Source organism: Cydia fagiglandana, chromosome Z, assembly GCF_963556715.1.
Source record: "Cydia fagiglandana chromosome Z, ilCydFagi1.1, whole genome shotgun sequence".
In the NCBI taxonomy this organism is placed as follows: domain Eukaryota; kingdom Metazoa; phylum Arthropoda; class Insecta; order Lepidoptera; family Tortricidae; genus Cydia; species Cydia fagiglandana.
This window is the reverse complement of record NC_085959.1, coordinates 410,982-555,160: the sequence shown is the minus strand read 5'-3', so window position 1 is coordinate 555,160 and position 144,179 is coordinate 410,982. Positions and strand designations below refer to the sequence as shown.

The 144,179-nt window shown below is 39.0% G+C and overlaps 2 protein-coding genes across 2 annotated transcripts; both read right to left on the bottom strand.

Annotated features, from left to right (window-relative positions):
- Positions 1-9,866: 9,866 nt before the first annotated feature.
- On the bottom strand, positions 9,867-10,555 carry LOC134678979 (uncharacterized). The gene has a single exon (XM_063537737.1). It carries the CDS (start codon positions 10,531-10,533, stop codon positions 10,036-10,038), a length of 498 nt encoding a protein of 165 aa, XP_063393807.1. The 5' UTR covers positions 10,534-10,555; the 3' UTR covers positions 9,867-10,035.
- Positions 10,556-54,493: 43,938 nt separating this feature from the next.
- LOC134679202 (uncharacterized) lies at positions 54,494-139,559 on the bottom strand. Its single transcript, XM_063538080.1, has 7 exons — positions 139,468-139,559; positions 138,879-139,073; positions 93,949-94,131; positions 90,788-91,804; positions 89,256-89,383; positions 86,357-88,178; positions 54,494-54,585 (listed from the first exon to the last, which is right to left on the bottom strand). Exons 2-7 carry the CDS (start codon positions 139,045-139,047, stop codon positions 54,494-54,496), a joined length of 3,411 nt encoding a protein of 1,136 aa, XP_063394150.1. The 5' UTR covers positions 139,048-139,073; positions 139,468-139,559.
- Between the last annotated feature and the right edge of the window lie 4,620 nt (positions 139,560-144,179).

Below are 144,179 nucleotides of genomic sequence, written 5' to 3'. Positions count from 1 at the left end.
AAAGGGACCTTTAATGTCAAATATCTCACTTCCGGTCAAGATTTCGATCGAGCAACCGGCAAATTCGGATTCAGCGGGGTCTAATTAGGTTAAAAAACCCGGTTGCTAAAAAGTAATATGATTTGCCAGTCGCATCAAGAAGGAGAGCGATTTTGAATATTTTTGCCTAGTCTATTAGTCAGAAATAACATTTTAGATTAAAAATGGGTTGCCTTTGCATTTTGACGGTTCTAAGCCCGTTAATATGAAAGGAAAAATTAGCAACTTATGTAGGTAATCTCGCTGCAATAGGGTTCATAATTGGTGACGCGATTGCAAACAGCGGGAGGGGCGGGGTGTCAATGACCTTAACTGATAAGAGAGAAGCGGGTGTAGTGGGTAGTTGTCGGTTCACCATAACGTACGAGGTTTTTAGGACAACTTGATGATGAGTTATTTCGAAAAAAATGTACTGAGCGGTATTAAAAGAAAAAACATGTGTTTAATATTTTTTCGAGTTCTTTCGGTTGTTTCAATTTGGCCAGTGAATTAAATTTCACCCTGTATACTAAATTAAAACTAAACAAAGCCACAACTTCGTCAAACAACTCGTCCCGCGCTCTTCCAGACGCAAAGGTGGGCACCTTGCCGCGCTGAATCGCAATAGACCATAGGCCTCTGCATCAGAAATGACCCGGAATGAGGGTCGTGACCTGTCTCCCTCAACCGCTGCCCCAATACGCTCAAGAATATTTTGGCCTCGGCCCACCAATACCCAGACGTCTCCACCGCTAATGGGACAAAAATATACTTGGTCAGCAGCGCCGTGTACTTATCGCGCTTCCGAAATGCCGCTAATTCAGCCGCCGCTCCTGCAGTCCGAACCGTTCTGCCAATGTGCGAGGTGGCAAAAGTGCTGACACACGTGGCATACCAAAGTAGAGACTTACCCTTTTCCCACGGAATAAGCAGAGATGTGAAAAATACTTTAAAAAAAGTATTTAAATACAAAATACAAATACTTCCTTGATAATACTATTTCAAATGCAAAATACAAAATAGTTTTTGAATTTGTATTTAAATACAAAATACGAATATAGGTATTTTCAAAATACTTTTTTAAAATACAAATACTTTGCGATAAAAGGTACTCTGAGTAGTGAATACCTAGTCTGAATTAAAAAGTATTACTCGGAATTTCCGAATTGAAAAGACTCTTTATTCTTTGAAATCAATCTTCTATCTAAAGTGCAAATTTCTAGTTGTTTGCTCATATCATACTTGTTTCATTATACCGGTTACGGTAGGATGTAGGTATGGATGATGGTTTTAACGGCCAACTTTTAAAGCATTAATTTGTAATGTTTTACAGCTAGTATAATGCCTCTCGTTAGTGTGATGAAAACGTCTCGTTTATTGTGTTTCACCAGGGAAGAAAAGTTTGTTCTCCTCTTGTGCCTTGAAACTCTCGCAACACTCAAGATTCCACTTTTTTAACCACTCGCTACGCTTGTGGTCATGTGCGACGTTACTAAACAGATTCAACAGTTCCATGTTAAAAGAATGAGAGAGTTGCCAGGATTGTAACATCAGAAGAGATTGTATCTCCTACCTACTTACCTACCTACTATAAAGTATTTTGTATTTTGAAAATAGAAAATAGGCCCCTAAAACTATTTCAAATAAAATACAAAATAGTTTTCTTCAAAAGGTATTTAAATACTAAATACAAAATAGGTATTTTGCATTTTGTATTTGCATTTTAAATACAAGTATTTCAAATAAGTCACATCTCTGGGAATAAGTGTCAGCCCGTCAGGTCTTTTGCCATCGGACCGGCTTAAGCCTGGAGGTTCCAACATGCATGGCACATTTGCAGACAAAAGTGCCCTTCACACAATGTCGAGAAGGGTACCCATGTGCCTATTTAACTATTTATAATATAAAATATTGCCCTCGGTTACCTCGATAGTTCCTACTCTTGAAATAAAACTACCCCCTGTCACCCGTTCACCACAAACGCTGTAAAGGGTTGAAAACGTCGGGATGTAGTATAAATTCACTATACGCGATATAATCCGTTTTCATATTTTTCGTTATATTAGCGGCTTCGAAACCTTCCACTGAGCCAAGGAGCTATGAGCTCCCATTGGGAGCCTCCCAATGTGTTTTTGGTCTGTATTTATGACCTTTCGAATGATTATCTTTCAGACTGATGAAAACATTGTTATTTTCATGATGTCGTGACTTATCCCACTTTTTGTGTTTACAGTTTCCCCAAAAATCCGAAATTAAGGAATCTATGGAAAGAATTTTGCAATAATAAGCGAATCTGGGATCCCAAAAGAACTAGCACAGTTTGCTCAGTGCACTTCCAAACATCGGATTATCAAAATCTTGCGAACAGGAGGAGAAAATTAGTGGAGAATGCAATTCCAAAATTAATACCAAATTGCATTTGCACCGTAAGCAGTAATGTACAAGTTGCAGAACGTTCTCAAAAATTCAGTAACATTATCGGGAATTTCCGGAAACTTACATGAGAATTTCAATTAAATTTCCAATGAGAACATTCCCTATGAAAATTATCAAAAAAACCGGGCAAGTGCGAGTCGGACTCGCGCACGAAGGGTTCCGTACCATAATGCAAAAAAAAGCAAAAAAAAACGGTCACCCATCCAAGTACATACTGACCACTCCCGACGTTGCTTAACTTTGGTCAAAATCACGTTTGTTGTATGGGAGCCCCATTTAAATCTTTATTTTATTCTGTTTTTAGTATTTGTTGTTATAGCGGCAACAGAAATACATCATCTGTGAAAATTTCAACTGTCTAGCTATCACGGTTCGTGAGATACAGCCTGGTGACAGACGGACGGACGGATGGACGGATGGACGGACGGACGGACGGACGGACGGACGGACGGACGGACGGACAGCGAAGTCTTAGTAATAGGGTCCCGTTTTACCCTTTGGGTACGGAACCCTAAAAATTACTATTAGTATTATTTTAATAAACTCGTAAATATTTAAGACAGTCAGTTAAAATAATTGATAACGGCGGTGTTCAGCGACTTCCTGAATAATTTTTATGGTTCGTAAAATTTAAGTTCTGAGAACATTCCGTATAGAAAATTTCGCAACTTTGGAAACTATTTGCGTTTTCTTTGAGAAATAAGTATCTCTTCGTAAGAACTATTATGTAATGTGCTATGGGCCTGTAAAAAGTAATAAATACTGTATTTTAGGTTGAAAATGTTTCAATTAGTTACCTTTATTCCTGCCTCCTTAATACGATAAATGCCCTAACTTATCGATAATATTTGATATTATTATGTCGACACAAGCACATCTCTCAAAAAGCAATAAAATTCAAATGTGTTAGCGTGCGTGTTGTGACAGGTTATGATACTTGTGACTCGTCCGTACACAAAAACAGATCGAGGTGTGTAAGATTTGTCTGTGTAGTGTGTTATTTGCTACGTATTTGTGTCGTCATTACAGACTGGATTTTGTATGTAAGTGTGTGAGAAGTACGACTGTGTGCACGTTCCCCCCCCGCGAAAAATGGCAGAATGATTTGCATGTTAAGATATCGCTTGGGCCCCTCCCTTCCGATGTGTCGGAAGCCGGTGTTGCTCGAAGGCTGCGGCCCGCACCATACTATAAAAACCGGGCAAGTGCGAGTCGGACTCGCGCGAAGGGTTCCGTACCATAATGCAAAAAAAAAAAACAAAAAAAAAGCAAAAAAAAAAACGGTCACCCATCCAAGTACTGATCACTCCCGACGTTGCTTAACTTTGGTCAAAAATCACGTTTGTTGTATGGGAGCCCCATTTAAATCTTTATTTTATTCTGTTTTTAGTATTTGCTGTTATAGCGGCAACAGAAAAGAAATACATCATCTGTGAAAATTTCAACTGTCTAGCTATCACGGTTCGTGAGATACAGCCTGGTGACAGACGGACGGACGGACGGACGGACAGACGGATAGGGTCCCGTTTTACCCTTTGGGTACGGAACCCTAAAAAGCATTTTCAATTATAAGAGGGAGAGCAAAAACAATTAGGATGAACAAGAAATAAATATGATTGTTTAAATATTTTGTTTAAGTATGACTCCAGTTCGCCTCTTAGTCCGTCAGTTCGTAAAATCAGAGATATATATAACTCCGTATAAGATAAATAAAGTCAAAAAAAAAACGTGCCTCGGAACGGCCAAGGAAAAGTCATTCTCGAATAGATGGCGCCATTACCTTTGGCCTATTCTCGGCTATTGGCGTTAACGACACCGTTTGGTATTTAACAATTTTAACACATATCAGTGAAAGAACATGGGTCAGTATGGAACAATAATAATTAAGAATCATTTATCCGTAAACATATTTTGATTATTAATTTATACATTTTCAATTTTATTTAATCGTGTGTCGATAGATGGCAGTAAATGTACCGTGACTACAAAATTGACAATGACAGGACCCCTCTATACTATCTATTCTTTTTGGTAAAATACAGTATTTCCAAGTTATTTTAATTTAAAATCGTTTTTGTTTTGTTGCTAAATATTGCAAATAATATTTATTAGTACAGTCTTGAAGTTCATTTTATATGATAATAAGATATAAGACTTTTCGTAAATTCAAAATTAATTATATTAAAAGTTGTAAGTACATTTCTTATTGGCAGATACACATGATTATTTTTAATTTTTACATAAATAAAATATTTAACATCTATGTATAAAAATATGAAAATGTTTTAGTTAGGATATCCACAACGCAGGCTTCGTCAGGTGGCCACAAATGCACATCCGCAACATGCTTCGTCCAAAACAAACCAATGATGACATCCGCAACAGGCTTCGTCATTTTTTTTATACAATAAAGCAAAGTTAAACAAAGCAATTGTCACGAATCGTACCTGGCTCAAAAGTCCCCATCACACTGGCAGCGTTACCACGTTGAATCGCCAATGAGATTTGTTTAACCAGGTACGATCCGGACCGAGGGTCACACCCCCTGTCCCTCAGCCGCCGGCCCAAAGCCCCCACGAATTCCTTGGCCTCCAAAGCCCAAGGTCCCGTAGTCTCGACTGCAACTGGCACAAAGTCGTACATTGGCTCCAGGGCAGAGTACTTAGCATGTTTCATTTCAGCCGCATACTCCGCGGCTGAACCAGCGGACCTCACCGTGAGATTCAAGTGGGACGGCGCAAACGTACTGACGCACGTTGCATCCCACAGGAGGCACCGACCCTCCTGCCACAAAAAAAATAATTAGATTAAAAAATATACATTTCTTACTGACAGAATACATTTGATGAAAATGTACCTATTCGAGAAAACTCACACATACATTGTAGGTAATTTTTACTACATATATACTTATAGGACTTATATTTACAGCTTATTAAAATATAAGAAATGTTTAAAAATGTGTGTTTAAATAAAAAAATCATGCTAACCAAAAAAAATTACTGAACACCAAAAAAATAAGCCCTAAAATTACAAATGTACCACCGTTTTAATTACGACTGCACTTCAAATTGTATTCGAATACCAAATATATTGAATGATTACCAAAAATCATTAATGATCACCAAATCTTGAAGACCAAATTAATGAGATTTTTGCACCTAAATAAACCACATGATTACCAAAAAATGTATACGTATTACCAAATAAAGTAAAATGATGCCAAAATTACTAGCCCCTCCCGCTCAACCCCCGTACCCCACACCGCATACCTACCTAACCTCACCTACTTTTCTAATACTGAAAAGTAGGTTAGGTTAGGTTTGAACTGCTATCAGTTAAGTGGGCTAGGTTAACACTACGACCCTTACAGAAACGAAATGCGACTAGAAAAGTGGGTTAGGTTAGGTTTGAACTGCGACCCTTACATAAAAGAAATGCTACTAGAAAAGTGGGTGAGGTTTGAACTGCGACCCTTACAGAAACGAAATGCTACTAGAAAAGTAGGTTAGGTTAGGTTTGAACTGCGACCCTTACAGAACCAAACTGCTATCAGAAAAGTGGGTTAGGTTAGGTTTGAACTGCGACCCTTACAGAAACCAAATGCTACTAGAAAAATGAGTTAGGTTAGGTTTGAACTACGATCCTTACAGAAAAGAAATGCTACTAGAAAAGTGGGTTAGGTTAGGTTTGAACTGCGACCCTTACAGAAAAAAAATGCTACTTGAAAAGTGGGTTAGGTTAGTTTTGAACTGCGACCCTTACAGAAAATGAAATGCTACTAGAAAAGTAGGTTAGGTTAGGTTGGAACTGCGACCCTTACAGAAAAGAAATGCTACTAGAAAAGTGGGTTAGGTTAGGTTTGAACTGCGACCATTACAGAAACGAAATGCTACTAGAAAAGTGGGTTAGGTTAGGTTTAATCTGCGACCTATACAGAAACGAAATTCTACTAGAAAAGTGGGTTAGGTTAGGTTAGGTTAGCATACCTACCTAACCTCACCTACTTTTCTAATACTGAAAAGTAGGTTAGGTTAGGTTTGAACTGCTATCAGTTAAGTGGGCTAGGTTAACACTACGACCCTTACAGAAACGAAATGCGACTAGAAAAGTGGGTTAGGTTAGGTTTGAACTGCGACCCTTACATAAAAGAAATGCTACTAGAAAAGTGGGTTAGGTTAGGTTTGAACTGCGACCCTTACAGAAACGAAATGCTACTAGAAAAGTAGGTTAGGTTAGGTTTGAACTGCGAACCTTACAGAAACAATTGTGGTTACAATTTTGGTGGTCATTTACTATTTTCGGGTTTACAATGATTATTTTGGAGTCATTTGCTTTAATAGGATAGCAATTTTAAAAATTTGGTTATAATTTTACATTAAAATGGTGTTCTAATTTTGGTGGTCATTTACTATTTTTGGGTTTACAATGATTATTTTGGTGTCATTTTATTTAATATGATAGCAAGATGTAAAAATTTGGTTATCAATTGACATTAAAATGGGGTTTGAAATTTGGTAATCATTTACTATTTTTGGGTTAATAATGATTAGTTTGGTGTCATTTCCTTTAATAAGATAGTAAAATGTAATAAAATTGGTAATCATTTCACATTAAAATGGTGTTATAATTTTGGTGATCATTTATGATTTTAGGGTGGTAAAGTAAATTTTTTTGGTATTAAATTTTATTAAATCTGGTGATCAGTTAAATAGCAGCCTTAATGAATTCGATTATGAAGGTCCACTTGCACCAATCACTAACCCGGGGTATACCGGTTAAACCAGCAGTTACCATAATTACCAGTACAACCTGACACTGGGTTAACGGTTTAAACGGCTAACCTCGAGTTAAAGGGATGGTGCAAGTGGCCCTTAGTTAATTCACTATTAATTTACATTTAAGTATGTACGTCACATGTGACATGAACCGACAAGGAAAGCAAGATAAAATCTATTGTTTCTGTTCCTTCTTTTAATGGAACTTCTTTAGAGTTTATCTTCCTCAAAGGAGGCCAGTGATTAACATGAAACTCAAAATACTCTCATTTATATCTTTAAAAAAAACCAGAATGGGTCAATGATCGGTCCCAGTAAAGTGAAGTAGGTGCGTGAAGTGTGCTTGTATGTGAAATCTGAAAATTTTCCTCGGGCATACCTCGCCAATAGTACCTAACTGAATAACTAGCCTCTTCTGAAATAATGAAACAAGCATGTCAAAGTGATGCACATTGACTTAGTTATGCTCTTATTGTAACTGTACCTACATATTTCATATTTTATTACTTACATCTTCATCATTATAATACGTTTATTTTTAGGGTTCCGTACCCAAAGGGTAAAACGGGACCCTATTACTAAGACTTCGCTGTCCGTCCGTCCGTCCGTCCGTCCGTCTGTCACCAGGCTGTATCTCACGAACCGTGATAGCTAGACAGTTGAAATTTTCACAGATGATGTATTTCTGTTGCCGCTATAACAACAAATACTAAAAACAGAATGAAATAAAGATTTAAATCGGGCTCCCATACAACAAACGTGATTTTTGACCAAAGTTAAGCAACGTCGGGAGTGGTCAGTACTTGGATGGGAGACCGTTTTTTTTTGCTTTTTTTGTTTTTTTTTTTTTGCATTATGGTACGGAACCCTTCGTGCGCGAGTCCGACTCGCACTTGCCCGGTTTTTTAATATTGAATATAGAAAAACCGTTCTTAATAAAGCTTATGTAATCATAATTATGATTAATAAGTTGTCGGAATGGAACGGAATAGTTGTCAAACGCCTGTCAAAGAAGAGGCGTTCTTTCTTACTGCAAGCATGTTATAAGTTTCCAAAGGCAACAATCGATATTGTTTTTATAAATAGAATACACAAATAATCGTAAATAACGATACGAAAAACTTTCATTGAAATGGGTTCTATAATAATAACAAAATCACCGTGAGGGCGAGTCACCGTCTGCCGGAAATAAAATTGCATACCGTTTTATTAGACGGGCGTTCGGTTTTTTACCCCATAGCTCATTACTTAGTCCATCGCTTTCACCCAATAACCTAGTTCATTTTAGATTTCATCAACTCTCAATAGCCCTTACACTCTGGCGGGTGCTGCCTCTGCATGCGTCCCATGACACGGGTAAGGGCAGCATCCGCTCGGTGTACCCCTTACATTTCATTAAAGTGTCAAAAGGGCCTCTACGTGTTGGCTTTGGCTCCGCGCACGCCTCCCAAAGGTCCGGAACACCATTGTTCCGTGATGGGAAAGACACAAAATCCATTCTAGTCGAATCAAAGCTAAAAAAGACACCTTTTCATAACCTCAAAAAATTTCACTGCGAAAGATCGAACTTTCGAATTCCTTACTTGTTGTTTTCTTATTCTTTCGCAACGGTATTAAAAAACGTCATTCGATACATGTGCGGAAATGTCATTACTTCACGAGCACCGAGATATCTTGCCACGACCCGAAGGCGATCTTCGCTTTTCTGTGTCTACATGTTCTAACTGCTGTCATAACTATTATTTCGGAATCAGATGGGTTAAATCAGCCCCCCTTTTTGACATCGGAAGTGGCCTTTTTTTGTACTTTCGGCAAGTTCCGCCGCGGCAGCAGACTATAGAATTCAGACTTAGCACTTTTATGGGAAACCATTGTGCATTTCATTGCGGTATCAAGTCGGTTCGACATTTTGCAGTCGGCTCTTCTACCAGATTGTCATCTTGGCTAGCGCCCACGCGCCCAGGTCATTGTTAGGTGAGAATACCTATTCTAACCTGCACCACACCAACGCAAGGAAAATTCTTACAGTAAAATATCAAACAAAATCAAGCCAAGGTACAAAATAAAAAAAAATATGTTATTAAATATTTATTATTTACAATCATCAATTTTCTGTGAAATCTTGGTACATACCATTCAACATTAAGGAAACAACTCAAAATTGGCAGTTGACTACTTTACCTCACATGTGCCTTTGCCAGCTGGCGCGGTGAAAAGATCTGTAACCTAACCACTAACCTTAGCGATAGATAACCGTGGGCGACTGTGGCCGTCTTTGACGGTCAAATGGTTACAGATCTTTTTACCACGCCAGCTGGCAAAGGCTCTCTTGATTGTTCAAAAACTGATGCGAATGTTGCATTTTATCCACATGTGAGGTAAAGTAATCAACTGCAAATTTTGTGTTGTTTCCTTATGTTGACTGGTATGTACCTAGATTTCACTGAAAATTGATGATTGTAAATGATAAATATTTAATAACATTAATTTTGTATTGATTCGGCTTGTTTTTGGTTGATATTTTACTGTTAGAATTTTACTTGTGTTGCTGTGGCGAAAGTTTAGCTTACTCGGGTATCAATAGGTATTAGCACGAGAGGTTAAACAACATCTTTGCCCCCTTGAGTAAAACAAATAGGTATTGTCCTTTAGTAACGGTTTCAAACGGGGCGTTTTGCAAATGAGACTAAGCTGAAACAAAAGTATGTAAGTTACTTTTGCAAAGGGACACAAAAGTACCTAAGAGGCTACCTAGACCTACCTGTTAAAAAACACTAAAACCTAGGTATTTAATTGTTTTCTTTTACTCGGAGTCAGACGGCGAATCACTCCAAGTATTATGGTTCAGCGCTCGCGCCTTCATGAACAAGTATTTCGACTGCATATCCCTCAGGTCTCCCACTCTTTCCAACGGCTTCATCTCTCTCTTACGCGGGACCGACGCCGGCACGCCCCACACGTCTATGACGGAACGTATTTCCTGGCTAGACTCCGCATGCAGAATGATCAGAACTGATGACGCGTCAATGCCTCCCCTCTTTAAGGTCGCCACAGCTCCGCACGTTTTCTGGGCGACATTGTCGACGTGAAGGTATTTTATTGTGTGTTTCGGGAACGTGTTTTCGTAGACGTAGAACTGTCCCTCTGCGACTGAAACTGGGTTGTTTTCTATGGTCGCCGCGTCGAGGTGTTGGAGGTGTCCGTTCCATGCTCCTAGCTCAAAAGGCGCCTTTGCTTTGCCACAGTTCTTGGCTGCAATAGTGACGGCTTGAAGTATAAGAAAGTACGCGACTAACGCCATTGGGACACATGGGTGGACTGCACCTGGTTATAAACAATGGCTCGGTAACAATGCTTTTTTACTTTATGTAAGTTGGTTTTTTTCTATTGTTCCTTATGTTGGCAGACCTTGATTCATGCAAGGTTGATAAATCTTCTTGTACAGTCAACATCAAATTAGCGAACTAAAATGTTTTAGGTGATACAAGATATAGATATGCGACTGTACTTATTAGCACCCTTAAACGATTTATGCGACTCTATCGCAAAAGAGAGGTGGTAAAAATATTTGAAGACGCACTTAACCCAACGAACTAGAATAACTAATTGACTTGAGCTAAAAAACCGGGCAAGTGCGAGTCGGACTCGCGCACGAAGGGTTCCGTACCATAGCGCAAAAAAAAAACGGAAAAAAGCAAAAAAAAAACGGTCACCCATCCAAGTACTGACCACGCCCGACGTTGCTTAACTTTGGTCATAAATCACGTTTGTTGTATGGGAGCCCCATTTAAATCTTTATTTTATTCTGTTTTTTAACCGACTTCCAAATCCCAAAGGAGGAGGTTATCAATTCGGTTGTATGTTTTTATTTTTATTTTTTTTATTTTTTTTATTTTATTTTTTATTTTTTATGTTTGTTACTCCATATCTCCGTCATTACTGGACCGATTTTAAAAATATTTTTTTTGATTGTATGTATATGCATACAGATTGGTCCCGTTTTTGTCAAAATCCAGTTCTGATGATGGGATCCATGAGGAATCGACGGAACTCCTCAAATCTTAAAGGCATACATATGGTGATTTTTGTGTTTTTATCAACAAATCAAGCATATACATTCAAAAACGTGACATTTGATGAAGTGGAACTGCTGATGATGATCAGAACGGAACTCTTCAACGACGCATAGTTCACCTTTGGCGATTTGTCCTCTTCGTTATGTTTGTTAAGCAAGTTAAGTTTTTAAGCCACAATTTTATCAAGCTTGAGTTCTGATGATGGGATCCATGAGAAATCGAGGGAACTCCTCAAATTTTAAAGGCATGCGTATAGAGATTTTTGTATTTTCATCAGAAAATCAAGCATTTTCATTAAAAACTGTCGCATTTGATGAAGTGGAACTGCTGATGATGATCAGAACGGAACTCTTCAACGACGCATAGTTCACGTTTGGCGATTTGTCCTCTTCGTTATGTTTGTTAAGCAAGTTTAGTTTTTAAGCCACATTTCTGTCAAGCTCGAGTTCTGATGATGGGATCCATAAGGAATCGAGGGAACTCCTCAAATCTTAAAGGCATACGTATAGATTTTTTTGTATTTTCATCATAAAATCAAGCATTTACATTAAAAACTGTCGCATTTGATGAAGTGGAACTGCTGATGATGATCAGAACAGAACTCTTCAACGACGCATAGTACATGTTTGGTGATTTCGAATTTCGATTTTGACTCGGACTCGGACCCGGACTCGGACCCGGACTCGGACCCGGACTCGGACCCGGACTCGGACCCGGACTCGGACCCGGACCCGGACTTGGACCGGGACTCGGACCCGGACTCTGACTCAGAGACCCGGACCTTGACCCGGAAAACCACTATGATACCTAAACTAAATAAACCACTATGATTACCTACTATAAAATGTGGGTATGATGATGCCAAACCCCTCCCGCTCAAACTCCCGTACACCGCACCGCATGCGCCGTTAAGTGGGTTAGGTTAGGTTTGAACTGCGATCCTCACAGAACCGAACAAAAGTGGGTTAGGTTTGGTTAGAACTGCGAGTCTTACAGAAACGAAATGCTACTAGAAAAGTGGGTTTGATTAGGTTCGAACTGCGATCCTCACAGAACCGAACTGCTATCAGAGAAGTGGGTTAGGTGAGGCTAGATAACTACGACCCTTACGGAAACGAAATGCTACTAGAAAGTAGGTACTGGTTTTACCTCCTTTTCTACATAGTGCACCATCTACCATAATCTTTCACCGGGCCCCATAGAAGTCGGTTTTTTTTTCTTAAAAATTATAGTATTTGTTGTTATAGCGGCAACAGAAATACATCATCTGTGAAAATTTAAACTGTCTAGCTATCACGGTTCGCGAGATACAGCCTGGTGACAGACAGACGGACGGACAGCGAAGTCTTAGTAATAGGGTCCCGTTTTACCCTTTGGGTACGGAACCCTAAAAATGACCCCACGGCTACTGTGCCGAAAACGAATCGACTGTGTCGGGCGGAATTTGACAGCTATAGTACGACAGCGGCGTTCGTGTTATAACATGACTAAAGCCGGATACTCATTAGCGAGCCGTAACCGTAACCGTTGCATGTACCTACTCGTACGTAACAAATAAACATAGTGTGTACGTGGTTCGCAGGTTTGCGATTATTGATTCAGAAAGCCACATAAAAAGCCTTCTTATGCGGTAAAATGGTGCCGCAATAATACAATAAATAAAACACAAGGAAAAGGATGGAATTAATTGGTTTGAGTTACCATGGATGTTGGAAAATGAAATTTATGAATAAATGCAGTAAAGAAATATACGTAAGTATGATAATTACTTAAATCAAAAAGTGTTAACATCTTACTTCTAATAAATAATAATGTTTTAAATACATCTTCAATGCAATAAGTACTATTGTTTTGATTGTCAATAAACATAAACTCTAATTTTTACTTGAAAACTGCGGTTGGTTGTATAGTTCGTTTTTTTAGCATTAGAAAGAACTAGTGAATAGAACCATCAAAAACATAAATGTAAAAAAGGAGAGCCAAGTTCAATACAAAAAATTATGCTTGGCTGTGGGGTTCGCCGCAAAAAGAATGGAGATCTAAATGAGTGCCAAGTTCTATGCAAAATCCAAATATGTATTTATAGGAACAAAATAACATTATAAACAAGTATTAAACTCTATTTCTTTGCTTTATTGGATACCTATAACAATTGCTGTTATTTAAAAAAAATGCGAGATCTTAAAGCAGGTTAGATTTGACTTGGCCAGTTTTCATTACATCAGTCATTTTATAAAGTTATTCAACATATATATTTTGTAATTCTGATAAAAACTGGCCAAGCCAAATCTAACCTACTTTAAGATCTCACATTTTTTTTTAAATAACAGCAATTGTTATAGGTATCCAATAAAGCAAAGATAGAGTTTAATACTTGTTTATAATGTTATTTTGTTCCTATAAATACATATTTGGATTTTGCATAGAACTTGGCACTCATTTAGATCTCCATTCTTTTTGCGGCGAACCCCACAGCCAAGCATAATTTTTGTATTGAACTTGGCTCTCCTTTTTTACATTTATGTTTTTGATGGGATATCAATACTTTTTGTAAAGAAAACTAGGCAGGTATTGAGATTTAATGTTTTTTCTTGTGTTTCCGCTGCATGTTTTTTACTTCTGTTCTTTGTATTAATTATGTGGTGCCGCGCGCCGCCAACGACACACCGTTGGCCGGTTGTTTAGCGCGTATTACAAGTTTTTTGTATGGGGACCCCCCTTTTTTATTTTTAGATTTTTTCCTACGCTTACACACAATTACCGAGCTGGATTCCAAATTTCATCCTTCTAGGTCATCTGGAAGTAGGTTAGGTTTAGGTACTATATGTCAGTCACAATAAAAAAGAAATTTGTATGGGGACCCCCCCTATTAATTAACTTTTTTTTGTTTTTAGATTTTTTCCTACGCTTACACACAATAACCGAGCTGGATTCCAAATTTCATCCTTCTAGGTCATCTGGAAGTAGGTTAGGTTTAGGTACTTATATGTCAGTCACAATAAAAAATGTTTTTTTTGTATGGGGACCCCCCCTATTTTATAACTATTTTTTATTTTTAGATTTTTTCCTACGCTTTCACATAATAACTGAGCTGGATTCCAAATTTCATCCTTCTAGGTCATCTGGAAGTAGGTTAGGTTTAGGTACTTATATGTCAGTCACAATAAAAAATGTTTTTTTTGTATGGGGACCCCCCCTATTTTATAACTTTTTTTTATTTTTAGATTTTTTCCTACGCTTTCACACAATAACTGAGCTGGATTCCAAATTTCATCCTTCTAGGTCATCTGGAAGTAAGTTAAGTTTAGGTACTATAGGTATGTCAGTCAGTCTTAAAATTTACGACTTTTTGACCTTCATATCTTTATAACCGTTTGAGCTAGCTTCATGAAATTTGGGCTTCTAGATGTCCTTATGGATATAATTAAACACACGTAGTTTTATGTGTTTACGTTAAAGATGTTTTGAGTTATAGAAGGGTCAAAAGTGGCACCAAGTGGTTCGTGTAATATTACACTTGGCGCTGGCTAGCCAGTTCCTTTGCTTGAACTTGGCTTGACACGCTGCCGCGTGTCTAGATCAGGCGTTACTTTGCGGAAATCCATGTTAATTAACACCAAAATATTACTTTGCTAATCCGCGTATAAGGATAACGTGCTAGTCAATCAGTGCCAACCCGTTATATAGGTCAGGAAATGAATGCTCAAAAAACGTTGTAGAGGGAAATGCGAGGAACAGAATTTTTGACTGCGTAACTTTGTTTAGACTAGTTAGGAGGTGAAAATATCAAAAGTCCCCGGCTGTAGCCCCGGTGCTGGCGGGTAGAGGGGGGTAAGAAGGTCGAATTTTTCGGTTTTTCATTGATATCTTGGAAACTTTGCGTCTAAGCGAAATGACTACTAAGACAAACCGAAAGCTGATAAAATTAGTTACAAGTTTTATCCAGTCAAGTTTTTCGATATCTTGAATAGTTTTTGAGATAGCCGCTCTTGAAAGTTTATTTAGGGATTTTAATTGTATCTTGATATCTACATCGGTGAAGCTGTTAGGCCATGTTTGGTATCATTTTCTTATAAATCGGGGGTTCTGAATTCATTTATGGTATCATATTGACACTATTCCGAAGTAAATACAAAATTTAAAAAGAAATATTTTGTTAAATCCCTCTTCACGCTTAAACCGCTGAACCAATTTCGTTGAAATTTGGTATAGAAATAGTTTCAGTCTCGAGACAGGATATAGAATAATTTTTATAACCAAAAGCATCTTTTGAGGGTGTGAAAAGTGGGGTGGAAGTTTGTATGGGGAGTCAATAACCGCTGAACCGGTTTAGATGAAAGTTAGGATGGTATACATCTGTGATTTAGATGAAAATGATACCAAACATGACTTCAAACCTTACCTTAAGCAGTATTAACCTCAGGAATTCAGTTTCGTCGACGAAGTTGAATTCCCCCCATACTCCATTTCACAACTTTAAAGGATGATTATTGAGATAAAAAAGTATCTTATGTCCTGTCTTGGGACTCGAAATATCTGTATACCAAATTTCAATTAAATCGGTTGAGCGGTTTAAGCGTGAAGAGGAATAAAAAAAAAGGTATTTGTTTAAAGTTTATGTTTTTTCTTAGGAATGGTGTCAATGTGATACCAAAAATGAATTCAGCACCCCCGATTTATACGAAAATGATACCAAACTCGGCCTAGCAGCTTCACTAATTTAGATATCAAAATAAACTTGAAAGTCCTAAATAAACTTTCAAGAGCGGATATCTCAAAAACTATTCAAGATATCGAAAAACTTGACTGAATAAAACTTGTAACTAATTTTATCAGCTTTCGGTTTGTCTTAGTAGTCATGTCGGTAAGACGCAAAGTTTCCAAGATATAAATGAAAAACCGAAAAATTTGCCCTTCTTACCCCCCTCTACCCCCCAGCGCCGGGGCTACAGCCGGGGACTTTTGATATGTTCACCTCCTAACTAGTCCAAACAAAGTTACGGAGTCAAAAATTCTGTTCCTCGCATTTCCCTCTATACCTTCTTATTGCTTAGGGGTCATCCATTAATTACGTCACACGTTTAGGGGGAGGGAGGGGGTCAAGAAAATGTGACATATTGTGACATGGGGGAGGGGGGAGACACAAACTTTGTGACGTCACTTTAACTTCATCAGTAACCGAAAATTTATATAAATTATTTAAAAATAGTTTCTAATCGTTTTATTTTCTTTCCTAAGCAGTTTTGGGTTATAAAATTACTAATATTTATATCGTCAAAAATATTTTGATAAAACAGAAAACCAATTTTATTAAGAATATACAGGGTACATAAATAATCATACAAAAGTAACTTAAATATATCTAAATATTAAAATATTTTAATCTAAAAGGCCTCCGCGGGCTGTACCGGGTGCAAAGGTGCCCATTATACTTGCCGCGTTACCACGTTGGATAGCGATGGCCAACCTTTGCACCAGGTACGAACCCGCGCGAGCGTCAGAGGTCCTCTCCCTGATTCTACCTCCCACCTCCCTTATAAAAGCTATGGCGTCAGACCCCCAACACCCCGTTACCCCCTTTTGATAAAATATTAATAATACTTGCCAAATGTGACTAAGTGTGACAAGGGGGGGGGGTAAAAAAACCTAGAAATTGGTATGACGTAATTAATGGATGACCCCTTAGCCTAATACTTACTTGCGTATTTTTTACATGCAATTAATGTTCCCACCCTCCCACCGCAAAAATAAATACCTACGCAAATAAATATAACAAACCACCACCAAAAGAATAATACTCGACACGTGTTTCGCCTCTCTACGAGGCATCCTCAGGAGCTGTTGACGGTCTGACGTCCGGCAACGGAATGACGTGTCCAGAATGGTCGGCCATATTTATACCTTGACCACTCCCCCCACTGTGCAAGTGTGAGTGAGATGGAAAAATTCGTAATAACGGCGATGACGCAACATTCAATTGTTCGTTAAGAGTCATGCCCGTATTGTTGTACCTAATTATTTCCAGTTGTTCCAGAACCCCCAAACGCAATCCCTTCTCGCAAACATGTAAAATATCAAAAGAATGACTCTCAGATAAAGTGTGGCCTGTATCTAATAAGTGCTTAGCAAAATTGGATTTTTCTGGATGGTTATGTCTATATTACGCAACATGCTTATACCTAGTAATGAAATTACGGCCCGTTTGCCCCACATACACTTTATTACAATCGTCACAGGTAAGCTTATAAACTCCAGACTTTTTCCCATTCTCGATCTTATCTTTGCCATTGCAAAGCTTTGAGTGCAAAGTGTTATTTGTCTTAAAGGCACAGGAATGTCGTTAGACTTTAAAATATCGTAAATTGCATCAGACAACTTGCCAACATAAGTTATGCTCGCTTTATATTTCTTAATCGGTTCAGAGGATCGTGCCGCATACAACATAGTGTTGACTAAGGGATGTGCAACCAACAACTCACCATGATTTCCATCCTCGAGTCAAGAATTTAACTAATGTGGATTTCACAGAAAATGAAATTGTGCTTTTAGGTAAAGGTTTGAAGTATAATTTCCAGACAAAAATTACTCAGAGAACGTTAGAAAATTTGGCAGTGGATTCTGAGGTTGCAATAGTGCGGGGCCGTGGTGATGTAAAGTCTATTTCAATAGAACTTGCTAACTATGTAAACAAACAACGTAACTTTGTTTTATCATTGTTTCTCTTTGAATTTTCACACCACCTCATCAAATACCATTGAAACCATACACATATACACTATTGAAACGGTTCGTTCCGTAAAATACATAAATATATAACTGTATCTTGGATATTTAATTAAAAGTTTAAAATGGTTTCATAAGTTAGGTTATTAGGACCTGATGGAATGACGGTTTTGTTTCTTTTAAATTCTATAATTGTCTATGATGGGTAGTGTTGTGACTAAAGTTTGTGATATAAACCCGCTACACACTACCCAACCCACGCTCTGTACCTACCGCCGCGGTTATAAAATACATCAATACATTATTCTTAAGTACTAATTTGTCTTCTAATCGTGATTAAACAAATTAAAAATAAGTAACTACTTGTTTTTTACTTTTTGTATTTTATTATTCGATGTGGTTTGACATTAGTAAAGTAGTAAGTCTTGCCCATCACTAGTAAATTCATCATTCAGAGACAATTTCAATATGGCGGTTTGTTTACATAGTTAGCAAGTTCTATTGAAATAGACTTTAGATACAAAGACCATGGTAGCTAATGTTATTAAGAGTACTGGTCTAGCACAGAGTGGGAGTATTGATTCTGATGTGTTGCTGCTGAGATCTATACAACAGAAAGTGCAAGACAGTACGAGGGTCGCACTGAAAGATTCGGGAATGGGACACTTAGAAATAACATAATAGAAAGAGGCATATAATTTTTAAAAATTTAACTCTTTATAAAACTTTTAAGGTATATTCCATTTGGTTGTCATTTGTATTTAAGAATTACTGGTAATTTGAAAATTGTATGTCGAACATTATTTGAATTTTTGGCCAAGTGATTTTTCGGATCATATTTTTAAACGGTTTTCAATATGCCCTCAGCGAACAAATAAAAGTTACAACGGGCTTCTGTTATTTTTTTATGAACTAGAGTTCATCGTACATACGCTCGTTTGCAGTTAAAATTAAATATGAAAGTCACTTTCATTTTATCCCATGGGTGATCTTAAGAACGCGACGCTTTTTTTATTCGCGATTCTTTTAGATCTAACAGGGATTTGTATGAAACAATATTATTTCAGATTTGGGGGACAGTATTATTTGCAAAGTGATGGTTTGGCTATGGATTCACTAAGTCCTTTAATGGCAGATATTTTTATGGATAATTTTGAGAACCAGCATATTGTGGGCAACAATAATATATTATACTATTTTAGATACGTGGATGATCTGATTATTTGTTTGTTGGACGGGTAGTATGGGCCTGCTGGATGCATTTATTGCTGAAATTAATAGTAAGCATCCAAAAATTAAGTTTAAAAAAGAACTAGAGCAAGACAACTCACTGAATTTTCTGGATTTAACAATCGGTAAAGTAAACAACAGGCATCAGTAATATTTTGGTGTTAATTAGAAAGAACTTGCAAGAAAGTAAGCGATCTTAACATGTCTTTTAATTGAAGAACGCTTTTAAAAAATCAAAAACGATTACTTATGAAAGCAGAAGAAAAATGATCGTATTAGATTCATAATTGTTACATATTTGCCGTAACTTATTTTTAAAATGTGTTTTTCAATTAAAAGACACATCAAGATTGTTTCCCTTATTTCTAATGCTAAAAAAACGAACTAGTCGCGAGTATAGTTCTATTATTACTACATGTTAACAATTACTTGTTAAAAAAAGTATACTTACTGAAATTTGGGCATCATACACATTCGAAATTCTTGTTAAGGCCACGATTTCGCCATTAATTTTTGCAGTTTTATCTGTGTTTACCTTTTCAGTCACATCCAAAACATGGCCCGGCTGAAATAATTTGAGGCTTTTCATGGTATTCTGGCAACGCTGGACTCGCTGGAGGTCGTTTTTTATCGAAAGAAAGCCGTATTTTATTATTATTTTTTAAATTCTCTTATTTTTCCGTTTGAAACATCGGTTGTGATAGTTTGACAGAATTTTAGCCTTAACGTTCCATTTAATCCACAAAGTGTCGCTTTAGTTGGCTCAGTTCTGCCCCCTATAGTCTATAGTTAATGCACGTTCCCTATTTTCTATGGAGAGCGTCTATGTGGGCGTCGACTTTTTGAAATTTTGAAAATGATAGCGACGGCACGGGGGAAGAAAAATTTTTCCTCGCATCAATTCCTACAGTTCCGAAAGCTTTTTCTAATCAATATTTAGGGTTTACAGATGCCCACGGTACGATTATCCCGAGTGCCCTAATTGAGCCCTTCAGGAAATTAATATCAATGTCTAGAACGCTATACCGACAAAGTCGTACAGTCGGGAGGATGTATAAATTACATTTCTTAAGTTAGTTCATGATTAAGAACAAAGAAATCCCGAAAATTTCCTGTGAGCTGTGTAAAATAAGCTCAATCTATAGTTTATTTTCAAACAATCGAGATAAATGTAAATTAGAAAATCTTACACAATTCGAAAATTTGATGGTTTGTCAAAATATAAATCTTTACTTATATGGAAACTATTACCAACGGGATACAATGAGATCTATTTATTATGGCGTATTTTTAATTTTTTATGTTGCGTAAAAAACTAGTTTACTTAAACGTACACTCCAGATCAAAATATTTCTACAATCGTCCGTTTATTTAACACACCATACCAAAAAATTATTGGAAATAAAACAAAGTGCTTTGTGCGAAATTAAAATAAATTTATTTATACAGACCTGGTGTCTCTGGACGCCTACCACCCACCGCTAGATATAGATATCACATTTATTGCCAAGGCAAGGTGACGACCGCAGGATCCTAGTAACGTAAATGTAGATCGCGACTACAATTTCAAAAACCGGGCAAGTGCGAGTCGGACTCGCGCACGAAGGGTTCCGTACCATAATGCAAAATAAGGCAAAAAAACGGTCACCCATCCAAGTACGTCCCGTTGCTTAGTTTCGGTCAAAAATCACGTTTGTTGTATGTGAAAGATTTAAGTGGGGCTTAAATCTTTATTTTATTCTGTTTTTAGTATTTGTTGTTATAGCGGCAACAGATATACGTCATCTGTGAAAATTTCAACTCACTCAACGGTTTCAATCAACGGTTCGTGAGATACAGCCTGGTGACGGACGGACGGACGGACGGACGGACGGACAGCAGAGTCCTTTGGGTACAGAACCCTAAAAAAGGAGACTATTCACGTCTTTATGTTCTTATTTGTTATACTTGGTGTCTAATGTGGATCTATGTCGCTCTTTAGCTATTTTGTATACGGCGTTTTCATCAGGGGCATTTTCCAGTCTTTCATAGAAATTATTTCTTGATACCGCTCTTGACTGTGCTACTGCTGATTTAGTGATATTTTTTAGTGACTTATAGTTCTCCCGGTCCTCTTCGAGACCAGTTCTTTGCCATAGTCTGAATGCCTCTCGTTTGGTTCTTTGAATTTCTTTTATATCACTATTCCACCATGTTGTATCTTTAGTGATGCTCCTGTATCCTTTAGATATCCCTAAAGTCTCCCTGGCGCTATCTTGACAGAATAATTCAAAGTCTGCCCACATTTGACCAGCTGGTTTATCTCTGGTGATGTCCTGTGCTAGGTATGTTCTGACTTTCTCGATGAATTGATTACCTTTGTGACTGCATCTATCTCCATTTTATGCGCTCGGTTTTATCGATAGGAGTCCATAAGGGTCTCGGCAGGTCCAGGGCCGCCACCAACAGCCTATGTTGTGCGGTTAGTGCCTCCCCGGGTATAACTTTACAGTCCCGATACCTTTTACTCAATGATTGGAATGCAACTATGAAATCTATTTGGGTTGATGAGTTTCCAGATTTGTACGTTATTAGGTGTTCCTCTTTTTTCTTAAACAAGGTATTCTAATTATTTTAAAATTGTATTTACTAGCAAAATTCAAAATGTCTATCCCTGCCTGGTTCCGTGTACCATAACCAAACCTTCCGTGTATATCCCTATGAACCCCACTTGCATGTGGCACTTTTACTTTCATACTGTTTTGCACAAGAAGATCTGATTTGGTTATAGTTTTTACGGCCGGTTACCACCTGACGCCAAGACCGTCGCCTTCACAAGGCGTGGGCGCCGCTGTTGTCTCTCTCGAGTTCTTCCGCCGCCATCCCTTCTGTAGGCTTGGCCGAGCCTCCAGTACTATCGCGACCTTTACTCCAAATATGTTAAAGCAGCTCTCGACAGGGGTTTGATGCGGAGTGTCCTTCTCCGGCCTGTTGGTCCGCGGGAGGTATTTTATTTCCCTCCTACCCGACTTATCTACCGAGCGTTCCCCTATCCGCCACCTGGGGACGCGTTCTCTAGGGGTGAGGCTCCCCCGAGAAGAATGTGTCTTATATCTGTGTCATCCAATAGTTACTTCTGTGTATCTTCCTGTCTATAGGCAGAACCGAACTAACCCTGTTTCTACTTATTACCATATCAATATGTTATATTTAATGGAACTAAAGGTCTTATTTAATTGTATATCTACAAGATTAAACATATTTGTATGTGACTGTTTGTTTCCTAAATAAATAAATAAAAATTCTTTGGGCTTCGCATTCTGCATGTTTTCCTTTTTTAGGGTTCCGTAGCCAAATGGCAAAAAACGGAACCCTTATGGATTCGTCATGTCTGTCTGTCTGTTTGTCTGCCCGTCTAAGAACTACATATTGTTGAAACTTGGTAAATAGATGTATTCTGTGAACCGCATTAAGATTTTCACACAAAAATAAAAAAAAACAATAAATTTTGGGGGTTCCCCATACTAAGAATTGAAACACAATTTTTTTTCATTAAACCTGACCGTTGTCTGTCTGTGTAATCAAAACTTGCAAGTTAAATTTGATCCACTTCCCGGTTTACGATTGAGCTAAAATTTTGCATACATACGTAAGTCAGGTGTCAATGCAATATTATGGTGTCATCGAGCTGATCTGATGATGGACACCGGAGGTGGCCATAGGAACTCTGTGATAAAACAACGAAACCTAATTGTGTTTGGGGTTTTTAGAATTGTCTCGATGAGTATTAGTTGCCTGTGGAAAAAAAAAGTACAATCGGCGATAAAAGCTTGTACCAAAAATGAAATTATTGCCAAAACCTTATTCATTAAATTAAAGGTCTTCAAAAATGATATTGAGGATTCTAATAACATTTTTTTCTAAACTGAATAGTTTGTGCTTACCACTTCCAAAGTGGTAAAAAGTGTGCCCCCCCCCCTGTAACTTCTAAAATAAGTGAATGATAAAACTAAAAAAAATATATGATGTACATTACCATGCAAACTTCCACCGAAAATTGATTTGCAAGAGTTCTAGTATGTATTTTTTTTAATACGTCATAAATCGTAAACCGCAAATTTATTGTTACTTGCTGCTACATGCTTGCTTTCATGGGCGAGTCCGACTCGCACTTGGCCGCTTTTTTATTCAGAGTCAAGTGATAATAAACTTAAAAACAATGACAATAGAGTAGATATTGACTTACTGACTTAAATGCCAGTAGTAACTCTCGTTAGTACATTCTTGTTACGTACGTACCTACTTTAAATGAGGGATTAGAATGATGCGCTCCACTCACTATCAGTATAAAGTCATTATTTTGTTATCACTTCAAAAATATCAAAAAAATAGTTTAATATAGTTGCACCAAACAAAGTCTGCAGCGGATTTGATAGCCCACGCAGTGTAAGTGTTATGTATACGTCATAATTTCATAGAAGATTAGCGATGTGACGAGTCCACTTTTTTTCGATTCGAATCATTCGAATCGATTCGGCCACTGATCCGAGTTGAAATTCGAACTGACTCGACTCGACGGTTTGCGTGGTTCGCGACAAGGTCACGGGCCGCGGAGCCGCAAACGAGTCAAGCGGCAGTTGTTGTAAACAGAACCTTCAGGACACCGAATTAAGGTTTATTTTTCAATGGCCATACTACCAGTGAACTCGACTCGGGATTGCGAATCAAGCGGCAGTTGTTGTAAAAAGAACCTTCGGGCTACGGAATTAAGGTTTATTTTTGAATGGTCATAGTACCAGTCAACTCTGATTGAAACGGCGAATCAAGCGGCAGTTGTTGTAAAAAGAACCTTCGGGCTATCGAATTAAGGTTTATTTTTGAATGGCCTTAGCGTAGCGTTGACTCGGCTCGGAGAGTTGGTGAATTGGCGATTCATTCGCCGAGTCAGCGGATCGGATACCAAGTTACCAGTCAGTTTAGTAGGCGAGTTGATTCGGATTGCCAATAGTCTTGATTCGAATCAACTCATCTGTAGGTTGATTCGGATTATTCGAATCAGATAACTCGACTCGCCCATCGCTATAGAAGATAGGCGTTTAAAATGAATACATGAAATAAAATGAAGAAACTTGTACTGCGTGGGCTATCAAAATCGCTGCAGACTTTTTACGGTCTGACTATAACTTTATTATCTTCCGTCATTGTTTCTGTCATTTCTGATTCTATAATTTTTATCATCAATTTACTGTCAGTAGTAGGTAATGTCATTTCTAGTGTCATTAAATTGACATAACTCTAATACTGACGGAAATTATTTAATTTGGCTTCATCTTGCCTTCATTCGTCAAAGTATTGTCATTATTCATGATAGTGTCCGGCCCATAAAATAATGACCCATATCTGATAGGTTCTTCTTGCCTAGCTCTAAAGTTACGAAGGACTTTTTTTCGAATAAATTCAATATTTTTCTTGTCAGCTCCCCATGTTAGCATATAATTGCATTGTCATCGGAATTAAGGAAGTACTTACTCAAAGTTTCAGCTGAACCGAGGAAGTGATTCATATTTAAGTTTAAGATAATGACTCAAAAAATATGTCTACAGGGCAAGCTCGCAGGGCAAGTTAAATAAATGTGAAAACGGAAGTTGACTGACTGTTTATTATAAATGACAGTACGCAGTTACGTTTGCACAATTCAGCATTTATTGAACAGGGGGCTCCACGCGGCGAGCTCCGTGGGGACCTTCCTGTGGACCTGCACCTTCAAGCCCCGGTTGGCGGGGTCCTCGCAGAGCTCTGGGCTCTGCTCGGCCGGGGCCTCGCAGAGCTCTGGGCTCTGCTTGGCCGGGGCCTCGCAGAGCTCTGGGCACTGCTTGGCCGGGGCTTCGCAGACATCTGGGCTCTTCTTGTACGATGAGTCGCTACCTGTCACACATACATAAATGAATAAATTTTAATACAATCCCCAAAATTTAAAAATTGTAGTAAATAGATAAATCTTTATTGATAAAAATATAAAAAATTTACATGTCATTTTCTTATTCTATAAGTAGGTACTATATATTATTATTAATTAGGTACATTTGGTATTATCACAGATTACAATATTATACAATGCGGCTGTTTCCTCTGCTTAAAATAATTTATTTAACAGTTTTATTGTGTAGATGGGTCAGTGACTTGTAGCAATTAACGAATTCGTCAATACTGTAGCACGCCATGTCCAACAATATCAGTTTAAGTTTTTTCTCAAATATCAAGTCCGAAGTAGCTTTTAACTCTTCGTCTAGAGTATTGTAAAGTTTTATGCCTACTATGTGTAAGGATTTTCTAGACTTTGCCAGACGTCGCGGGGGCAGGTATAGGAGGTTGCGTCTACGCGTTACAGTCTGGAGTTTTTGGTGATTAGAGGGAATCCGTTCGAGATTGCGTCGTATGTACTTGCATGCTTCGAGTACGTATACAGAAGGTAACGTGAGAATTACCAGCTGCTTAAACAACTCCTTAGCATGGTAGTCTGAGGGTTTTTTAGCCATGATACGGATTGCACGTTTTTGTAGTTTAAAAACTTTTTCACGTTCCGCACATGTTGCCCATAGGTCCACACCGTAGGGCGTAGACCAATATCGAATGAAAGTACCTAAAGTATGCTGTTTTTAGAATGTCTTCAGAGACGCTGTGGGTAAGTCTAGACAAGGCAAAACATGCCGAGGAGAGTTTTTTGCAGATTGCTTCTATGTGGGGAGACCATGTTAGACCAGCATCAATTTTGAACCCTAGGTATTTAACCTCACTTACTTGAGGTACAGGCGTGTCATTTACTGTAATATTGACTAATATTGAATCGCTCTTTTAAGTTATTTTTGAGATGGAAGTACATTATCAGTTCGATTTGGCACTTGATTACGTAAGGACGTGTTTACTAGTGCGTTTTACCTGCATTGGTAGATAGCTACTTCGTTATCGCGCCGGCCGGCCGCCCGGCTATTGTTTGCGTGCGGATTAGAAGCTATCGTGTGGGAATATGAGTGATAATAGTTTATCTAGTGAGCGTGTTGATGATGTGCTTAAGGAAAATAACTTGCAAGAGGATGCTATATCAAATTGGAATGCCGAGAATAATTCATTGCCCGATATTCAATCACCTATTCTTCGTTCCCAAAAAAGGGCTAGAAATGACAGTGAGGATACGGACGAAACTGAAGAAAAAGGGGGATTTAAGTTGGTCGAAAGAAAAAGAAGATCAAAACGTTTGATTCGGAGTCTCTCTCGAGATAATTTACCGCGCATTTTGTTTACGAATACAAAAGCCACTACCAATATTAGGGAAAGGCACTCCGTGCGGCAAGAGACTATACAATCCACCGACAACACCTGGGAGGTTTGTCTTACGTCTAAATATGAATTGCCTAAACAAGTCGGCTTGGCAAAATTACTGAGATCGGAAGGTATACAGAATATTCAAAAAATCACATATAAAAATTCATCCAAGGTATTGATAAGATTTAATGATAAAAAGGGCCTGAACACCTGTTAAAATCAACTAAATTTAATGATTCGGCATATAGGTGTCAGCTAACGAGCGAGTTGAACTTCACGTATGGCATAATAAGACAAATAGAATTAGACGTCACAGAGGAGGAAATAAAGAATACCTTTGAGTGCGAACACAAAATAGTGTCAGCGAGAAGACTAAAGCGCCTAGACGAAAATGGTACCTGGGTGGACAGCGAAACTGTCAGATTGTGTTTTATGTCAGCGACTTTACGAGCACGAGTATTTGCCTATGGATTATGCATTACAGACTCTATTAAACCAGGCTGAGAATTTGACAAAGAAAACTCCTGAGAGCAAAGCCGAATTCATAGCCGATCAAATTCATCTCACACCAGGAACATCCCATTCTTCATCCACAAAATACAGAGACGTTCTTGTAAATGACGGGAACAGAACCAATACAGACTCAGAAATGGAGCATGATGGGGATGAACCGGAAAATAATATAGCAAAGAACCGAAAGCAACCTGATACTAAACAAAAACAAAAACAGAAACCTGCGAAACCAACTTTATTAGAACCAAGTGTATATGACCCAAGAGCAGAAATACACGGAGAAGCTGTAAGGGAAGAAAGTAACACGAAAGAAATCAATACTACACGTCAAGAAAATAGGAAAGAAAATATAGATTCGTTATCATGGGTTTTATTTCTCAAAAAGGTTAAAGATATTTATATGTCACAATCATCGTTAGAGGAAAAGATGGAAGAAGGTTTGAAGTTGGTTATCGAGGGCATTAAAATGTTCATTTTATAATTTCTGAGAAATAATGATATTTTGAGCAGTATTGTTCCTAATCTTTTTAATGGGTAAAGAGCTCACATTAAATATTGTTCAATGGAATGCACAGAGTATTCGACCGAAACGATTACAATTCGAAGCAATTTTAAATCAAGAAAAGTTCATATTGCGATTTTAAGTGAAACGTGGTTAGAGGCCGGATCGGAGCTGAACTTTAGTGGCTACAACGTATTTCGCTGTGACAGAGACGATGGGTATGGACGCGTAGCTATTGTAGTACATAAGTCCATTCAATCATATTCAAGTACCAGTACATTTATTAGTTTTATTACCAATAATTTGGAGGTTGAAATTTTGCATGTGAGGGTTTTAAATTGTAAACTCCTCAAATCTTAAAGGCATCTTTAAGATTTGAGGAGTTTCCTTGGTTCCTCGTGGATCCCATCATCAGAACTGGGTTTTGACAAAAACGGGACCAATCTGTATGCATATACATACAATCAAAAAAAGAATTTTCAAAATCGGTTCAGTAATGACGGAGATATGGAGTAACAAACATAAAAAAATAAAAAACATACAACCGAATTGATAACCTCCTTTGAGATTTGGAAGTCGGTTACAAACAAAGAGTTGTCTATTTCACCGAGGGCACCGAACACAACGCATAGATTTGACATATAAAAATTATGTTATGAGTTCAGTAGTAAAAGTGAAATACTTGGGATTCTGGTTAGATAAATCGCTTATTTTCAATATCCACATAAATGAGATTAGGGCTAAAGTATCTAAACACCTAAACATACTTAAAGTTTTAGCGGGACCGTCGTGGGGAGTACACCCTACGCATCTAAGGAGGCTGTACATAGCGTTAATTAGAAGTAGGCTTGATTATGCGTGCTTTATTTATGATTGTAGTGCCATGTAGAAAAATTAGATAGGCTACAAAATCAGGCATAGTAGACTGAAATTAGGCATGTAGAGATGGGTCTGTATGGAAATACATCTAGTGACCAGGAATCTGTAACTTTCGCCCTGCAACCCCTGAAAATAGGGGTACCTAAGAATACCTATGAACCTGAAAACATTGGTACCTGAAGTCCTAGAATCGTGAAATTTTGAGGGGTAGCACAGCAATGATTGGAGTTAAAAAAAATATATAAAAACAGTTTTCGAAGTGCAAATTTGAACAACGCCCTATTGATATTTTGAGAAAAAAAGCGGCCAAGTGCGAGTCGGACTCGCCCATGAAGGGTTCCGTAGCAGCAAGTAACATAATAAAATTACGGTTTACGATTTATGACGTAGGTATTAAAAAAACCGGCCAAGTGCGAGTCGGACTCGCGTTCCAAGGGCTCCGTACATTACACAATTTGTAACATATTCGCTGCGTTACGGGAAGCATTTGACCGTATTTGACTTTCCGCCGGTGCGGCAGCTATCAGCGCTTGTCTTACCCCCAGTGTGGCGGTGGTTTTTCTATCTTCTCGTGTGAGTAAGAAAAAGATGACCTGTTGAGTCACTATACTCTCGATATTCGTACTTCAAGTATATTCTATTTCAAAAGAAAAATGTACGGGAAGTATTTTTGCGTAACGCACTGAAAGGTATTTTTTTTCTTTAGCGCGGCACGGGTACTGTTTGTCCGTATTCCATCACCCTGTACTGCACCGAAAGGCGGGCACGCAGCGCTCAGATTGGTCATGTCATAGTGCTGCGCATTGTTCACGATTCCGCGTCGATACATTTTATTAATGCGCCAATTAAATCTATGACATCTATATTGAAAATTTCCTACTCTAAAAGTCTGACCCCTATTTATAATTATACTAGACGGGCCCGCAGCTCCGCTCGCGTAAATGAAATAAAGAGTTTATCTTATGTTTATTTAAAAACATTCTATTCTATTCTAAATACCGACATTATTATGTATTCAACTCTGCTAGGGTTTATAACTGTGATAGGGATTCCTTATTTAATTGTAGCCGTTATTTGGATAACTTAATTCGCAAATTTCTCAAACAATGATGTGATGTGATTTCATAAAAGGCAAGATTATATTTTTTCATCTATGTAGGTATTTATTTAAAACTCGAAAAAATAATTCATATTTATTTCAAAGAAACGGTTAATGTAAACTACATATTAGGGTACAGTATCTTAAATTAAAAACTAAAATTAAAACTAAAATTAAAAACTAAAATTAAATCTAAAATTAAAAACTATACTAATCTAAATTAAAATAAATCTAAAATTGGCCCCCGCGGCATTGTGCCAAAGATGCTGGCAGCATTCTCTCGCTGAATCGCAATACTGATGCGCTGCGAGAGAAAGCTGCCAGCTCTCTGGTCACCGGTGCTATCGACCAGCTTTTTGGATAGTTCTTCAAAAAGAATATGTGCGCTTGGACCCCACGGCCCCAGTGTCTCGACACCGAATGCCACAAAATGGTATTAAATATTAAAACTTGTTTCTACATAAAATTATTATTTATTTTTATAAGCCTATAGTTCGTTTTTTTTAGCATTAGAAAGAACTTGCAAGAAGGAAAGCGATCTTGACATGTCTTTTAATTGAAAAACGCTTTTAAAAACTATCACTTATGAAAGCAGAAGAATACATATAAATGATCGTATGAGATTCATAATTGTTACATATTTGCCGTAACTTATTTTTAAAATGTGTTTTTCAATTAAAAGACACTTCAAAATTGTTTACCTAATTTCTAATGCCTAAAAAAACGAACTATAGTTGCAAAAACGTTCATTAGATTAATTTCCGCCTTAAGAATTAATATGAACGATCACCGCCCATAAATCGCCTTTTCATACAAACGTAGTCCCCATTTCCCTTTCTGGATATTAACATTATACTTACCTACTACGGCTACGGTGACCAAAGTGAGTCCTGGCCTCCGACACCGGATCACGGCATGTTTCTCGGTCTTGCGAGAGGTCTCGCTAGTCGGAATGGCGGAGGTTGAGCAGGTCTTGAGCAACTACGTCGTTTCAGCGGTACCTAATAGGACATCCATCGGCTGTCTCTCATTTCGTTGTCCCAAGTACGCTCTCGGCACGATCCTCTCCCATTCTCTCAGTGTCCGAGCCGCTGTGGTCTCTCAATATTTCGCTACTATATCCTTATTTCTATGGCAACAAAGTTATATTACGATATTTGGCGGACTGCTGACTGTACATTTGCTTATTTTCAAAAAAGGACGAAGCCCCAAAATGTGCAACATGCTCGCACTACAAAAAACAATGCAACCACCAAACAGGTGACGCCGCATGCCCAGCTAGACAAATGGCCGAAAAAAGGTATCTAAACTCCATAGATTATGATGGCGCCTAGGAGCGCCAACTTTTCACATATTTTTATAGCACTTCTTGTTTTCTTTAGTTTAACTACCTATGAATAATAGCATATTCTCTGACCTAGATAGTTTCTCTGTATCAGAGTCCAAAGCATGCGATGTCGAAACATGTAAACAACATATTCGACTCTGTCAAAGTCCTTTATCAATTCTAACACAAAACATACGCAGCATTTCCAAAAATTTTGATAATTTTAATGTGTTTCAACAAAGACTGGATATTACTTGTGACATCATTGTCTTGACTGAATGTTGGATTGGTACCCATACCAATCTCCCAAATATGCCCGGCTACAGTTCGTATAGCACTATATCTAATTATAACCAAAATGACGGGGTTGTAGTTTATGTAAAAAATAATTTAAATATCACAGTTGTCGAACCCCATATACTAGATTGTTATCGGCTCTTAATTAAAATCGGATCAGATACGGCAATACTAGCCCTTTATAGACCCCCTTCCTTTAGAGATATTAGTAATTTTATCAAATCCCTAGATGAAAATTTAAGTCAATTATCATCCTTTAAAAATATAGTATTGATAGGAGATAAATATTAACATTAACATTCTACCTGAAAGCAGCGAAACGTCTTTGACAGCCCAAAGCTACCTTAACCTATGTTCTTTCCATGGCTTACCCCCAGCACACACGCTTCCTACACCCCAAAGCGGGTCATGCCTAGATCATATTATGGTAAAATCAAATTTTTCGGCATTAGCACTTGTTACTAACTCTACAGTGACCGACCACAGAGCTGCCCTACTAACCCTCTATCGTAAATCACGTAATACATGCACGCGCACGCAATTTGTCAATAAATTAAATATTAACAAACTTGGAGATGATTTACGCAATACTGACTTTGGCCCAGTTTATAATTCTGCTGATGCAGAAAATAGTATGCTGTACTTGATTAAAAATGTCCAACAAGCAATCTTACTTAACACCAATAAGACACGTCTTAATAGCAAGAATTATAAAAAAAAACCATGGTTTACCCCGGGATTACTTCGATCTAGGAGACACAGGGATAAACTACACTTAAAAGCTAAAGCGAACCCAGACAATCTTATATTGCAATTGTCGTATAAAAGATATCGTAATTTTTGTAACAACTTACTGAAAACCGTTAAAACACACTACGACAAAACACAGCTGGAAATTGCTGGAAAAAACAGTAAATTAGTATGGAAATATCATAGAAACGTAACACACACAGCAAAGCAACGTGAGTCATCTGCAAGTTTGTTGCAAATAGGTCCGTCCAAATTGTTGGCTGCAAATAACACAAATGAGTTTTTCGTTAACATAGGCAAAAACCTGGCTGAAAAGGTCCTGGGACTTCAGGGCGATTCGTCGTCACCCCCTTTAAGAATACTATCCGAAACAAACAAATCTTCCAAATCATTTGTGTTACTTAATACGGATGAAGCTGAGGTTGAAAGAATTATCATGACCTTTAAAGAAGATTCCGCGGCTGGTTGGGATGGTATCTCGAACAAAATAATAAAGACCTTCAGACACATCCTGGTTCCACCGCTAACACACATTTTTCAAAAGTGCATCTCTGAAGGAATATTCCCGAAATGTCTGAAGAAATCCATTGTAATCCCTATCTATAAATCTGGTAGCAAAGCTGAAGTAACAAATTATAGACCGATTTCTCTGTTACCAGCAACCTCAAAAATCCTAGAAAAAAATATTTATAATAGACTTATACAATATCTGGAGAAGCATGCATTATTGGCAAAGACACAGTTTGGTTTTAGGCCAAAGTTATCAACCGCAGATGCTGTACATGAATTGACTATTTAGTTCAGGAATTAGACAAGGGAAACAAGATAATTGGAATCTTCTTGGACCTCGCAAAAGCTTTTGACACTGTTTCTACTTCCACTTTACTGCACAAACTTGAAGCACTAGGTATTAGAGGAACACAGCTCAAATTAATCGCGAGCTACCTAGACGGACGTACTCAATGCGTAAAAATAGATAACACTATCAGTTCCGATTTAGAAAACACAGCTTTTGGCTTGCCGCAAGGCAGCGTATTGGCCTCGACCTTATTTTTAATTTATATTAATGACCTATGCAATCTAAAAATAGATAGTGGCAAATTCTTTTCCTATGCAGATGACACTGCCCTACTTTTTTCCGCAAAGTCAATAAACGAGGTCTACGAGTACGCACAACGCGGATTTAATGCTGTAACTAACTGGCTTAAACTTCACCTACTAACACTGAATTCTGACAAAACGAAGTTTATAAGATTCTCCATGCGGAAAACAGAGCCGGACGCACATAACATCAAACTTTACGCAAATAACTGTAAGGAAAAATCGAATAATCTCTGTTCATGTCAATCTCTAGCTAATACTGACAAAATTAAGTATTTGGGAGTCATGATAGATGAAACCCTCTCCTTCAAAAATCACATTGAAACATTGTGCAATAGAGTTCGAAAGTTAATGTTTGTTTTCAAAAAACTTCGTTCAATCGCTAACCCAAATTTAATCAAGCAAGTATATTTTGCACTATGTCAATCGATACTAACTTACTGCATTTCTTCCTGGGGTGGCACAGCGAAAACTACACTCCTAACCCTAGAAAGAGCCCAGAGAGCCTTACTAAAGGTAGCTTCTTATACCCTACTGACCTCCTTTATAAATCATGTGAAGTACTAACAGTTCGTCAATTATATATATTAAGCACAACACTAAAGCAGCACGCCAGAACTCCTTTCAACTCTGAATATAGATATAAAAGGCGCAAAGATATTATATGGATCCAAACAGTACAAAGAAAACACTTTTTTAATACAGTTGCTCAAAAAGTGCTACTTTACGTAGCTGTTTAGCGTGCGGAAAGTAGGTTATCTCGAACTAGTGCTTTTTACTTTTCCAATTTTTTTAAATTTATACTTGTTCCAATTCACGACTACTTATTGATGAGTGTTAATATTAGTTTCCTTTAAACGTCGTAATCAGCATAAAAACCTACCGTTAATGTAAGAATACGAAAAATATTACATATTTCATATTTAATTACTTACCTCTTCATCATTATAACACGTTTATTTTTTAATATTCAATATTGAAAATTCCGTTCTTAACCCTTTATAAGGCCCGTTGACAGGGACGTGCTATCGCAGAATTTGTTGCAGCTATCAGAAGCCTACATTTCAAAAATCTATTTTAAAAGCAAGTTGAATATTCAATTAATGCAAACGATTTTGAGCCCTATTATTAAAACAGTATGGTTGAATTTCTGATTGAGCGTATGTGGTCGATATATCGCCTCTGCCTTATAAAGGGTTAATAAGTTGACTGAATGGAACGGAATAGCTGCCAAACGCCCATAGATATAATATACTTAAAGACGACGTCTAACCGAGCTGTCACTGTTACCACTTTTGTTTAGTGTACGATTAACAATGTTTTTCTTATTTTTTCGCAACTGTATTAAAAAACGTCGTTCGATACACGTGCGGAAATGTCATTCTTCACTCGTCCCGAGTCTTGCCACTAGCCTGCGGCTCGTGGCAAGATATCTCGGTACTCGTGAAGTAATGACATACCTTCCGCACTAGCATCGAAATGTACTATTTTTCATCTAGATTTTTTGTCTTTTTGGGCCCATTTTTGTACAACAGGCTAAATGCAATACTAGACTTATACCCACAAAGCTATGCGTGTTGTAAGAACACACTACGACGCGCCCTTCAAAAAATGACGTACGATGATACAGAGAACCTACTAATAGTCGTAAAATGATTACCTAATTCTGTTCTGTGATTTTTAATACTTAAGAACCTACTTCTTTGTTAAGGTGATATACAGTTGTTTTGTGTAATAAATATAGTTCATAATTAAGTGAATAATTAAAAATAAATAAATTTAATACTGTCCTTCGCTGCCTGAAACACAGGGAATCCTAGTTCAGGCATCTGTAAACCACGTGTCTCTATGTAAATTATTAGTCTTTAAGAACAATCATTGTACTAATCAGTTTTCTCATTAAATTATTTGTATTTGTATTTTCATCTAGTCGCTCAAAAATATCTGAACATGCACTTTATCTACCTATGTTATAACTTGCTATCAACTTTGTATATTTGGCCCATCTCGGCAGCCCGTTCTCCGGACGAATGACAATGTTTGCCGAAGCTATAAAAGTCATTCTGAATAGGTAATATAACTCAAAAAGAAATTTAATACAACAAAATACAAATTATTAATGGCCTTCTTTACGGCTCAAGACATAAGGGCGGCTAAGGATTTGCTGTTTTTATCCGTCCCGGTACGAAAAAGGAAGATAAACCGTAGAAGAGAGGGGCACCAACGCCGTGATATTGACGATATTATCGACCTGGCGCGAGAGACAGATCCTGACAAGTTTCCAGTTTTTGTGGCCAGGGATTTACACAAGCTACCGCCGATAGACTCTGTGGACCTAACTTCGCTTCTTAAAGATATGGTAGTGCTTAAAAATGAACTGCAAGCCATAAAAGCGCGGTATGTCACGCAGGAGCAATTTGAAAATCTGGAAAAGATTGCTATGGAGTGCCGTAGGATTCCCAACGAAAGTGACCTATTCTATAGAAACGTTAGTCATTCAAATTTAAATGTTAACGTTAGACGTGGTGCATATTTAAACAGCGGACCAATGGGCTTACACATGTCATCGCGCAGTATAGAATATGACGACGAAAATAACAAGACTCTCCTGTCTCAGTCGAGCCCGATTGGAACCGGTATCTCGCCATCCCGCTCGTCGAATCGAAAACCGGCCGAACATACGAACAGCGTCAGCGCTGATCAAGAAAACACATCCGCGCATGCGCTGAACCTTGCGCCGCAGCCATCACCGCCGCGCTCCTCACCCCCGCCGACCTCCGCCATTGCAACTAAACAGTCGCCGAGTAAACAAGTGTCGTGCACCGGTGAGCAAGTTGAGACGATGACAAAAAACCAGTTGGTTAGTGTACCATTAGTAACAGAAAGTCAGGAGTTACCGAATCCAGTGACTTTGGACCCTGTTATGAGCTTTGCTGATATAGCGAAGGAGGGAGAATGGAAGAAAGTAGTGAAGAGGTCAAAACCTGCACCGAAGAATCGTCGTGTAGGCATGATGGGCAAGGCCGATGCCAAGACAAACTTCAAAGCTGCCGATCCGAAGATTCCTATTATGATTACGAACGTACACAAGGACACGTCAAAAGATGACATAATAAACTACATACGTGAGAAAACTAGTGACGTAGTGACTCTAGAACAAATAGTGATGAAAAATAAAAACAATAACTATAACGCCTATAAGTTCTACGTATGTCAAGAAAAAGTGAGCATGTTTTTAGATGAGTCATTGTGGCCGAGTGGCATAATATTTCGCCGGTTTATTACATCTAAGCATGTACTTGTAAACACCGGCCGCGACACCGCGCCGAGCAATACTACCAGTGCTACGCCAAGTGCTACGAGTGCTACGCCGGGTGCTACGAGTGCTACGACGATCTTAAGTAAACAAACGTAATCTAAATTATGGGATTAAGTGAAGTTACACTTTGTTCATTTAATTGTCGAAGCATTAAACGATCCATTGACGATATTAGAAGACTGTGCAATACGGTGGATATAATAGCCATTCAAGAGCACTGGCTTATACCAAGTGATCTTGCATATTTAAACACCATAAGTGACGAGTTTGCGTGCACCGGGACCTCAGCGGTGGACACGACAGCGGGAATGTTGCGCGGCAGGCCGTACGGCGGCACTGCACTCCTGTGGCGTAAGAAGATGTTTCCGTCTACGTCGGTTATTCAGTGCGATAACGTTAGGATTAGCGCGATCAATATAACGTTGGGTGATAAACACATAATAGTGTTTAGCGTGTACATGCCGAATAATGGTATCGATAACTTGCCGGACTTCGTACAATGTGTCAGTACAATGGACGCTATAGTGAAAGAAAGTTGCGTGGAAACAGTTTACTTATTAGGAGACTTCAATGCGCACCCATATGAACTATTTTGCGACGAGCTACTTAGTTTTTGTGCGGAACGGGATTGGATTTGTGCTGATATCGTTAAACTGGGCATAGACTCGAGCGCGCACACGTACCTAAGTGAAATGCACGGATCTAAGCGGTGGTTGGATCATTGCGTAACCACGTCAGCTGGGTTAGACGCTATTGTTGATATTTTTATTAATTACGATGTCTATTGTTCTGATCATTACCCTCTTGTAATTAAATGTAATTTAAATTTAGTTAAGCCTAAGATGTATAAAAGTAATAACTGTGCAATATTTAATGGGAAATGTGTAACTTGGGGGGAAAGAACCTCGGATGAAATTGAAAAATATGAAAATAAATGCAGTGAACTTTTAAAATTTATTGTTTTTCCTTCCGATTTAAGGGACTGCTGTGGCAGCTGCTGCTTAAATAACTCTGACCACTGTAAGATAATTGATCAAATTTACTTAAAATTAATATCATCATTATGTATAGCTTCTGTGCACAGCAAAGCTGCCACGGGAGGTTCCGGATGCCGAAAAAAGATTGTCATAGGATGGAACAAACATGTAAGCGATGCGCACAGGGCAGCCAGGGCTAGATTCCAGGACTGGGTTTCGTGTGGCAAGCCTAATGGTGGGTCCGTTTTTTGATGCTATGACTCTTAGTCGTAAAATGTTTAAATCTAAACTTAGATGGGTCCAACAACATCAAGAGCAAATAAAAATGGACCTACTTGCCGCACATCACACGAAAAATGATTTTCGAAATTTTTGGAAAATGACGAAAAAGTTGGACACTAGGCCTGGACTTTCTGTAAGCGTGGAAGGAATTTCAGATCCCAAGGGCATTGCGAATGTATTTAAGGACCATTTTAACGTTAAACCCGCTGTCTCGCCCGTTGACGGGCGGCGGCAGTTGCTCGATATTGGGGTATCAGATGGGAGTGACTTTCAGATCCATTTCAGTGCAGATGACGTAAGAAAAATAATAAAGGATATGAAGAGAGGAAAGTCGCCCGGTCATGATCACTTAAGTATCGAGCATCTGCTGTTTGCTGGTCCTCACCTGCCCCGCATATTGGCAATGTTTTTTGACCTTTGTATATGTCACTCGTACCTGCCATCTGATTTGACGAAAACCATTGTTGTGCCCATTGTCAAAAATAAAACGGGTGACATATCCAACAAGGCTAACTATAGGCCTATATCTCTAGCAACAATTGTGGCTAGGGTGCTCGACGGCTTGCTCAATTTGCAATTGGACAAATGTATAAAATTACATGATGCACAGTTCGGCTTTCGAGCCGGTTTATCTACCGAAAGTGCCATCATTTGTCTAAAGCAAGCTGTGGAGTACTACACACGCAGAAATACACCTGTTTATGCGTGTTTTCTCGATCTTTCCAAAGCTTTCGATCTTGTTAACTATGATTTACTTTGGAATAAGCTTGATGAAGTGCATTTTCCTAAGGAGCTCACGCGCATATTCAGGTGTTGGTATGCTGGCCAAAGAAATTGTGTTCGCTGGGGTAGTGTGTTGTCGGACGAGTACGGCCTTGAGTGCGGGGTGCGGCAGGGGGGCTGACCTCACCTAAACTTTTCAATTTGTATATCGATGCCTTGATCGGCGAGCTCAGCAGTACACGTGTGGGCTGTCATATAGATAGGGTATGCTTCAATAACATAAGCTACGCCGATGACATGGTACTGTTGAGCCCGTCGGTCGGTGGTCTGAGATTGCTTATTGAGAGGTGTGAGTCATATGCCCTAGCGCATAACCTTAAATATAATGTAAGCAAGAGCGAATATATGGTTTTCAAAGCGGGAAGCAAGTGCCCATCACACATCCCACCCATTTGTTTGAATGGCATGCAACTGAAAAGGGTTACCTCTTTTAAATACCTTGGGCACTTGGTAACCGACGATTTCCGTGATGACGCTGATATCGAGAGGGAGCGGAGGGCCTTGGCCGTGAGGGCCAATATGATAGCTCGCAGGTTCAGCCGGTGTACAGCGCAAGTAAAAATAACATTATTTCGAGCGTTCTGTACATCGCTGTACACCTGCAGCCTGTGGACTCGATACACGCAAAGGGCTTTTAATGCCATGCGCGTACAATATAATGACGCGTTCAGGGTACTGTTGCGGCTGCCTCGGTACTGCAGTGCGTCCGGCATGTTCGCTGATGCTCATGTGGACGGATTCCACGCGACACTGCGCAAGCGCTGCGCCGCGACGCTCCGCAGGGTGCGCGACAGCCGCCACAGTCTCCTGGCCGTCGTGGCTGGCAGATGGGACAGTGGCCTGATAAGGCACTGGTCCTCTCTGCATTTGTCTTTAGTACCTAAGATAGTTATTTAAGTTTTTATTTTTAAGTTAACCTTAGCTATAAGTTTTAAATTGTTAAGATGTACTAACAAAATATGGACCATGTTTGTCTGAAATAAACGCATTTTATTTATTTATTTATTTATTAATAATATAATATTAACTTGATTCATCATCATCATCTCAGCCTATATACGTCCCACTGCTGGGCACAGGCCTCCTCTCGAGCGCGAGAGAGCTTGGGCTATAGTCCCCACGCTAGCCCAATGCGGATTGGGGACTTCACATACACCTTTGAATTTCTTCGCAGATGTATGCAGGTTTCCTCACGATGTTTTCCTTCACCAAAAAGCGACTGGTAAATATCAAATGATATTTCGTACATAAGTTCAGAAAAACTCATTGGTACGAGCCGGGGTTTGAACCCGCGACCTCCGGATTGCAAGTCGCACGCTCTTACCGCTAGGCCACCATCGCTCTCATTAACTTGATTGATAAGTCATAAATGACACTTGCACTGCGTGGGCTATCAAATCCGCTGCAGACTTAATGGTGTAACTCTAGCAACATGCTATTTTTCCGAAGGCCATGTGCGACTGTGCGTCGTGCTAAAGTCGCATCGAAGGTAATTGGATCAATAACTTTTTAGTGGGAGTTTAAGTTATGAGTCTTTATTGTGGACCTTCAAACCCTCATGACGACATGTTAAAAACATCTACTTCTTTTTAAGAAGTTTTAAAGGTAAAAACAATGAAATTATATCGCGGTAGACCCGTTTGTGTAATTGAATATGTGTACAAAACGCGAGAGTTTAAAGTGTTATAAGTTTTAAGAAGCTACATATATGTAAAAATGTCAAATGTCTCATGTCGCGTGCACATATCCACATATTACCTATCCACAGAAAAGACGCCCGTATCCGGAACGGTGAGCTTAATTAAAAGGTCCCAGTCCCGGGAGCTAATATTCACATAAATAGAACTTTGTGGACAAACTAAATGCCCCGCGTACCTACAGTCACGGTCATAAATGTGCATGACCCCTTATATTTACTGTGAATGACCGTGAGTGTACATTTACATTCCAATTTAGATTCATAAAGTTATGTAACTGACATATCTACATTATTCCTAACTTTTCGTTCTACCATTATCTACATTAGTTCACTTTAAAATTCAGCAGTCGTGTTTTTAATTTTTGAATTAATTTTTTTTATGCGCAGGTATTAAAATGGCAGATGGCGCTGGCTAATATACGGCGTTGCATGAACAAGAGATTTCCTTTGGCAGGATTGGTCCTTAGGACCCAGGGATGGATTCAAGAAGTGGAACCACCGAGATTTTTGATGTAAATTTTTAGGGGGGGGGGGCTCTCAACTTGACCTTGATATCTGTATCATTTAAGCTACTAGGTCAAGTTTGGTATCGTTTCCGTATAAATCGGGGGTGCCAAATTCATTTCTGATATCATAATGACACCATTCCGAAGTGAAAACACATAAAATATGAAAACATTTTTTTTTTTTAATTCCTCTTCACGCTTAAACTGCTGAACCAATTTAGTTAAAATTTGGTACAGAGATAGTTCGAGTCCCAGGGAATAACATAGCATACTTTTAATCTCAATAATCATCCCTTAAGGGTGTGAAAAGGGAGGAGGAAATTTGTATGGGGATTCAATAACGGCTGAACCGATTTAGATAAAATTTGGTATAGAGATCGTTTGAGTCCCAGGGAAGAACATAGGATAGTATTTATTCCAAAAAAAAAACCTTAAAAATGAAAGGTAAGGTGTAGGATTGTATGGGAAATCAATAAACGCTGAACCGATTTCGATGGAATCTATGTCTACATCTTTGATTTAGTTGAAAATGATACTAAACTTGACTTAGAACCTAAACTTAAAGAATTATTAACCTCAAACGTCGCAGACGCTTAACCCCCCCCCCCCCACCTGCATCAAAAATCTAGGTGGCTCCTCTTCTTAAATCCATCCTTGGGTCCTAAGGACCAATCCTGCTAAAGGAAATCTCTTGTTCATGCAACGCCGTGGTTGACCTTTTTTCGCCCTTAGCAAACTCAACTAAAACGGTAGGTATTTGCGTTTTCTTTGAGAGATTAGTATCTGTTCGTAAGAACTGATATATAATCTGTGGCAGTATATTTTTCGTCAGTAGCGATACTTGTAACATCTGGTGACTAGTAGGGGTATTGATAAACCCGCTACTTGACGCTAGATGTCGACTAGGAAATAACTCGCGTTATAGTAAGAACACGGATGTATGGAGTTACCACTCTCTCTTTACTTTCTCTATGGTAATAGGTACGACTTGTACAGAAGAACAACCGGAGACAAGAAGATATATTTCGCACTTGCTTGGTCAATCAAATATAGTACAAATTTTAATTAAAAACAAATTACATGTTTTTGCATCGAACTCGAAACATCGCAGTGTAGTAAATAAAGGTAGTGGACCCCGCAGTAACTCCTCAGCCAGAAAAAGCTTTACAGTATGATAAAGTATCAATAAATAAAAAGTGTTGTATAAATTTCCAAAGAATAATAATAATAGTATTTATGTCTAGTAACAGCCACTGGGTAGAAAGCGGCACGCAACGCATGCCTTTTTACTCGCTGTGGAAAATTTCTCTATCCATTTTATTTATTGAATTAAGTTCACAGTTTTCTTTCCATTCAACTATAAAAACATCCAAAAAAATAACGAGCGTATTCAACACTAAACATATCGGGAGCAGTGTATAGGGAGCGGGGTGTACAAGGGATGACAGTTCTTTTGGATATTTTGGATTTAAGTATATACGTGACTACTTAGTATACATATATTTAAAAATCAGGCTGAGAAATTTTCCACTCTTAGTTTTTTATAGTTCTAAAATACATAAACTTGGGCATGAATTTTTTTTTTGATTTTCTTATACCCACTACGCCAAATTATATTCTAAGATCATATAAGAAGGAAAAAATGGCAAAGCAATTTTCCGATGAAAATGAGCGCCAAAAAAGGAATTATCGTAAAAAAAATATTCTCATGTTTGACAAAAGTTTTAGATTTTTTTCTAGTATCACATACTGATACAAATAACTCATTTGGTAAAATAATTTTGGACGGAGGAATTACTCGGTTCAATATATAAACAGATTTGTATTTTTACGTATAAATACCTAACTTAGGAGTGGTTTTTTTTTTGGATATTTATATGTTAGTTTCGGCTCAATACTATACAATAACCAAGCAAAATTTCATCGACTGAGAAATTAATGCATGGGTCTCCATACAACAACTTGCTTCGTTTACTATACTACTACAGAGCCGCGGTTTTCCAACAGCACCACGATAGCACGTAGGCAATATCATGTATTATGTATTCTCCCCAGGCATGTGTACCAAGGTATCTCCGGTGTACTTTTGCTACCTACTTATTCTCTACTATAGTTCGTTTTTTTTAGCATTAGAAAGAACTCCGCAGAAGCAAGCGTGCAGTTTCTATCAGGCTCGTTAATTGTTAATAATTATTGAATTGTCTAATGTAGCATGGTCAATACATATAATTTACTTCAAATTGTTACCGCTAAAAGTGCCAGATTTAGTACTACAAGCGAACTTCTGCGAAGTTCTTTCTAATGCTAAAAAAAACGGACTATAGCTGTGCCCGCGGCTCCGCCCGCGTGGAATTCGGTCTGTTCTATTTCTCTCCCTCTCCCCTGGAGGCGGAACTTGAAGTAAAGTTTACAGATGGATATGCTAGAGGACTGTAGTCCAGATAAAATATTTTACAATTAGGTACCACTAAATAAAACTACACTCCAAAATCAATAGCTTTTTTCGCCCTTATTCAAATTTTACACGTGATTTAAACAACAGAGTAGTAGGTGTATATCGGACGATACAGTAAGGTATACGCGCGCGAGCAAAAGCGAAGCGGCTTGCCTGGCTAAAGCGCCACTCACCGTGGTCTTCTTCAGACTCCTGAGGAAAACCACGTGCCCTTTGTAACATCAATGCGTTGCGAGACTTTCACGAAACATTCGATTTTTTTGGGGAAGGCATGGTAATGCGTATAAAATGCGAGTCCCAAATCGTTTGACTCCGCAAACGACCAGTGCCGGATTAAGATACTTTGATGCCCTAAGCATTTCTAGACCATGGTGCCCCCTCTCCCTAGGGTCGTCAAGATTATATTGAATTTTTTTTGATCAATTTAGTGACGTTCATTGCCGCATTACAGCTGGATATGGAAATCAGTCACATCATTTTATCACGAAAATTAACAGTCCTGCAGCAATAACGTTGCAACAGAGTAATGCTGCTGCAGTCGCCACCTGAATATCACCTTTATCATATCTTAGAATGTTATTGAAAACGCGAGCGAAGAGAGCGCGAAAATTTTTCGATATTAAAACGCAATTTAATAGACAGTTGGTAATTTTTACTTTTAGTATGGAAATCAGTCACATCATTTTTGCACAAAAATTGACATTGCTGCAACACAGTAATGCTGCTGCAGTTGCCACCCGAATATTACCTTTATCGCATTTTAGAATGTTATTGAAAACGCGAGCGAAGCGAGCGCGAAAATTTTTCGATATAAAAACGCAATTTGATAGACAGTTGTACATTTTTACTTTTAGTGTAGAAATCAGACACATCATTTTATCACGAAAATTGACAGTACTGCAGCAGTAACGTTGCAACAGAGTACTATTTTCGATATAAAAAACGCAATTTGATAGACAGTTGTACATTTTTACTTTTAGTCCCAACCAGGCGCGAATCCAGGATTTCATAGATTAGATTAGATTAGATTTATTTATTTCACAACATATGATTACAGTACAAATTACATTAATGTCAATTTATAAGAATCTATATTGTGATCGTCAGAAATAAATTTAAATAATAGCAAAATAGTCCAAATTAATTAATTTCATTAATAATACATAATATGAAAACTTTCACCTGAGAAGGATCGTCAAATAATAACAATAATAAACAAAGACAATGTCAAGAATAGGAATGCGAATATAAATTATACAGTTATGTCAAAAAATTCACTTATTGAATATAATGGGTTGTCCAGTAAAAAGTTTCTCAATCGACGCTTGAATGTTGTATCAGATGTTTCCGTCCTTATTTCTGCAGGTAATCGCTCATAATAAGTCGGACCGATAACACGCGGGTTCTTTGCTGCTAGTGCCATGCGACGTGGAACTGTTCGTAATCGACCTGTAGTTCTAATGTTTATACCAGATACCTCAACGCGTTTAAACAAAGATAAGTTATTTCTAACGTACATAATAATTTCGAATAAATATAATGAGTAGTGTGTCATTATTTTATGCGTTACAAAAAGGTCTCTGCATGAATGTCTACGCGTATACAGAGAAGGGATGTGACAGTTATCTATCAGCCTAGCTTGGCATAGGGCTCGATATTTAAGGGTCTCAGCGAGGTTGTATTCATACAGAAAAGATGCAAGAAAGCAGAGCTTGGAATTGACCAAGTGAATTGTATTGGCGAAATGTGAGCAAGGCAGAAGGCCCAGCTGCGAAAGAGGAAAGCTTGGATTTGGATCCACGCCCAAGTGTAATTAAGGCAGAAGATCAACTTTGCCGTAAGGGAGAATGCCTTGCATAAGACCTCACGCCGAACTGCAAAAGAGTGGCTTGAAATCGAATCTATGCATGTAATCACGACTCTTCTACTGCTCGCTCTTTGGCATCACTTGAAAGCGCTACTTGATAGGATGATTTTAGTTTTCGGCTTTCACTGGGCCCCTGAGACCTAACTGCCAAAGTGTATCTTGACAGTTAGGTCTCAGGATCGCGGCTAAGTAGCAACACGCCTTGGCCGACAAATCTGCCGTGCAAGAGAGCAAAATTCGCTATAAAATCGGTAACCTATGTCGAAAAAATCGGCTGGCCGCAAGCCCGAAAGCAAGATTTTTTCCAAGACTTTAAGGGCGTCCGCGTAAGGTCAAATCGAATGCCTACGTTGGAAATTTTCATATTTACGTTGCAACAGAGTAATGCTGCTGCAGTTGTCAACCGAATATCACCTTTATCGTATCATAGAATGGTTTTGAAAACGCGAGCGAAGCGAGCGCGAAAATTTTTCGATATAAAAAACGCCATTTGATAGACAGTTGTACATTTTTAGGGTTCCGTAGCCAAAGGGTAAAACGGGACCCTATTACTAAGACTCTGCTGTCCGTCCGTCCGTCTGTCACCAGGCTGTATCTCACGAACCGTGATAGCTAGACAGTTGAAATTTTCACAGATGATGTATTTCTGTTGCCGCTATAACAACAAATACTAAAAACTGAATAAAATAAAGATTTTAGTGGGGCTCCCATACAACAAACGTGATTTTAGACCGTAATAGTTAAGCAACGTCGGGCGGGGTCAAGTACTTGGATGGGGGACCGTTTTATTTTTGCCTGTTTTTGCATTATGGTACGGAACCCTTCGTGCGCGAGTCCGACTCGCACTTGCCCGGTTTTTTTACTTTTAGTCCCAACCAGGCGCGAAAAAGTTTGCCCCTCCTTCCTAAGTAGCGCCATAAGATTCAGGGGCAAACTTAAATCAAGCGAGTATTGTGGCTACCCCCCCCTTATATGGGTTGAATTTTTATAGCCTATAACCTGGCCGGAGATTTTCTCGACAGATTAGTAAAGTTTTCATCAAAATCCGTTCAGCCGTTTTCACGTGATGCGCGTTCAAATAAACAGACAAACAGATAAACAGACAAACAGACAAAAATTCTAAAAACTGTTGGAACGTGTTCTGTTATCGATTCTAAGTATCCCCAGCCAACTTTTTTTCAAATATCTTCCATGTACAGACTTTCGACCGTCTACAGCTTTATTATATGTATAGATAGATTAAGAATTAAAAATCTCAAGCATATAGATAGAACACATGTCTTAATAAAAACTTTTTACAAAAAAAAGAAAACCGACTTCAAAAAGTATGAAATAAAATATTATCCTTTTTAAGTCTATGCGTTACCAACTGATATGTTTGAAGTCGGTGCCAAGCCAATTTTTGAAGCATACCATGATTTTGGTGCGATTCGATAAGGATATACGTTGGATTGCCTTACACGACGACAATGAACGTACTTTCTGTAGGTACAGTCGACGTTAAAAATATATTTACACTTTTCGTCTTATTACAAAGGAGTAAGGTGCAAAAGTGTAAACATATCTTTGACGTCGACTGTACCTAAGAACACACCTCAGAACACACGATCAAACCTTCTTGGTACAGTCCGTACCATGTTTGTCGCCACGCAAGCGTGGGGTTGGGACTGAGTTATTTCCCGTCCCTTATTCAGAGGAATACATTTCAAAATATAAAACAATTCAAGGAATTTACGTTCTTGCCAAATTTCACCTAAAGCGGTTCAGTTATGAAAAGGCGACAAAGCGGCAGACAGAATTACTAACACATTGATAATAGTTATTAGTACAGTTCTAATGGGATTTATAGTCAAAAAGCTGATTATTTTTGACGGGTATTGTTACTACTTGGCTTGGCACCGACTTCAAACATATCAGTTGGTAACGCATAGACTTAAAAATGATAATATTTTATTTCATCCTTTTGAAGTCGGTTTTCTTTTTTTTGTAAAAAGTTTTTATTTTTCCATTTTTAGTTTAATGCATTGTTAAGAGCGCGACGCATGAATGAAAAACAACATCATGATTAACACTAAATTCTTGTAGTACCTACTTTAATAAATATGTAATCAGGAATTTTTTCGAGTCCGTCTGGGAAATTATAATTCCTGTCACTACACTAAATCCATCCTCCGCCCCGCCACTGACCCAATCCCTCATCAACCCCCCGATCACTCTACCTCACAGCGCATCAACCCCTGATCCATGAACCCCTCGACGCTGGTTCAGCCCAGGCGCGGATCCAGCCCTCAAAAAAGGTTGTGGTTACAGCAACTCCAAAATCGGCCAAGGGCGAGTCGAGGGTACCTGATGATAGTATATCTGCGTATCAATCAACTGACTACTCTGCGTATACCTAATGAAATTCTGCTAAATGTTCCTTTGCCAAGGCGTCTGCAAAACAAAAATCGGCGTAATTCTACTCGGGGAATCAATAGGGCACCCTATCAGGGTTGTGGGCATGCCCACCGTGCCCACAACGGTGGATCCGCGCCTGGTTCAGCCCTTCAACCGCCATTCCCCGACCCCTTAACTCCTAACCCTAACCCCCGATCAGTAGCCTTACCAGCTTACCAAGAGTTTGACATTGATTTATTCGCTAGCGTGTGTGTAACATACTTTCTTTGCATCTCGCTCGTACTGGTATATTAGTGCGAGCGAGATGCATAAAAAGTAAGTTACGGAGACGTTAGCATCGCTAACTTAGCGAATATGTCAATGTCAAACTCGTGGTAAGGCTACACTTGCACTACATCAAATTGGCGGTTTTTGAAAGCAAATGCTCGAGTTACTTTAGAAAACACCGAAATCACTTTACACGTGCCTTTAAAAACTGAGGAGTTCCCTCAATTCCTCATGGATTCCATCATCAGATCAGAACCAAAAATAATACGGAGACACCTTGGAGGCAACTCCTTCCAAACAAAAAAAGAATTACTCAAATCGGATCACAGGTGCCGGAGTAATCGCTGAACTTACTACATTTAAATAATCATCATCATTATCATCAAAACAATCATCATCATCAGGTCTACTTCATCAAAGTGATGGTTTTCGGGAGAAAATGTTCGAGTTGCTTAGGAAAACACCCAAATCACCATGTATGTGCCTTTAAAAATTGAGGAGTTCCCTCAATTCCTCATGGATCCCATCATCAGAACAGAACCAAATAAAAATGGGACCAACTCGGAGGTATCTCCTTTCAAACAAAAAAAAGAATTACTCAAATCGGATTACGGGTGTCGGAGTAATCGGTGAACGTACATAGAAAAAATAAAATAAAAAATATAGCCACAACCGAATACAGAACCTCCTCCTTCTATGAAATGGAAGTCGGTTAAAAAGAAAAAAAATGTCTATTGATAACGAAATAGCTTTGTCAATAACGCTCATTTCGAGGCTTAACGCTTCAAAGGCGGCAAAGAAGATTTGTTACATCCATACGCGTAAAATAAATAAATAAATAATATTCTCAAATATAGTCGTCTTCAAGACTTACGAGGTTACGAGTCCTGAGGGCTCTCCGTAATCGGTATGATAATCATGTTATTAACCTGAATCTGGAGCTAGACATTGGCAGACGCCAGATTTCTTCGGACACTTGGAAGACTCTGAAACGAAGAAAGTTGCTAGTAGTACAGTCACTATAGTTCGTTTTTTTAGCATTAGAATAAGACTACGCGATCTTGACGTGTCTTTTAATTTAAAAACGCTTTTTAAAATCAGTTCCTAAGTACGAGTATTACTTATCAAAGCAATAACATGTAAATAATCGTAGGTATATGATTCAAAATTGTTACATATTTGCCGTGACTTATTTTTCAAAACTGTTTTTCAATAAAAAGACACCTCAAGATTGTTTACCTTTTATCTAATGCTGAAAAAAAAGGGAACCGCCTTCAAAAACCAACCCACTGAAAAGCATTAAATAATTTGTATATACCCAACCACTATCCTTATCCATTCATTATCCCGTCCTAAAGCAAAATTCTGCCAAAAAGTAATTAATATCTAATAATAAGCAAATTAATAACCATCCGGGTAATTACTTAGTTTTTGAAGGCGGTGCCAAACCAAATTATAGATATTAATAATTGTTTGGCAGAATTTTGCTTTAGGACGGGATAATGAATGGATAAGGACAGTGGTGGAGTATATAAAAATTATTTAATGCTTTTCAGTGGGTTGGTTTTTGAAGGCGGTTCCCTTTTTTTAAAAAAAGAAATAAAATTAAGTCATTTTGGTTTTGTTTGTTATTTTATTTTTATTTTTTCCTTTTTTATTTATTTTTTACTTTTTAGTGCCAGGTACTTTATTTATTTTAGGTTTTGATGTAATATTAGTTTGGCTATACTTAGATCGGCTCTCCATTTAGGTTTGAGCTAGTACTAGTGTTGGCGATGGTTATCCTATCGGATAATCGCGACGAAACTTTGACGTTTCGGTGTTAAACGTAAATACAGTTGCCTCCAGAATCTCGCGAACTAAATTGACACGTCAATGTGCACAAATGATACCACAGTTTGGCCAGTGCTGTTCACTGTCGATATTTTCAAAAAGTTTGTTTTAGAGAATATCGCCATAATTCACCGCTAGTGGCGCTACTGTTGCGCCGTCGGTTAAAATGTATGTTTAAGTTATTTTACAAATATTACTTGGTATTTCGAAAATTGTGCAATTTTATACAAGGATATTGTAATTTGTAATGTACTTAAACATATTGTAATTAAATAAATATTTTATTTGTTAAGAAAACTTACAGCTAGAGTAACAAGTTAGTTGATAACATAGAAACAGAGATTTTGGCTCAAAATACAAAGAAAGGGCCTGTCCAAACGGGGAAATTTTTCATACAATGCGATTAATTTCTCATTTAATTTGTGTCATCTACCGGCCACATGTATACTCGTAAAATTAAATCACCAATTTTAGATTTATGGCGACAACCGAGCTCTTGAAATACAGGGTGTTTGGTACATCGTTTGCCAAATTAAAACGGCAGATAGGTTGAGTCATTTGCTATCTTCTCAGGCCTAGAAGTTTTTAATTTGGTGCAAATTTTTTTTTTTACTTCTATGACAGTTTTTCGTCAATTTCAAATTTTTACGTGCGTGGTAGTAAAAAAAACCATGGCCATTTTTGTTTTTCTTAGCATGAGAAGTTAGCAAATGACTCAAGCTATCTGCCGTTTTAATTTGGCAAACGATGTACCAAACAACCTGTATACAACTTGCCACCAAACCTGCATACTAACATTGAAATTTGTCAGTTTCACATCGGCACCTCCTGATTTGATAGGTAACGTCACAATCTTACAATCCAATCAACCACTTTTCTCGTCACTATCATATAAATCGTAATCGTTTCTGACCCCTTTATAATTATATATAGGTAGTAAGTGCAATAACTTACTTACCTTCTTATCGATATCATTTTATCGACATATACCCGTGACTATTTTTTCTTTGCTATTCCTGGTATCATTTTATTTGTCAAACTCATGTCAATTTAGTTCACGAGTTTCTGGAGGCGACTTTAGTTAAGTAGGTATAGGTAATATGTTTGCCTGTAACTTAGTTTGTCTAGGGTTAAATTAAATATATCTCAATACATATTATAAAATAAAACAAACTCCCCCACCTCGTCTGTCTGTATGTTCGCGATAAACTCAAAAACGACTGAAAGGATTTTTACGCGGCTTTCATTTTTCAATAAAGTGATTCTTGAGAAAGGTTTACGTGTATAATTTGTAAATTAGTTAAACTACCCATGCGGATCCGGGGCGTATGTATATTATATATCTGCCCAAATTGGTTAAGATTTATAAAGAAAAAGTTAACTCTCAAAAGACTCGACAAGATACGAATATACTTAATAGTATACTTAATAGTTAATTTTTCGTACTTTTAATTTTTCTTGCACCTATTACTACTTGTTCTCTGTTTGGCCCAAAGGTTAACTGGTAGAGAATGCCTTCTGGCATTAAGTTCGCCTTTTGTACAATTTTTACTGTGCAATAAAGTTTAAATAAATAAATAAATAAATAAATATAGGCATATAAATGATAGACCTTACTCCCACTCCCACTCCACTCGCAAACTCGCAATCGCAATCCCGCGCCCACTACCACTTGTTTGATATTTTACATTTAATAATTATATGCTTCGGGTTGGTGTGGTGAAAAATTTTGTGTTTCACTCGGAGGCAAATTTTGTTTAACCCTCGTGCTTTGAACCCCTCGCAACGCTCAAGATTCCATTTTTCGAACAATTTCAATTTTGGAATCTTTCGCTTGCTCTGGTATCAATATTAGCACGAGCGGTTAAACAACAACTTTGCCCCCTTGTAAAACAAATAACTATTTTTTCACCACACCAGCTCGGAAAGGCTAACTTTGCACTTCAAAAACTAATAGCAAAGTTGCATTTTATTCACATGTGAGGCAAAGTAATCAAATGCAAATTTTGAGTTGTATTCTTATATTTGCTGGTAGAATTGACTTTTAAATGATGATTTTGGAACATTCATTTCGATTTGATTTGGTTTGATTTTGTTTGATATTTTACATTTAATATTTGATTAGGGTTGGTGTGGTGAAAAATTTTGTGTCTCACTCGGGAGCAAATTTTGTTTAACCTTCGTGCTTTGAAACCTTCGCAACGCTCAAGATTCCATTTTTCGAACCACTCGCTACGCTCGTGGTTCAATTTTGGTATCTTTCGCTTGCTCGGGTATCAATATTTGCACGAGCGGTTAAACAACAACTTTGCACCCTTGTAAAACAAATAACCATTTTATTCTAATAATATTCACATATAAAAAGTTTCAAGCCCCACACTCGCCAAAAATTTTGATCTCCATACAAATTTTCAACCCCTATTTCGCCACTTTAGGGAATGAATTTTCAAAAACGCTGAAATTAGTTTTCTTGTATTTTAATAGTATACCTTTTAACGATGTTTGAAATTCCTAGCTTAAAATAAAACAAGAAACCCCATACAAACTTTCATCCGCTTTTTAATAGCCCCCTTAGGGGTTGAATTTTTCAAAATAGCTTCTTACCTCTTGTACACATTATAAATTTAATGTAATCTGGTGTAGGTACTCAACATTCTAGCATTCCTAGTTTCGGCGGATAATAGTAATAGTTGAATAAAAAAATAGCACACCGATTGTGAATTATTCGTCAATATATTTTTATTCTATTAAACTGTACATCAAAGGTCTCAAAAATGAATTCCTCATGCCCGATTTATCTGGAAATGATACCAAACTCGAGGTGATAGGTAAATACACGGTGTAACATGAGTAAACCGAATAATTTTAACAGCGTATTCCTGATCATATTTAGAGACAAAAATGTCCTATAAACTTTTTTGATATTCGCCTAGTTTCAGAGATATTATTAATGTAAATATGTTTTTATTGTTACATAGTGGAAAAGGCCTTTTTAAACCGACTTCCAAATCTCAAAGAAGGAGGTTATCAATTCGGTAGTATGTTTTTTTTTTATTTATTTTTTATTCTTTTTATGTTTGTTACTCCATATCTCCGTCATTACTAGATCGATTTTGAAAATTCTTTTTTTGATTGACTGTATATGCATACAGATTGGTCCCGTTTTTGTCAAAACCCAGTTCTGATGATGGGATCCATGAGGAATCGAGGGAACTCCTCAAATTTAAAGGCATATATATAGTGATTTTTGGGTTTTTATCAACAAATCAAGCATATACACCCAACAAAGTGACATTTGATGAAATGGAACTGCTGATGATGATCAGAACGGAACTCTTTAACGACGCATTGTTCACGATTGGCGATTTGTCCTCTTCGTTATGTTTGTTAAGCAAGTTAAGTTTTTAAGCCACATTTTTGTCAAGCTCGAGTTCTGATGATGGGATCCATGAGGAATCAAGGGAACTCCTCAAATCTTAAAGGCATGCGTATAGAGATTTTTGTATTTACATCAGAAAATCAAGCATTTTCATCAAAAACTGTTGCATTTGATGAAGTGGAACTGTTGATGATGATCAGAACAGAACTCTTCAATGACGCATGGTACACGTTTGGTGATTACGAATTTCGATTTTGACTTGGACTCGGATCCGGATTCGGACCCGGACTCGGAACCGGACTCGGACGCGGACTCGGATCCGGACTCGGACCCGGTCTCGGACCCGGACACGGACCCGGACTCGGACCCGGACTCTGACTCGGACTCGGACCCGGACTCGGACCCGGACTCGGACCCGGACTCGGACTCGGACCCGGACTCGGACCCGGACTCGGACCCGGACTCGGACCCGGACTCGGACCCGGACTCGGACCCGGACTCGGACCCGGACTCGGACCCGGACTCGGACCCGGACTCGGACCCCGACCTTGACCCAGAAAACCACTATGATACCTTAACTAAATAAACAACTATGATTACCTACCATAAAATTAATGTAGGTATAAAGTACGATGATGCCAATCTTACTAGCCCCTCCCGCTTAAACCCCTGTACACCGCACGGCATGCGCCATTAAGTGGGTTAGGTTAGGTTTGAACTGCGATCCTCACAGAACCGAACAAGGATTAGGTTAGGTTAGAACTGCGAGCCTTACAGAAACGAAATGCTACTTGAAAAGTGGGTTTGATTAGGTTCGAACTGCGATCCGCACAGAACCGAACTGCTATCTGAGAAGTGGGTTAGGTTAGGCTAGAACTACGACCCTCATGGCTCCTCTTCACGATGGGCCAACGCCGGCCACTCCAAGGGACGCATTTATTCGTTAGAGGGAGCAAGTGATATTGCTATCTCATTCTACCGCATGGCTGCGTCCCTTGGAGTGGCCGGCGTTGGCCCATCCTGTAGAGGAGCCATTATACAGAAGCGAAATGCTAGTAGAAAAATGGGTGGTTTTACCTCCTTTTCTACATAGTGTACCATCTACAATAATCTTTCATCGGCCCCCATGGAAGTCGGTTTTTTTTTCTTAAAAATTATTGATGGTGGTGTTGCTGCTATGGGACGTAGTCTAAATATCCTTATTGATAGATGTCAAAAAGTGACAAGTAACACTTTGCAAAACGTATGATTTACGAAAAAAAAATGTAAAAATCAATTTTAAGTGACAAGTTTACCAATAACATTTATTTTTTATGTACAAATACATTAAAAAATTAAAAAAAAAACAAAACAAAAAAAAATCTTTTTTGCGAAATTGACTTAAACTCATATTACATTTTTTACTTCTTTTGACCTCAGAAATGCGTGGTTAAAATTATTCGGTTTCCTCATGTTACACCGTGTAGAAGCCGATATGCGGCGTGTAACTTTGGACGCCCCCTGTCTACCCACCGGGGGGTGGCGGTTGGCTACTGGGCTGGATTGGCTTAGCTTTACGTAAGTATACTCTGTGCCAAGTGAATTCATCCGATACCAAAATTTGCACGTCCCATACATTGGGTGACACTACTTCCGTCACTAGTAGTCGCCCATTCTAATCTGATTTCTGTATTTTGCGCAAGTTAAATATTGACAAGGAAATTAATAGAACAATGTGAGAACAATTTTACAATGTATCTTACCTGGTATCGCACACTTGCATCTAATGATAGCACCTTTAACTGCTCTGGACACTGAAAAAACCAAAATTCATCACAGACCAGAGTAATTTAAGTAAAGAAAGAGTTTTAACTCCATACATCAGTTTTCGTTACTATAACGCGCGATATTTCTTAGTCCACATCTAGCATCATGTAGCGGAATTTATCAGTAGAGTGACGGCACCAATCATGGACATGTTAAGCGCACTAAATTAGAATTTCGTTTAAAAATGGGATGTTTTTTGACGATACAAAAATGGTGATTTTTTTTTCGGCACTTAAATACATGAGGAACATTTAAACAAAACCAAAAATTCTGTATGTTTAATACATAATTAATAAAAAATATATAAATTGAAATTTACGAAATCACCATTGATGGACATCAAAAATTCAGTAATGGACACCCAGTCATGGACATGGACCCAATTATGAACATTCATTAATGGACACTTTTGTATTGAACACATAAATGAAACAAATAATGTCACAAATCAACTTTTATTAACGCTATTTGAACTTTCATTTAGATTTCTAAGTTATACTATAAGAGTTTTAGGACTAATCCGGTTGCCGGCTGCATGAAACAAACCTGATCAAAAAATAGAATATACCTACCCTGTAGAGGTACCTGACATTTAGTACCTTCCAACGCACTTGGTCGGCCTAGGCTTAACCTGGCAGATTTTGTACAAATGGCAAAAACGTTGGACAAAAAAACATCAAAAAAATACCTCATCGAAAAATGGAATTAAACTTGTATGGTAGGATACCTGACCTTGGGGACAGTAAAAAAAAAAGTGGTCGGCCTCACCTTAGCCTGGCAGTTTTTGCAGTCCGACCAGATTTATTGGACCACATGACACCTACAATTTACCTCATAGCAAAATAGAATTGTTGACGTAAAGTCCATTCCAATAGAACTTGCAACCTATGTAAACAAACCGCCATATTGAAATTGTCTCTGAATGATGAATTTGCTAGTGATGGGCAAGAGTCTTACTTAGTCCTTTACTTAAGGCCCTAACACACTATCGCACTGCATCACGAACTTGGTGCGTCGCATCCATAAGTGAGAGCGAGAAACAGATATCTCTTAAATTCAATAACAAAGAAGTAAGATACGCGTACATGCCAAGAAAAACAGTGAACGAGTAAAATAATATTGAAACCGTCAATCATTCAAACTGTTGAATGATTGACGGTTTCAATATTATTTTACTCGTTAAACATACATCGTCTCGTCTATGATGGGTAGTGTTGTGACTAAAGTTGGTGATATACTCGTAAAGCCGCTACACACTACGCGACTCACGGTCTGTACCTGCCAACGCGGTTATATACACTACGCGGTAGTTTGACAATTTTAATTTCAATAAATATGTAAACTCAGATTAATCGTTTTAATTCCTTTTTTTTAAATAACCTTTTCCATTCTTTCGCACCATTTTTAAACATTATTTTTAAACTACGGAAAATTATAACTGGTCGTTTTGGACTGTTCATAAATAAAAATCTACCCTACATTTGACAAAATAATGACTGCATTATTTTGTCAAATGTAGGGTAGATTTGGCAGGTACAGACCGTGAGTCGCGTAGTGTGTAGCGGCTTTACGAGTATATCACCAACTTTAGTCACAACACTACCCATCATAGACAATTGTAGAATGTAAAAGAAACAAAAACGTCATTACATCAGGGCCTAATAACCTAACTTATGAAACCATTTTAAACTTTTAATGAAATATCCAAGATACAGTTATATATTGTTGTATTTTACGGTAACGACCGCTTTAATAGTGTATAGTGTATGTGTTTCAATGGTGTTTGATGAGATGATGTGAAAATTCAAGGAGAAACAGTGACAAAACAAAGTTACGTCTTTTGTTTACAAAGTTTGCAAGTTCTATTGGAATGGACTTTATGTCTTGGTCGGCCTCACCTTAACCTGACAGCTTTTGCAGTCCGACCAAATTTATAAAAAAAAAACATGAAAAAGACCTATCGAAAAATCGTATGAAACTTGTATGGTACGATAGCTGCCTTTGAGGACAGTAAAACAAAATGGTCGGCCAAATCCTGTATTGGCCGGCCGATTGGCGATTGGGTCGATCAAATTTGTGGTACCACGTGAGAGCTACAATTTACCTCATCAAGAAATAGAATTGGCAGTTTTTGCTGCCAGGCTACGAGTTTTTGCAGTCCAACCAAATTTGTGGTACCACGTGACAGCTACAATTTACCTTGTCGAAAAATAGGATGAAAAAAACGGATTATAATAGCTAAAATAAACCTGTTGACGTATGGTTTGATCGGCCTCACCTTAGCCGGGCAATTTTTGCAGTCCGACCAAATTTGTGGTACCACGTGACAGCTATTATTTGCCTCATCGAAAAATAGGATGAATAAAAAACGGATTATAATAGCAAAATAAACCTGTTGACGTATGGCTTGGTCGGCCTCGCCTTAGCCTGGCAGTTTTTGCAGTCCGACCACATTTATCCATCCATCTAAGACAAAACAAAGAGCCCAATTATGGACAGCTAAAAATACCCAGTTATGGACATCGTCTATTATTGGAAAATAAAGAGCAATCACAAAATCAACCCAACTCAAATGTTTAGTGCAATAAATTAAATAATTTAACACAATAAACTAAAAAAGAAATAAAAAGCTTAAGCTTGGACACTTGTCCATTACTGAATTTCATAAAATATCGAATCCAGTAATGAACAAACCCCACAAAAAACTTATTGCTGTGATTGGACATATTCAACTTAGCTCAATTTACTTGCAATATAGTATTATTCAGTAAAAATAACATTAAATCTCATTACAACATAACACAAGATAACACCATGCACAAATATGTACTCACCTTCTTAACGATTTCAACAACAATAACGGATTTTTATGACCACCGCCCGCAACGAGATTTTACTTCGCAGCCATCTTAGAACAAAACGGCTGATTTTGGTGACATGTGTCAAAATGACAGCTCAAACGTCTATTGGTTATGCTTTAGTGTTGCCAGTTGAAAAATGTTGGGACAGTTGCTTAATAAATTCGATCAACGTAAAAAATGTCCATAATTGGTGCCGTGTCCATTACTGGTGCCGTCACCCTACTGCTAATTGACAATAGATTTTTCGGCGTACGAAAACTCTAATACTCAACAATTTTCAGCTATTAACCGGATTAACAGGAAGTCTATTTTCAACCCCTTCTGCTTATAATATTATATTAGTTGTAAATTGTTTTTGTATTACATTTTTCTTCAATAGCTACACTTGTGACATCGTAGGGGTTGTTAGTTCCACTACTTGAGTTTAGATGTCGACTACGAAGTTACCACTCTTGCTTTACTTATATTAAGCCGACCACTGACTAAAAGGCCGCCGGACGATATCGGCCGGTCACTTGTTCGGGACTGTCAAATTTTTATTCTAACTGACAGGCCGATATCGTCCGGCGGCCTTTTAGTCAGTGGTCGGCTTTACTCTATGTCACAGACCGGAAGACCGAGTCATACCTATTATCAAAGCAAATTTATACTACGTTAAGCAGCAGTCACCCACACGACACGACTGACTAACCCCCTTATTCACAAAATTTTAGCGCGTTTATAAATGAGGCGGTTAGTCATCACTTTCTGTTCTGATTCTCAGCGAAAGAAATCGAATCGCCTACTTGGTTCTTCGATCATTTATATTCGGTTCATATATGTACAAGGTTATGGCGCAAAACAAATGCCAAACAACAAATACAATACAAATGCATACAAATGCCGAAACATATAGCTAACTATAAAAAGTGGTGCCTCGCAAAGTATAATTATTTTTTCATATCTCATGCTCTGAAAGCGTTGTTGTTCTAAAAGGTGCGCAGAAAGTGATACGTTTATGGTCTAGTGCAGAAAAGTGGTGTACTCCTCTGCGTCCTCGTCCCACGACCAACTGGGTGGAAACAAAATGGAAATCATTGATGAAAATGGTCTTTATTTCCTCGCCTGGAACTTGGTAATTGTTTAATTTTAATAATCCCAAGTTGATCCTTTTTTTATAAAAAAATATGTAAGTTATTCTTGACTTCTTTCGTTGAATTCTATTTACTCCATTTCATAATGCGGGTACCAAAAGGAATACACCAAAAATATTTTAAAATCCTTACACTTGCGTAAAATAATGAGCAATGATTCGGTCAAATTGTGTTTTATGAAAAACAAATTATAGCTAGCATTCAATGAAGGGAGGGGTTGCGTCAGGAGGAGGGGATGGGACACTAGTGTGCGTAAAGCACCATACCCAAAGGTATCATACCACATTCATTTAATGCTGGCTATAATTTGTTTGTCTTTTCCATACATTAGAACACAACTTGACCGTTTGTACGACATTAAATTGGTTTTTAAAGTTATTTAGCACCAGAGATGTGACTTATTTGAAATACTTGTATTTAAAATGCAAATACAAAATGCAAAATACCTATTTTGTATTTAAATACCTTTTAAAGAAAACTATTTTGTATTTTATTTGAAATAGTTTTTTGGACCTATTTTCTATTTTCAAAATACAAAATACTTTATAGTAGGTAGGTAATGTAGGTAGGAGTTAGAATTTCTTCTGATGTTACAATCCTGGCAACTCTCTCATTCTTTTAACATGGAACTGTTGAATCTGCTGTTTAGTAACGTCGCACATGACCACAAGCGTAGCAAGTGGTTAAAAAAGTGGAATCTTGAGTGTTGCGAGGGTTTCAAGGCACGAGAGGAGAACAAACTTTTTGCCCTGGTGAAACACAAACGAGACGTTTTCATCACACTAACGAGAAGCATTATAATAAAACATTACAAATTAATGCTTTAAAAGTTGGCCGTTAAAAACCATCATCCATAATTCCATACCTACATCCTACCGGTTAATATGAGCAAACAACTAGAAATTTGCACTTTAGATAGAGGATCCGATTGATTTCAAAGAATAGAAAGAGTCTTTTCAACTCGGAAATTCCGAGTAATACTTTTTAATTCAGACTAGGTATTCACTACTCAGAGTACCTTTTATCGCAAAGTATTTGTATTTTAAAAAAGTATTTTGAAAATACCTATTTCGTATTTTGTATTTAAATACAAATTCAAAAACTATTTTGTATTTTGCATTTGAAATAGTATTATCAAGGAAGTATTTGTATTCTGTATTTAAATACTTTTTATAAAGCATTTTTCACATTTCTGTTTAGCACTACGTACATACTAATACAGTGTACATGGAAGATATTTGAAAAAAAGTTGGCTGGGGATACTTAGAATATATAACAGAACACGTTCCAACAGTTTAAGTTTAAGATAAAATTATAAATTATCTCCATCATGAATTCATGAATTATACCTAATCGTCATTATATCGCATCCATATCAAAGCCATATTCATACGTATTAAGCATTTAATAATGGCCACGACAATGGGTAGGTACTTTGAAAAAAAACATTGACCTCTGTCATTTGCAGTGCTTGATTAACCCTTTTAAGCCTGCGTCGAGCAAAATCAGCGAAAAAGGCAGTCACCGTTTAGTCGCTAGCGTTCACATCTCTTGATTAAAAAAAAACATAATTAATGACATTATTATCCCAAAGAGTGTGTTTACAACGAATTACCCTTGAAAATCTGAAATCTTTTACAATATAATAAATACACTTATGCAAAGTTGTACCTAAAATGAGATGAACGAGTGTCACGGTTTAGTAAAATTTGTATAAAAAAATCGCTGCTCAAGCTATAATATCGAGTGATTTTGAAAGCCAGATAACTGGTCTACAATGAATCATCCTTTTCCTATTTTTCCTCTTAAAGGCAACAGAGAAATTCAATCGTAAATTTCCATACATACGCCATATCTGTCAAAATTCTCCTTTCAGTCAGATGCTGGCTGGGGCTCGTGAGGAGTGGTCGCGTACCTAAATCTCCCATTTTGACATTTCGTTTATGACATAAATTCATGTCCGTATACGAATGATGATACCAGTGAAAAACTGTGTTCAAAATAATTAGGGTAAATGAATAATGTCACACGAAGATCTAGATCATCAAAATTTTGATTTGTTTTTATTCACAAGTCATAAATGTCATAATACTTTAAATATATAACAAATTATTTAAAAAATATACGAACACAACCAAATCAGTGTAATTAGTTTCTTCTTAGTTCACTAAAAATTAAAAAAGTTTGAAGATTTATTTTATCTTATTGGAATAAATTTTCATTGTGCTGGCATTCATATTACGTCATTTTAAAAACATATATGACATAATGTATACTAGATAGACAATTTATCAACAAAATTCTTCACATTTTAACGTAAACAATATTAATTATTAAAACTTTATTTATGAAGACGAAGCAATGTTGTTCACATAATTTCAGCAGTAAAATTGTTAGTTTCACCAGGGGGGTGTCACTACGCAGTTTAGGTACATTTGGCCGGCGCGCCGTGTGTCCGGTGTAGTCCGGTGGCCGGCTGCATGAAACAAACCTCATCAAAAAATAGAATATACCTACCCTGTATAGGTACCTGACATTTAGTAGCTTCCAACGCGCTTGGTCGGCCTAGGTATAACCTGGCAGATTTTGTACAAATGGAAAAAACATGGGACAAAAATTCATCAAAAAAAACCTCATCGAAAAATAGAATGAAACTTGTATGGTAGGATACCTGACCTTGAGGACAGTAAAAAAAAGTGGTCGGTCTCACCTTAGCCTGGCAGTTTTTGCAGTCCGACCAGATTTATTGGGTCACGTGAGAGCTACAATTTACCTCATCGAATAATAAGAAAAGAATAAAACAAACGGATTATAATAGCTAAAATAAGCCTGTTGACGTATGTCTTGGTCGGCCTCACCTTAACCTGGCAGTTTTTGTAGTCCGACCAAATTCATAAAAAAATCATCAAATTTTTTTTATCGAAAAATCGTATGAAACTTGTATAGTACGATAGCTGCCTTTGAGGACAGTAAAAAAAAGTGGTCGGGCAAATCCTGTGTTGGCAGGTTCCTGTTGCCGACCAATTTTGTGGTACCACGTAAGAGCTACAATTTACCTCATCGGAAAATAGAATGAAACAAATGGATTATAATAGCTAAAATAAGCCTGTTGACGTATGTCTTGGTCAGCCTCAAGTTAACCTGGCAGTTTTTGCAGTCCAACCAAATTTATTAAAAAAATCATCTAAATTTTTTATTCAAAAAATCGTATGAAACTTGTATGATACGATAGCTGCCTTCGAGGACAGTAAAAAAAAAGTGGCCGGCCAAATCCTGTGTTGGCAGATTCCTGTGTCCGACCAATTTTGTGGGTACCACGTGAGAGCTACAATTTACCTCATCGAAAAATAGAATGAAACAAACGGATTATAATAGCTAAAATAAGCCTGTTGACGTATGTCTCTGTCGGCCTCACCTTAACCTGGCAGTTTTTGCAGTCCGACCAAGTTTATAAAAAAATCATCAAAAAAAATTTATCTAAAAATCTTATGAAACTTGTATAGTACGATAGGTGCCTTTGAGGATAGTAAAAAAAAAGTGGTTGGCCAAATCCTGTGTTGGCAGGTTCCTGTGTCCGACCAATTTTGTGGTACCACGTGAGAGCTACTATTTACCTCATCGAAAAATAGAATGAATCAAACGGATTATAATACCTAAAATAAACCTGTTGACGTATGGCTTGGTCAGCCTCACCGTAGCCGGGCAGTTTTTGCAGTCCGACCAAATTAGTAGTACCACGTGACAGCTACAATTTACCTCATCGAAAATAGGATGAAAAAAAACGGATTATAATAGCTAAAATAAACCTGGTTGACGTATGGCTTGTTACGGACGGCTTTCATTAATTCAATGTGGCAGTGTGCGGAAGAATCCACTTGCATCAAATTTGATGCAACACATTGTGGCTGGACATTAAGAGATGAAATGTATAAGAATAAATGGTTTGAAGGACACATAACGCATTTGTGAGTCGAAGAAATAACAATAGATAAGTCGGAGTCTGGGGAAAGTTCATCAGACTTCGACTTCGAAGATGATTATGATTAACAGTAATTATTAACAATAAAAGGGTTATTCCCACTAGTTGCCACCAAGTTCTTATCAGTGGTAACTACTGGGAATTATTTTCCCACCTTTTACCAAACTCGGTTTGGTGGTACCTACTGGGAATTTTTATTCCCAGTAGTTACCACTGGTAAAAGGTGGGAATTTTTTTTCTACAAACCGAGCTTCGAAGGAGAAATGCTACAGTTGATGGAAAAAAGGCTGATTTGATACAAAGATAAACACTTAATATATGTGAGGTTATCTTGTGTATTTTACCATTTATTAAAATTTTGGAAGGCTCACGTGCAGTTTTTCCTCTTATATTACAAGTGTTCGATTGAAAACTAAGCTTTGGTGTATACCTGGATCACCTGCATGTACAAGAAGGCGTTTCATATACGCCCGCCCATCAGATAGGTACACAAAGTCATGATGTGTATGGAATACAGCATGTGTGGCCAAGCCATTATGCCCTAAATTATGCACTACTTCGTTAAAACTTAGCTTACCTGTGTATTTACTCTTTCCAAAATATTTATCTTCCTTAAAATGCAGCCTACACAAACGGTCTTTGTCATTTGCCTTAGTTTTTGACACTTAAAGCTTTTTCTCACCGATTTATGCATATCGGGTCCTTGGAAAAAAGGGAGATCCTATAGGTATATTTCCACAATTTGTCGCACACTATTGCAGTATTGTGGAGAAAAAAAACATACAACCGCATTGATAACCTCCTCCTTTGGGATTTGTAAGTCGGTTAAAAAAGGAGAATGTTTACAATTTATTGGAAACAATGTAAGTGATTTGACAGTGACAGCAACTCCACTATGGAGGCGCCACCTGGCGTGATAAAATGTCAGTTATGCCTCCTCAGTCTATCTGTAGTGGAAAAGTAGGATATACGATTCAAAACTTGTCAAAAATCGATGAAAACCTTTTTATTTTTGACATCTGTGAGACATCATCTCAACGTAAGTGTTACTCTGAAACCACGTCGGTAGTTAGAAAACGTTATTTAGATATTAGATAGATTTATGAATAAAATTTGAACTGAATGTTTTCTTTTTTTTTAAAGCCCTCTAAGACCTCCATGAACTCATTTACTTATGACTTTTTTCAGTTAGCATTATTAAGTTAAGTTCAAGCTGCGAAGAAACCATATTTTCAGTATAGAAATTATTATTCTTTATAAATGTGGTCGGACTGCAAAAACTGCCCGGCTAAGGTGAGGCCGACCAAGCCATACGTCAACAGGTTTATTTTGCTATTATAATCTGTTTGTTTCATTCTATTTTTCCATGAGGTAAATTGTAGCTGTCACGTGGTACCACAAATTTGGTCGGACTGCAAAAACTGCCAGGCTAAGGGGAGGCCGATCAAGCCGTACATCAACAGGTTTATCTTAGCTATTATAATCTGTTTGTTTCATTCTATTTTTTCATGAGGTAAATTGTAGCTGTCACGTGGTACCACAAATTTGGTCGGACTGCAAAAACTGCCAGGTTAAGGTGAGGCCAACCAAGCCATACGTCAACAGGTTTATCTTAGCTATTATAATCCGTTTTTTTATCCTATTTTTCGATGAGGTAAATTGTAGCTGTCACGTGGTACCACAAATTTGGTCAGACTGCAAAAACTGCCAGGCTACGGTGAGCCTGACTAAGCCATACGTCAACAGGCTTATTTTAGCTATTATAATCCGTTTGTTTCATTCTATTTTTCAATGAGGTTTTTTTTTTTTGATGAATTTGTGCCATTTGTACAAAATCTGCCAGGTTAAGCCTAGGCCGACCAAGTGCGTTGGAAGCTACTAAATGTCAGGTACCTCTACAGGGTAGGTATATTCTATGTTTTGATGAGGTTTGTTTCATGCAGCCGGCCACCGGACTATATGGCAGTGGGCTGCCGCATGCCGCTCGGCTCGCACGATAGTCGTGTCACGTGGCGCTCGCGCAAAATTGGAAATACACAATGGCTTCGAAACCTATGTCTCGATCTAATCCGTATAAAAGATATTGTTCTGTCTGTCTGATGTCTGAAGAACAAGGAAGCAGAAATAACATTTTATTAAATTCCTGACGATATTGAAAGGTGAATTTAAAATTTAAAACATAACATAAATATTTAGTAATCAAATTCGATAACTAATTCGTTTTGTTTGCATAAAACTAAAGCGCTTTAGACTAATTTGAAATGATTATTAGTTGCCCAGAAACAATATTAGGAACTGACCGACATATTTTCAAAGGAATACGGCTGTGGCATACCTACCTACTTCCGTAAGAATCAGACATACTATCTCCGGATAAAAAAAATATGTTTACAGAATCAACGTTTGTAATTCCTACATATTAATCTTAAAAATAATAAATCGGTAGGTTTAGGTACAAAAACTTGTCAAGTTTCAACCCTGTGCCGACACTCACAGCTCGGTGATAAAACTGCGGCGCGCAAGGAAGATATTCACGGTTCGTGCGCGGTTACGTAGGTATATAAGTTTCAATTTTGCTTGCAGGCGGCGGGTATAGGTATAATTTTATACCTAAATGTTACTTTTGTGAACGAGTGAATTTTGTGTACACTACGAGTATTACTTATTCTGTGGTTTCACCCAGTTTTACTATTCTAAAGAGCTATCATGTGCTTTGAGTTAAAGTTAATTTAGTGATATTTACATATTACCAAGGAATTGAAATCAAGAGTCGACCTGCAGTCTCTGCGAGTTTTAGTGGCTATATTATCAGTTGAAAGAACGATATTTAAAGCCAATCCCATCGGAGGGGTCTGCTTTACGAATATGTTGGTTAAATGTGACGATTCTTATAATATATAAATGTATCTATCAAATAACAAGGTGCTTTTATTTTATTGATATTCGGTGCAAAACGATAACTCAGAAACAAAATAGAATCATCAGGAATGCCTTTGGTTTTCTTTCAGTGAACGTTTATATGACGAGGTCTTAGTCTTATCAGCGTGGCTTTGGCCTTTGGACATTTTTGTAATGATCTGATTGTGTTTTACTAATAATTTAGTTGAGGTATTATCCCTATTGTCGAACGAGCGAGCGAAGCGAAGCGAAGCGAAGCGAAGTTCTTACATTCGACTTGGATCACGCGGCTGGCTAGCGGCACGTCCCGGCATTTCGATGTTTTTAAGCTGAACTGTCAGAAGATAGTTTGATACTCAAGAACTTAAGTAAATTTGTTATAATTTAAATGAAATTGGGTAAACGTGTAGTTGAGGGCATTATATTTTAGTCATTAAATTATGAGCATGCTCGATCAAGGGCTAATTGAGGTAGAAGAGCTTAGAAGGCCAAAAAGCTGTTTGTGAGAGGTCTAGCTTTTCTGGTAATTTTTTTGCAAGAAACATGGTCAAGTTTAGTATCAAATGCAAGTGCTCGACTTACACTTTTATAATATCGTTTTTAAATTTACCATTTTGAAATAATTAGCAAGATAAAAATAAAATAATATAAACATAATATAGGTATTTGACATTTGACAGGAAATATTTCGGCCTAGCACAGATACAGTTTATTTTAATTTTTATGGTGACTTAAATCCAGGGGAGGGACAGTCGTATATATAAAGCCCTATATTCGAAAAAAATAGCGCCATCTATATTACTTAACGCTATACTTTTTTAGGGTTCCGTACCTCAAAAGGAAAAAACTGAACCCTTATAGGATCACTCGTGCGTCTGTCTGTCCGTCCGTCTGACACAGTCAATTTGCTCCGAAACTACTGGACCAATTAAGTTGAAATTTGGTACACATATGTAAGTCTGTGACCCAAAGACGAATATGTAACGTTAAAAAATGAATTTTAAACATAAGGGCTACTTTTGGGGGGTAAAAGATAAAATTTAAAAACAAAGTTTTGCAAACTATATCGTGTTACATATCAAACGAAAGAGCTCATTGTGGGAATCTCAAATATATTTTGTTTATAAATTTACAATAAAAAATTTAGAAGTTATTCAAGAAATAAGACAAAAAATGACCATTCCCCCCCTCTGTCTCCGAAACTACAGGGTCTAAAATTCTGAAAAAATTATTCATAATAGTCCTTTACCTAACGATGACAGGAAAACCTGTTAGAAATCTACAGTGAAGCGTGAGTCGGATTTAAGAACAAAAATGCGGTTTAGGTTTATTAGGGACACAGCCGCAATGGTTTAAGTGAAACGTGATGTAGACAGCTATTTGCGAAGGCCCTAGGCCGATATCCGCATAAGGCCGAAGGCCCGAAGCGTCCCGAAGAGGCGTGCCATTCCGACTCATGCTTGAAGCTAACTTCAAGCATGAGTCGGAATGACGACAAAAAATGCGACTATAGTTAGACCGTAAAAAGTCTGCAGCGATTTTGATAGCCCACGCAGTGCAAGTGTCATATTAAACGTCAAACTTCTATGAAATTATGACGTATTAATAACACTTACACTGCGTGGGCTATCATATCCGCTGCAGACTTTTATTGGTGTGACTATAGGCTGTATCTGGCACACAGCCGCATTGGTACAAGTGTAGTACTGATTGATTAGGTTACTATTGTTACGTGTTTTAAAAAGCACTAAACAGGGTGGCCAAAAATTAACTAAGTGTATTCCCGTTGCCAACGTGCAACCCCGAAATTGCGAGGAAAAATTTGGCTGTTTCATACATTTTGGCTGGTCCGTTTTCTACGGGAGGATACATTTTTTTTAGCGATTTCGGGGTTGGGGTCCCATAGTAAAAGTTGTAAAGCTCAGTATAATCCGAAAAGCTCCCCGGCTACGGGAATGCACTTATTTTTTGGCCACCCTGTAGGTATTATTTCTCTTCGGCCTTTTAAAACACTTGCGGAAGTTGTAGGAAGCGTGACTCGTCGGACGCTCCGAGCTATCAGTCCTAGGCGGAGCTCGGTCTTCAGTCTTCGCATTTGGACACCTTGTACTACTGTTCGGCATTTAATCTTCCTATCTAAGCTACTTTGCATAGTTGCAGAGATAATATAAGCCACCACGCCAGAAAACTTCATGTTACATCTGGTTTTTGATTGACCCATTCGCGTTTTCCAAGACGTTTCACTCACGTCACGTTTGATGTACAAAAAAACATTTTTGAAAATTGTGTGATGTACGGAACCCTTGAAACGCGAGTCCGAACTCGCACTTGTTTAAATATGGCTTCACTTTATTTCGTCAATACGTCTAAAAAGTCTTGTATCCAGGGCATGAAACAAACAAAAAACATCTGATAGAACAGATTATTTATAGATGGTCAAGCAAATCTTCTCAGTAGAAAAAGGCGCGAAATTCAAATTTTCTATGAGACGCTATCCCTTCGCGCCTACATTTTTCAAATTTGCCGCCTTTTTCTACTGACAAGATCTGCTTGACCAAGTATATCCATCGTTGCCATGGAGGCGATTGTCACATAAAACAACTTAGTCAAATAAAACTGAAAATATGAAAACACCGTATTTATTGTCTGTACTACGACATTCAGAAAATTCAGAAAAAATCATGGCGGGTAGGTTCACCACCTGCTGGTGTGGTCAATTGTGTGTTATTCCAGCCGTGTATGATAGGTACCTACTTTATTTACATCAACAGTCAAGTTAAAAGTACCTAATCTGTTTCCGTGTATCGGGGGGCACGGCAGTGCCCCCGCCAAGTCGAGCGCGAAGCAAACACTGCCGTACCATCCTTTACTGGAACCATTTCGCCGCATTTTCAGGCCCCTATTTGAGAACCTCTGGATAAGACCAGAACGCAGAAATTTTGGTCATCCAGTAAGCTATAATCACATACTTAAAATCCAAACTTTCAAGTCTGTAGGTCATTTAGTTCCGAAGTTAAGCGAAAGCAAAGTTTCGCATTTATGAAACTCACTCATGATCATCAGAATAGAACTAGTACTTCCCATAAACTCAGAGAGCTGAAATTTGGTACAGAGTTAGGGTTTAATGGCCACATAAAGGGAAAACCTAAAAATATTGCAATATCAGTCACGTTTTAAAGATCTAAGAACTGCATAAGTAAGTTTGTAATCCCATATAAATATATGATATTACAAAGTTACTGTTGCAGTTCCTACAAATAGTAGGTAAAGTAAAGGTACACTACGATGTACGATGTGAGTATCAATGAAGATATGTTTAGTTATGATATGTGTATACATAGTATGGGTATGAGTACCCGAAAAGAAGGACTGCCTACAAAAAGAGATGAGATCCCATCAAAAACATTACATGTAAAAAGGTGCAAGTCTCGCAACACTTTTACTACAAAAAAGTTTTGAGATGTAATGTGAAACCAAGTCGGTTATTTTAATCAGTGCCAGGAGGTTTCTACAAAAAGAAGTGAAATCCCACCAAAAACATTCTGTAAAAAACTAGCCAAGTCTCGATGGAGCTGCTTGTTTATCTCTAAAAAGTAATGAAATCTAGACAAAGTCGTGCCAAGTCTAAGGTTCCTTACTGCGATTTCTTTATTATTATAGTTAATGTTGTGTGACTTGGCCGTTGAAGGGTACACAAGGGTACAAAACCAGGTGCTCCATGACACCATTGCACCAATCTGTCGCCAGAACCGCTACCCATTGACGATGGAAAATTGCCACTTGGAAAACGTTGATTCAATAACCCAGTCAATTGTAGGCTTGATAAAGCTGCGTATTTCAATAATACTTATGTATGGGCGAGCCTGAAAAACACTTTTCCTTTTGGTGCAATGGCAGATTGGTGCAATGGTGTCATGGAGCACCTGGTTTTGTACCCTTGTGTACCCTTCAACGGCCAAGTCACACAACATTAACTATAATAATAAAGAAATCGCAGTAAGGAACCTTAGACTTGGCACGACTTTGTCTAGATTTCATTACTTTTTAGAGATAAACAAGCAGCTCCATCGAGACTTGGCTAGTTTTTTACAGAATGTTTTTGGTGGGATTAATAAATACCCAGAAGCCTTTTATCAAAGTCGAAGTTTTTTTACGTTCGCAACATACTTAGACGGTATTTATGCCCCTCCCCCCCCTGATATTGACGTTGATATTTCTGGTTAATATTTTCCCAAGGACCCGGATATGCATAAATCGGTGAGAGAAAGCTTTGAGTGTCAAAAACTAAGGCAAATGACAAAGACCGTTTGTGTAGGCTGCATTTTAAGGAAGATAAATATTTTGGAAAGAGTAAATACACAGGTAAGCTAAGTTTTAATGAAGTAGGGTACATCGCCAATTATTAGCCAGTTTTCAATTACTGGCCACCTATACTAAAATGAATTCTGTGTATAGGTGAATAGAACTCATTTTTGTAAGAGGCGGCCAGTTATTGAACGAGTGGGTTGTGGATAAATTTCAGTTACTGGCCATTTTCCTTATACTGAAAATGAGTTTTATTTATCTGTAAATAGAATTCATTTTTGGAATAGGTGGCCAGTAATTGAAAACTGGCTAATAATTGGATTTTCGTACCTTATATACTAAAATGAACTTTGTTCACCTATAAATAGAACTCAAATAGAAGAAAATAGAAAGAGAATATAAATCAAATTAAGTGGCCAGTAATTGGGGGGTGGCTAGTAATTGGCGATGTACCCTAGTACATAATTTAGGGCATAATCGCTTGGCCACACATGCTGTACTCCATACGCATCACGACTATCTGATGTGTGGTAGGGCGGGGGTATATGAAACGGCTTCTTTTACATCCAGGTGATCCAGGTATAGACCAAAGCTTTGTTTTCGATCGAACTCTTGTAATATAAGAGGAAAAACTGCACGTGAGCCTTCGAAAATTTGAATAAACGGTAAAATACACAAGATAACCTCAAATATATTATGTGATTATCTTTGTATCAAATCAGGCCGCGTAGCCAAGGATCCAATCGCTAACGCTCCGTAGCGATCGAAACGCAACTGTCACTGTCGAGCTAATATGGAAGAGTGATAGAGAGACATGATGCTTTTCGTTGTCGAAGCGATAGCGATTGTAACCTTGGCTAGGCCGGCAGCCTTTTTTCCGCCAACTGTCGAATTTCTCCTTCGAAGTTTTTAGTTCCCGTACAGTCCTATATGAATACATTTTTCTTGATAAATCGCAAGTATTAGTAAAAAAAATCGCAACCATACGCTTGTCACAAATCGTAAACAGTGACGGATAACAGAGGCGACATCTGTCCTAATCTTTCAGTGTGCCTCCTCATTATATTAGGTATAGGTACATACTACTCTTTGCTTAAATCTATCGGTTAAGGGCAAGGGCAGACCTTGCAATAAATCCACGTGATTTTTGATCCATTGCCGCCTATATAGTGCGACATAAAATAGTAGAAATTAAATAAAATGGAACTCAAAAATGTCCATACTAAATTGTTGCTATGTCGCACTATACGAGTACCTAAGTTGGCTCAGAGTAAATAACTAATAAGTAGGTGCTACAATGAACAAAGTCAATCGCTCTATATAATTTTTGGTTAACCGCGAGTTCTCAGTTCGGGGCGAACTACTAGTAATAATCCAAATTTATCGAACGAGCGAGCGAAGCGAAGTTCTTACATTCGACTTGGGATACGCGGCCGGCTAGCGGCACGTCCCGGCATTTCGATGTTTTTAAGCTGAACTGTCAGAAGATAGTTTGATACTCAATAACTTAAGTAGATTTGTTCTAATTTAAATGTAATTGATTAAACGTGTAGTCGAGGGCATTATATTTTAGTCATTAAATTATGAGCAGGCCCGATCAAGGGGTTATTGAGCTAGAAGAGCTTAGAAGGCCAAAAAGCTGTATGTGAGAGGTCTTGCTATTCTGGTCATTTTATTTGCAAGAAACATGATCGAGTTTAGTATCAAACGAAAGTGCTCGGTTTGCACTTTTACAATATCGGTTTTAAATTTACCATTTTGAAATAATTAGCAAGATAAAAATAAAATAAAATAAACATAATATAAGTATTTGACATTTGACAGGAAATATTTTGGCTTAGCACAGATTCAGTTTATTTTAATCTCTAAGGTGGTGACTTAAATCCAGGGGAGGGACAGCCGTATACAATGCCCTTTATCCGAAAAAATAGCGCCATCTATATTACTTAACGCTAAACATTTTTTTTTAAATTATGGCTTCACTTTATTTCGTCAGAACGTCTTGTATCCAGAGCATGAGACAAACAAAAAAACATCTGATAGAACAGATTATTTATGGCCATCGTTGCCATGGAGGTGATTCACTTCACGAAAAAAATCAACTTTGACAAATAAAACTCAAAATATTATACTTAACACCGTATTTATTGCCTGTACTACGACATAATTTAGACAAATAAAAATACTTTCGGTTTTACAATGTTAAAAGAAACAAAGTTTACATACGCCATAACAATTGCTGAGAACTTTACTATCAGAAAATTCAGAAAAAATCATGGCGGGTAGATTCACAACCTGTTGCGTGTAATTGTGTTTCGTGGTCAATTGTATGTTATTCCAGCCGTGTATGATAGGTACTTTATTTACATCAATAGTCAAGTGAAAAGTAAATACATGTTTTAAAAAGAAACCCGAGCATATCATCATATCGACGGTGGAAAGGAGAAACCCATTAAGCGACATTTTGAATGTAGTTGAGTTATATATACCGTTGGAATCAGCTTTTTTTTCTGCGTCTTTTAAGCCGGGTTAGGGTCTCCCCAAATATATCGACGCGCATTCGGCAAAAGCCGATAGGAAAAAGCTTTATGTCCGCGCAATAAGAGCGAAAAAGTCGTCGTTCGGCTCGGCTCGCATCGGCCGGCGCCGGCCGACGCGTCGTCGGCTTCTTCGCTCTTATTGCGTGGACATAAAGCTTTTTCCTATCGGCTTTTGCCGAATGCGCGTCGATATATTTGGGGAGACCCTTACGTAGCGATCTGATGACTTTGATGTCGGTTAAGTTAGGTTATTAATAGTGGACACATTTAAAAACCCCCCCTTTATGCGACACATAATTTGATTTAAATTTGAACTACGTCACTTAAACTACACACAAATTTATACTTGATCGCTTAAAGTGATTTTAAATATTGCTTGAATTTGTAGTGATGGCGTTAAAGTGTTTATTACAAATACTAAATATATAAGGTTAGGCGCTTAATCGTGTCTTTTGGTATTATGAACAACAAATGCTGTCGGTTAATTAGTTGTCACAAAATTTATGACAGAATTTGCTCCTTTAAGCGACACGTTGAATTTTAGCATTTATGTCGCTTAATGTATTTATTATAACTTGCTTTAGTCGTTTAAGTGAAAGATCTAAAAGGTATCCTGGGGCTTAAATTATCGGTTTTACCTGTCGATCGTCGCATCAGTGTACCAATTTTAGTGTAATACCTATACCTGTATTTTATGAACACGAAGTAACCAGTCGGTCGCTTCTAGTCATGCTTGTTATGAAAAAAAAGCTGCACTTTAGGAGGAAAGCAAGCCGCTTTGCACGATGATAGTGGAGGCCTATCAAAACATTTTTTTTCGAAGAACCAGTAATTTCGTCCTTTAGGAGCCGAGGTGAGCCGAGGTGAAGCGAGGTCCATTAAAAACAGAAAAAAAAATCTTCAAGTTTCACTGATCATCCGATTTCGTTAAAGTTAGTGTCCATTGAAAGAAAAGTACATTTAAAAAAAAAAAAAAAAACAAAATATTTTTATAAAAAAATAGTGTGAAAAGAGTGATAACCTTTTTTTTTCTTTTACGGTTTATTTGTGCAAATAGTGTCTTCCACATTGTATAATATTTAAATAAAAGTACTATACCATAAAATTAAATACATTTTTCATAATATACTGAAAACCGCATCAAAATCGGCTAATCAAATCACAGGCAATCAGTCATTAATTGTTAAAAATGAACTCTTCAAGTCTAATGTAGATGTGCAAACTCGACCTGACCCCCTATTAGGTAACTCTATGTCCCTGTATAGACAAGGATCCACGAGTGCCAATGTTGCTGCTGTTGTGCCTTTTACTGGGCACAAGCATTTAGGTGTGAACCATGGTATGTCTGTACTAGGTGGAGGGCATGAATGTTGTGTCGTATTTCAGGCTGAAGACGGCGTGATGGCTCGGTGCATTGCCTGCCTTACTTGGAACTTCCATATTAGCATACTTCCAAGTTGGAAGATGTATGAAACATCGTTTCTGAGGTCAAGTGCAGAGCATGCTGCCAACCTTCTGCACCTGGTGCTTTGTGACAGTGCCGGACTGGTTCTTATACCCAGCTGGGGCGGAGCTCAGTATTTGCTGACATCTACCAATGACAAATTAAGATGTATCTTCAGCTGCCTTCTGAAGAAAAAGTCTGAGGTGAGTTCTAATTTTGTTAATTTTAAAACATTTGTTGAAAGCCAAACTAGGTTGCATATTAAAGTTTTGTGTATTGACCAGGGTACTATATGTTCCATTAAAAATTTGTCCAATTACCTTAAAAAGGAAAGCATTATTCACCAAACTATTTTTGCTCATTCTCAAGTTGGTACTAGTGAGAGATTTTGTCATATGTTTTTTGCTCGAGCCATGATACAAGAATCTCAGTTGCCTGACTGCTATTGGGGCGTGGCTAATATGACAGCCACTTATTTGTCGCCTACCAGTGCATTGTCAAGTAGATTTCATAATTGTGTACGGACCGGATCTGATTGGTTAGATCTTCGTCGGCTACACATTTTTGGCTCTATAGCATACTCTCATGTGCCTAATCAGAAGATATGTAGGCTGTATGATAAGGCAAAACAGCATGTTTTTGAAGAAATTGGTGAAACGTGCAAAGGGTTTCGCTTAATAGATTCAGTTAATCCTAAAAGGGTTATTAATTCTAGGAGCGTTGTTTTACTTGAGGACAAATTCAAATGCTGACATTAGAGGAGCCAATTTTATTATTTTTGATAATCTTATGTATAATTTGAATGTTAATGGTCATTTTAAAAATAATAATAGACAAATTGAGATTAATTCTTGCTGCAATAATGTTTTAAATACTAACTGTGATATTAGTATAGGTAGTAATGACTGCGATATTAGTCATAATATTCCAAAAAGCCATGATGATTATTTAAATTATAATATATCTAATCAGGACTCAAATGGTTTCAGAGGAGGATGCGTGCTCAACAGTGCAGTCCCTCTGTCTGGCCTGTATCGCACATTTGAAGATACCATCGAGGATAGCGGCGAGGATGTGGTGCTGTGTAGCCCCGTCACCTTTCTACCGCAACCTTCTGCATCTTCAGAATATATGAGCCGATGTTGGCGGAAGCGTTTCTTGTTCCGACCAAATCTCGCCCAGTGTGGAGTACCTGAGGTATTATCCCGAAAAGGTTTGATAATTTCTCACATGTCATCTCTTGGCTGCAGCAAGTTTATCAGATTCATCATAGGAGCCGTCTACTTTCTCCGGCCGTGTATTCACATAAAATACATGAGTGGATACGGTGCCATGGAAGGTATTAGCTCTGTGGTTATAATCAATGTGTAGGAGTTAGTCAACCGCTCACACAGTTAGTTGACTGCCCTCAGAGTTTGTTGACCATCTGTTGAATGTTATTTTTGGTGGAAACATTTTTTTTTTATGTTCTTACAGCCACTAGGCACTTGTTGTTACTTATCAGGTTATAGTCAAAAAGAGGAAATTGATTATTTTGATACCTATTTGCCTTGTGGTTTAGACATTCAACATCAAATTTGGATTACTATTGCAAATCAGTTGGTTCTGAGTATGAATCTTATTGATGTTACCACGTTTTTTTTGGTGAGTTAGTTAATGATCTGGAGCAGCCAACCGATTTCTAATATTAGTAATAAATATTAGTAACAGATAAATATATAAAAATAAAATGTATTTGTAGTTAGCCACAAACACAACTAGCTTGAGCCCAATGTTAAATATTAAAATTTCCACATGTTGCTCTCAAAAACAGATACCTAATGTACATACAAAAAGGAATATGAGCTATGTGTATGTCAGCTGTTACCTATAACATGCTATTATTGGCTTATGTAATAAGACTGAGTACACAATTATAAGGCTGTAAATAATATTTGTCAATGATTTTTATGTTTTTTTTAATAATAATTGTATTCAGACAGTTACATCATTGCAAAAACTGCACCTTGAAATACGTCATCTAGTAATTTAAAAAAATTGTTTAGGGATGAACGTTATTATGTACAATAATGTAACTATTTTAAACTAGCATGATTATATATACATAGAGGCTGCTTGAGTGCTACAAATGTAAATTAGAAATGAGAAAAGTCTACAAGCATGATGCCAATGTTTATACTTAAATAGTTGCCTATACGACTACTAGGCTCACTTATGTTTTGTGTCTGCTGTACTCGCCCAGACATTTTATATCTGTGTAGCCAGTCAAGTCAGTTCAGTACATGTTTATGATAGGAGCCATTGGCGGACTGCAGGGCGAATATTGAGGTATTAAGCCGTTACAATCAATTGTGGTCTTTATTTCGAAATCAGATAATACCTTGAAATAAACGCTTTTCAGACGCCAATTTTATTTGTGACATAACTGACCGCAAGTTTTATACTTGCTTTGTAGTTCAACTTTATAATAATGTCATCATTTAGGAAGCTAGGAAACAACTATGTGTTGCGCTTTCCTGTACAAAGAGTAAATTCTTTGTTTTTCTATTGTATGCAAGGGCATGTGCTTTATCAAGAATTTCTTGTTAGAAATAATTGGTAAACAATTCAATGTCAGTGAATTAATGCATGAAGTAAAAATTTGTGTAAAATGCTCATGTTAGTACTGATGAAATTTGTAAGTCTGAAACTGAAATGTATGACTAAATACTCGGAGTCATAGCTGTTATTACTTATGTATAGAGTCACCCTTTTTTAGTCTGTCTCTGTTTTTCTTTTTATTCAGTACAATTGTGTAATATGATGACTATGCTATGATAGTATCATGTTATAACATTATCTAATGTACAGCATATGGAGGCGTGTTGGAAATATATTGTCTATGCCGTACATAATCTGTGAATATGTAATCTGTGGTCCGTCTCTCTTTGTCTATGGCTCCCCGATCAAGCAGCCGCTTCGAGCAACACGGAAGGGAGGCGGCATTCCCACTATTTCCCCTCTGCCGAGGTACAAGATTAGCGCGTCAATATAATCTACCGCGGGTAATAAAACTAGTTGCACTTGGATTTTTCACTAGACCGAGTCCAGGCGCGCGCGTGAACACTGCTGCACAAAAATGCCTGTTTGCTCGGTTTTTTGTTATAAAAAGAGGTCGGGGACGTCAAATTTACAAAAAGAAAGTGTTACATTTCACATGTAATATTTTTTTTTACATATCACACGTTTAATTACATTTAAATACAATTATTATATTTTAGTCTCAAGTAATTGTTGGATTTATCGATTTTGCTCGCTCAGTACAAATTGCGGATCGGTCGAGCGACAAATACTTCAACGGAAATGTGTAAGTTTTTTTTTTTTTTTTTAATTATGAATGGGCTTACTCATGGCCACAGACTAGCCGAGGCGTAGACGTGGCCTACGATGGAGCGAGCTCGCCCAGAAGGTGCCTGTTCACTCTTGATTTGAAGGTTGCCGGGTTATAAGAACACGGAAATATAGACGCCGGCAGGGAATTCCATTCCTTGGCAGTTCGCATAAGGAAAGTAGAAGCAAAGCGCTTCGTGCGAATTGGTGGAATATTTACCATGTAAGGATGGAAACCGGCCGTGCGTCTAAAAGTCCGATGGTAGAATGGGGACGGTGGTATAAGCTCGTGTAGCTCTTGGGCACACTCCCCGAAGTGCAGCCTGTAGAATACCGACAGGCTGGCGACTTTCCGCCGATGGGCCAAAGACTGAAGCTTAGCCGTTAGCTTCTTGTCGCCAATCATCCTCCTGGCTCTGCGCTCCACTGAGTCCAAAGCGGCGAGTTGGTATTTAGCTGAGCCATCCCACAGGTGGCTGCAATACTCCATACACGACCGGACTTGAGCTTTGTAAAGTGTTAGAAGCTGTCCAGGTGTGAAGTATCGCTTCACCTTATTTAGGACGCCCAGCTTTCTGGCCGCAGTTTGAGCTTTAGACTCAATGAAGCTGCCGAAGCTGAGGACTGAACTCAGCTCCATGCCGAGGAGTTCCAGACTGTCGGCAATAGGTACAGATGCACCCCGGAAAGAAGGAGTCAGGTCGAATGGACTCCGTTTTGCGGAAAATAGACACGTCTGCGTTTTGGAGGCATTGAACGTGACCAGATTGTCATCACCCCACTGGGAAACGAGACTAAGGGTCAAGTTCATTCGCTCAACCATGGCCTCTCTCTGTGAACGTATATCCTCCCTGCTGTCCCCTGCACTAGCCAAATATCTTTCAACAACCGTACTGTCATCTGCATAACCTACAATGCTGGGTTGCAGCATGTCGTTAATGTGGAGCAGGAAAAGGGTTGCGGAGAGAACAGACCCCTGAGGAACACCAGCGTCAATGGCCATGAGGTCCGAAGAGCAGCCATCAAGAACTACTCTGATCGACCGTTCACTCAAGAAATCAGATAGCCAGCTACAAAAGTCAGCAGGGATGCCGTATGCAGGAAGCTTGCTAAGGAGACTTGCGTGCCAAACCCTGTCAAAGGCCTTCGAGATGTCCAATGAAACAGCAAGCGCTTCACCGTTCCTCTCGATGGCCTCGCCGCAGCAGTGCGTGACATACGCTAAAAGATCCCCAGTAGACCGACCTCGGCGAAAGCCATACTGACGGTCACTGAGCAGATCATTTGCTTCGAGGTATGCCAGCAGCTTGCCGTTAAGTACCCTTTCCATGACTTTACAGAGCATGGAGGTAATGGCGATTGGTCGGTAATTGCAGGGATCAGCACGACTACCCTTCTTGGGTACTGGCTGCACGTTTGCAAGCTTCCAGGATTTCGGCACCGTTCTTGTTTGGAGAGAGAGGCGGTACAGGCGTGTCAGTATAGGAGACAACTCAGGCGCACACTGCTTTAGTACACGTGCAGGTATACCGTCTGGTCCATTGGCCTTATTCACGTCAAGATTCTGCAGAGCTCGGCGTACCTCTTTTTGATGTATAGCAATTCTCTGCATAGAGGAACTGCATTGAGGTAGCGTAGGTGGAAGTTTTGAGCCTGCATCTAGACGTGAATTGCTCGCAAACAGAGAAGCAAACAAGTTAGCTTTCTCTGTCGCGGAGTGGGCCAGTGTCCCATCAGGTTTCTGCAGAGGTGGCAATGTGGGTCGGCAGAAGTTGGATTCGACCGCTTTCGACATGGACCAGAACCGCTTGCTACCAGGAGGGTAGGAGGCGAGTTTGGCCCCTATTCGACTGACGTGGTCGAATCGAGCCTTTTGAAGCACCCGTTTGCAGGACTTGGCAGCTGAGTTAAAGGCTTTTTTCCTCGCGCGAACCCTCTGTGCTCCAGCTTTGGTATCGCGGGCTAATACCCAAGCCTGGTATGCAGACTGCTTAAGGGCCTCGGCTCTAGCACAGTCCGAATTGTACCATGCTCGGGTCTTGTGATCGAGCGATAGGTCGGAGAACGGAATGAAATATTCCATTCCCTGCCGAATCACATCAGCAACAGCCTCAGCAGAACAAGAGGGGTCACCCGAAGAAAAACAGACCTGCTGCCAGGGGAAAGACGCAAAGAAATGCCGCATCTCATCCCAGTCCGCTGACTCGTATCGCCATACTCTCCTCGTGCCCCTAGGGCAGAGATCAGGAGGAGAGTGGATCGACACGGATTTCACTAGACAGTGATCGGACGATCCTAGCGGAGCTGAGACCGAAACCGAGTGCCTGTCTGGATCAGTTGTCAGCAGAAGGTCAAGGCAATTGGGTGTATGGTCAGTAACATCCGGTATCCGCGTCGCAACATTTACCAGCTGGGTAAGGTTTAGGGATACAGCAAATTTGCGCGCTTCCCTCCCAGCGTGGCAGGTATTCTTGAACGGGAGCAGCCACTCCAGTGTGCGTGTTGTGACACTAGTCACTCGTCCGTACACAAAAAGAGATCGAGGTTTGCAAGATTTGTCTTTGACGTGTGTCATTTTGTATGTATTTGTGTCGTCATTACAGAGGGCCTACCGCGAACCACGTTCGACGTGTTGCCTCCCTGTCACACTTACGTATGAATTTACAAGTGCCATAGAGAGGCAACACGTCGAACGTGGTACGCGGTAGGGCCTCTGATTGGATTTTGTATGTAAGTGTGTGAGAAGTGCCACTGTGTGCACCTTCCCCCCGCGAAAAATGGCAGAAAGATTTGTACGGTGAGATATCGCTTGGGCCCCTCCCTTCTGACGTGTCGGAAGCCGGTGTTGCTCGAAGAGCAGCCGTGTAAGATTGTGTCGTCCCCCTATTATTTTATTAATCAATGTTTTTACATATAAAACTTATTTTAAATATTTGCTTGCTATATCAAAGTAAATCGTACGATAGTACGATATTAATGTGATATTAATATACGCACTCATATGCCATTGCGTTATTCATTTACCGTGATCTCGGTTGTAATCCAACGCCTGTTTCCCTGTGCTCTTGCTCCTCATATTTCTAACACCCCCAGTGTGGCGGTGGTTTTTCTATCTTCTCGTGTGAGTAAGAAAAAGATGACATGTTGAGTCACTATACTCTCGATATTCGTACTTCAAGTATATTCTATTTCAAAAGAAAAATGTACGGGAAGTATTTTTGCGTAACGCACTGAAAGGTATTTTTTTTCTTTAGCGCGGCACGGGTACTATTTGTCCGTATTCCATCACCCCGTACGTGCACCGAAAGGCCGGCACGCAGCCAGGCCTATGGAACTCTCCGCGCGAGCTCGGATTTATACCTACGATTCTGCTCCCGTTCACGGTAGAAAAGCGAGCCAGTTGGTTGCCACACGCGATCACGCACGCACGTCACCGCGCGCCGCAAGTTACAAGCTACGTAGGTACTATTGAATTACTTTAATTAAACATGTAGTGTTTATTACGACAAATGTACTTATAGTTAGATATATATTTGAAATAGGTAGCTAACTTGGTAAATGTTACTTTTATCGACAGTAAGATCTTAATTTTACACCGGAAAATAGGTAGGTACTCATTTTTTATGCTAGGGTTATCTTATAATGAATTGCCTGTAATCATGGGTTCTCTGTTATTTTTCTATATTGTGTTACATTAATCTATATCTGATTTTAAATTACACGAAGTTTTAAAACTAATTCATTCTGGGTTCATTGCGTGGTTTATAAGACGGCGTAAACACTGCGGTCACTGCAGGAACATATGACCTTTTAACATGAGTATTTCGCAAACACTACCCTAACCTAACGCATAAACGGAATCCCACCAAAAACATTCTGTAAAAAACTAGCCAAGTCTCGATGGAGCTGCTTGTTTATCTCTAAAAAGTAATGAAATCTAGACAAAGTCGTGCCAAGTCTAAGGTTCCTTACTGCGATTTCTTTATTATTATAGTTAATGTTGTGTGACTTGGCCGTTGAAGGGTACACAAGGGTATGGAAAATTGCCACTTGGAAGACGTTTATTCAATAACCAGTCAATTGTAGGCTTGATAAAGCTGCGTATTTCAATAATACTTATGTATGGGCGAGCCTGAAACAAACACTTCTTTTTGGTGCAATGGCAGATTGGTGCAATGGTGTCATGGAGCACCTGGTTTTGTACCCTTGTGTACCCTTCAACGGCCAAGTCACACAACATTAACTATAATAATAAAGAAATCGCAGTAAGGAACCTTAGACTTGGCACGACTTTGTCTAGATTTCATTACTTTTTAGAGATAAACAAGCAGCTCCATCGAGACTTGGCTAGTTTTTTACAGAATGTTTTTGGTGGGATTTCACTTCTTTTTGTAGTGAAAGCGTTGCGAGACACCTTTTTACATGTAATGTTTTTGGTGGATCTCATCTCTTTTTGTAGGCAGTCCTTCTTTTCGGGTACTCATACCCATACTATGTATATGTCGCAGTAAGATAGATATAGCCGTTATATAGTTTTAACCCTAGGGATATAATTATATGTCGTAACATAGTTATACGAAAGCGATACCTTACTATGTTACTAGGAATATAACTATAATACGTCTTAAGTTTAGTGATATAGTTATATTACTAGATTAAGTTTAGTGAAATAATTGTAGGTAGGAGTGCAGCGGTGCGGCGGAGGTATAGTTATATCCCTAGGGATATAGTTATATGCCGTATAGTACGTATTATAATCATATTCCTAGTAAGATAGTAATTGCAGGTATTAGGAGTGCGGCAGTGCGGCGGAGGTTTAGTTATATCCCTAGGGATATAGTTATATGCCGTATTATAATCATATTCCTAGTAAGATAACTATAATACGTTTCTGGTTTAGTAATATACAGGGTGTTTGGTACATCGTTTGCCAAATTAAAACGGCAGATAGCTTGAGTCATTTGCTATTTTCTCATGCCTAGAAAAACAAAATTGGCCATGGTCTTTTTTACTACTACGCAAGTAAAAATTTGAAATTTACGAAAAACTGTCATTAAAGTGAAAAAAATTTTTTGCTCTAAAGTAAAAATTTCTAGGCCTGAGAAGATAGCAAATGACTCAACCTATCTGCCGTTTTAATTTGGCAAACGATGTACCAAACACCCTGTAGTTATATTACTGGAATATGTTCAGTATTATAATTGTAGCAGTGTATTATTGTATATTGCTAAAAAGTATTACAACTAATTGCAACCAATAAAGTTGATTTTGTAATAAAAATAAAAACGAATATACTTACTGTTTTCTTTGATTCCCTGGCAGATTTATAACCATTTAACCACATTAGTTTAGTCAAATACCGTATTATAAGATATTACTATCTTACTAGGATTATGATTATAATACGTATTATACGGCATATAACTATATCCCTAGGGATATAACTATACCTCCGCCGCACCGCTGCACTCCTACCTACAATTATTTCACTAAACTTAATCCAGTAATATAACTATATCACTAAACTTAATCCAGTAATATAACTATATCACTAAACTAAAGCCGTATTATAGTCATATACCTAGTAAGATAGTAATGAATCGCTTTCATATAACTATGTTACGTCATATAATTATAACTATATAACGGCTTTATCTATCTTACTGCGACATATACACATATCATAACTAAACATATCTTCATTCATACTCACATCGTACATCGTAGTGTACCTTTACTTTACCTACTATTTGTAGGAACTGCAACAGTAACTTTGTAATATCATATATTTATATGGGATTACAAACTTACTTATGCAGTTCTTAGATCTTTAAAACGTGACTGATATTGCAATATTTTTAGGTTTTCCCTTTATGTGGCCATTAAACCCTAACTCTGTACCAAATTTCAGCTCTCTGAGTTTATGGGAAGTACTAGTTCTATTCTGATGATCATGAGTGAGTTTCATAAATGCGAAACTTTGCTTTCGCTTAACTTCGGAACTAAATGACCTACAGACTTGAAATTTTGGATTTTAAGTATGTGATTATAGCTTACTGGATGACCAAAATTTCGGCGTTCTGGTCTTATCCAGAGGTTCTCAAATAGGGGCCTGAAAATGCGGCGAAATGGTTCCAGTAAAGGATGGTACGGCAGTGCTTGCTTCGCGCTCGACTTGGCGGGGGCACTGCCGTGCCCCCCGATACTATAAATGATTGCAACTTAACTTGCTTTAATGTAGTTATTTAACGCTATGCTGTTATATACTTTATGGCAAGTTCTAATGTTACCTAGTTTGATAGTTTGATCAATAGAATTAGAGACCGGTCTTCACAGTATAAAAATTTCTAAGCGTCGCAACCCTAGCGTAGTGCCGGTGCCCGCGGTGCGGGGAGCGGCGCGCTGAAGGTCACTCCATTGTATTTTTGTTTAGGTATCAAACCAGTAGGTATTTGCGTTTTCTTTGAGAGATAAGTATCTGTTCGTAAGAACTATTATATAATCTGTAACGCAGCGCTCAGATTGGTCATGTCATAGTGCTGCGCATTGTTCACGATTCCGCGTCAATACATTTTATTAATGCGCCAATTAAATATATGACATCTATATTGAAAATTTCCTACTCTAAAAGTCCGACCCCTTTTTATCATTATACTAAACGGGCCCGCAGCTCCGCTCGCGTAAATGAAATAAAGAGTTTACCTTATGTTTATTTAAATACCGACATTAATATGTATTCAACTCTGCTAGTATAACTGTGATAGGGATTCCTTATTTAATTGTAGCCGTTATTTGGATAACTTAATTCGCAAATTTCTCAAACAATGATGTGATGTGATTTCATAAAAGGCAAGATTATATTTTTTCATCTATGTAGGTATTTATTTAAAACTCAAAAAAATAATTCATATTTATTTCAAAGAAACCTTCGAGCAACACGGAAGGGAGGCGGCATTCGCACTATTTCCCCTCTGCCGAGGTACAAGATTAGCGCGTCAATTTAATCTAGCGCGGGTAATAAAACTAGTTGCACTTGGATTTTTCACTAGACCGAGTCCAGACGCGTGCGTGAACACTGCTGCACAAAAATGCCTGTTTGCTCGGTTTTTTGTTATAAAAAGAGATCGGGGACATGAAATTTACAAAAGAAAGTGTTACATTTCACATGTAATATTTTTTTTTACATATCATACGTTAAATTACATTTAAATACAATTATTATATTTTAGTCTCAAGTAATTGTTGGATTTATCGATTTTGCTCGCTCAGTACAAATTGCGGATCGGTCGAGCGACAAATCCGACTTCTCATCTCTCAGAATACAATGACATACTTCAACGAAAATGTGTTAGTGTGCGTGTTGTGACACTAGTCACTCGTCCGTACACAAAAAGAGATCGAGGTTTGCAAGATTTGTCTTTGACGTGTGTCATTTTCTATGTATTTGTGTCGTCATTACAGATTGGATTTTGTATGTAAGTGTGTGAGAAATGCGACTGTGTGCACCTTTCCCCCCGCGAAAAATGGCATAAAGATTTGTACGGCGAGATATCGCTTGGGCCCCTCCCTTCCGACATGTCGGAAGCCGGTGTTGCTCGAAGAAAGAAACGGTTAATGTAAACTACATATCCCACCAAAAACATAAATGTAAAAAAGGAGAGCCAAGTTCAATACAAAAATTATGCTTGGCTGTGGGGCTCGCCGCAAAAAGAATGGAGATCTAAATGAGTGCCACTGCCAAGTTCTATGCAAAATCCAAAAATGTATTTATAGGAACAAAATAACATTATAAACAAGTATTAAACTCTATTTCTTTACTTTATTGGATACCTATAACAATTGCTGTTATTTAAAAAAATGTGAGATCTTAAAGTAGGTTAGATTTGACTTAGCCAGTTTTCATTATATCAATCATTTTATATAGGTATATTGTAATTCTGATAAAACCTGGCCAAGCCAAATCTAACCTACTTTAAGATCTCTCATTTTTTTAAATAACAGCAATTGTTATAGGTATCCAATAAAGTAAAGAAATAGAGTTTAATACTTGTTTATAATGTTATTTTGTTCCTATAAATACATATTTGGATTTTGCATAGAACTTGGCAGTGGCACTCATTTAGATCTCCATTCTTTTTGCGGCGAGCCTCACAGCCAAGCATAATTTTTGTATTGAACTTGGCTCTCCTTTTTTACATTTATGTTTTTGGTGGGATATCAATACTTTTTGTAAAGAAAACTAGGCAGGTATTGAGATTTAATGTTTTTTCTTGTGTTTCCGCTGTATGGTTTTTACTTCTGTTCTTTGTATAATTATGTGGTGCCGCGCGCCGCCGACGACACACCGTTGGCCGGTTGTTTAGAGCGTATTACAAGTTTTTTGTATGGGGACACCACTTATTTTTTGACTAAACTTTATTTTAATATAGCAAATATAATATACATATATTGGGGTAGTTTCAAATATCTGCTTGTAACGGTTCCAACGCTACAATAAAAATTTTTTTTTTTGTATGGGGACACCCCTATTTTTTAACTTTTTTTTATTTTTAGATTTTTTCCTACGGTTACACACAATAACCGAGCTGGATTCCAAATTTCATCCTTCTAGGTCATCTGGAAGTAGGTTAGGTTTAGGTACTTATATGTCAGTCCCAATAAAAAGTGTTTTTTTTGTATGGGGACATTGGGGACCCCCCCTATTTTTTTACTTTATTTTATTTTTAGATTTTTTCCTACGGTTACACACAATAACCAAGCTGGATTCCAAATTTCATCCTTCTAGGTCATCTGGAAGTAGGTTAGGTTTAGGTACTATAAGTCATAAGTCAGTCTTAAAATTTACGACTTTTTGACCTTCATACCTTTATAACCGTTTGAGCTAGCTTCATGAAATTTGGGCTTCTAGATATCCTTATGGATATAATTAAACACACGTAGTTTTATGTGTTTACGTCAAAGATGTTTTGAGTTATAGAAGGGTCAAAAGTGGCACCAAGTGGTTCGTGTAATATTACACTCGGCGCTGGCTAGCCAGTTCCTTTGCTTGAACTTGGCTTGACACGCTGCCGCGTGTCTAGATTAGGGTACAGTATCTAAAATTAAAAACTAAAATTAAAACTAAAATTAAAAACTAAAATTAAATCTAAAATTAAAAACTATACTAATCTAAATTAAGATCCCCGAAATATATATATACAAGACTTTAAAGGTATAAGATAAAATGTACCTTTGACACAGTCAACTACTTGATATTGTTCCTTCTTATTTTTCTTATCTTGGCGACAGATCGGCAAACACATATCTGTGGACAGTTGCTTAGTTTTCTTCTTCTTTCTTTTATTTTTCTCGTATTGCTCTACGCTGATCACTCCTTCTTGGTCGGGCTTGTAACTGCCAGGATCTTTTAATTTGACTACGGTTCTACGTATAGGTTTAGGTGCGTCTCCAGGTGAAATAATTGGAGGACACTTTACTTTTGATGAATTCGCCGACGTTGCTGATATTGAATGAATTGAACTTTCGGAAGACATTAATTTCTGCTGACAGATACCACATGGAAATTCAACCGATTTAGGTGGTTTTGATGGGTTTGAAACTTTTGCTGGTTTTGTTGATTCTACCGACGTTGCTGATATTACTAAACTAGATGAACTGTCGGAAGACATTATCTTCTGCTGACATACACCACATGGGAATTCAGCCGATTTAGCTGGTTTTGAAACTTTTGCTGATTTAGGTGACTTTACTTTTGCAGATTTTAGTTTCTGCTGACAAATAGAACACGGGGTTTTAACTGATGTAGCTTGATTTGATTTTTTTGGAGCTTTAGAAGCTTTTGATTTTTTTGGTGGCTTTACCTTAGGTTGTTTTGCCGAATTAGCTGATTTTAAAGAGCTGACGCATTCTGAAGAATTCAAACTTGACGCGCTGCTGCTGGGTGCCATGTCATCCTGGCAGACTTGAGCACACGGATAATCGGTTCCTCGTTCTATTTCTTTCCTTTTGGTTAGGTTTCCTGATACTTTCTTCTTCTTTGCCCGTTTTTCTGGTTTAATTTCTTCGTAAGGGTATTCAGTTTGAGCGAATGATCTGGACAGTATTGCTGGCCTGTTTACATCACGTTCTGTGTATGGCGGGCCTACTGATTTTTGGCAGCGATGTGGACAGTCGGGGTCGCATCGTGGAGTGGTGAGGTAGCTCTGCATCCCGTGTAAACGTGAGGCGCCATTTTGAGCGCAAGTGGAATAACCCTGTGGGCACTCAGGGTCGCATCCTGGAGTGGTGAGGTTACCTTGTGGACGTGAGGCGCTATCTTGAGCACTAGAGGAAAAACCCTGTGGACTCTCAGGGTCGCATCCTGGCATGGTAACGTAGCCTTGTGGACGTGAGGCACCATGCTGAGCGCAAGTGGAATAACCCCGTGGACACTCAGGGTTACATCCAGGAGAGGTGAGGTGGCCGTGTGTCCCTTGTGAACGTGAGGCGCCATTTTGAGCGCAAGTGGAATAACCCTGTGTACACTCAGGGTCGCATCCTGGAGTGGTGAGGTTACCTTGTGGACGTGAGGCGCTATCTTGAGCACTAGAGGAAAAACCCTGTGGACTCTCAGGGTCGCATCCTGGCATGGTGACGTAGCCTTGTGGACGTGAGGCACCATGCTGAGCGCAAGTGGAATAACCCTGTGGACACTCAGGGTCACGTCGTGGCGTGGTGAGGCAGCCTTGTGTCCCTTGTGGGCGTGAGATGCCATCTTGAGGAATCGGGGGTTCGCAATGTTGGTTCACATGGTAGCGCTGCAACTCCTGCGGACTGGTGAGGTAGTCTCCTACCTCCTGCGAACTGTGAGGGTAGTCTCTTACTTCCTGTGGATTGGAGGGGTAGTCATTTACCTTCTGCGGTCTAGGAGGGTACTTTGGTCTAGAGAAATAATTCAGTGTCTTCTGTGCAACTGGCCGGAAGTTCAAACACATTCCCTTTCGACTTGAATGTTTGGATGGGTATGGATGTACGGGCTTGTAGTGTGATTCCAGCGATCGGGTCTGCGATTCCTGTGGACAACACTTATCGTTACAGTAGTTTTCGTCGTAGCGTTTATCATCGTTAGTCTGATATGATTGTGTATCAGCACTAGGGCATGAGTTTGTACATGGCGGGTGTTCGTTAGTTTGTGAAATTTCGAAACAGCAGACAGATTTGCAATTGGTTGGGCATCGCTGTCTCGAATAGCATGTACATTGCGAATTAGCTTTACTATTACGAAAACTATTAGCCTGGAGGTTTTCCGGTTTGCTTTGGAAGGTGTTATTACTACTGCAGGATTTAGCCCAGTGGGTTTTCTTGTTATTGTAAAGCTGCCCATTATTTTGTGACGTTTCTAACGTCCTGCGAGAGGTTGCGCTGTTCTGTATTTGTTGACTTTTTAATCGACAGCAAGGATCTCTACAACTATTTGTAGGCTGTGTGTCACAAAACTGCGTAGCAGGCTGATTGTTGTTAGCCGGCGTGTCATGATAAGGACAAATACTCTTCGACCTTCTTCTGGATGAAGTTTTTATGTTTGCTTGAGATTCTCTACTAGGACAGCAAGGATTGTCGCACATTTCTACGGGCATAGTTTGATTTTCAGCCGTCTGTGAATCTTTAAAAGGGCAATCAGTATTTGCGCAGCTTTCTATGGATGAAATCTGATCTCGGTCTGTCTGTAAATCTCTGAAAGGGCAATTGGGACTTCCACAGCTGTCAATGGACGTGGGTTGATTCTCACTCGCCTGTGAATCTTCAAAAGGAAATTCAGGATCGCCATAGCTCTCTACTGACATTCGATTATCAGACAACTCTGAACCTTTGAAAGGACAACATGGATTTTTACAGCTCTCTACGGATGTCGTTTGACTTTTGCTCGTCTGGGTACGGTTCTTTGTTTGACTTTTGCTCATCTGGGTTCTGTTGTTTGTTTGGTAGGATGTGAATGGACAAGAAGGATTGATGCAGCGTTGCATTTGGGTTTCGATGTTCTGTGCTTGGCTTCTGGGTTGTGTCTCATTATGTAATTTGGAGCCGTAGGATTTCTCACGACATGACTTGTTTTCACACGCAGGTTGGGTAGCAGGCTGGCTTTTAATTGCCTGTGATCGGTCACCAAATCTCAGGCCGGACGGGCACGTGTCACTTGTAGCTGGGTTCTGATTACTCGGGAAAAGGGGCTTATCACAATTAGATTCATTCTTTGATGGAATCCTGTCGGGACTCATTTCTGTAATAAAATGAAAAGTAGATGTAGTTTCACGCGATGGACACAATAATAATTAATTTAGGTATATTATTTCTAAAAACTTACTTGAACGGCGTTCACAACAACTACAACATTTAGCGCAAAAAGCTTTGCATTTATCGCGCATTGTATTCGTAGTTTTTTTTCGTTTAGCCACTTCCTTAGATGGTATGATACACTTTTTGGACATTTGGGCTTCTTCTGTTTTGCAGCATTTAGTATTTACTGGGACTGGATCGATGGCACCCTGGGGTGAATTAATTTGGGTTTCTATTGTTTTACAGCATTTAGGTTTTACTGGGTCTGGGCCGATGACACACTTGGATGTATTCGTCGAGGCACTACATGCTGGTCTCTCCAGGCAAATCTTGGATCCGACGCCAATGCTACTACTCGAAATGTTGGCTTTTGCCTGCACCTCTGCTGTGCAGCTGCAGCAAGATCGTAAAGTGGATTTTTTGGTTGCTGTTCTTGTTTTATGTGCAACTGATTGAGATATCTTTATAGCGGGTCTCTTCGATACATTGTCAATAGATTTCCCTGTACATGAACATTTTTTTTCTTTGGATTTTCTCAGTCCTTTATGAGCACAACAAGGACGTAATAAGCCAGTTTTGGTTCTCTTGAATATCACATAGCATGAATCTGATTCATCAATTTCACCGGATTCTAATTCGGGTCCCGGATCAGTTCCGCGTTGCTGGATAATGATCAAACCTAGGTCCCCACAGCACGATCCGAGCCCGGTAGCGGTACTAGACTTTAATTGCCCTGTGTTTGTGTGTCGTTCTTCAAGATGTTTCGCAGATGTAACACATGCGCAGCAGTCAACAGTATCAACCGACTTTGTTGCAGTGGTTTTGCATCTTGATGTGGATTTCTCAACTGGTTCTGGTTTTATTCCAGAGGTTATATACTTTGCGGATCTGCCAGATTGTGCGCAAGCAGCTAAACATTTGGTTTCTTTAGGCATATAGTCATCACCACAAGCCTGCGTGGCATGGACGATCTCGGGTCGCGTGCCTGTGCCTAGTGTTGACTGCGCAGGTCGCGAGAACGAACAACATGGACCGCAACATTGAGAATTTTTTGCGTCACTGAGAGGCCGGTTGGCTCCTACGCCAATGTTTCGCAAGTTTTTTGGAGTATTTTGCTTATGCCTAGATTGTGCATGTCCCCGGATTCTTGTAGAAGAGAACGATAGAGCGGGGCTGGGCAAGCATGACCCGGTGCGTACGTTCCGCGTTTGAACCTCTATTTTTAAGCCTTTTAATCTTCTGCTTGGAGGTACTTGAGATGGTGGACAACGTGAAGACAACGAAACTGCACTTGGCGAAATCGAAGGGCATTGCTGATCAAAGGTCTTAAAAGTGTCCTTGACTTTACGAGCACCTGGGCAACTGGTTAGTGGGTCAAGGGATTCGTTTATGCACTTGCTGGGCCCGGGCCACGGGCCCTTCAGTACAATGGTCGCTGGACTCGCATCTCGGGCTTGTAACACCCGTGTCTTGACTCTGCAATTCTCAGAATCTGTGCAGTAGTCTTTTAATAATGGCGGTACAAGGGGCGGTGTTTGTGTTTCTGCAGGGCTGGGAGCCTCGGAAATGTTAACTTCCATAGGAGTGTTTTTATTCAGTTGCTCGTTACATTTGTAACGTTCGCCACAAAGTAACCCTATGCAGGGCGGCTTGCAAAGTGGATGATCTTGAGCATTGGAAATATTTTTATTCACAGTACTAGTGACATCTTCGTTAAAATAAGATTTTTGTGCCACAGATTTGTAGCACAATGCACCTGGGGAGCTATTGTTATCGTTTTGCTTATCACTCATTGATTTATTTTTGCATAGAGGGTCTTGGCACTTTGTTCCGCATTCTTTGCCCACACTGGACTGACAGTCGCACTCACAATTGCACTTACGATTGGAAGTGCCTGAATATAATAGTGCTTGTAGTTTCGCTGCCAACGCTTCGCCCAGTGACTTTGCGGCCGCAGTGACGTCTAAGGATGGACAGCCCGTGGAGTCAGATTGGTCGAGGACCGGCTGGGACCTGGAGGCCCACGTATGCGCGTGGCACCGGCGGACGTAGCTCCTGCTCTGGTGGCGGTGAGTGATGGACTTGGCCGACCTAGCAGTGACCTTGGATTTAACATGTCCTCGATTTTTCGAAGCCTCGTTTTGAGATGTACTCGCCGTGACACGGAAGTGATCGGTGGAAGATATTGTTACGGCGTCGACTCCCGTACTTTCACTAATATTACCAATGGCTGTACAGTCAATAATCTGGGCATGTGTACTGCTTTTATGTGAACTGGGGGTAGCATCAATATTAGATTGTGACTCTTGGTTAACCTTTATTTTTCTCTTAGGGTGTACTGTGACTGAGCGACAAGGGTTTGTTTCTGAAACAATCAATTATTGGTACTAGGCGTAGAATGTAGATAATTCTAGAAGATATCACAGGATGCCTAATTTGAGTCGTCGTGTTGATAAGATATACCTACACCTACACGGTGTAACATGAGGAGACCGAATAATTCAGCGTTTTCCTGGTAATATTTAGAGACAAAAACGTCCTATACACTTTTTTGAAATTCGCCTAGTTTCAGAGTTATTTCAGAAAAAAAAAAACAAGTTTTAATTGTTACCTACATAGTGCAAAACGCCTTTTTAATGTCGATGTTGCTACTATGGGACGCAGTCTAAAATATATCCTTATTGATAGATGGCAAAAACCGGCCAAGTGCGAGTCGGACTCGCGTTCCAAGGGTTCCGTATATTACTAAATTTTTAACAATGTATTTTTTATATTTATTTATTTATTTATTAGTCAAATAAGTAACACAGCATTACAGTAAAACCAAGGCACTGTGAAACTACAAAATAAAATACAATAAATACAAAGAAACTACAAATAAAAACCAAAGACAAATTAAACATTAGATTTGGGCGACGACGTAACAGCGTGGCTCCGTTGCGTCGTTTGACTTGGTGTAGGATTCGGCAGGTTGCCCCGGTACCGCCGAAACACCACACCCTTCGGCCAGAAGTCTGCGCTTGCGATGGTGTCCTGCAGCGGCCGCGGTACGCGCACCACAAATGAACTGAAGTGCACATAGTGACGCGACTGTAGCTGGTGCACCCTCAGCGTGTAGCCAGTCTTCCGGCGGACGTACTCCACCACCTCGTCGGCCCCGGCGGAGTAATGCAGGCGAGACACGTAGAGCGCCTTACTCGGGGTCGCAATTCGTAAACCAGAATTAACCGGTTCCGCACTGCCACACAGAGTCTTACGGGGCGCCCTGCGCGCCTTGCTCTTCCTTTCCACCATTGTGAATCCCTCCTTATCCACATTGGTGCCACATTGGTTTATATGTGAAACGCGAGTGAATTGCCATTAAAAAACCCGTAGGGGTCTGATCAAAAACTAAGTAATTAGTCCGACTAACGCTTGACTACATATTTCTAATAGGTTTTCCTGTCAACTATAGATAAAGACCTATTTTATGTATTTGTTTCAAAATTTTAGACCCAGTAGTTTCGGAGATAAAGGGCGGAATGGTCATTTTTGCCTATTTTCTTGAATTACTTCTAAATTGTTTATTTCGAAATTATAAAAAAAAATATTTGAGATTCTTACATTGAGCTCTTTCATTTGATGTATAACACGATATAGTTTGAAATACTTTATTTTTTAATTTTCTCATTTGCCCCCCAAAAGGGGCCCCAATGTTTAAAATTCATTTGTTTACGTTACATGTTCGTCTTTGGGTCACAATCTTACATATGTGTACCAAATTTCAACTTAATTGGTCCAGTAGTTTCGGAGAAAATAGGCTGTGACAGACGGACAGACAGACAGACAGACGCACGAGTGATCCTATAGGGGTTCCGTTTTTTCCTTTTGAGGTACGGAACCCTAAAAACGCATTTAACTGATATGCAAGACCGAAGTGATCCCATAAGTGTTCCGTGAACAAAGTTTTGTACGGAACACTAGAAAAGTAAAAATCCATCCAAATCCAAGTGACAAGTTTATCAATAACATTTACTTTTTATGTAAGTACAAATACATTTGAAAAAATGAAAAAGCAAAACGAACAAAAGTTGTTTTTTTTTTGGCGTAATTGACCTAAACTCATCTTTATCCTTCTTTTGACCTCAGAAATGCGTGGTTAAAATCTTTCACATTCCTCGTGAGCACTTTGTATTTACAAACCGGGCATTTACCGACGGACTAATCAAGGCGCCATCATCAATGACCATCATTGTTATATTTGTATACTTAATTTGTAGGTAATAAACTTCCCATATTACAAAAACATGGCAACTTCTTACATTTTTGTATGGCAATTGAAAGTTTTCATTTCCAAAATGAACGTTTCCTTTGTGTCCTGTAATTTTTCCTCGAAATTTCCTAGAATATTTGGAACTTTATGGAAACTTTCCGCAAGTAGTACATTTGTACATCTAACATCCGATAAGTAGGTGCGCGATCGGACAGTGTGAGGAGTCTCAGGCACAGGCCTGAGAGTGGATACGATACCTTGTTCCAAGTAGTCATTGATAAGGTCCTGAGCAGTTTTGCTAACACTGAACAGCTGCTGGCTCCCTATGGAGCCTCTACTGGGTATAAAGTCGGTTGGCATCCGTGCGAGGGGCGACGTGGTCTCGGAGTTCTGAGACAACTTACTCGCACCGCCGAATTTCAGGCAATTGTCCGGTAAATCTGAAATGATTATACATATTGATTATGATTACCTATGCATATTTTGATTACTACTGATTAGATGATTTATTTCATGACAATTACACTCATCTATCTAGGTATATAAATAAAGGATATACGGAAGGTTTGAACGGTGAGAAAATATTGAAAAATTCAGAGAAAGATAGTAAAAACAAACAATTTTGTTTTCCCATACAAACTGCTCCTACCAACGTACCTGTCAAACATGATACCTAGCCTTCGAGCAACACCGGCTTCCGAACGTCGGAAAGGAGGGGCCCAAGCGATACCTCGCCGTACAAATCTTTCTGCCATTTTTCGCGGGGGGAAAGGTACACAGTCGTATTTATCACACACTTACACACAAAATCCAATCTGTATAATGACGACACAAATACATAGAAAATGACACACGTCAAAGACAAATCTTGCAAACCTCGATCTCTTTTTGTGTACGGACGAGTGACTAGTGTCACAACACGCACACTAACACATTTTCGTTGAAGTATGTCATTGTATTCTGAGAGATGAGAAGTCGGATTTGTCGCTCGACCGATCCGCAATTTGTACTGAGCGAGCAAAATCGATAAATCCAACAATTAGTTGAGACTAAAATATAATAATTGTATTTAAATGTAATTTAACGTATGATATGTAAAAAAAAATATTACATGTGAAATGTATCACTTTCTTTTTGTAAATTTGATGTCCCCGACCTCTTTTTATAACAAAAAACCGAGCAAATAGGCATTTATGTGCAGCAGTGTTCACGCGCGCGTCTGGACTCGGTCTAGTGAAAAATCCAAGTGCAACTAGTTTTATTACCCGCGCTAGATTAGATTGACGCGCTAATCTTGTACCTCGGCAGAGGGGAAATAGTGCGAATGCCGCCTTACCTAGCTGTCCTGTCGGTACAGTACACACGAGTTCCTCAAATTGAAGATTATTAAATCAAGGGTTTTGAATCGATAACAAATATCCACATCATTCGAATTATCACGCATTTAGATTTTAACACTGCAATCATAGATGTAAGTAAATTGAGGTAGATATGGTACAGTCAGCATCAGATATACCTGAGCGGGTAAGGTGTCCAAGAAAACATATACACTTCAATCGTCACAAAAATAAGGACATCTAAGTTGTCATTTTAGCATAGGCTTTCAGTTCGTCACATATATCTTAACTTCTGAGTTTTTCTTTAACACATACACCCTTATTTAATCACAATGACAATAACGGTTAAAAAGTCAGTGGTAACTAAGCACTCAAATTCAAGCTGCTGTCATTAATACCTACACGCACTGCCAATCACGTACGTCAGCAGCCAGGGTGCCACCAGTTGCTAAGCAGTTGTTATTTCAATGGTTGTTTAACTTTAAAAAAAATACTGTAGCAGCTACGAATTGACACCTCCTTTCTTAAAGAAGTATTTTATCGTCAAGTGTCAAACTTAGACAATAAATAAGTAGGTTTTACGAGAATGATAGGTTTTTTATTTTAACTGTCATAGACAGCCGTTCTTCCAAATCGTAGAGCATATTATATGTTAATATATTCATTTAGCCCGCTTATTGTACTAAAATATACTATATAGTACTAAAATACGATGCTCCGAATCGATCAAAGAACGAAGGAGAAAATAATAGAATTGAAACTTAACACGTTCTCTGTCCCAATCTGACATGTAAACCTTATGGCTTTGTAATAGAGGCTAGCCGTTAAAACCATCACTGCCATGCATATACACCTACGTAATATGCTAACTGTTGACCATAGGAATGACGAATTTTGTTTTTACAACTTAGCAGAGAGGATAGAGTATACGGAGTTATATACAGTATGTATCAGAACGAAAGGCCAAGAAAGAGACCCATTAATGTTTAGGTCATACTGAGCAACTTTTACTATGGGACCAACCTCGAAACCCCGGAAAAAAATTACTCTCCCATAGAAAATTTCAACATCAGACCAGCAAAATGTATGAAACTTTCAAGTATTTTTCCGAGTTTTCGGGGTTGGTCCCATAGTAAAAGTTGTTCAGTATGACCTAAACATTAATGGGTCTCTTTCTTAGCCTTTCGTTCAAACTAACGTTCGTATAACCAGTATAACCTAGCAGTAAACATCAAATGGCATTCCGCACAGGAGTAATCTTAGGAACGCTTACTGCGGGTTCAAACCTACAACGTCCTGTTAGAAAGTCGTACATACTCTACATGTGACATATCTTCAAAAAACATATAAACTTATTAATATAAAACTACAAATTAATAATAGAAATGAAATCCAAAAAAAAAAAGCTGTAATCTCTAGGTGCGTCCGACTGAGATTTGAACCCGCGGTCTCTGCTTTGAAAAGCAAACGCCTTAGTCACAAGACCACAACGTGCCTTGACAATTGGCTCTAAATTCGGCTTCAGTTAGCTTTCGCTGTGTCACTCATTCGTTTTGATGATTCTATTCAATAAAAGAAATAGTTTTCAGTAAGCTGACTGACAGGCCTCTGTCAATGGTTGAAGGGCAAAACGTGAGATAGATCCCATCAAAAACATAAATGTAAAAAAGGAGAGCCAAGTTCAATACAAAAATTATGCTTGGCTGTGGGGTTCGCCGCAAAAAGAATGGAAATCTAAATGAGTGCCAAGTTCTATGCAGAATCCAAATATGTATTTATAGGAACAAAATAACATTATAAACAAGTATTAAACTCTATTTCTTTGCTTTATTGGATACCTATAACAATTGCTGTTATTTAAAAAAAATGCGAGATTTTAAAGCAGGTTAGATTTGACTTGGCCAGTTTTCATTACATCAGTCATTTTATAAAGTTATTCAACATATATATTTTGTAATTCTGATAAAAACTGGCCAAGCCAAATCTAACCTACTTTAAGATCTCACATTTTTTTTAAATAACAGCAATTGTTATAGGTATCCAATAAAGCAAAGAAATAGAGTTTAATACTTGTTTATAATGTTATTTTGTTCCTATAAATACATATTTGGATTCTGCATAAAACTTGGCACTCATTTAGATTTCCATTCTTTTTGCGGCGAACCCCACAGCCAAGCATAATTTTTGTATTGAACTTGGCTCTCCTTTTTTACATTTATGTTTTTGATGGGATATCAATACTTTTTGTAAAGAAAACTAGGCAGGTATTGAGATTTAATGTTTTTTCTTGTGTTTCCGCTGCATGTTTTTTACTTCTGTTCTTTGTATTAGTTATGTGGTGCCGCGCGCCGCCAACGACACACCGTTGGCCGGTTGTTTAGCGCGTATTACAGGTTTTTTGTATGGGGACCCCCCCTTTTTTTTAACTTTTTTTATTTTTAGATTTTTTCCTACGCTTACACACAATTACCGAGCTGGATTCCAAATTTCATCCTTCTAGGTCATCTGGAAGTAGGTTAGGTTTAGGTACTATATGTCAGTCACAATAAAAAACCGGGCAAGTGCGAGTCGGACTCGCGCACGAAGGGTTCCGTACCATAATGCAAAAAAAAAAACAAAAAAAAAGCAAAAAGAAAACGGTCACCCATCCAAGTACTGACCACTCCCGACGTTGCTTAACTTTGGTCAAAAATCACGTTTGTTGTATGGGAGCCCGATTTAAATCTTTATTTTATTTTGTTTTTAGTATTTTTTGTTATAGCGGCAACAGAAATACATCATCTGTGAAAATTTCAACTGTCTAGCTATCACGGTTCGTGAGATACAGCCTGGTGACAGACGGACGGACGGACGGACGGACGGACGGACGGACGGACAGCGAAGTCTTAGTAATAGGGTCCCGTTTTACCCTTTGGGTACGGAACCCTAAAAAGAAATTTGTATGGGGACCCCCCCTATTTATTAACTTTTTTTTGTTTTTAGATTTTTTCCTACGCTTACACACAATAACCGAGCTGGATTCCAAATTTCATCCTTCTAGGTCATCTGGAAGTAGGTTAGGTTTAGGTACTTATATGTCAGTCACAATAAAAAATGTTTTTTTTGTATGGGGACCCCCCCTATTTTATAACTTTTTTTTATTTTTAGATTTTTTCCTACGCTTTCACACAATAACTGAGCTGGATTCCAAATTTCATCCTTCTAGGTCATCTGGAAGTAGGTTAGGTTTAGGTACTATAAGTCTGTCAGTCAGTCTTAAAATTTACGACTTTTTGACCTTCATATCTGTCGTAGTTTGTGGTGGTTTCTCCAATAAAAATGGTCAAATTATGAACTATACTTTTTATTTAAACTATATAGAACAATACACAGTACATATTAGGATAATTAGCGAAAAGAAAAATAAATGAGCAAATTAACGTCCGTTCGATATGACTCGCATTCGGATCTCTGCTTGGTGGGGTCCCTGCCCCGCGCGCCCTCACCCCGAGCGCTCGGTACTTGTCGGCAACATCCTCCACCCCAGTGCTGCTTAGCAGCACTCACCATCTATTGGTATACGGGCTACGCGTGCAGCCGATCGGGTAAGTACACCACTCTTGGTTTTAATCCTAACGGCTCTTACTCGGCCGTCTTTGCCTGGCAACAGCTGTTCTACTAAAGCCGGGTCTCCACCAAGCGCACGCGCTCGCGAGGCAGCCTCGGATGTGTGGCTCGCGAGCCTGGCCTCGCGAGGCAGCCTCGCGGTTTAGCTCGGAGACACTGAGGCGAGCCTCGCGAGGCAGACCGAGCCATCAGAAGTCCGAGGCAATTCGCGATGGATAGTTGTGTTATTTCTGCTGGTGCTACTTTTCTACTGGCTTATTGTTTAAAAAAGAGGAACAATGTTCTGGTTGTTTGGGTCTGTCTGAGGAACAATGGGGGCACGTGCATCTGTTGTTACTAGCCGGTCAAGGTCAACTGACCTGGCTTGTGCAAATTGTTCTGTTGTTCCTTCCTGGTTATTTATTTATGGTTTTGTTTTATTCTGCCACGGTTTTTCTTTTGTTCGTTAATATCATATATATTGTTTTATTCGTTTTATCGTCTAAATAGTCTTTAGTTTTATTTAAGTTTATAAAATACATATGTATGTTAGTCTGTAAGGTATTTGTAATATGGGCCTTGTTGCCTGAATTAAATTTCTAAATAAATAAATAAAATAAATAAATAAATATCTCACGTGTGCATAGTTGAAACCAGCAAACAGTGTCTCTTTATTTGTTAATGTCCTTTTCTAGTTTAATGATAAGGAATTGGTTGAGGACCCATTTCTAGTGAAGTGCACAATGTAGTAAAATCACATTTGTACTGTTTTTACTTTTGTTGGTCGTTACCAACAGCACTGTTTTTGTGTTGGGTTAGGACAAAGCAAAAACATAAATGCAATGAATAATATCTGGACTTTTTTTTAGAAGAAGAGTTGCTAGATATATCGGAAGAATTTGAGAATAAATGGAATTTCCCCCATGTTGGAGCAATGGATGGAAGACATGTTATGTTACAAGCACCGATTAATAGTGGGACTGATTATATCAATTATAAGCAATTCCCCGCGTACATTTATTTAAATGTTTTGGATCTTTGGGATCCAACATCTTATATGTTCACCATATAGTTGAATCAAACGGATCGACTGCTCTTAAGAGTTCATAATTATTTAAAACTATTTGCGCTCGCGAGCCAAAACCACCACCAGTCCACACCGAACGAACAGCGCACACTGAGGCACCTTTGAGCATGTCACATTTACCGACAGCGGACGGCTGGACCCCGAGGCACGCTCGGCCGAGCCAACGTGCGCCCGAACGGCCCCGAGGCACGTCCACACAGACCGAGCATTTGGCTCGCGAGGCTGCCTCGCAGGTGCGTGCGCTTGGTGGAGACGCGGCTTAATCCTTTTGGCCAGGCGCAGCGAGGTCCATCTGGGTCTACAATCAGGACGAGGTCTCCCACTTGTAAGGGCCTCACTTCTTGTGTCCATTTTTTACGTGGTACAGTCAGCAGCAGAAGTCGCTATACACTCCAGGTGCTTAAAGAGAGGTAAACGTTTAAACTGTCAAAAAGTTGTTGACTGTCATGGTAGCATTTACTTGTGAGCGCTCAACATGTCACAAATATCTTAACAGTCGCTATTCATTAATTTCTACACTTACAACAAATCATTGATACCTTAGCTGTCAAAAAACCATTGGTATCTAAGCGGTCAACGTGTCAAATATATCTGAACAATATGGAAAAATAGACGTTTAAAGCATACATGTATGGTCGTATATTGAATGAATAATAGCTATGCTAATTTCAGGTAAAGCGTTTTGACAATCATCGAAAGCAGTACAGTCTTGTCATCACATACATCTATCTCACGTTTTGCCCTTCAACCATTGACAGAGGCCTGTCAGTTAGCTTACTGAAAACTATTTCTTTTATTGAATAGAATCATCAAAACGAATGAGTGACACATAGCGAAAGCTAACTGAAGCCGAATTTAGAGCCAATTGTCAAGGCACGTTGTGGTCTTGTGACTAAGGCGTTTGCTTTTCAAAGCAGAGACCGCGGGTTCAAATCTCAGTCGGACGCACCTTAGAGATCACAGCTTTTTTTTTGGGTTTCATTTATATTATTAATTTGTAGTTTTATATTAATTTCGCATAAGTTTATATGTTTTTTGAAGATATGTCACATGTAGAGTATGTACGACTTTCTAACAGGACGTTGTAGGTTTGAACCCGCAGTAAGCGTTCCTTAGATTACTCCTGTGCGGAATGTCATTTGATGTTTACTGCTAGGTTATACTGGTTATACTAACAATAAGTTCAAAGATATACAGTATGTTGATACATACTGTACATCTTTGAACTTATTGTTAGTACGAACGTTAGTTTGAACGAAAGGCCAAGAAAGAGACACATTAATGTTTAGGTCATACTGAACATTTGAACAACTTTTACTATGGGACCAACTCCGAAAACGCGGAAACATACTTGGAAGTTTCATACATTTTGCTGGTCTGATGTTGAAATTTTCTATGGGAGAGTAATTTTTTTCCGGGGTTTCGGGGTTGGTCCCATAGTAAAAGTTGCTCAGTATGACTTAAACATTAATGGGTCTCTTTCTTGGCCTTTCGTTCTGATACATACTGTATATAACTCCGTATACTCTATCCTCTATGCTATGTTGTAAAAAAAAAATTCGTCATTCCTATGGTCAACAGCAGGTAGCATATTACGTAGGTGTATATGCATGGCAGTGATGGTTTTAACGGCTAGCCTCTATTACAAAGCCATAAGGTTTACATGTCAGATTGGGACAGAGAACGTGTTAAGTTTCAATTCTATTATTATCTCCTTCGTTCTTTGATCGATTCGGAGCATCGTATTTTAGTACTATATAGTATATTTTAGTACAATAAGTGGGCTAAATGAATATATTAACATATAATATGCTCTACGATTTGGAAGAACGGCCGCCTATGACAGTTAAAATGAAAAACCTATCATTCTCGTAAAACCTACTTATTTATTGTCTAAGTTTGACACTTGACGATAAAATACTTCTTTAAGAAAGGAGGTGTCAATTCGTAGCTGCTACATTATTTTTTTAAAAGTTAAACAGATAAAATGTTGATGCTTAGTTACCATTGAAATAACAACTGCTTAGCAACTGGTGGCACCCTGGCTGCTGACGTACGTGATTGGCAGTGCGTGTAGGTATTAATGACAGCAGCTTGAATTTGATTGCTTAGTTACCATTGAGTTTCTAACCGTTATTGTCATTGTGATTAAATAAGGGTGTATGTGTTAAAGAAAAACTCAGAAGTTAAGATATATGTGACGAACTGAAAGCCTATGCTAAAATGACAACTTAGATGTCCTTATTTTTGTGACGATTGAAGTGTATATGTTTTCTTGGACACCTTACCCGCTCAGGTATATCTGATGCTGACTGTAACAGGTCTGGGAGAATTTCTTTCACCCATCTTCTCCAGTATAAGTCGGCCAGTCGTTGGGCGATTCTCCACTGCTTTTTCAGAAAATATTCAGTCATTGTAAGCGCCCTAGGTGGGGTAAGACAGAAGAAGAGCCAAGAAGAAAATGGTTAGGCGTTAAAGTTTCTGTGCTTCCAGGTTCTACGGAGACGTGCGTGAGTGGCCGGCTGTTTACTATGCTCGACCTCTGCCAAAAATGTACACAGGGTCTCTTCTCGAGGGGCTCTCTCTTTCAGCACGATCTTCATGCATTCTTTAACAGTTCTGATCTGCCTTTCCCACGCTCCACCCCAATGTGGACTTCCGGGTGGGATAAATGTCCATTTAGTCCCATAGTTCAATGACTCACGCTTAAGGTACTCCTGGTCCAACTCCTGAATTGACTTTCGTAGTTCTGCATCAGCTCCTCGAAGATTGGTACCTACCATTATCAGAGTATAGGTACTGCGGCCAGCCGCGTCGTGCTCCCATTCGTCTGAGAGCCATTATAAATGAGTCTGAGGTAAGTGAGTTCACTAATTCGATGTGCACTGCCCTCACAGTTAAACATGTAAACAAAACTCCGTACCTCTTTTGTCTACCTCTTCCCACAGTAACTTCTAGAGGCCCAAAGAGGTCAGCGCCAGTGTAGGTAAAGGCGCGCTGATGATGAGCAACACGGGCAGGCGGTAAGTCCCCCATTCGTGGGATTTCTTGTTTACATTTTCTTATTCTGCATAGCATGCATTTTTTTGTAACATTTTTAACTGTCGGTCGTAATCTTAATATCCAATGCCTTTGTTTCAGGTTATTAACGACAGTTTCCTGGTTCCCGTGGGCTGCGAGAACGTGGTGATGCTTCACTAGCAGCCTCGCTATGTAGTCTCGTCCGTCCAAGATCGAAGGTCGTTTTGTTTCAGGTCCGACTTCAGCAGCGGCGTCGATGCGGCCCCCGAGGCGTAGGACTCCGTGTTCGTCGAGGTACGGCGATAAGGTAAGTAATCTACTTGTTTTAGGTAAGTATAATCTATTTTTCAGTTTCAGGATTTCTTCGGAGAACGTCTGCACTTGAGAATATTTTATAAGTAACCTTTCAGCCTTCTCCATTACAGCGCCGTCCTCTTCATTCATATGTTTACATTTGTTTATAAACTTTAGCATTATAAAAGTAGCCCTGAGTAATCGTAACCACGATGAAAACCTTGTAGGCTCAGGTATACTAGGTATAGGTATGTTTTCCTTATTGCACGACGTCATCGTCATAACACATTCTAAGTCGTCATTGTTTACGTCGGCATTCAAAATGTTTTGCGGCCACTCGTTCTCACTTTTTTGTAAAAATGCAGGTCCCTGGATCCACTCGGTAGGCAATACACAACGGTCGTATGATTCTCTGGTAGGTATATCGGCGACATTCAGGTGCGTAGGTACATATCTCCACTCGCTCGCATGTGATAAATCATCTATTTCACCAAGCCGGTTCGCGATGTAAGGTTTGTATGTACGCGCATTGTTTCGTATCCAGTACAGAACCACTGAGGCATCACACCAAAATATACGACGATCTGGTTCTATTCTGTGTTCCTTAATTATTGTTTCGGCTAATCGAGCTGCCATAACTGCCGAATTCAATTCTAATCGAGGCACAGTCGATTTCTTCAGGCCTGCAATACGACATTTACTGACTATAAATGCCGTGCGAACTGTGTTGTTTTCTTGCCAGCGCCAGTATGCTACTGCGCACATAACTTTCATTGACGAGTCGCAAAATAAATGAAGTTGTGGATCTTTATAACTATTCATAGTTATTAAATCTTGTTTTAGTGCAGGCGCATCGCCGCCCGCTGCACTGATAACAGGTACTAGCCGCGTCCCGCTCGCTCTCGCGGTATCTGTGGCTGTCTCGCTCTCACTCGTAGACGCTGTTGCCATCTCGCTCGCACTTGGAGACTCTGTAACTCTCTCGTTCGCACTTGTAGCGGCGTGATGATAATATCTAGGTAGACGTATCTTGCGCATCAATTCTAATTGATTGATCCATTTTAACCATTTTTCGTAGACGACGTCAGGTACTTGTTCATCCCAAGTAACGCCTAAATGCCACGTTAATTGAACAATTAATCTTCCATTTATGGTGAAAGGCGCTAAAAATCCATACACGTCAAAAATCGACATTACTACTCGTAAAATGTCTCTTTTTGTAGGTCTTTCTTTCCCGTGGATTATATTTTCAGATAACTTTTTCAGTGAGACATCGAACCCGAGCGTATCTTCATTAGGATTCCACAACAATCCAAGTGTTCGCTCGCCCTCATACTGTTGTCCGACTTTGAACGTTACTGCACTATTACCGAGAGTCTCTTTTGGAATGCTGTTGATGACGGTTTGACTGTTGCTATTCCAATTGCGTATATGAAAATCGCCTTGCGCATGTATATAGGTGACGTCACGGACTAGCTTCATTGCAGTTTCTTCATCAGGTAAGCTGTCGATGTAGTCGTCGACGTAGTGTTGCGTATATATGTCACCGTTAAATTGTAAAAACCGTTAGTTTATAATCTAACTAGCGAGATTGTAAACTGACGAAATATTGTGTACCTTAACATACTGCTTACAATTTAACGCTTTATTTTTCGTTAGATTATAATCTATCGAAGTGAAACCGTCATATTGTGAACTGGCGTACGAAGGAACGCGCCTCAAGCGCTGATTGGTTGAACGTTGTGAGCCGCGCGCCGCCATATTTTAATGTCGATAAATACATAGATCTGTTGTCGAATGCAAACAAACAGTGTTTTGATTACTGATGTAAATTGATTTCGTGTTAGAAATTACTAAAAACTTTAAAATTAGTTACCTACATGACATTGTTGCTGAATGGTGAAGTAAAATTCATCTGTGATTAACCAAAGAAATGCACTTCAAATGATAAAAAACCGGGCAAGTGCGAGTCGGATTCGCGCACGAAGGGTTCCGTATCATAATGCAAAAAAAAAAACAAAAAAAAGCAAAAAAAAAAACGGTCACCCATCCAAGTACTGACCAGTCTCCCGACGACGTTGCTTAACTTTGGTCAAAAATCACGTTTGTTGTATGGGAGCCCCATTTAAATCTTTATTTTATTCTGTTTTTAGTATTTGTTGTTATAGCGGCAATAGAAATACATCATCTGTGAAAATTTCAACTGTCTAGCTATCACGGTTCGTGAGATACAGCCTGGTGACAGACGGACGGACGGATGGACGGATGGACGGACGGACGGTTTAAATCCTGCATGGCCCATACCAATGAGTTTTTCGTAACTTATGTACGAATTATCATTTGATAACTATTTACCACTAGCTTTTCGGTGAAGGAAAACATCGTGAGGAAATTGTAGGTGTATGTGAAGTCCCCAATCCGCATTGGGCTAGCGTGGGGATGATAGCCCAAGCCCTCTCGCGCATAAGAGGAGGCCCGTGCCCAGCAGTGGGACGTATATCGGGTGAATTATTATTTGTAACTCCGTTTTAAAACACCCGGGTCTTTCGAGCCTGGTCATTTATAAGGCGTACGTGGGGATATAGATCCAACACGTAGAGGCCGTTTGGAGAGATTTGATGTCATATAGAACGCCTTCTGGAACCCATTCACCACATCAATAGATACCCGTGAACCGGTTTCAGCAGGCATTGTAAGCTATTGTAGAGAATATGGACAGAGTACTGGTCTATGGTTTAAGTTTGGGTGAAAAAAGACTGGGCTATTGCAAAGAAGTCCGGACACCTGCCATAACATTGCTTGCACAAGTTATCGAGGCAGGCAGTGACTCGCCACTCGTTAGATGGGCACCTGATGCGCCATCGTAAAGACGGCCAGGCGCAACATCGGTGTGAGCGGCTCAGGGGTGTCGAGAGGTGTGCGCAGCTTTCTACCCAGTGGCTGTTACCAGCCACTGTGCCAACTCGCGTCTTATGCATCTTTCACTTCCACCCCTGGAGCATATAGCTCTAGCGACTCCTCTCTGGACGGCCAATGAAGGCAAGCCAGAGCTGAGACTCCTGCGGGTCCCCTTGAGGTCCACTCCGACCAACGAAGACACGCCGGAGACCCTGACCGATTCTCTTATTATTATTGTCTACCTCTCTGCCTGCGAAGCCGATGGTCCTGGGTTCGAATCCCAGTAAGGGCATTTATTTGTATGATGATACAGATATTTGTTCCTGAGTCATGGGTGTTTTCTATGTATTTAAGTATTTGTATATTATATATATCGTTGTCTGAGTACCCACAACACAAGCCTTCTTGAGCTTACTGTGGGACTTAGTCAATCTGTGTAAGAATGTCCTATAATATTTATTTAATATTTATTTATTTATTTTATTTATTTATTTATTGTATATTTTATTTTGTTTCACGAGAAAGTGACGTTTCTGATTTTATTATTATGTTACTATGTTTTCATATAATATCAGAATGATTGATACTCTTCTTAACTAATAACAAATACATAGGTACTTGATATCACAATATTTGAAGCGTATTTTATTAATATGACAGACACCCGTGTTTGATTCTTAACTCTATGGACACAGAACGGCGTACTGTAAGACGGACCAATCAGCATGCGAGGTGCGTTTCCTCGTGTGTCGGTTCACAATTTTACGGTTTCTTGTCGATAGATTATAATCTACCGAAAAACAATCCGTAAAATTGTAATCACTAAGTTACGGTACACAATCTTTCGACAGTTTACAATCTCGCTAGTTAGATTATAAACTAACGCTTTTTACAATTTTACGGTGACATATATAGCATTAGCATTTTCATTTATGGCTTGCGAAAATATGACCACGTCTCCTATTACCGTTCGGAGCTCAAGTTGCTCCCCATACGTTTGCGACGCAATTTTCACATTCTTGCTCACCTGTACGGTATTCTCTTCAACCCCTCCACCCCTATCTACTTGAAGGAGCGATTCAGATACCTCTCTTCTTTAAGATGCTCCCAGAACTATCTGCTTGCCCAAATTTCCTCTTCTTCTAAATTCTATAACGATTCTTTTACTTTCCAAGCGATTCGGTTGTGGAATGCTCTGCCGTCTGAGCTAAGACATGCTAAATCGCTTCCCATTTTTAAGGCTCAACTCAAAATTCACTATCTGTCACTTCCTCAAACTCGTTAATAATTAGATTATGTCTGTCTGTCTGATTCTGTGTTGTGTGATATATTTATGTATATATGTATTTATTTATATATTTATTTATTTAGCTATATATCTTATTAATGTATGTATTCATATTGTTATATATTTAGTTGTGCTGGTTTTATTTTTTTCCTGTTCTTGCACTTCATTTATTTTTTGCTACCCTTATACTTATTTCTTCCCTTCGATAATTTCTACTACCCGAAGGTTGTCTGGAAGAGATCGCTCTTTAGCGATAAGACCGCCTGTTGTTGCTTAGTTTTTTTTTATGTTTGTTAATTTGCTGTATTCAATCATTGTGCACAATAAAGAATATTATTATTATTATTATTTGTATGTCTTTTCCATATCTCGGGACCATGGGGTCCCGGACCTTTGGGAGGCTTACGTGGGGCCGAAGCCAACAGCGCAGAGGCCCTTTAAGACACTTTAATCTAAAAGCAAGGGATACACGTGGCGGATACCATCCCCGAACGCACAATGTGATACATCCGGAGATGGTCCCCGCCAGGTGCAAAGACTATTGCAGTGCAGCACTTTTGTGCTGCGATGGGAACTAAGGTCATGGGCTTTAGATTTGAAAATTGGATAGACTGGATAATGGGCTATGGGAGAGACTAGCGGACACCTGCCGTGACAATCAGTCTCAAAATTGTATAAGACAGGTGGTGACTCGCCAACTCATTGAGTGGGCCCCGCAATGGCCGCACGCACAGTGCGACAACAGGGCAACACTTTGGAGTGGCTATGAAGTTGTTGAGAGGTGAGTCTGCGGTAGCCAGATCCCGGTAATCCGTTCAAGGGCCGCCGGCGTTATGACATTTTACACTTCCAACCTGGAGCATAGGTCCCGCTCTTGCGAATCCACTCTGGCCGGCCAATCAAGGCAAGCACAGAGGCGAGGGCCAGATGACAGGGCCCTCTGGAATAGGGGTCCGCGGTGTCGCCACTCACCGTCAGCTCGCCACAAGCTACCCCCGCGGGGTTATTATTATTATTATTTTGGAATTCACGGTACCTACAAATCCCGGTCTTTTGATAGGCTTGCGTGGGGATATAGATCCAACACGTAGAGGCCCCTTGGAGAGCTTTAATGTCATGTAGAACGCCTGCTGGAACCCGTTCACAGGCGCAACAATAAACACCCATGAACCGGTCGCAGCAGGCATTGGGACTATTGTAGAAAAGTGAATAGTATACCGGTCTATGGATTGAAGTTTGGATGGACAATGAGACTGGGTTATTGTAGAGAAGTCCGGACACCTGCCATAACAATGCTAAAACATGTTATCGCGGCAGGTGGTGCCTTGCCGCTGACTAGATGGGCCCCTGAAACTGCCGTCGCGAAGACGACCAGGAGCAACATCGGTGTGAGCGGCTCAGGGGTGTCGAGAGGTGTGCGCCGCTTTCTACCCAGTGGCTGTTACCAGCCACTGTGCCAACTCGCGTCTTATGCATCTTTCACTTCCACCCCTGGAGCATATAGCTCTAACGACTCCTCTCTGGACGGCCAATTAAGGCAAGCCAGAGCTGAGAGTCCTGCGGGTCCCCTTGGGGTCCACTCCGACCGACGAAGACACGCCGGAGACGGAGACCCTGACCGACTCTCGGGAGCACTCGGGTCCGTGGGGTCGTTACTCCCCAACAGCTCGCCACAAGCTGCCCTGCGGGCTTATTATTATTATTATTAGCCGCCTCCGGATATGTAGATTCGAAGCGTCGCACATTTTTATTTTTGATGAATTGTGCTATGAACGGCGCACAATTGGCTCCGAATATGAGTGACGTCATCATGTAGGTATCTATAGGGTCTTCGGGCTTATCTCGGTATAGAAAGCGTAGGGCTTGCTGATCTTCGGGTTTTATTTTAACTCTGAGAAACATATCCTTGATATCGCCAGAGATCGCGACCTTGTTTTCGCGGAATCGCCACATGATTCCTATTAACGGTACTAGTAGGTCGGGACCTTTATGTAGGTAGCTATTTAGACTAAACCCTTTTGTTTTAGCTGACCCATCAAATACCAGACGGAGGCTTTTCTTATTTGGATTATCCACGCCATGAGTAGGTAAGTACCAAGTTCTAGTAGATGTGACTGGATTCTTCAGTTTTTCAGCGTATTTATTGTCCAACAAATGTTGTATGCGTTCTTTATACCTTCGTGCATACTCTTCACTCCTTTTCATTTTTAGCTCAACTCCTTTCAGTCGTGATAATGCATTTGGATACGAGTCGACGGTGACACAGTGAGGATCCTTCCAAGGTAAGCCAACTTGCCATTGGCCATCGATAAGTTCAGAGGTTTGTTCCAGGTGCTCCTGGGCCAGTACATCCTCCGAGTTCTGCCGAGGGTTAGCAGATATGCCCATTGAATCGATGGAGAAAGATCGACGCATGTCTTCTTGCAGTTCACGTAGAATTTGATTATTTTCAGTTGCAATATCTTGCTCATAGTTGTGACTAAGATGTAATGAAGTATGTATTTCCCTTTGTTTCATTACAGCTGCACGTTGACACGGACCATGCACGCACCAGCCCAGCGGGGTACGAGTCGCATAGGGTTCATTTTCGCCGCCCTCCACGACCTCTAGTGGTACATGCAAGTGGTAGTTGTCTTGTCCAATAAGAATTTCAGGTTTCTGATTTTCAGCACACAAGTAGTTTTTTATACGGTCTAGGTACTTGTAGTTACCGCACTTAACCAGTCCTATGTTTTGTACAGGTAAGTCCAGATTGTTTGTACTACGCGCGGTTAAGTTGAACATTGTCTCGGCACTAGTAGATATCGAGCAATCGATCAGCTGTGTTTCGCACTTTAGTTCTGAATTGACCCAAGCGCCGCGCACATTTAAACACTGACGGCGCCCGCGCAACCCCGCGCGCTCCGCGAGTTCCGTGCTTATGAAAGACACGCTGCTTCCATCATCAAGCATACCGGTCGTTTTAATTTTACCGTTAGGTCCATGAAGGTATATCGGCACGACTTTTAATAGCACTTCGCGCTGGTTGACGTTTATATGCGTAACAGTTTCTGTTTGAGCACTAGTGTCCGACACTTGTACAACGTTATAAGGAGTCGAGCGCGAACTTTGACCCGATACGTAATGCAGGAGCCGGTGGTGAGCCTGCCCGCACCCCTCCACGTCACACGCCGCGGCCGTGCATGATTGTCTATCACGATGCGATAATAAGCACTTATAATACAAACCGAATCGCTTCATATACTGCCAACGGTCCTTGCGTAGTGATTTTTTAAACTTTTTACATTCTGGTAACTTATGATTTCCTACGCGGCAAAAGCGGCACTTATCAGTACTGTCCGTTTGCGCACTTTGCACTAAAATAGTTTGGGGTTTATAGTCACTGTTTTCACTATAGTTTTTACGTTTATAGTCTGATCGCACTTGCATAAGAGAAGCACTGCAGGTTGACACTTTCATAGCTTCCTCGTGAAGAAACTCAGAGAGGATATCAAGTTTAGATTTAGTTCCTTCTTTAATTAGCGCGTAACTGTAGTCATTCCACTTGGGTAGCAACACCGTAGGTAGCTTAGATAAGATAATGCCGACTATGCTCATTTCTTGCAGGTACTCTCCGCGACCTAGGGCACGAACAGCTGTGACGTAATTTTTTATCTTCACGGAAAACGTAACTATTTCTTTGTGGTATTCCGGTGGCAGAGCGTGTAGTTTTTTAATTTCTATTAACATGCGCGATATTATTAATTCCGGATTTCCAAATTGTAACTCAAGAGTTGACATTAGAGTTTCAGTTGATGTGCCACTAATAAGCAGCGCGTTTACAGATTCTTTGGCGGGTCCACGTAGGCACTTTCTTAAACGCCACATATTTTCAATATCGCTGAAACTACACACTCTGGTCGATTCTTCGAAAGCTTTTTTGAATTGTAACCACTCCATTGGTTCACCGTAGAACAAAGGCAATTCCTTCGGGGTGCTGATGCGGCTCAGCAGTCTTGCGTTTTGGTTATTGTTGGATGCAGATACGGTGGCCAATTCCTTCAGTGCGCTGGCCAACTCCTGAACTGGCAACTCAGTGCCGGTGACTACTGCCGCCGACGAACACAGCGCGCCCGGGTTATTTCCAGTTTCGGGGACGTGCTGTGACTCCAGTTCCAGCTGGCTGCGCTCGACCCACATCACTTTTAACCAACCGACTCATGGTCTTGTTCTGACGGTTCAGATTCTTCACATGGACTGTATTCATCAAGGTTGGCGAGATCTACTTGTAGTTTTTTATCTATCAAGTCCATTTGTATGCGAGCCTTTGCTTCAGCCGCTTCCAGCTCCAGCTTCTTCCTTTGTGCCACAATAGATGACGATGACCTTTTAGAACCGTGGTAGCTAGTTTTGCGAGAACGATGACTTAGCGGCTTCGCGATCTTCCTTTGTTCGGAATGTTCGGATTTTATCTGACTACCCGTTTCTAAAATAATAGTCTTGTCGATCGGTTTCTTAGGTTCTTCATCTTTTACAGGTGTCTGCGGCTGCTGGATTGAAGCCTGTTTACGTTCTTCTTCTTTTCTTTCCATTTCACGTCTCGTAGTACTACGTGTGTTGACCATCTTTGGCTTTGGTGTATGGAACATCCGGCTCGAAGACCACTTTGTCTTAGTTTGTGGTGGTTTTCTCGAATAAAAATGGTCAAATTATGCACTACTCGTATACTTTTTATTTAAACTATATAGACATTACACAGTACATATTAGGAAAATTAGCGAAAAGAAAAATAAATGAGCAAATTAACGTCCGTTCGATATGACTCGCATTCGGATCTCTGCTTGGTGGGGTCCCTGCCCCGCGCGCCCTCACCCCGAGCGCTCGGTACTTGTTGGCAACAATATCTTTATAACCGTTTGAGCTAGCTTCATGAAATTTGGGCTTCTAGATGTCCTTATGGATATAATTAAACACACGTAGTTTTATGTTTTTACGTTAAAGATGTTTTGAGTTATAGAAGGGTCAAAAGTGGCACCAAGTGGTTCGTGTAATATTACACTTGGCGCTGGCTAGCCAGTTCCTTTGCTTGAACTTGGCTTGACACGCTGCCGCGTGTCTAGGTGTATGTGATGACAAGACTGTACTGCTTTCGATGATTGTCAAAACGCTTTACCCGAAATTAGCATAGCTATTATTCATTCAACATACGACCATACATGTATGCTTTAAACGTCTATTTTTCCATATAGTTCAGATATATTTGACACGTTGACCGCTTAGATACCAATGGTTTTTTGACAGCTAAGGTATCAATGATTTGTTGTAAGTGTAGAAATTAATGAATAGCGACTGTTAAGATATTTGTGACATGTTGAGCGCTCACAAGTAAATGCTACCATGACAGTCAACAACTTTTTGACAGTTTAAACGTTTACCTCTCTTTGAGCACCTGGAGTGTATAGCGACTTCTGCTGCTGACTGTACCAGGCGCACGATCGTGAGCCATTAAATATAGGTTCCGGAACCTATATTTAGTTAGTCGTATGGGTGACGCCAACATGTCAAGTTGTCAAAATCGATGGATCAAATTTTAGTTTTGTCAACTATGAACGGTATACTCTTGGGTCGTCCCATTAGTTTTTTGTCAAGTTCTTAAATTAGTCCCATTCTGCTTTCGTCACCCATTCTACATTCGTTAAGTTCATCGGTGGTCTTTTTCATATTTGGTTATACTTGGTTGTTTGCCTTTTTCTTATTTCGGCTTATTCCGGTATTCGTCATCAATGTCATCATCTTCTTTGGGCGTGTTCGATGTTAGTCAATTTCTTTTTTTAGTCTCATTCGTTATTCGTAATATCGTCTTTGGTCTTATTCTAATTTCGTATTTTTATTATTTAGGATCTTTTGAAATTTGGACACATTCTCTATTTGTCACGTTAAATATTCGTCCCGTTCGATATTCGTCCCATTCGATATTCGTCCCATTTACTATTTGTCTTGTTTTTTGTTTTGATTCCATAAACAATAATCCTTATACTTAAATATTAATTAAATGTATCCTTAACAATACACATGTAGGGGAGATTAATTCAAAACGGGGACACGGGGCTTACTACGTCGTGCCGTGCCTGGTCTTAGACCAGGGCACAGTAGTATGGCTACTTAGATAGTTTCAGACTGATTAAAGCTTTGGTAACTGCTGTCAGCCTTCTTCAGGGCGACTTCTATGACGCTCACGGGAGGGAAGGGATGATGAAATTGATAACCACACTGGGAAAAAGACAATCAACAAATATGACAAAGACTACCAGCGAAAGTGACGAATGAAGAATATGACAGAATACAGAATAAAACAAATTAAGAACTTGTCAATAACCGAATGGGACCAATATCGAACGTGTCGAAGAAAAATGACGAATAATGAATGAGACTGAATACGAGATAGACTAACATCGAACAAGCCCAAACAAGATAATGAAGAATACCGGAATGGGTCGGAATAAGAAAAAGGCAAACAACAAATATGACCAAAGATGAGAAAGCCCACCGACAAAAGTGACGAATGTAGAATGGGTGACGAAAGCAGAATAGGACTAATTTAAGAACTTGGCAAAAACCTAATGGGACGACCCAAGACGATACCCTATGAACGTCACCTGTCTACATAAATAAAAGGTCATTGACTGCAATATTAACCTGTCATCGAGTTTTTGAATTGAATTAGACCGGGAGATAGTGACACATTTTACTGGATCATTTGTACCAGTATGGCGGTTCGTCAGGGGTCTAAGTACGTTAATGAAGGAAAGAAACCGGGCAAGTGCGAGTCGGACTCGCGCACGAAGGGTTCCGCACCATAATGCAAAAAAAAAACAAAAAAAAGCAAAAAGAAAACGGTCACCCATCCAAGTACTGACCCCTCCCGACGTTGCTTAACTTTGGTCAAAAATCACGTTTGTTGTATGGGAGCCCCATTTAAATCTTTATTTTATTCTGTTTTTAGTATTTGTTGTTATAGCGGCAACAGAAATACATCATCTGTGAAAATTTCAACTGTCTAGCTATCACGGTTCGTGAGATACAGCCTGGTGACAGACGGACGGACGGACGGACGGACGGACAGCGAAGTTTTAGTAATAGGGTCCCGTTTTACCCTTTGGGTACGGAACCCTAAAAAATGATGGCCATAGCGCTGGTACCGGCGGCCCAATCGCGTGGGCGTTAGTCGAACGTGTCGGCTAAAATACGAGTGTCGAACGATTTGTTCCACAAAAATCCTCGTATTTTCCGATAGTCCATAAAAAAGAAGTAGGCGGTAGCGTAATGCCATACTTCTCCGGTGTGACTTACAGCCCGCCATACTGAGGCGAACACATTAATAAAAAAAAAACAATTCTACCATTTGTGCCAAGCTAATTTTTGCACAGGTGATCATCGTCGAGCAGCCATTCATGCAGAGTTGGGCGTAATCAATTCCTTTTGGAATTAAATTACACATTACATTACAGTAATCATGATTCCTTAGTAATCGATTCCTTTGGTAATCGAAATTACTGGAATCAAATCCGCTGATTACTTGCGTACTTGATTCCTTTGGAATTGAATATATCTAAGTACAAGTGTAATCGTGATTCCTTCGTAATCAATTCCTTTGGTAATCGAAATTACTGGAATCAAATCCGCTGATTACTTGCGTACTTGATTCCTTTGGAATTGAATATATCTAAGTACAAGTGTAATCGTGATTCCTTCGTAATCAATTACTCCAGTAATCTGATTACGTAATATTGTTCAGACTAAATTACATTACTCGGTGTCAAAATACTTTTGATCGTTCTTCTCCCAGCCATAAATGCACTTTTTGTGTGAAACTGTATCATATAAGTTTTCGGGGGCGCAGATTTCGAAAATGATGACAGTTTTGGAATCCGACATGTCTGCCGTGCACTTTGGTCAAAGTCGTCATGTGTCGCGTTAAATAGGTTTCAGGGAGCGCTGAATTCGAAAATGATGACAGTTTTGGAATCCGGCATGTCTGCCGTACACTTTGACATAAAAGTCGTCATGGGTGTCGTTTTATAGGTTTCAGGGAGTGCAGAATGCGAAAATGATGACAGTTTTGGAATCCGACATGTCTGCCGTGCACTTTGACATAAAAGTCGTCATGGGTGTCGTTTTATAGGTTTCAGGGAGTGCCGGTTTCGAAAATGATGACAGTTTTGGAATCCGACATGTCTGACGTGCACTTTGACATAAAAGTCGTCATGGGTGCCGTTATATAGGTTTCAGGGAGTGCCGGTTTCGAAAATGATGACAGTTTTGGAATCCGACATGTCTGCCATGCACTTTGACATAAAAGTCGTCATGGGTGTCGTTTTATAGGTTTCAGGGAGTGCAGAATTCGAAAATGATGACAGTTTTGGAATCCGACATGTCTGCCGTACATTTAGACATAAAAGTCGTCATGGGTGTCGTTTCATAGGTTTCAGGGAGTGCCGGTTTCGAAAATGATGACAGTTTTGGAATCCGACATGTCTGCCGTACACTATGACATAAACGTCGTCATGGGTGTCGTTTTATAGGTTTCAGGGAGTGCCGGTTTCGAAAATGAGGACAGTTTTGGAATCCGACATGTCTGCCGTACACTTTGACATAAAAGTCGTCATGGGTGTCGTTTCATAGGTTTCAGGGAGTGCTGGTTTCGAAAATGTAGACATGTCGGATTCCAAAACTGTCATCATTTTCGAATTCTGCACTCCCTGAAACGTATAAAACGACACCCATGACGAATTTTATGTCAAAGTGCACGGGAAACATGTCGGATTCCAAACCTGTCATCATTTTCGAAATCTGCTCACCTGATTCAAATAAGGTGCATCTATATCTAGTAAGCCAACATTCACAACATCTATACATATCTACTATCGAAATGTACTTTTGATAGTAGAAGTACAAAATGTAATCTGAAAGGATTCAAGTAATGCATTCCTGTAATGAGGAATCGACAATGATTCCAATTACTAGGAATTGTAATATTAGAAAAACTGATTCCTGATTCTTCAAATGGAATTGTACTTAGTAATTCGGTATTATAGATTACAAAGTAATCTGGGAATCGGTAATCAGATTACAAAGTAATTTCGAGTAATCGTGGAATCAGGAATCAATTACGAAATGCCCATCTCTGCATTCATGGGCATCACCATGCCATACTCTTCGGATGGTTCCAAATGGCCGCCATACCGCCGCAAGGGAGTCAATTCTTTTTTTTTTGCTAAACGATTTGTACCAGTATTGCATTAAAATTTTTGGAAAGTATTTGATAAAATGTGAGCGTTATTATAATTGCCATACTTATAGTAGAGGGAAAAAGTGCTGCCATACTTGAAAAACTTATTTAATCGACACGTATCAAAAATACGACTATGTATACGTAAAATATTTTTTTACAGGATGGCATCATCATATTCTGTTTGTTTGGATACAATTATACCTAAAAAAATGAGAGAGGCTGTATCAGGGACACAGCCGCTATGGCTGACGTGAAACGTGGTGTGGACCGCCAATGCGAAGGCCGAAGGCCGAGCTCCGCGTAGGGCCGAAGGCCCGAAGCGTCCAGGATTTAAGTACTTTAACATATGTAGAACAATAGTACAAGTGTCTAAATGCGAAGGCCGAAGGCCGAGCCCCGCGTAGGGCCCAAGGCCCGAAGTGTCCAGAATGTTAGTGCTTTAACACAGAACAATAGTAAAAGTGTCTAAATGCGAAGGCCGAGGGCCGAGCTCCGCGTAGGGCCGAAGGCCTGAAGCGTCCAGGTTTTAAGTACTATAACACAAAACAATAGTACAAGTGTCTAAATGCGAAGGCCGATGGCCGAGCTCCGCGTAGGGCCGAAGTGTCCAAGATGTCAGTGCTTTAGCACAGAAAAATAGTAAAAGTGTCTAAATGCCAAAGGCCGAAGGCCGAGCTCCGCGTAGGGCCGAAGGCCCGAAGCGTCCAGAATGTTAGTGCTTTAACACAGAACAATAGTACAAGTGTTTAAATGCGAAGGCCGAAGGCCGAGCTCCGCGTAGGGCCGAAGGCCCGAAGCGTCCAAGATGTCAGTGCTTAAACACATAACAATAATACAAGTGTCTAAATGCGAAGGCCGAAGGCCGAGCTCCGCATAGGGCTGAAGGCCCGAAGCATCCAGGATGTTAGTGCTTTAACACAGAACGTACAAGTGTCTAAATGCGAAGGCCGAAGGGCGAACTCCGCGTAGGGCTGAAGGACCGAAGCGTCCAGTATTTAAGGGCTTTAACACAGAACAATAATACAAGTGTCTAAATGCGAAGGCCGAAGGCCGAGCTCCGCGTAGGGCCAAAGGCCCGAAGCGTCGAGGACATTAGTGCTTTAGCAGAGAACAATAGTAGAAGTGTCTAAATGCGAAGGCTGAGCTCCGCGTAGGGCCAAAGGCCCGATGCGTCCAGGATGTTAGTGCTTTAATACAGAACAATAGTATAAATGTCTAAGTGCGAAAGCCGAAGGCCAAGCACCGCGTAGGGCCGAAGGCCCGAAGCGTCTAGGATGTCAGTGGTTAAACAAATAAACACAGAACTGACAGACTGAACGCTTCGGGCCTTCGGCCCTACGCGGAGCTCGGCCTTCGGCCTTCGCATTTAGACACTTGTAATATTGTTCTGTGTTAAAGCACTGACATCCTGGACGCTTCTTGCCTTCGGCCTTACGTAGAGCGCAGCCTTCGACCTACACATTTAGTTAGACTCTTGTACTATTGCTTCGTGTTTGAATACCGAAGTCGCACATCTCGCGAATGCGTGATGTATTATAATGATTTTGAGTAATATCTAAATTTTATCTGTAAAGATTATTTGGGGTCATAATGATTCACTGTATCTAGATGAACTTGAATACAGCATTTGATGGGTAATTTTAAAATAATTAATAACAGTGTCACACCTATTTAAATAATTAAATGATCAATTCATTTTGGAGTAATGAATGTAACGATTAGGTACAATTTTTCTGTAAATATCACACCAAAATTACGAGAATAGATATTTTATACGGTTAATACACGTTTTATAGCAACCTCGTTCGTGTTTTTCCTGTAGCCATCGCATTTAAGGGAATCTAAAAGCAATTTTTTACGCAGCACCTTTACAGGCAGAATATTTCATTCAGTACTTGAGACTCAAATGAGAAAAACGGGATATACCGGTATATGAACCACAGTCGTTACCTTTTATAGTACCTATTGTCCACAGAAGTGACCTTTTCTAAATTATGTTTTACCCATTACATTAGAAAGTACCTAACTAAGATTACTATACAGGGTGAAATTTAAATCTCTGGCCATAATCATTCCCGGCACTAGGTTACACTTAAGGAATCTATTTAGCGAAAAAAAAGAGTACACTTTTTTTTAATTTTTATTTTTCAATTTTTAAATATTTTCCACGAGTCGTGGTCACCCTATTACCACAAATGTAAACAAACTTAATAGTAGGTTTTAACAACAACATCAGCAAAACCCTTATCTGACCTTCACTAAACCTTATAATCGTTGCAATAGGGTCCACCCAGTTAGTGTTCGCGATGGTAGGCAGGTTTATCAATTTCGAGGGTAGTCTAAACTAAACCATTCCGCGCTAGCGGTAAACATAACGGTAAGCATAAATGATTAGTCACTCGTCACTCGCCAACCTTAAAATAATAATCGCGCGCGTACTAAGGTTAAAAAAATTGTTTTCGAACCGGGAATATTACGAAGTGGTACGGTGTTATTTATTAAGTGGTGAGTGTTTAAGTGGTGCACAAAGATTATACGAAATGGAATCCGTTCCACGCCTTCGCAGACAAGGATTGAATCCAAGAGTACCATCTCGTGGGACTTTCGTTAATTGCGTCGATTTTTAATCAAATGTACTTACGTAAGTTGATTCAATTTTTTAAATACGCCTGAATGCAAAGATTCCTGACCTAGTTTTTACTCATTGTTTTTAAGCCACGGACGTTTTGTTAATAATCATTAGTCAGAAATAACATTTAAGATTATAAATGGGTTGCCTTTGCATTTTGACGGTTCTAAGCCCGTTAATATGAAAGGAAAAATTAGCAACTTATGTAGGTAATCTCGCTGCAATAGGGTTCATAATTGGTGACGCGATTGCAAACAGCGGGAGGGGCGGGGTGTCAATGACCTTAACTGATAAGAGAGAAGCGGGTGTAGTGGGTAGTTGTCGGTTCACCATAACGTACGAGGTTTTTAGGACAACTTGATGATGAGTTATTTCGAAAAAAATGTACTGAGCGTTATTAAAAGAAAAAACATGTGTTTAATATTTTTTCGAGTTCTTTCGGTTGTTTCAATTTGGCCAGTGAATTAAATTTCACCCTGTATACTTACTAGCATTCGGAACTCGGGATTGTCAAGCAGCCGTCTTACGTTACATGTCTATCAAAGTAACTCGCGCCGCCGCGCCGCCATAGATGCTAATGCATTATTTGAGGAGATGAGCATGTATTACTATGGTGAATGTTGTATTAAAAGAACCATTATTGCTTTATTTTACTATTTCAGGTATATTTTGTCAGTTTTGCGCCCTTTTTTTCGCACACGGTGGCCTCAAACAAGAGCAGTGATAAAAATTCTGTAAAAACTGTCACATTTTTATTTTTTAGCAGCTTATTATAATTCCACGTACTTTATTTTACTCATATTTCATTAAAATAAAGTAAGATCTATCAAATGACATGAATTTTACCGAAATCGGTTAATGGGCTGATGAGTCATTCATTACTAAATGAACACTGAAAATAGGGGTCATTTTTGCTCCGAATACGTCGTGTCTAGCGCAGAATCAGCGCCATCTATGTCAGCAGCACGTGCTGTTCCGAGTAATGGCTACTTTTTTCTACACATCTGTATCAAAACTATGTTTATAGGTATTATAGTTTCGGAGATATAAACCGCCGCGCCATAACACTTTTTCGTTACATCGGTTTTTGATCCGAGCCCCTCTACTGGTTTTTAAAGACGTTTACCTACGTTTCACGTCAAAAAATATTCCAGATTATAACTACGGGGCGGAAGACTGTGAGACTTAAGCCAAGACTTAAAACAAAAAAATATTTTTTGAGGATTTGTACCAGTATGGCATTTGGATTTTTGGAAATTATATGATGCAATGTGACCATTATTATATTTGCCATACTTCTAATAGGGGAAATAATGGGGAATAGGGGGAATATTGTACACATTTGCCACCTCCTACAGGTATGGCATTATGAGATTTCCATTTATGATCGCACAGAAAGTCTTGAAAAAAAAATTGAAGATGGTACAAATCGTTTAGCAATAAAAAAAAATTAACTCCCTTGCGGCGGCCATTTGGAACCATCCGAAAAGTATGGCATGGTGATGTCCATGAATGGCTGCTCGACGATGATCACCTGTGCAAAAATTAGCTTGGCACAAATGATTGAATTGTTTTTTTTTTTAATTAATGTGTTTGCCTCAGTATGGCGGGCTGTAAGTCACACCGGAGAAGTATGGCATTACGCTACCGCCTACTTCTTTTTTATGGACTATCGGAAAATACGAGGATTTTTGTGGAACAAATCGTTCGACACTCGTATTTAATCCGACACGTTCGACTAACGCCCACGCGATTGGGCCGCCGGTACCAGCGCTATGACCATCATTTTTATTTCGTTCATTACGTACTTAGACCCCTGACGAACCGCCATACTGGTACAAATGACCCAGTAAAATGTGTCACTATCTCCCGGTCTAAATGTATTTGTTGTAAAAATTAGGTATTTGTAAAATAACGTAAGAAAGAGATGTTTATGACACGAGTGTTTTATTCGAAGTAAGGTAACTAAGCAATTTTAAAATATTTAAAATATATCAAAAATAGAAAATAGAAGACTTAACGTTTGTCTACACAAAGAAGGTTACAAACTACAACAGCCGCCCTTAATCGAAGTTGTGCCAGACAAACACAAACAAAAAAAAATTAAGTCTCTAATCCTAAGTTAAGTGTACACCTTTTATGTACTATAGGTCCTAGTGGCTTCGTTAGTACATCAGCAGGCATATCACTACTTTTAATATATACTAATTTAACAACATTATTAGACACCTTTTCCCTAATAAAGTGAAATCTGGTATCTATATGCTTAGTCCTGTTGTGGTGTACAGGATTTCGAACGAGGTTGATGGCACTCTGACTGTAAGAAGCTAAATTAACTATATGCAATTTACCTGTTATCTCATAGATAAACCGTCGTAAGTAGCATGCTTCCTTCGTGGCAGACGCTAGTGCCATATATTCCGATTCAGCTGAAGATAAAGCCACTGTAGGCTGTTTCTTGGACTCCCAGGATACTGGACCTCCACTTAACTTGAAGGTGTATCCAGTGTACGACCTTCTGTCAATCGGACAATTTGCCCAGTCCGCGTCACTAAAGCTTTTTAAAGGTTCTCCACTCTTCCTGTAAACCAAGGAGTAATTTAAAGTACCCTTCAGGTACTGCAGAACCCTTTTCGCAGCATTCCAGTGTTCCTTAGTAAAACACGTATTAAACTGGCTTAAATAGCTCGTCGCGTAAGCGATATCGGGTCGTGAGTTTACCGTAAGATACATGAGGCATCCTATTAAGTTTTGATACGGATAAGACTCACCTTCTTGACTATCAGTTCTTCTTTCCATATTCTTTTTAACTAGAGGAGTATCCACAGTCTTACAATCCTTCATGTTAAATTTTTCCAGTATGGAAAGAATGTAACTCCGCTGATTTAATTTAACACACTCGGAATCGCATTCAATTTGTAAACCTAAATAACATTTTAATATTCCGAGATCTTTCAAAGAAAAATATTTCGACAAATTCGTTTTGACAGTGTCAAACGTCGAATCAGATTTAAAGAAGACAATTATGTCATCGACAAAAATACCCAATATCACGAGTTCCTTACCAAAAAGTTTCGTATATACGCAAGGCTCGGAAGGAGTTCCTATAAAACCTATTTTCAAAAGCGTTTCATTTAACTTTTTGTTCCATGCTCGCGGTGCCTGCTTAAGGCCGTAAAGGGATTTCTTCAGCAAACAAACCTTGTTTTCTTTGCCCTTTTCGATGAAACCAAGTGGTTGCTCCATGAAAACTTCTTCTTCTAAATCTCCGTTTAGGAACGCGGTATCGACATCCAAGTGCTTCATTTTTAACCCCATCTCTGCAGCTAAAGCAAATAAAGTGCGGAGGGAAGAATGGCGAATCACAGGTGCAAACGTCTCATCGTAGTCTACTCCCTCCACTTGATGAAAGCCTTTCACGACGAGTCTCGCTTTATACTTGGTTATATTACCGTACGCGTCCTTTTTAATTTTGTAAACCCATTTACATCACCTATTTATTAGGCTTATCTACTAGGTCCCATGTGTGGAGTTTTTTCAGTGAACTATACTCATCAGCCATAGCATGCCTCCACTTATCTGCATCATCGGCTTGAGTAGCTTCAAGATATGTTGTAGGTTCTCGAGAATCAGCCGTAGACACGTTGTAAGTTAGGAAATCTGGTGGTTTCCTATCTCTTGAGGGGTATCTCGGCTCAGGATGAGATTCCTCTTCCACACTTGCTGGCTCTTCATCCGCACTAGGAAGCCGTGGTTCACTGAAGGGCTCTCGCTCTTCCATAGATACTAAATCTTCGGCACTTTCTAGATTTATCGGCGAAGGCGGTGGTGCAGGGTCGTTGCTCTCGTCGCAGTCATAAAATTGACAATCTTGACAGTTTTCAGACTCGGTCTCTCTTTTATCTTCGAACAATAAAATAGAGTCTGACTGTACCTATCAGGTTCTGGTGACCTCTGCTTCAGCTCTGTAAAACAATTCTCAAAAAAGGTTGCATCTCTGGACATAAACATTTTTCGTGGGTAAGCAGGATCCCTAAATATATAAGTACCTGGATTTTCTGAATAACCTACGAAAATCGCTTCCTGTGCCTTGACATCTAATTTCCTTCTGTGACACGAGGGTATATGGACTAGTGCTCTACATCCGAATACTTTCAGGTGACTAAGATCACCTCTACGACCATACCACCTGTCATAAGGAATTTGTCCGCCTAAGGCTCGATGAGGAGACCTGTTCTTTAAGTACACGGCAACTTGGAATGCGTCTTCCCAGAATGCTTTCGACAGTGAGCTTTCAGCTAGCAACGTCCGCGCCTTTTCTGTAATCGAACGATGTGTGCGCTCCGCGACTCCAACCTGTTGAGGACTGTAAGGCGTCGTCGTTTGGTGCTCGATACCTTTCGAAGCAAGATAATCAACAAACACTTTATTAACGAACTCCTTACCTCCGTCAGTCCTAACCGCTTTTATTTTCTTGTCTAATTGATTTTCAACAAAAGTTTGAAACAGACAGAATTTATTTTTTACCTCTGTTTTGGAAGAAATGAAATAAGCAAACACCTTTCGCGTATAATCGTCTACTATCGTTAGCATATACCTATTTCCTTGAAAAGAGGTTGTAGACACCGGTCCCATGAGATCCATATGGATCAGTTCTAACGGGGAAGTAGCCCTATTAAACGCTACCTTCTTGAAAGGTTTCCTTGCTTGTTTACCTTCCACGCAAGCGATGCAACTATTTTTATCTACTACTGAATACTTTACGCCTACCTCGTGATTCTTCAGTTGGTTCATGCCTATGCGACACAAATGTCCTAGCCTCTTATGCCAAAGTTGATAACTATCCTGACAGTCAGAGTGCACATCCTGTGTCATATAATTATCTGCCACATTCTCGGGAACATTGACAGTACCGTCTAAAACGTACAGTCCACCACAGGGCGAGGCATGAGCAACAGATTCACCTGTAAAACGAAAATTATCAGATTTATAAAAGTTACATCCATTAATATCAAAAACACATATAAAACCCTTTTGAACAGTTTTGTATACAGATAACAAATTAGCTTTTAAATCTGGTACAAAATCAACGTCACTGATCTTGTTGACCACGTTCTCGGGTGTGTTTATTGATATATTTCCAATTCCGCAGCACTTAATCTGTTCTCCGTTTGCGACAGTAACGGTACCTTGATTCTGTATCATAAGACTCTGAAACCAATCTCGTCTAGAAGTCATGTGTCTAGTACAGCCCGAATCTACATAAATGATGTCCTTACTTGAGCTGTCAGAAGTATTAAGAGCTGTAAATGTCGTATCGTTGACAGTTACCTCATTTGCTTTCTCCTTCTTGCCTCTCAACGGACAGTCTGGTCGCTTATGTCCAGGCATCTTGCAGTCGTAACAAACCAGATCCTTCTTCTTTGACTTCGGCTTCCTTTTCGCATGAAAAACCGATTCTAATGGTGTAGCCGCATCCTTGGACATTTCATTTAGCAGTTTTGTCTTAACTAAGTCTGTAGTCACATCGACATTACAGTTTTCTAAAGCCATAATGAGAGGTTCGTATTTTGGAGTGAGACCTCCCAAAAGTATCGCAGCAATAGACTTATCCTCTAAGACTACATCTATATCCGCCAGGTCCTGTGCGGTTGACATAACTGCGTTAATGTACAGTTCCATATTCGAAAAGTCCGACAGACTCAACCTGTACAATTTTCGCTCTAAAGAAAGTCTTCGTCCCATTCCCTTGTCCTCAAAAGCTTTCTGCAAAGATTTCCATGCTTCGGCTGCGGTTTTCGCACATCTAACATGAATGATTGCCGCATCATCTACTGTCAAACATATCTTTGCCAGGGCTTTCGAATCTTTTCGTACCTTTGTAGAGGCAGGAGTCGTGTCTCCTTCAGGGTAGCCACCGATTGTCTCCCACAGATCCTCGTGCAATAGGTAATTGCGCATCTTAAATTTCCACGCAGGGTATCCATCTTTGCTCCTCAGGCAAAACGATGGAATAGATGAGCTTGAACGGGAATTAGAAACACTCGAAGCATCTCCCGATTCGTGTGACATATTTACGATTTGTACTATTTCCAATCACACAAACACTACAACTCAATATTTTACGAAATACACTAAACTTTGCATTATAAATTATAGCATTCGTGCTGATAACGTGTTGTAAAAATTAGGTATTTGTAAAATAACGTAAGAAAGAGATGTTTATGACACGAGTGTTTTATTCGAAGTAAGGTAACTAAGCAATTTTAAAATATTTAAAATATATCAAAAATAGAAAATAGAAGACTTAACGTTTGTCTACACAAAGAAGGTTACAAACTACAACAGTATTGTATGTTTATTTGCTCTTTTTCATATGAAACAAAAATGTATCTAGATAAACTAAGACAATGTCTATCGAGGCCAAATCATTATTTTTATTTAAATTTAATACTTATATTTATAAAAAATAAAGAGTAGCACTTTTCACTGTAACCTGTCTTGTCCAAAGGCATCGCTCTTCCAGTTTTAGTTCTTTATATTTTATAAGTACCAATTTATGTAAATAAAATGTCATGCTATATAACATTGGTAGGCAAAGTACGGCCCGCGGGCCAGCTCCGGCCCGCGAATGGATTTTATCCGGCCCGCCGCCGGTCCTATGAAATAATTAGTATATGGCATTGGTCCACGAATATCACAAATCAGAATAAATATTGGCTTCAATTCTGGAAGGCCAGAGCCTTCCACTTAAATTTCCTAAACTTTCTGCCCCCCCATGAAGAAAGTTTGCCCATCACTGCTATATAATAACACAAACAATACCTTTTACTTTTAAAATGTGCGTTGCGCAGGACTTGTCTATTTTTTTTTACAATATTCACGCACGAAGTTTGTCCAAGGATATTTTCACTGTATAAGTACACAAATAACAAAAAAATTCAAAGACTTGAAAATTTTTGGTGGAATTTTGTATGGGAAATCAATAACCGTTGAACCGATTTAGTTGAAATTTGGTATGTACCTAGTTTTTGTTATGGGGAAGGATATATAATAGTTTTCGACCCCAAAATCACACCGTAAGGGTGTAAAGGGTGTTAGGGGCAAAAGGGGGTTGAAGTTTGTATGGGGAATCAGTAAAAAGCAGATGTATGAAAGATGCCCCCAGGTACGTATTTCAGGATTTTTAATAGTACTTAAATCACACGGAACCATTTAAATTAGGGGATGGAAGGTTGTCATAAGCAGCTTACAAAAATAAGTGAAATCCCACCAAAAACATTTTCATGTAAAATGTTGCCAAGACGAAATCATAAGGCACGCACTGACTAAAAGTTATCAGATCTCTTTTAGAGCCAAGCTTCTAACTCTACAAGCCCTAACTTCTCAAACTCTACACCTTAGTCAAAATATGTGGCTTGGCAGTTTCATTACTCCAACAACTATTGTATTAAAAAAAACCAACGGGTTGCACTCCGGGAGTACCGACAGAAGTGAAAACTTAATGATTAGTCCAAAATGTCTGCAGTATGTCACTATGTATAATTGACCCATCCTCCTTTCTATTGAAAAACTTTAGTTCCAAAATTGCTAGCCAGTGAGCTTAAAGGAGATCGTCGATTTTGGGTCCAGAGTAAACCATCACGTATATGGTTCAGACTATTACAGTATTATATACGCATTTTATTACTGAAAAAGATATAATATTGGGTAAAAATGAAACGGGAATTAGAAATATACAATTAAAAGACATTATATTATTCATTTCCGACAATTAATGTATTATATAACGAACGACGTGTGGAGTATAGAATAGGATAGGATAAAACCGTTGGTAGGTCGGCAGGATCATCTTCTAACGTTGCACTTGCATTCTCATGAAAGTCCCTATTTGAGGGTAGATTCACAACGTTCGCCCACGTGTGAATCTACCCTCTAATAGGGACTTTCATGAGAATTCAAGTGCAACGTTTAAATTTTAGAAATAATAACACGTCGAGATAGCCGATAGTTCGTTTTAATTAACAGTATCGATTACACGTCATAATAACTTAAGATCACTTCGATTTAAATGGATTATAATAATCAATAACAACCGCTCTGCTTGATCGCCTCAATCATAATGACTGCAAGGCCGGTCATTCCGCCCTCTTTATATAACAACCAACCACCTGTCACTGGCCAGGTGACAGCTCCGCGACGCCATCTCTGATTTCACCCAGGCAACTACCTGACGTTTATTAGGTTACAAATCGATTAATCATGGTTCACTTCGACATATTTATTAACATTGTTAACAAAAGCCTTGCCGTCGTCAACATCTTTATCAGCATTGACATAACGCTCAAATTCACAGAAACCATGAGGTTTTTTCACTAAGGAGTTATAAAATATCATTACATTAAACTATTATAGTAAGTAGCCATAAGTCATAGTAGACATAAGTGCGTTTCGATACTATTCAAAATATCAGTAGTGTCATTCATTATTTATTTAATGTACCTACTTTTAAATTCTATTTTAAATCGACTGTAAAAATGCCTAAAATAAGTTAGTTAAGAAATATAGTAATGTGACTTTTTATTTAGTTACATAGTTTGAAGAATTAAACGAATTCAGAATACGTCGATATGATTCTAGTTTTATTTAACTAAACGCAACCATTTTTATCAATCTGTCAAATATTGTCAAGTAATAAACCTTACTTCCTTTAAAGAAGATATGAAATGAATCTGTTCACTTTCCGCGAATTAACAATGAACTTCCGAATAAGATCAAAATATAACTTTTTATTGAACGCGGATACGATTTCAGTTTCATTTTCATGTCAGACTTTGTCTATTTTCTTTTAAAAAGTCAAAACACTTTTACAGAATAGTGTGAGTAGTAGTATATGCTTTTTAGGTCAAGAAATGAATGCTCAAAAAACGTTGTAGAGGGAAATGCTAGGAACACAATTTTTGACTCCGTAACTTTGTTTGGACTAGTTAGGAGGTGAACATATCAAAAGTCCCCGGCTGTAGCCCCGCTGCTGGGGGGTAGAGGGGGGTAAGAAGGTCGAATTTTTCGGTTTTTCATTGGTATCTTGGAAACTTTGCGTCTTAGCGACATGACTACTAAGACAAACCGAAAGCTGATAAAATTAGTTACAAGTTTTATCCTGTCAAGTTTTTCGATATCATGAATAGTTTTTGAGATACCTGCTCTTGAGAGTTTATTTAGGGATTTTAATTTTATCTTGATATCTACGTCAGTGAAGCTGTTAGGCCATGTTTGGTATCATTTTCGTATAAATCGGGGGTGCTGAATTCATTTATGGTATCACATTGACACCATTCCGAAGTAAAACCAAAATTTAAAAATAAATATTTTTTTAATTCCCTATTCCGCTTAAACCGCTGAACCAATTTCGTTGAAATATGGTATAGAAATAGTTTAAATCTCGACACACGACATAGGATAGTTTTTATAACCAAAAGCATCTTTTGAGGGTGTGAAAAGTGGGGTGGAAGTTTGTATGGGGAGTCAATAACCGCTGAACCGGTTTAGATGAAATTTAGGACGGAATACATCTGTGATTTAGATGAAAGTGATACCAAACATGACTTCAAACCTTACCTTGAGCAGTATTAACCTCAGGAATTCAGTTTCGTTGACGAAGTTGAATTCCCCCCATACTCCATTTCACAACTTTAAAGCATGATTATTGAGATAAAAAGTATCTTATGTCCTGTCTTGGGACTCGAAATATCTGTATACCAAATTTCAATTCAATCGGTTGAGCGGTTTAAGCGTGAAGAGGAATTAAAAAAAAAAAGGTATTTGTTTAAAGTTTATATGTTTTTTCTTAGGAATGGTGTCAATGTGATACCAAAACTGAATTCAGCACCCCCGATTTATACGAAAATGATACCAAACACGGTCTAGCAGCGTCACTAATGTAGATATCAAGATAAAATTGAAAGCCCTAAATAAACTTTCAAGAGCGGATATCTCAAAAACTATTCAAGATATCGAAAAACTTGACTGAATAAAACTTGTAACAAATTTTATCAGCTTTTGGTTTGTCTCAATAGTCATGTCGCTAAGACGCAAAGTTTCCAAGATATTAGTGAAAAACCGAAAAATGAGACCTTCTTTCCCCCCTCTACCCCCCAGCACCGGGGCTACGGCCGGGGACTTTTGATATGTTCACCTCCTGACTAGTCCAAACAAAGTTACGTAGTCAAAAATTGTGTTCCTAGCATTTCCCTCTATAACTTCTTATTGCTTGGCCTATTTGTATATAAAAGTTATTCTTGTCATGTTCAAGTTTTAATGCAGTATTTCTCAAAATTCCCGTTATATTTCGTGATTCTGTTTTTATCATCATGATCTAGCAATTATAACGATTAATTTCCTATATATATTAAATGTATACGTTAAATTTCCGAGTGGGCCCAAACGCCCTAAGAAAATCGACGATCTCGTTTGTAGCGTTAATTGTTTAAAATACGAATATAAATTCTAAAGTTACCTTGCAGACCTCGCATCTAAATATTCTAAATATATTTGGTCATGATATTTTGAGTTTTATTCACCAGTAGGTACTAGAGTTCACTTTTATTAGCGATTTCATCAATATGTAGCTTTATTGAATTATATTGGAGTGATATAAGACCTGTGGCCTATTTTATAAAGCTACAAGTTACAATTTACAAGCGGAAGTCTCGTTCTAACACATAGGGTTAGAAAGAGACTTCCGCTTGTAAATTGTAACTTGTAGCTTTATAAAATAGGCCACTGTCCGCCCTCGGAATACCCAACTGGCGCGAAGTGGCGCAGAATAGGGCAGAGTGGCGCTTTCTTGTGTCAGAGGCCAAGATCCTTTTTGGGTCACTGGGCCAGTGATGTATGTATGATATAAAGTTAGAATGTAACTGTGAGATCCTCGTATTTCAGCCCGTACAAGATTAGAGCATTGAGCTTTATTGCTTAATATAAAAGTCCAGTTTTAAATAATTGACCTGATTATGATACGTTATGACTAAAGTTCTTTGGTAAATAACATTGTCCGTAACACATGAAGTCAGCGCGTTACGCGTTACGCTGTTTCGAGTTTATGATTTTTCCCCACCTCAAAAAGTGCTCAGCGCCGCTAAAGAAGTTTTGACTTCAAAAAATAATAAACATTTTTCACCTTACATCCATGTGACAGTAGCGAAACGGTCAAGCCACATATTTTGACTAAGGTGTAGAGTTTGTGAAGTTAGGGCTTGCAGAGTTAGAAGCTCGGCTCTACAAGAGTTCTGATAACTTTTTGTCAGTGCGAGCCTTATGATTTCGTCTTGGCAACATTTTACATGGAAATGTTTTTGGTGGGATTAATAATGTCTATACTGTCTCTGGTGGGATTAATAATGTCTGTCAGTCCTATGATTCGGTTAAATTGTGTTCTAATGTATGGGGAAGGCAAACTAATTATAGCCAGCCTTTTATGAATGTAGTATGATACCTTAGGGTATGGTGCTTTACGCACACTAGCGTCCCTTCCCCTCCCCCTGACACAACCCCCCCTTTTTGCATGAAATATGTCCCGGTTCACAGTTTTTTACATTTTTTGAGGAAAGTATACATTTTAGGAAAAAAGTGTCAATGAAAGAAATAATTCTTAATAAATTCTTGGTAAAAATGGTCATATTCATTTTTTTTATATGATGCACCATATTCATGTATTAGCTTGTTAAAATTCGAAATAACAAAGTTTTTACTTAGGATTCGAAACTCATTTATTATACACGGTGTAACACGAGGAAACCGAATAATTTTAACAGCGTATTCCTGATCATATTTAGAGATAAAAATGTCCTATAAACTTTTTTGATATTCGGCTAGTTTCAGAGTTAATACCAATTTTTAAAAAAACAAGTTTGTATTGTTACATAGGGCAAAACGCCTTTTTGATGGCGATGTTGCTACTATGGGACGTAGTCTAAATATCCTTATTGATAGATGTCAAAAAGTGACAAGTAACACTTTGCAAAAACTAAGTCAAAAACAGGTCGATGTTGCCTATTTTGACTATCGAAAAGCCTTTGACACAGTAAATAACGACGTACTACTTGGGAAAATGGCTTTAGCTGGATTTTCCCGTCAGCTCTTATCCTTCTTAGCCTCTTACTTGTCAGGGAGGCAACAGTATGTGCAATATGGCCAATGTAGGTCTGATCTGTACCCAGTACACTCAGGCATTGGTCAGGGTAGTAACCTGGGTCCTCTCCTTTTTCTGGTCTTAGTTAATGACCTGCCAGCAAATATTAGGCATTCTACTTGCTTAATGTTTGCTGACGACCTAAAATTAGTCAAACCGGTTGGTCATTATGAGGATTGTCTAAAGTTGCAGCAAGACATTGATAGTGTCTGTGCTTGGAGTGTCCAAAACAAGTTGTCTCTGAACGTAGAGAAATGCTCAGTCATGTCATACACCCGTGCTCGACATCCTCAAAAATGTTATTACAGGATCGGAAATAATTCTCTGCAGCAAGTTGCATCAGTTCATGATCTTGGCACAATATTCGATCAACAGCTCACATTCAATGACCACATTGTCAGCGCCAGTAAGGCTGCAAGAAAATGCCTAGGTTTTGTAATCCGCCAATCAAAATCCTTCAGTGCACAGAATGCACTTAGAATACTGTACAACGCGTATGTACGAAGCCGACTTGAGACGAATGCGATAATTTGGAGTCCCCATGAACAACACTACACACTTATGTTGGAGAGGGTCCAGAAATCGTTCATTCGTCATCTATATAATAAACTCTATGGTTACTATCCATACATGTACCCCAGTCTATATATTCTCGGAATGGTTAACTACACCACCCTCGAGGCCAGAAGAAATGTGGCACTCGTAAGATACTTTTATCTCCTAATCCGTGGCCAAATACATAACCCTCAGTTGCTAGCACTTGTCCCGTTTCGAGTACCTGTCCACAGCAGTATTCAGCTGCGCCCTCGTCGCCGCGCGCTGTTTGCAGTCCCGGCGGCGCGGACCCGGGCATTATCCCACTCACCGCTGCACCGCGCATTGTCTCTCCTGAACGATATATTGGACAGCGACAGCGAATTTGACATATTCCAATCCACGGAACCTAGGTTTTTGTCAGTTAGTAGCCGATACCTGGAGTCAATAACGACGCCGAGCTCAATTATTGTATAGTTAGTACTTAAGTAAAATCTTACTCTCAATGTTTATATAATGTCACTCCTTTTAACATGTGTAGCTTGACTGTAAATGTTAAATTATGGAATAAATAAATAATAATAAAAAATAATAATAATAAGTTTTACGAAATAAAAAAGTAAAAATCCATTTTAACTGACAAGTTTAGCAGTAACATTTACTTTTTATGTACAAATATATTTAAAAACATTGAAAAAAAAAGAAACAAAAAAAATTTTTTTTTCGCGGGGTTTACCTTTAATCATATTACATTTTTTCCTTCATTTGACCTCAGAAATAAAATCTTTCGCATTTCTTGAGAACACCTTGTATAATAAGTGTTATAAAATGAATATAACCTTTTATATTAAGAATTTAATAAGGGATTATTTCTTTCATTGACATTTTTTTCCTAAAATGTCAATGAAAGAAATATTTTCATATTTCATACATGAGGTCAAAATAAAGGAAAATATGTAATATGAGTTTAGGTCAATTTCGCCAAAAAAAATTTTTTTGTTTGGTTTTTTTTAAATTTTTTGAATGTATTTGTACATAAAAAGTAAATGCTATTGGTAAACTTGTCACTTAAAATGGATTTTTTTTTTTCGTAAAACTTAGTTTTTGCAAAGTGTTACTTGTCACTTTTTGACATCTATCAATAAGGATATTTAGACTAAATCCCATAGTAGCAACATCGCCATCAAAAAGGCGTTTTGCACTATGTAACAATAAAAACTTGTTTTTTTTTTAAATTGGTATTAACTCTGAAACTCGGCGAATTTCAAAAAAGTTTATAGGACATATTTGTCTCTAAATATGATCAGGAATACGCTCTGAAATTATTCGGTTTCCTCATGTTACACCGTGTATTATAAATGAGTTTCGAACCCTAAGTAAAAACTATGTTATTTCGAATTTTGACAAGCTAATACATGAATATGGTGCATCATATTTAAAAAATGAATATGACATTTTTTATTATGAATTTATTAAGGACTAGACGGGCCCGCAGCTCCGCTCGCGTAAATGAAATCCCATCAAAAACATAAATGTAAAAAAGGAGAGCCAAGTTCAATACAAAAATTATGCTTGGCTATGGGGTTCGCCGCAAAAAGAATGGAGATCTAAATGAGTCCCAAGTTCTATGCAAAATCCAAATATGTATTTATAGGAACAAAATAACATTATAAACAAGTATTAAACTCTATTTCTTTGCTTTATTGGATACCTATAACAATTGCTGTTATTTAAAAAAAATGCAAGATCTTAAAGCAGGTTAGATTTGACTTGGCCTTGGTTTATACAGTCAGTCAGACACTTTCGCATTTATAATGTTATTTTGTTCCTATAAATACATATTTGGATTTTGCATAGAACTTGGGACTCATTATGTTTTTGATGGGATATCAATACTTTTTGTAAAGAAAACTAGGCAGGTATTGAGATTTAATGTTTTTTCTTGTGTTTCCGCTGCATGTTTTTTACTTCTGTTCTTTGTATTAATTATGTGGTGCCGCGCGCCGCCAACGACACACCGTTGGCCGGTGGTTAAGCGCGTATTACAAGTTTTTTGTATGGGGACCCCCCCTATTTATTAACTTTTTTTTGTTTTTAGATTTTTTCCTACGCTTACACACAATTACCGAGCTGGATTCCAAATTTCATCCTTCTAGGTCATCTGGAAGTAAGTTAGGTTTAGGTACTTATATGTCAGTCACAATAAAAAATGATTTTTTTGTATGGGGACCCCCCCTATTTTATAACTTTTTTTTATTTTTAGATTTTTTCCTGCGCTTTCACATAATAACTGAGCTGGATTCCAAATTTCATCCTTTCCTTATGCGCACTGCCAAGGAATGGAATTCCTTGCCGGCGTCTATATTTCCGTGTTCTTATAACCCGGCAACCTTCAAATCAAGAGTGAACAGGCACCTTCTGGGCGAGCGAGCTCCATCGTAGGCCACGTCTACGCCTCGGCTAGTCTGTGGCCATGAGTAAGCCCATTCAGAATATATAAAAAAAAAGTTATAACGTAGGTAGATAAAGTGCATGTTCAGATATTTTTGAGCGACCAGATGAAAATAAGCAAATGTACAGTCAGCAGTCCGCCAAATATCGTAATATAACTTTGTTGCTATAGAAATAAGGATGTGTTCCGATATAGTGGCGAAATATTGAGAGACCACAGCGGCTCGGACACTGAGAGAATGGGAGAGTATCGTGCCGAGAGCGTAGGTACTTGGGACAACAAAATGGGAGATAGCCGATCGACGGACGTCCTAGGTACCTACCGCTGAAACGACGTAGTTGCTCAAGACCTGCTCAACCTCCGCCATGCCGACTGGCGAGAGCTATCGCAAGACCGAGAAACATGACGTGATCAGTACGGCTACCATCAGTTTGGCATTGACATAAACGCTATCGTGAACGTAATTTACTTTCTATGCATCTCGCTCGTACTGACATATTAGTGCGAAAGAGATATATAGAAAGTAAATTACGTTCACAATAGCGTTTATGTCAATGCCAAACTGATGGTAGCCGTACTGGTGTCGGCCAGGATTAACGTTGCGTCACCGTACCTAGCCGTAGTAAGTAATGTTATAATATCCATAAAGGGAAATGGGGAGTACGTTTGTATCATGGTACTCGTATAATAATATACTCCGCCTGGTACTCTCTTCCCTTCTTTTCGTGGTCACGTGACTGACACAAGCCTACGTCATCATGCGACAGCGCTATATGATATTGATAATATGCGATAGCGCTATATAAAGTGGCAATGTTATTGTGACGTATTAGGCTTGTGTCACTTTGGGAAGAGAAGACCATGTTTTATTAGACTAAGGTTTGTATCAAAAGGCGATTTATGGGCGGTGGTCGTCCATATTATTCTTAAGGCGGTAATTAATGTAATGAACTTTTTTGCAACTAGGCTTTAACACAACACAACTAATGGCTTGCAACTAGGCTTTAACACAACATAAAATAAATAATAATTTTATGTTGAAACAAGTTTTAAATAAATACCTACCTACGTAGATGAAAAAATACAATCTTGCCTTTTATCAAATCACATCATTTTTTGAGAAATTTGCGAACTAAGTTATCCAAATAACGGCTACAATTTAATAAGAAATGGATATCACAGTTATAAACCCTGGCAGGATTGAATACATAATAATGTCGGTATTTCAATGTACATAAAACAAACTATTTATTTCATTTACGCGAGCGGAGCTGCGGGCCCGTCTAGTATTTTATAACGTGACCAGATCAGCCAAAATGTATGAAACAGCCGTACAAGAGACGTACGAGGCACGCTGTACGCGTTCCAAAGCCGGGTGCCTTCGCCCCCTCGTACCAAAAAAGTCGGGCGTAGCCCGACGTACGAGGTACGCTGTACTCGTTCCAAAGCCGGGCGACTTCAGCGCCCTCATACAAATAGAGTCGAGCGTAGCCCGACGTACGAGGCGCACTGTACACGTTCCACAGCCGGGAGCCGAAAGCGCCTCCATGCCAAAGGATGGCGCAGCCCGATATATGCGGCGCTCTGCGTGCATTTCTGTACTGAGGATGCCCTCGAAAAAGTAATACAAAATGACTTCGAATAGTTAGTAACGAAGTCATGACCCAAACCCGACTACTGCAAATCGCGCTATAAAAAGTATGAAACAAGATATACTTCTTATCTGAAGTTATCAAACAGGAAATATTATAAATGTTATAATTTTTTTAATAAAATAAATTTTAAGAAAAAAAAACCGACTTCCATGGGGGCCGATGAAAGATTATTGTAGATGGTACACTATGTAGAAAAGGAGGTAAAACCACACACTTTTCTACTAGCATTTCGCTTCTGTATAATAGCTCCTCTACAGGATGGGCCAACGCCGGCCACTCCAAGGGACGCAGCCATGCGGTAGAATGAGATAGCAATATCACTTGCTCCCTCTAACGCATAAATGCGTCCCTTGGAGTGGCCGGCGTTGGCCCATCGTGAAGAGGAGCCATGAGGGTCGTAGTTCTAGCCTAACCTAACCCACTCCTCAGATAGCAGTTCGGTTCTGTGCGGATCGCAGTTCGAACCTAATCAAACCCACTTTTCAAGTAGCATTTCGTTTCTGTAAGGCTCGCAGTTCTAACCTAACCTAATCCTTGTTCGGTTCTGTGAGGATCGCAGTTCAAACCTAACCTAACCCACTTAATAGCGCATTCCGTGGGGTGTACGGGGGTTTAAGCGGGAGGGGCTAGTAAGATTGGCATCATCGTACTTTATACCTACATTAATTTTATGGTAGGTACGTAATCATAGTTGTTTATTTAGTTAAGGTATCATAGTGGTTTTCTGGGTCCGGGTCCGAGTCCGGGTCCGAGTCCGGGTCCGAGTCCGGGTCCGAGTCCGGTTCCGAATCCGGATCCGAGTCCAGGTCCGAACCGGATCCGGGTATGAGTCCGAGTCCGGGTCCCAGTCCAAGTCAAAATCGAAATTCGTAATCACAAAACGTGTACCATGCGTCATTGAAGAGTTCTGTTCTGGTCATCATCAGCAGTTCCACTTCATCAAATGCGACAGTTTTTAATGTAAATGCTTGATTTTATGATGAAAATACAAAAAATTCTATACGTATGCCTTTAATATTTGAGGAGTTCCCTCAATTCCTTATGGATCCCATCATCAGAACTCAAGCTTGACAAAAATGTGGCTTAAAAACTTAACTTGCTTAACGAACATAACGAAAAGGAAAAATCGCCAAACGTGAACTATGCGTCGTTAAAGAGTTCTGTTCTGATCATCATCAGCAGTTCCACTTCATCAAATGTAACAGTTTTTAATGAAAATGCTTGATTTTCTGATGTAAATACAAAAATCTCTATACGCATGCCTTTAAGATTTGAGGAGTTCCCTTGATTCCTCATGGATCCCATCATCAAAACTCGAGCTTGACAAAAATGTGGCTCAAAAACTGAACTTGCTTAACAAACATAACGACGAGGACAAATCGCCAACCGTGAACTATGCGTCGTTAAAGAGTTCCGTTCTGATCATCATCAGCAGTTCCACTTCATCAAATGTCACTTTTTTAGGTGTATATGCCTGATTTGTTGATAAAAACCCAAAAATCACTATATGTATGCCTTTAAGATTTGAGGAGTTCCCTCGATTCCTCATGGATCCCATCATCAGAACTGGGTTTTGACAAAAACGGGACCAACCTGTATGCATATACATTCAATCAAAAAAAGAATTTTCAAAATCTATCTAGTAATGACGGAGATATGGAGTAACAAACATAAAAAAAAAAAAAAAACATACAACCGAATTGATAACCTCCTTCTTTGAGATTTGGAAGTCGGTTAAAAATACAACATAACTAATATAATTTACTACATTATTTATATTTTTACAGAGATTCAGAAGATAGCCGTGGTCGTATGCCACTTTACCTTAAAGTTTATAATCGTGGCATACGACCACGGCGATCCTTTGAATATCTCTGTAAAAATATAAATAATGTAGTAAATTATATTACGTAATAAATCGGTAGGTATAGGTACAAAAACTTGTCAAGTTTCAACCCTGTGCCGACACTCACAGCTCGGTCATGAATAAAACTGCGGCGCGCAAGGAAGATTCACGGTTCGTGCGCGGTTACGTAGGTATATAAGTTTCAATTTTGCTTGCAGGCGGCGAGTATAGGTATAATTTTATAGCTAAATGTGACTTTTGTGAACGAGTGAATTTTCTGTACGGTAGTACTATTAGTTATTCTGTGACTATATACTTTCAAAGAAGAAAATAATTTTCCAAATCGGTTCACCAATGACGAACTTATGTGGTAACATACATACAAAAGATACGGTCGAATTGATAACATCCTCCTTTTTTTGAAGTCGGTTAATATATACTGTTTTACTCCGGTAAATGGCACCATTTTATCACTTCAATCAGTGGCGGATTTGCCCTAAGGCCCGGGCCTAGAGCGGCAAAAGATATTAGGGGCGGCAGCAAGGCGGATGTATAGAGATGGGTGCTGAGAAAGGGGCGGCTAGTAGTTATTACAAGGCCTGGGGCCTATGTACACTATGTGAAAACGGTCACGGCATGAGGTTATTTCGGCTAAGATACCTACTGTCCGTAGTTTACTAAGAATGCAATTGCACTTCACTGCAAAAGCAATTTAACGCGCAACTTGCACGTATCTTAAACACCAACATTACGAGCATGAAAAGTGAAAAAGGAGGGTTCCGTACTTGTTAGGGTTCTCTACCCAAAGGGTAAAAACGGGACCCTATTACTAAGACAAAGGTGTCACAAAGGGAGACTTCCAATGATGGCCACGACCGCTCTGTCAAGAGTGACCCGATCAAGAAGAGAAGAGAGATTACTAAGACTCCGCTGACAAAAACACATCATCTGTGAAAATTTCAACTGTCTAGCTATCACGGTTATTGAGATACAGCCTGGTGACAGACAGACAGACAGACGATAAGACGGACAGTGATGGAGTCTTAGTAATAGGGTCCCGTTGTTAGCCATTAGGTACGGAACCCTAAAAATGATCTTACAAGGTTGCCAAGTCTGGAACAAGGTGTGACAGCTAATGGAGTGGCTGCCATCTGACTCCACAATACAGAGCATGGAGGAGTCGGTGACGCTGGAGAGGTAGCGGTGCTCGCTCAGGACGGGGCTGCTTCGGGCCAGGTACACTCCGACGTTTTCCAGTTGTGCGGTCATTGTTTAAAGTTTCAGTTTAAGCTTCACTGGAAAAAGTATTAAGGTGTGATGTGGTGGAAAGCCGAGTGTTTTGAGCAAACATTTTATTTTGACCAAATAATTGCTCTTCCCATTTACCTTCTCTTGTAGCGAGTGTTTCCATTAACCGAACGAAAAAACGATTGCTTGCTCAGAACTGTTCAGGACAGGACAGTAAGTGGAAACGCGGATCACTCTTGAGAGGGGACGTAAAGCTAACAAATTTAAAGGATATATATAAGATAGGTAAGATACGGCGCGCCGCTTAAAATTTGCAACGGTAGATACTTAATATGTCCGTCGCAAACATCTTATCTCCATTACTGTTCAAAATTTTGCTCATCAAATCCCTCAGCTGTATCACTAGCTATTTTATACTTATTTTATTTGATAGGTACATACCATACAGTTGCCTTTATTTTGGAGTTTCCACTAGCGGTGGTGTGCTCTGCCACAACCCGTCAAATGGTGCCGGACATTTCTGCTATTTAGCGACATTTTTATAATTTAGAAGACACATTTTTGCTGTTTCACGAATACATGATGATATGAAAAAAGAGCGCTACGTTGTTAAGAACACAATGACGACGAATGATAGAACTATTTATTTTAAAAGATAAATCAAAAACAAAATATACAACCTTTATTATCTTAATAAAGGTTTTAATCCGTGGTTTTAATTATTAAGGTGCTTCGCTTTCCATACAAAACACCTACGTCACACACTATTACTAGCATAGACCTAGAATCCACTCGCGCTTGATAGACAGCTTAAGTGTGCGAAAGGGAAGCCATCACGTATATGAACATCCTATGAGTGCGAAAGAGTCAGACTACCAATGAGAAAACGTAACCACTTTTGAGTTTGACGACGGCCGCGGACGGCCAGGAGCGTATCACGGTAATTTTCAAATTGAAAAATATACACGGATTAGGACGAAAAGTATTAAATAAAGTAATTCAGTGAAGATGGTGTCTTGTAGTGTGCCGGATTGCAGTGTCACAGGACCAAATAATCCAAGCAATTACTCATTTCAGAGGATTTATGATATTCCGAGCGAAATTTTCATAAAACGATATTTTGTCAAATTAACAGCGTAAAAAGTGTAAGAAGCCGGTTTATACACTTCACTATGCGTTTTTCTTTCGTTCCGTGCTAATATTTATCATATTAGTCAATAATTTAGGATATTTTGTGTAAAAACATAAACTGTTAGTTTACGCTAGGGCTTGACAAAATGTTCATACGTTCTTGTCGGTATATTAATAGCTATGTAATTATTTCGTCACAAGACATCATTAAGATATTAGCTTTTATAACCGACTTCAAATAATAACGATTGTTGTACCTTTTTGAAGGTGTTCATGTTTAGCGTGATAACTCATCATGATAACTTCACTTTGCAACACAGTGAGAGTTACATTAAGATAAGTCTGCAACGATTTTGATGGCAAACGCAGTGCAAGTGTTATTTATACGCCATAATGTCGTAGAATTTTAATGTTTGAAATAACACATTTGAAAAAGTAGTCGATAAAGCAATCAAACATCGACAGATTATTAATATGTTGTAACATGACATCACTATTTTTGATCTCACATAGACAATTTACGCACACACTTGCATTTCATTTTTGGTCACACTTTTGAAGATTGACAGTTGTTCTTTGTCATCTAATTCTATGATTACTAGGTAGGTAGGTAAAATATGTGCGCATCTATCTACCTACTTTCGTTTCGAATATTCGTTTGCGCTATATTGATAGAAAACTTTGTACATAAATTACGAAATTAAGTTACATTTTTTACCAATGTGTCACCAATATTAAGTTTTATGCGCGATTTCTGTATAAAACAAAGTTTTACTATCAATTTAGCGCAAAAGAATATTCGAAAGTGGCACATGTTTATGTAATAAGGCCTCATACGCACGAGCGCTTTTACAACACGCGTTAAAGGCTTGCTACACGGTCGCCGACAAGCCCCCAGACCGCGTGGCCTTGGTCTGTCCTGGACCGTGTAGACAGTTGTTACCAACACAATTTCGTTTGACCTCCGGACGCCCTTGGCATGCGAGCGCGCGCCAGCGACCGCGGTCTGAGCGGTCGGTCCGGAACCGTATAGCCGCCCGTCGCCGACACCGCACTAGGCCATTTCGCTTGGAGGACGCGCCGTGTGCGCTCGTGTGGTTATAGCCATGCCATGGGTACTCAGTAGCATTTTTAAAAATTCATCAAATACTTTTCTCTTCATTCTCAGAAAGTTATGTATGTTCCCGTAGTTCATCAAGTTGAAATGAGTCAACAAATGTCGTTTTTAGGGTTCCGTACCCAAAGGGGCTAAGGCTAAGAAAACTAAATGCAAAGTTTTATTTTATTGTTAAAAAGTTATTTCTTATTATCTTCAAATTGTTCTTTTATGAATAAATTTGTAAAAATACCCTTGATTTCTCATATAACTGATATAACGCATAAAACTTGAAAAATATGTCATTTAATTAACTTTAATATCCTTATACCTAACCGGATCCGGTCCGGCCGGATCCGGCCGGATTGAGCCCAAAATCCGGCCGGATCCGGTCGGATTGAAAATCAATCCGGTTTGCAATCCCTAGTTGGAATGCACAGATTAGGCAGTACATAAATGAGACTCTATCTTGTTTGGTACTAAAATTACAGTTGTATTGGGCAGATTCTTAACTAGTTTTAGCAGTTTAGTCAATCGCAGTCACTTTTTAGTATCTGAGACATAAAAACAAGTGTGTTTTAAAATGTTAACAGAATGGTGGCCGCTTTCAAATGAAAGAAGCGCCTGGCGTCCGTTGGCTCGTTGGGTGGACGACATCCGGAAAATTGCGGGTCACTGCTGGATGAGATTAGCTCAGGACCGGGACAAGTGGCGTACTAGAAGAGAGGCCTATGCTCAGCAGTGGGCGATAAAGGGCTGATATGATGATGATGATGTGTTTTAAAAAGAAAACTAGTGCCTGCGCTAAATCAGAGTATTGAGTTGACGAGCCGACACCACCACCAGGCTCCGTTTAGTAAGCCGTGGTAAAAAACCGGAACAAAAGGGATTCAAGTATCATGACCTTTAGTGTCGTACTATAATCACGTGACCAGTGTTGTCAGCATAGCAAAAACCATAAATAAAATAGCACTGGCGCGCCCTCAAATCCCACGACTCGTAGGTAGGTAGGTAGATAAAGTGCAATTTCAGATATTTTTGAGCGAAACGACCTGCTGAAAATGCAAGCAAATGTACAGTCAGCAGTCAGCCAAATATCGTAATATAACTTTGTTGCCATAGAAATAAGGATGTGTCCCGATATAGTGGCGGAATATTGAGATACAAAAGTGGCTAAGCTTACATTCGCTCGGACACTTAGAGAGTTTGGGAGAGGATCGTGCCGTGAGGAGAGCGTACTTGGGACAACGAAATGGGTGACGCCCAATTCGACGTCATAGGTTCCGCTGGAACAACGTTGTTGCTCAAGATCGGCTTATCCTCGGCCATGGCGACTGGCGAGAGCTATCGCAAGACCGAGAAACATGGTGTGATCTGGTGTCGGAGGCCAGGACTCACATAACCGTAGTAAGTAATGTTAGTATTCAGAAAGGGAAATGGGGATTACGTACGTTTGTATCAAAAGTACGTGGCGATTTATGGGCGGTGGTCGTCCATATTCGTCTTAAGGCGGAAATTAATCTAATGAACGTTTTTGTCATTAGGCTTATAAAAATAAATAATGATTTTATGTTGAAACGAGTTTTAAATAAACAACTACGTAGATGAAAAAATACAATCTTGCCTTTTATCAAATCACATCATTTTTTTCAGATAATTTGCGAATTAAGTTATCCAAATAACGGCTACAAATAAGAAATCCCTACCACAGGTTATGAACATACCTGGGATAACTCGGGGCAAGTTAGCTAGGGATTTGATACCGATAAAAAATATGTCGATATAATTAAATTCATACATGTGCTCATTGAACATTCTCGATTACTATAAAAAGGTTTAGCAGTTTAAAGTGGATATTTTCATCTAGACGGCAATCATTAATACTGACGAAGATGGAAAAAATACTGATTGTATATTGTTGAGGCCTAGGCTCCTTTCTAGGTAGTGCAGGGATGCCTAAGAGGATCTTCAATGAAGACTTGTTATTTTAACTGGTTTACAAAGTTTTATTTGCAAAATTAAATTAATACAATACAAGTAAGAGTTTGTCGTTCAACGTATTTTGGAAGATTGCCGTTGGTTGCTGTCGGCGGACGTTATATACGTATCCGATCGTTGCCGATTTTCGAATTTCGGACGCAATCGGCCGTCCATGACGTCACCCAAGATGCGTTCCGAACAATATTATGAAAACTATTTTGAAATAAACATATACCTAGTGATGGGTAGGACATCAATTTAAAATGAGTTTGTATGAGTACCTCATTTTCAAAAATGAGGTGTTACAATGTCTTACTTCAAATGAGGTGAGGTACTGGCATATTTTCAGTATCGGCTACTATATTCTCTGAATTTCTCTGAACTCCATCGGCAAACAAAAACTAGATACAATGGATTTATTTTTATAGTCAAACGCAACTTGTCAGTCAGTAAGAACCAGGAAAGTTATACTCATCCTATTCTTTTGGGTGTATATGATGAATTTCTCTATGTTTGGTATGAGACAGTCCTGGGCCAAACCATATAATATAATTATACTCCTAACATCCTTTACACATAAAAATGTTTAATTTGAATGCAATTCTCGAGATGAAGAAAAGAACTTGAACAACAGAAGACAGATAAAGTTAAGAAATAAGAATCTAACCAAGGACCTAGCCCCCACATCCTACATAGAAACTTTGATGCTTTTATGAAACTGGTTCTAATTTAGCTGTAAATTATTTTTATTGTTTGTTCAATTTTAATCCTTGCTACTTGATATTATTTACAGTTTAATAATAATATATTTCAATTAGAATAGTAACCTTAAAACTGTAAGACTGTTTTTTAACAAACTAAGGAGAACAAATTCCATATTTTCTTCTAATTAGATATCACTATATATAAAAATAACTAACTTACCACTTCAGATGATTTAACAGCA

Bases quoted from the DNA above. Each gene is read 5' to 3' on its own strand.
- LOC134678979 (XM_063537737.1), bottom strand. From the start codon at position 10,533: ATGGCGTTAGTCGCGTACTTTCTTATACTTCAAGCCGTCACTATTGCA.
- LOC134679202 (XM_063538080.1), bottom strand. From the start codon at position 139,047: ATGACCGCACAACTGGAAAACGTCGGAGTGTACCTGGCCCGAAGCAGC. The intron at 89,384-90,787 runs GTAAAGTCAAGG...ATTTTATTACAG, and splicing joins AACCAGTTGCCCAGGTGCTC to AAATGAGTCCCGACAGGATT. The intron at 54,586-86,356 runs GTACATTTTATC...TGGTTTTTTCAG, and splicing joins AGTAGTTGACTGTGTCAAAG to TGTCCAGAGCAGTTAAAGGT.